This window comes from Scardinius erythrophthalmus (assembly GCF_964197995.2).
Source record: "Scardinius erythrophthalmus genome assembly, chromosome: 9".
In the NCBI taxonomy this organism is placed as follows: domain Eukaryota; kingdom Metazoa; phylum Chordata; class Actinopteri; order Cypriniformes; family Leuciscidae; genus Scardinius; species Scardinius erythrophthalmus.
The window spans coordinates 25,009,560-25,142,698 of record NC_138229.1 but is presented as its reverse complement, the minus strand read 5'-3'; the positions used below and the strand labels follow the sequence as shown (position 1 = coordinate 25,142,698).

At 38.0% G+C, this 133,139-nt stretch overlaps 2 protein-coding genes across 2 annotated transcripts; both read right to left on the bottom strand.

Annotated features, from left to right (window-relative positions):
- Positions 1–11,932: 11,932 nt before the first annotated feature.
- Positions 11,933–79,027, bottom strand: ntng1b (netrin g1b; the record flags this gene model as incomplete). Its single annotated transcript, XM_081375161.1, is given in 8 exon segments — positions 11,933–12,183; positions 20,505–20,549; positions 20,760–20,786; positions 25,726–25,898; positions 44,055–44,698; positions 78,620–78,889; positions 78,892–78,981; positions 78,983–79,027. Coding segments are annotated over 8 exon segments (1,545 nt in total).
- On the bottom strand, positions 69,757–72,868 carry LOC308696669 (zinc finger MYM-type protein 1-like; the record flags this gene model as incomplete). The annotated part of the gene is made up of 3 exons (XM_081375566.1): positions 71,338–72,868; positions 70,923–71,019; positions 69,757–70,284 (listed from the first exon to the last, which is right to left on the bottom strand). The coding sequence occupies exons 1-3, from the start codon at positions 72,846–72,848 to the stop codon at positions 69,757–69,759; spliced, it is 2,136 nt and encodes a 711-aa protein (XP_081231692.1). The 5' UTR covers positions 72,849–72,868.
- Positions 79,028–133,139: the final 54,112 nt, after the last annotated feature.

Genomic DNA, 133,139 nt, shown 5'->3' with positions numbered 1-133,139 from the left:
TAAATAATTTGTTCCAGAGGGCTAGTGGGGGTGGGATCGGGGGAGGTGATTTGCAATTTAAGTCCGGAGATGCTTCTTATGCCATTGAGATACTATTTAAAATACAAACGAGTGCTATGATATGCCTTGCTAGCATATCAGAGGGTGGTTGCAGTGCACCGTCTAAAGAGATTCTGGGCTGGAGACACTAACAGATTCAGAATATGCTAAATGGATTTTATAAGCAAGCAAGAATGCTTATGATTGGCTAAGCTGTTTGGCGGGCAATTAGTGATCTTGTAAAGGCATTTTTATACAGCAGGTTTAAGTCTGCCACTTGAAGTCTCCAAGTTCTGTGTAATGACACAATGGGACATTAAAACGGCAAAAAAATATACAGCTCTGACCCACCTCAGCCCCCAGTACCAGGTTTCATTGTTATGGAGTAAATATTTCAATTATATTATTATCTAAAACTTAGAATTAAATACATTCATATTTTCATATATTTCTTTCCACTTATAGTGCCCCTATACTAGCTTTGTTTTGAAAATCTCCTACAATAGATTTTCTCATAATATACATTGCACAACACCTCAACACCTCAAAGAGTCTGAATACAGTTCGTTTGAAGATTCAGTCTCTCAACCCCTCTTTACCGCCAGCCTATCATATCGATCACAAGTTCAGTATGGAGTACCGCAAGGCTCAGTACTAGGACCGTTGCTTTTCACCCTGTACATGCTACTCTTGCAAGATATCATTAGGAAAGATGGCGTTTTCAGTTACGCTGATGAAACTTAGCTCTATATTTCTTCTCGGCCTGACAAAATATACCAATTCACAAAACTAACGGAATGCATAGTTGATATAAAAAATTGGATGACTAGTAATTTCCTTTATACTAAATTCAGGGGAAAAAAACTGCAGTTTTAATTATTGGACCAAAACCTCCTCACACAATAACCTAGAATACTTCCTAACACTTGCTCTATTACGTCTTCATTGTCAGATAAGAACCTGGCTGTGTTATTCGATAACAATCTTTCATTTGAAAGCCACATTTCTACATTTCATTTTTTTATCTGAAAAACATCTAAATCACGACATATGCTCTCAATGACAATTGCAGAAATGTTAGTTCATGCGTTCATGACCTTAAGGCCAGATAATTGTAATGCTATACTAGGTGTTGGCCCTGCACGCCTGATAAACAAACTCCAGCTGGTCCAAAACTATATATTAGGGTCCAATTCTAACTATTAACTATGACTTTTGCCTCAATAAACTCCTAATTACTGCTTATTAATAGTTAGTAATAGTTAGGAATTGGGTGGGATTAAGGGATGTAGAATATGGTCATGTAGAATAAGGCACACTCTGGTACATACCTTTGAGGGACTAATATGTACTCTTTAGGTACAAAAGTGTACCTTTTGAAAAGGTACCGCCACAGCGACAGCTTTTGTACCTTTTTTTCTGAGAGTGCATTAATATGTGCTTTATAAGTACTAATAAACCACCAACATCTAATATGTATGCAAATATGCAACTAGTTAATAGTGAGAATTAAACCCTAAACAAAAGTGTTGCCTAGCCCGGTTCTGTCAACACTGCATTGGCTCCCTATTAAACATGCCATAACTTAAAATCTTGCTAATTACTTACAAAGCTCTAAATGGTTTAGCACATCAGAACTTGAGCGAGCCCCTTAACTCATTATAGTCCTTCACATCTAATGCGATCTCAAAATTCTGACCAGTTGATAATACCTAGAATATCAAAAATAGACTGCGGGAGGTTGATCTTTTTCCTGTTTAGCACCTAAACTCTGGAACAGTCTTCCTGTTGTTCGGGAGGCAGACACATTCTGTCAGTTTAAATCTCGATCAAAAACACATCTCTAACCTAGCATATACACACAGCACACTATCACATTTCTATAAATTCAAATCCGTTAAAGGATTGTTAGCCTGCATAAATTATGTCAATAGGACAACAGTTGACATAATTTAATAATAATATTTATACAATTGAATCTCTGTGCGAAAGCCTTTATGTGTAAATGTACATTTTGTACATGTAGTTGTGCCGACAAAGTCTAAATGTCACACTTTTTATTCCAGTGAATATATAATTATTTTGGGTAACAGTTTACAATAAGGTCTCATTTGTTAACATTTGTTAATGTATTAACTAACATGAACTAACTATGAGCTACATATTTTATATTAACCTTGAATGGAACATTCTGTTAACAATAGAATGTGCAGCTTGAACAGCCTGTATAGGCTTTTCAGCTAAACCGAAAACAATTATGAAACACGAAACAAATCACAAAAGAGCAAAAATGTAAAACATAATGCACAGCATGTATAATGTATAATTTTGTAATCTACTTGGCCACTTGTCCTGTGAACACAGATACACCTAAAATCTACCTTCATTATATAGGTGACTAAAGTTTTCAATTAGATGTTTGAAACCATCCTGCAAAGCCACTGCTTCAGGGAAAACACATTGGTGTAATTGGACTTTTGATTCAAAAACTTTAGTTAAGCTACATTTTGCAAGAGACTTAGCAACAACATCCCTGTGTAACAACTAGCCCTGGTTTCAGTAAGACAAATTCATTTCAGGAGTGCAGAGGCTAATAACTCTGGCGTTGCTTGATGATTTGATCAAAGTTTGATCTGGCCAGTGTGGCTTTATGTGATTATACCTTCAAGTGTATACATACCTATGTACAAAACTTATTCATATTCAGTCTTCACATAACACAAAAGTTCAATTAGAACACAAGGCATGTTTTCGTGACACTCACTTCTAAGTGCGTGTTAACTGCTGAATATTTGATGACTGAGTGACCTAAGCGCTCTGCATTATGCATTAATGATGCCGTGTCAATCAAGCGCTCTTCGTGATGCCCGTTTGATGAATCATCGCTAAATACAACCCCAGATGTCTCCACTCACCACAAGTATCCTCCTGAACCAGTGGCATCAATCTCAGTACGGAATGAAACACTGGTTTTGATTTATTTATTTTTTACCATTGGTCTCTCTCATTATACTTGCTCAGAAGCATAATGCCTGTTCAAATTCAGGTGGTTTGTTTCCCCTCTTTGACTTTGTTTACACTGATAAATAAGCACTGAACCCTACAATCTTCATTTCTACTCTTCACTACGTCTCCATTCGCCTTCTCTTTATCTTTATTGTAATTTTGCAGCAACCGTGGCTCCATCAACATGCTACACATTGAGATAAAGGTTATATGCAAATGCACTCATTATATCTGATAAGGCGGATGTTGATGAAGAATGTAGTCTCGTCCTCATTTTAAGACCGAAGAGTTCTGAATTATTTCATCCTTTTGGTTTCTAACCATATGGTTATTTTAGTTCAGCAGTATTGTTATATGCAATAGTGCCTAACTGCAGTTGAAACCGGATTACTTGTTCATTGTGTGAACTAACCAACAAGATCATTGGATATAACCCTCCACCCTGGGCTGTTGCATAATGTCTGTGGTGTATGGTCACATGTCTTTTGCAGCTTTTGATGTTTTTGCAGAAAACCTGCATTAAAAAAAACAGAATTAATATTTTCCACATTTGATAAGATTAAGAATACAGTGCCTTCCAAAAGGAACACTGAAACTTTTTTAACCAACTAAACTGTTTCAATTGGTCTGTCGGGTACTAATCTAAATTGGTAATCAATCTGTAAAACTGATGAAGATGTTCTGAACAGTCACCAGGAATCACTGCTGTCAAAGGGACACGTCAGACTGTGACATGTCTGTCATTATTACAGTATGTAATAGTCTTGTGTTGGCCCAGATCCGGCTCACATCTGCTACACGTGGAATCCACACGTACCAGATGTGGGCCAGATCTGGGCAGACACTATGTTGCTGCCTGGGATATTTACATATGCAATATTTGCAAGTTTCGCAGAAAAATAAGGGGTAACACTTTTTTGATAGTCCACTTTAGACATTCTAACTATAAGTAACTTTGCAGCTACGTGACTGTCTGCTTAATATTTGCTAACACTTTATTTTGTTGGTCCCCCAATAGATATTCTACTGACTATAAGTAACTTGGCAGCTACAAGTCAACTTATTCTACTAACCCGAACCCTAACACTTACTGAAACTTTACTACAGTCTACTAATACTTTAATAAGAGATGACATGTACTGTAGTTGCAAAGTTACGTACAGTTAGTAGAATGTCTAAAGTGGACTATCAAAATGAAGTGGAACCAAATAAGGAATTATGCTGAAAACCCCAAGTTTTAATGGTGGGATGCCATTATTCAGATTCCAACTTTAACACCTGGTTATAAACATTATTATCCCAATTTAGTATTTTGGGGTTTAAAGTAGGCCTATAACATTCCTCTTACCCTACAATCTGAACCTGTATGACCCTGAATGCCCTTCACTTAAGCACTGAGGTGAGCCAGAAAAACACAGTAGCTGCCTTCACAACAACAGCTGCAATCTGATTATGTTCCCTTATTACAGAAGAAAGGGTGCCAACATCTAAAATATACAGTGCAAGAGATATGAAAAAAGATCTCAGATGCTCACTAATGGCTTTGACCCTGGCTAGAGTGCTTATAAAACCCTAAAACTGTCTCCTAAATGGAAATTGTATAACGGTGTCACATCTCTCTCACCTCACATACAACTACAACATTTGGAGTTAATCCTTTTAGATTTACACTTTATTGATTTACCAGGATGGGAAGTAACCTGATTAAACAAAACCTAACCAGATTAAACTGAAACAGAAAAAAATGTGTGCATTGTTATGGCTATTTAAAGAATCACAACCACAATTTTCTGGCGGCCATTTTCTGAATCAATTTTTAATAAGACAGGAAGTTATTGTTGCTCACCAGGCATATACCCCATATATTTTTCTATAAAGACAATTAACTGACAAGTCACCAATGACTAAACTGTTGATTAATCAAGTTTTAAAGTGCCCCTATTTTGCAATTTTAAAGGTTCTTAATTTTGTTTTGGAGGTCTCCTACAATAGGTTTACATGCATCTAATGTCAAAAGACATTTTCTAATAATGTACATTGCAGCATCACCTCATTTCTCAAAGTCTGAAAATGGTTCGTTCGAAGATTCAGTCTCTCTAAACCCATCCTTTCTGTGAGCCTGCTCTGCTCTGATTGGTCAGATGGCTCAGTCTGTTGTGATTGGTCTACCGCTTACAGTGCATGTTAGAAACGAAACACTCATTACCATATCTGAATTTCAGCTCCGGAGGCTTCCTCAACACGTACACGGTGATAAGAACAGTAACGATGTTGTCCGTTTTTCCGTATCAATTCCAGCACGAGTCCTAATTCTTTGGAAGTACATGCAAAGTGGATTCACAGCGCTGAAAACAGTGTCTTCTCAACATGTCAAAACACAAACCAGACTCTTCCAGGCCTCAGCTACAGTGTGGTAGTAAAAGTAGACGTCATTCACGGGCAGCCATCGAAGACCATAGGCTGGCATTATGCAAATTTGTGACATTGTTACATAGGGATGTAACAGGAAGTGAGACTGGAATTACTGACGACTCGTTTCAGGCAGTTCAGAATTGATTCTTTCTTTTAAGAGATAACTTTATTTGTTGTGCACTCTTTAAATCTTTGCAGATATTTTACCTTCACAAACAGCTATATTACACACTGGATGAAAGGTAATATGCAAAAGCATAATGGGGGCACTTTAATTATGTGTTGTATGATGCGGACTGTGGCAGAATCCAATAAATACATTTACTATGTATGTCCCACCCTTGAGTCCTTGAAGAGAAGTGAAAGGCATGACACACACTGGGCCAGACCACTGAAGCGAAGCTCCCTGTGGTTAATATCCAGCATGGAAGCGTCCGTGTCTTTGGTATGTCTTTTCCTATGTAGTCACGCTAGCGTAAAACACTTAGCACTGATCTCTTCATAAACCAACACAATCTACCACTAATGTGCACTCAGCATTATTCTGAGTGCATGTGAAGGTGGAAGTTTCAAAGTTTTAAAAAATGTAAAAATTTACCATCGTTCAGAAGTTTGGGCTCAGTAAGATTTTTTATTTTTTTTTAAATCTGAAATTATGTAAAATATATATATTTATATATATATTATTTAGATAACACTTTCCAATAATGTCTCATTTGTTAGCATTAGTTAATGTATTTTTGTTAATTAATAATGTTACGTTATGTTAGTTAATAAATTCATTTTAGTTCACAGTGCTTTATCTAATGTTTACATACAGATCTGGGTCTTAAAATGTATAAGTGCTGAAATTAACATTAGCTATGAATAATAAATGCTGCAGTATTATTGTTCATTGTTAGTTTTACCAGAAAGACTTGGGAGGCATATTACCGTATAGTATACATTTATTAACAGCCCAGCAAGCAATATTATGATATAAAGTTCTTTGGCGTAGCTCGTAATCCGAGGGTACGGAATCTGCATTTCCTGCCTGAAGACGAAGGCAGGGGCGCAGCCGACCCGCTGGGAGGAATGGACAGGGACCATCCTGGTGGTGGTGGGAAGGATGGAGGTGAATGTAGGCGTCAGCATCTGCGAACTCAAACATGTGTAAGTACCGATCTTTTACAGTACAAGTATGAGAACATGATTGGATAGATGAGAAGGTAATAAGTGACGTAGCAATTGAGTCTTCCCGGGGATATTTTTTTTCCCAGGATGGTAGGGGAAGACTCATGAATATTCATTAGGGAAGTCATCTCTGATGGTCTGATGACCTACCCCCTAACCCCACCCCTAAACCTACCCGTCACTGGGGTTAAGACCAATCAGGGATGACTTCCCTAATGAATATTCATGAGTCTTCCCCTAAAGCATTCATTTCATAAATGTGTAATGTTTAAAAATGGATCGTTATTGTAAAGTCCTGTGGACCGACATTTGTAATGGTAAAAAAGATTTGTTCATTAGAGTATTCTGAAAAAAATCACAGTTTCCACAAAAAAAAAATTAAGCAACACAACTGTTTTCAACATTGCTAAAAACAAGAAATGTCACTTGAACATAAAATTATTATTTGCATATTATAATGATTCTATTATGAAGGATCATGTGACACTGAAGGCTGGAGTAATGATGCTGAAAATTCAGCTTTGCCATCACAGGAATAAATTACATTTTGAAATATATTCAAACAGAAAACAATTATTTTAAATTATAATAAAATTTTACAATATTACTGTTTTTTTATCAAATAAATGCAGCCTTGGAGAGCATAGAGACAAGAACATAAAAAAAATGACTTTTGAACGGTAGTGTAAATGGATTTTACTCATCTGATGACATAAAGCATGCAGTTGGGTCTGAGTCCACACTGAAATTCGAAATCTGATTTGAACATAAAGAAATATGTTTTTAAAAATCTATGAAAATAAATGTTATGACATGAATACGATTTGATAGGATACGATAGGTCATTAATCAAGTAAATTTGTGACATTTACCATGTGAACTCATTTGTACAAATACTTTCTTTGCTTCCATTGAAGCACAAATTGATGAAATAATATGTCTAGATTTATTTTTTGTATTATTAATAATAATAATAAATTAGAAAACAGAAGCTTTTTCACTAGTGGTCTCAGACTTTTAAGGGCCATAAGGGAAAAAGTGAACTACATCTCTCATAAGCTTGTTTTTTACTCCAAAAAGTGTAAGTGAGCAGCTGCCTCCACAAAGTGTCACAACCTGCTTTGAATAAGGCATTACAGTCCTGTTCCTCGGAGATGGATGTGGCCATTACTCTCAGGAAAGCATCATTCTCAGTAAACAGGCCACATCCTAGAGAAAAAAGGCATAATGTTTTACGGCAGTGTTGTGTTATCTACTCGGAGTCTCCTGTACTTTAAAAAAAAAAACATTGCGCTTCAATAATCATCCATCAAATGTCCACTCATTCTTGATACACTATAACCTTTAAAAGTTTAAAAAAGTTGGAGGAGAAGCAGGAAGGCATAAAAAGATGTTTTACAGCCTTGCTAAAATGAACCTCATGTTCTCTCTCATCTCAGGTGTGGGACATCTTGGCCTAGTAACATTGTCAGGGACAGTCTCAAGTGGGAAGCTCCTCATGCTGTCCTGCGCTTTGAAAAATAGGACCTTGAGAACGAGCCATTAGTTTTGTAAGCCATTGAGGATCCCAGAGTGATGTTATAAAGACCATACTGCAAGAGATCTCACAGTCTCTGAGGCTTTTCGTGTAGTTTTGAAATAGCACTGTAACATTATTTGTCTGAAGTTTGAATGGATATACTCATGCCATTTTGTTTCCAACCGGTGACAAATAATAGCCTCAAAATTCATTCACAGCTTGAGGGAAAGTCGTCGAATTGTTTCACCTTTTTAGTATGCAGAGCTTTCGAAATGCACAATCAGGTACGCATTGTGTAAAAATAGCTGCTAAAATGTATAACAATAGTCTGGGTTGAAAAAGAAGCTGTTTTCTAAAGAGCATGCTGTTATTATTGTAAAGTATGAGGAATGAGGAACGGCATTGACCCCTGATGTCCATCAAAGATAGAGGTGGTAGTTTGCTGGAGGGAGTTTGCATTCAGTCTCATTACAGACTCATTAGCATTCTGACTGCATTTGCATTCAAACCTAATGAGATGCAGTACAGCTTGTTTTTTGGGGGGGTGCAATGTTTATACTCATTTATCTGGACAATCTTAAATTTCCATCTTGGAAGTGCAAAGTGTTTCTAATTATTTGACCGCATCTATCAAGCTGAGCGAAATGAGTCGAACAAAAACGGCCAACCTGGACCTAATCATCAATGGAATTTACAAAGGAGTAAATGGACACGGCAGTTATTTCTCAAAATAAAATGACATCTTCACTCATACTTGTCTTTTGGGAGAAAAGTTATTAAGATCAAGGGCAATAGAGGATTTGATTTGATTGAAATGAAGAGGCCTAATCTCACTAATGTAATCTATCCAGCCTCAGACCCGCTTTCCACATGTGTCACAGACACAGAATGACTTCATTTCCATTTAAGTGCCCATCGTGGACTTGAAAATGATTGCCGTATCACGACTGCGTGTTATGCCTCGCAGTGAGTGACATTCTCCAATCCATATTTCGTCAACACACCTCTCTTACTCATTCGGTTTGTGATTTACATTTGATTTCAGTCTCTGCTGGAATACTTTTATTGCCGTGCCCTTAGATCAAGCCCTGTTACTACTGTTTTTATGAATAGATTTCAGTTGAAATTTGAACTATGTCAGAAAATGTGCCTTGACTATAGAGTACCAGCTACTGAGTAATAGTGTAATTTACATTTATGCATTTGGCAAACACTTTTATCCAAAGGCATTGCATTAAACGTTATTATTATTATTATATTTGCATTAAACGTTAAGTTTTTACTATTTTTTTTTTCCAGTTCATGCATCCCCTGGGTTGCAAAAGCTTGACCTGTGCTACAGTTTGAGCTACAGGAATATTAACCAGCAATTGATGGCTACATTAAAACACAATTCATCCAATCATTTTCCTTATGCCAGTAAGAGACACAAATAGAGCTAAAGATAGTATATATTCGATCTCAAATTAGCTGGTGATCTCAAATACATAAAATTGTTTAATATTATAAAATTTAAATAATTTATTCCGGTGATGCAAAACTGAATTTTCAGCATCATTACTCCAGTATTCAGTGTCATACGATCCTTCAGAAATCATTCTAATATTGTGAGTTGATGCTCAAGGAACATTTCTAATTAATATCAGTGTTAAAAACAGTTGTGATGCTTAATATTTTCTGCTTAATACAATAGAAACCTGTTTTAGCATTTTAAATGACTCACTTTTGATCATCGATTGAATGCATCATTGATGAATAAAAATATCAATTAAAAGAATATACATTTTGTGGCTATTTACCATTACATTTGCAACAGTATAGTTGCAATGTTTGAATTTGGTAAGTTGCCATCACACCAGCAGGATATTGATACTGTCATCTTGTCATTATCGGAAAATAAACCCTGATCACCCTGATGGGTTTATTGTGTGATAATGACTGGCTGTTCATTAACCCGTATGTATATCAGTTCTTACTGTATATTGGCTAATCGCTGGTGTGAATGGAATATGTCTATGAGGCCCATAATGTTAAAATTCTGATTTCATAAAACTGACATAGCGAGGGTGAACAATGGACTACCTGTTTTTCATCCATATACATTTTTGGGTAACACTTTATAAGTAATAAAGTACTTACAAATCATTTGCAAACTATTAGTGTATAGTTAATTAATAGTTTGTATATTTTAGTCTCTACATTGGTCATATATTAATAGGCTGTATACAAATAGTGAGATCTATTATTATTGTCTAATTAGCTCACATGTAGAGAGTTAGATAATGTTTTTTATGCTTTGTTAATAACTTATTAACTGTAAATAGTTCTCACTTTAGATTAGCTCATCTAAACTGAGAACTATTTACTCCTAATAACCCATTAACAATTACTTTAATACGAGCTATAATTAAACAATAATAATTGTGTTACAGTGACAATGAGTGAAGAACTCACTATTTGTATATTGCCTATTATTATATTAACAATGTAGACTATAAACTAATAATTTGTTAATGATTTGTAAGTACTTTATTACTGTGTACTTATTATAAAGTGTCACTATTTTGTTGAGGTTTTTATGTTATGTAGTTCAAAATTTGCATACTTTGGCAGGTGAATGTTTCTACGGATTCAAGGTGGATTTTTGTATTACATGTTTGTTCACTATCGTCATCTGTTTGGGAGAGTGCTAACCATTCAATTCCATTCCCCTGCAATTTGTAGGATCTCTAAAGCAGTTGCTTAGAGCTTTGAAAACACGCCTGAGCTGCTGAAAACACACCTGAAAGAAAAAAGCACCTGCTTTCTTGAAGATTTTCTTTCACAAAATGACCATAAACACTTCTTTTTTATCTTTAATTCACAAACATAGTTGGCTTCAAGCAACAAAGGATTCCTCACCAAAGCCCTTTGGTGAAACCTCCCGTACAGTTCGGTCGGTGAGAATATAAACGCATGTTTTAAGCAAAACGATTAGCAACTGAACAGGGATATGCAACTCCATCAGGGCAATAATAAAAAGACCCAGCCAAAATTCTACAGGTTGTCACAGCGGTGCAAAAAGTCACTTGTTCAAGGTCTTCTTGTTCAAATTCTCATTGTCATGAAAATACCCCAGTACAAAATTTCAAGTGTTGTCTCTCATGTTACTGTCTTGTATATTTGATCATTTCTGATAAACAGGATACTTTTTTTGTGTGTGACAAACATCAGGGGTCTTTTACATGACTTCACATAGATACAGGAAGAAGAGAGAGGGTCAGGAAAAGGTAAAGTGTGAGAAGTTTGACAACCAGTCGTGGTAGCGTGTGCGTAAATTTCGGTGACAGTCTACGAGTTCATCTTGATTCATCCTCACATCAATGATTCGTCGCCAAACAAATCGTATTTCAGTGTCTCTGCGCTCTTAGGATTGAGATGAAGTCTTAATCTGACGGATGGCTTCAGAGCAATGTAACAGTGTATTTGATTTCATCCTAACATTTTCAAAAAAAGTCAAAGACAGTCATTAGTGTCAGCGATTGTGTGCTGTTGTTCTTTTTTTTTTTTCTCTCTCTCTCTTGCAGTTTCTCTATTTTTTTTTTCTTCCAGTTTATCCATCATCTCCGGCAAACTTTAATTGACATAATACTGAGTAGAAAACCTTGTGGTTTCCTAAAAAGGAGTTTTTTTCTTTTTCTTCCGCATCAAGGGAGCATTTCTTTTCAGTCGTTGTGTGTCCTCTGACAGAAACTCAGGATTGGAGCCCCTGTTGAGAATGTCTTTGGGGCGAACGCTTTCCCCTCAGAGTGATGTAAGGCCCCGGGTGGCCAGCAGGGAGGGGATGAGAGATAGAAGAGCCAGCGGGAGAGTCTGGGCCACGGGTGGGGGGCGGAGGGCTGTCTGGCTGGATTGTAGCTCCTCGCAAGAGTCACCCTGGCATTGGGTCTTCTCGCACAGTATGCCGCTGAAACCTGCCGGACACTGGCAGCGCTGGTGGTGGTGACACACACCGCCGTTCTGACAGCGCAGGAGAATGTTGTCACACACTCGAGCTGTGGGGGGCAGAGAAAAAGAGAGGTGAACACACGTCGCTTTCCTCCCCTCGCCAGGAAACACTTTCCGGGAAAAAAAAGTGCATCCATCAAGACGATCATCAGGTTGCTGTGAGTGTGATTGTTTATGATCGGCGCTGACAAGAGGCTCAGCGGTTACTTTTAAGGACACCACGGGGGATGTTAGTCCCACTGTAATATTGCAGAAGTGATATGATTAATTATAGAGTGGGTAGGTGGGATTTGGGGCAGGAAATATATCGTTGTGTGACACATTTTTCAGTGTGTGACCAAAATTGCAAAATCTCTGGCATTAAGCTACCAGGGAAAGTCTAAATGCTGCACTGCAGGTTACTTATGTTGACTAGTCCTTTTAGTCTATGAAGGTTGCAGCAAACACAATCAACACCTATTGTTTATGAACCGTTCAACAATGCTTTGATGCTTCTGTAATGGAATCCATAATTTAATCATTTTTAAATGAAAAAAGTTTTGAGTTCTTCCCCCCTCCAAAAGTCGAGTTCAAATTCAAGACAAACAGGGAATTGGTGTGCAATGAAATATACGCCATAATGCCAATCCAGCCCGAATTGCTCTAATCTCCCTTCCCTTGACCTGTAAACAACCTCTTTAGTGGAAAAAAATAGGATTGCTATTCCATTGTACTTGCTTCAATTATCAAGGAAAATATTTGCTTTGGTAGGAGAGACATGACTATTTGCTCAGAAACTGAAAGTAATCACATGCTGCTTTCATTCAAATGAATTTCATCAAGTAGGGACAGAATTGAAAAAAAAAAAAAAGCTAAAAAAAAGCAGCCCAAGCTTAGGTTTAGCTGGTTTAGAATGGTTTCCCAGCCTGGCCAAGCAGGTGATTAGTTGGTTTAATATTATTATTATTTTTAAAGTCTGACCAACAACGTAACTCTGTACAACAGAATAACTCTCTGCTTAACTTTAGGACAATGCATTGTTGGACTGTAGTATCTTTTTCACAGATCCGTCATTCAAACCATGTTGGTTCAAAAATATAAAACTGTTGTTAAAGTTAGCATAAAACAGAAGTTGTGATAGTCTTTTCTTTCCTAATGTGATGTATATTCAAGTGAAATGGCTTCTCAAGCAATGGTTAGTTATTTTGGTTAAAGATTACGAGGGCACATAAATGAAAAAAATTGTGATATGCACAGATAAATCATTTATAATAAACACTGCAATATTCCATTAAAAAATAAGAATTGTCCATTTTGATTTCATGGCGACTTTAATGATGATGAAGCTGGTGACACAATAACTTCTGCTGACTGATCGATTCGAAATCAGATTAATGCAAGATTGCTGCAAATAACAAACATGGTATCTGAATGCTATTTTGATGCTATGTTCTCTGCTGTTTTTCTTTATTTCCTGATTGATTCCTTCACAGGTTTCCTCTTATTTTATACTTCGGGGTACTAGCGCAATAGTATAATGCGCAATATATACAAATGTATATAAAAGCCACATATACAGTACTGTGCAAAAGTTTTAGGCATTTTAATACCCCCCCCCCCCCCCAAATGGTTTTAAGTCAGTTATTTATATCTTTTGCTGTAGTGTGTCAGTAGGAAATATCAGTTTACATTTCCAAACATTCATTTTGCCATTATTGTAATAATCCAGTGAGATTTGTGTATGCACAAGGAGTCTGACAACAGCCGGTATGATCTGATCTCACCATCATCGAGTCCGTCGGTGAAACAGAAAAAACTGAGACAAACTAAATCCAGAAGAACTGCGGGAACATCTCCAAGATGCTTGAAGAAACCTTCCTGCAAAACTACCTGAAAACCTATGCGCAAGTGTACAAAAGCCGTTTTAAACGCAAAGGGTCGTTACACCATATATTGATTTGAATTAGTTAGAAGTTAAAACATAAATAAATTCAATTTGAAAGCATTCTCACTTTACAGCATTTTACACAAGTGCCAGTACTTTTCACAGTACTGTAGCTTTGCAGGAAGGTTTCTTCAAGCATCTTGGAGATGTTCCCACAGTTCTTTTGGATTTAGTTTGTCTTAGTTTTTTCTGTTTCACAGACGGACTCGATGATGGTGAGATCAGATCATACCGGCTGTTGTCAGACTCCTTGTGCATACACAAATCTCACTGGATTATTACAATTAATGGCTAAACATTTTTTTGGAAATGTAAACTGATATTTCCTACTGACACACTACAGCAAAATATATAAATAACTGACTTAAAACCATTTTTTTTGGTGGTGGTGGTGGTGGGGTATTAACATGCCTAAGACTTTTGCACAGACAGTACTGTATAAATATATACCATATATATATATATATATATATATATATATATATATATATATATATATATATATATATATATATATATATATATATATATATATATATGAGATGTTGTGCTATTTCAGCAATATTACTGATTTGACTGCATTGACACTATTGAATGGAAACTGAACTGAGCTGGATGATGACATCACTGTTTTCTCCAGAGCTGATTTATAGATGGATTGAACTCATCCCATAACTGATGAACCTTGCACACTTATTGAACTGAACTGAATCAACACTGAACTGACTTCAGCTGAACAATGAACATTTATTTTTGTCTTTTTAGAGCTGCTTTACAGAATTTTTTGCATCATTGAATCATTATTTTCCTGTTTCATCACTGTAAAGCTGCTTTTAAACAATCTGTTTAAAGCGGTACAGAAATAAAGGTGAGATGACTTAATCACAGCTAAAGGGCACTGTTAGGCCTGTGACATGGCCATAAAAGGTTACTACACATCAAACAGCTTTTCTTCACTATACTTGCAATTCTACTACTATATAAACAAACCGAAATACATCACAGTATTCACTTTTAAGCATTTTAAGTGCTGAGGGCGATTTTAATACTGAAATATCACTTTTTATATCCACGAAAAGCCCATTTGGCATGGTTTAACGGGTGCTCAGAAAAGCTCAATGTCCATTTTGAGTGACAACTCTAGAAAGATTTTGCTGGGATTTAAACTTTAAATCTCCAGGCTTGAAGTTGACTTTGTTCACTATGTATGGGATTATCCGAATGCTGACAGGCCTCCAGAGGACCATACAGAGCTATTGTCTTTCCAGCAGCATCTGTACCCAAGATTAGTTTTGAGCACAGGGTGCGGTTTAAGTGTACTCAGAAGACAGACTCGCTGCTGCTGCTTCTTTGACTGCTTCTTTCTTCAAATATGCACACGCACTGAGGGAGCATTGAACACACACGCTCACGTCTGCCCCGGTCTTCATCTTCATCGTGAAAGACGTGCAAGGTCATCTGTCACATGTAGCGTACAGTGGGATGGATTGCATTTACACTTGTGTTGCGCTTTACCTTCTGACCTAAGAAAAAAAAAAGAGGTGTGAACCCTGGCCGAGGTCTGTATCTCCCAGGGAGACATATGTGCTGTATTGCACCTTCGCAGACTACTGTGACTTTTTCACACGTCAATGGAACAGAACAGGCAGCTCCCGACTTGAGCAATAGTGACGCACGCATACGGCAGAGAAGAGGTTTCAGTGTTCCTTATTGACATGAATAATCATAAAGTGCCATATTTGTCTGGGTTCTGTCACTTTGGTCTAGTTTATTCTTGGTTTTGTGACAGAGCCCTGACACTCCTGTATTTTCTTGTCTTTGAGCGCGTGGCTTCGTGCTCTCTATTGCCTGTATGCCTTGTTTCACGTTTGGAGTGTGGTGTTCGGATGCCGGCACTCATGTCTAATTTGGTTTTCGGTTCTGTGCCAGGATTTGGACATTCATGCTTTTTTGTCCTCTGTTGTGAGCGCACGAAATGAGCATTGGCTCATTCTCGTGTGCTCTGTCTTGTTGTATGAGTGTGCGGTTTCATCCACGTGTGTTGTGGAACACAGAACGTGTAGAACGCGGTTTTGTCATGTTTGGTGTGAGCACAAGCCAAGTCAAGTCAAGTCAAGTCAAATGAAGTCAAGTCAAATGAAGTCAAGTCAAATGAAGTCAAGTCAAGTCAAGTCAAATGAAGTCAAGTCAAGTCAAATGAAGTCAAGTCGGTCCTGTTTTCCCCCTCTGGGTATTTTTTTTTATTTTTTATTTTTTATTTTTTTATTATTAATAAAATCCCATTGTTTTCGGCACCTCAGCCCTCGCCTCATCCCTTCACCCCAAACCTGACAGTACTGTGAATTAAACTAAGGATTTTCTTTAGTTTAGTTTATTTTCTGTTTGCTTTTACTGTTAATGTCTTAATTTGGTCACTTTTAATATTTAATAATTACATTCTCCTATATTCTTCCAATATTGTCTAGATCAGTGGTTCTTGACTGATTTTACTCAGATTTTACTTTGGACATTAAGTCTGTACCAAAACTGGTAAACAAAAAATAATTATTTATTTTCTCTTGCTTTGTTTTGTACTTTGTACTTAAAAATGTTACTTTTTTTTTCTTTTTTTTTTGAGGATGAATTTTTTCAGTCGATATTGGATATTTAATTGTTCATGCTCATCTCCCTTATTTTTACATTTAGATTGACTAAATGTTAGATGACGGCAAAGGTAATGTTACCCTTTTAAAAAACAATAATAATACTGTTAAATGTAATCTTTAGCAAATCTCAAAATGACCAGGGCCCGGTTTCCCGATAACGCTCACTCTTAGCCTGCTAAGAAGACTCGAAAAATATATCTTACCAAATTTGTTTATTTTCCTAAGTGTGTTCCCCAACCATACCTTAGAAAGCTGCTTAAGATATACCTTCTTACGTGCGACGTGACCCGGCGCTGTCCGTGGCCATGGTGCTGAATTGTTTGAAATCGATGGCTCGACAATCAATTATTCTCTCGTGCAGGGGCTGTTTATGTGAAAAGCTGTCATCTTTATAAAAGAAGCACTTCAGAAATAAAATAAAAAATAATCCAAACTATAATAGCATATAATAGCCTAACCTACATATTTTAAAATTGTAACATATAGCCTATTGCTACCACAATAACCTTTTCAAAAATGTACGTGCCGCCTTTTCTTTCCCATTTTTGTTCGCTGAGGTGGAGCTGCGATGAAATATTGTTCTTGTGTAAATACTTTCCAGCATTTCAGTAATAAAAGTTTACATCTTGCGTACGGTGCTCGGCAGTGATCAAAAAGGATTCAAACCGTGAATTTTGAATCTCTTGTAAACTCGGAGATTTGGATTCAGACGGCAATTAAATTACCACACGACCTGTTTGTCAAAAAACAGAAGGTACTAATTTGGCCAGGGATTTTTACGCGGGTTGGGTGAGAAAAACACTGATATTATGGATTCGGACGGCACTAAAATCACCGACTTACCCCTGTAAATGTTTAAAATACCGGACGAGCCCATGAGAAACAATATTAGCGTCCGAATAGGACTTAACTGACAGTAGCCTATGCTTTCACTGGCCTTTAAAAGAGCGTTTTAATTCAATTAATAATATTGTATAATAATATAATTAAAAATCTAACAACAATCAGTGTAATGACAATTTTATTCTTTGCATGAAAACACTTGAATTAGCCTAATTTAATACTGTCTGGGTGTATTAAAACTTCAGAATTATATTCATTTAGACCTGCAACAACGCTAAGAGAGAGCTACGAATGGTCCAGACCAACCTTACGAAAGTGTGACTTACAGAAGATATACTTAGCGTACGAACGTTTCGGGAACCGTCCCATAAGGTTAAGAGAGAGGTTAAGCAATAGGTTAAGAACTACTTAGAGATAAGAACGCTTTGGGAAACCGGGCCCAGGGCTGCGTTTCCTGATAACGTTGTCTCTTAGCGCGCTGTGAAGACTTAAGGTATCGATATCAACCAATTCAGCACCATCGTCACAGACAGCACCGGGTAACGTCGCACGTAAGAAGGAATATCTTAAGCAGCTTCCTAAGGTATAGTTCGGGGAACATGCCCAGCAATGGTATACCTTTAGTTAAGTTATACCTTAAGAGTCTTCGAAGCGTGCTTAGAGACAACGTTATCGGGAAACCCAACTCAGACCAACCTTCCAAACGTATGACTTACAGAAGGTAAGGTATACTTAACTAAGAACGTTTCGGTAAAAATGTATTATCGATAAGGTACAGCTTAAAGTGTAACTTAAGAACGACGTAGTGTTGAGAAGGTTTCGGGAAACCCAGCCCAGACCTTTTCCATTCTGTACATTATAATTGATTGTAGCCTACCTTTAATTGATTGCAGTGTTGGGGAAAGTTACTTAAAAAAAATGCGTTACAGTTATAGTAACTAATTGTGTTGCTTTTTATGGAAAGTAATGTGTTACATTACTTTTGAGTTACTTTTTGCTTTTTAATAAAAAACAAAAAACAGGTCTATTTTTGGCAAGTTTTGGTAAAGGCACTTTCACACCAAAAGTGCAAATGCAAAAGAAAACCTAAATTCATGGCTGTATGCAGCTCATAAAAATAACAATAAAAACTTTTAGCTGTGCTGCCCTTTTCTAAGAAGTAGGAGAAGAAAGTTTGACACTCAGCAATAAAAACAAATTGAAACACAAATGTGATGTTTATCTAAAGTCATTTTTTGCATTTGAATTGGATCATTGAATGTCAGCTGCAAAGACATTTAATGGTTAATAAAGTGAGATTAAATACATAAGTATATTTGTGTTATTTAACATATTTAATTATTACAGGTTTGCTGTAATCGTTTTTCTAGTTACTTGAAAAAAGTTTCTTGTTTCCCCTAACACAGCTTTTTATTTTTCATTTATTCAGACAAATTCATATAGAATTTAAGGTAACACTTTAGTTTAGGGTCCAGTTCTGACTATTAACTAGTTGCTTAGCAAGCATATTACTAGGAAATTGGCTGTTTATTAGTGCTTATAAAGCATGACCATATCCCTTAATCCAACCCAATACCTAAACTCAACAACTACCTTACTGACTATTAATAAGCAGTGATTAGGAGTTTATTGAAGCAAAAAATCATAGTTAATAGTTGGTTAATGAGAATTGGACCCTAATTAAATGTGACCGAATTAAATTTTCAGTAATTTTTTGGTAGATAGTTTATTGCTATCGGTCAGACTCTTAATATTTGTTATCAGCAAAATTTATTTAATTTTTGTAACTTACTGTATTGACCTATTTATCTAGCTGTCTGAACAATGCACTCTTAGTTGCATTGTTTTTTTCCCCTGCAGAACAGAACAGAACAGAACAGACCTGCAAAACATTTTTTGGGCTGTTGCCCACCATTTGAAAAAAAAAATCACTAACAGAATCAAAATAGAATATTGTGCCTGTTGCTTATCCTTACAAGCTATTTTAAGTTCCCACAAATCCCAAACGGTCTTGTGTTCATTTGATTTATTAGCATTAACTACTCTCTAACTCATAAACAATTCTCAAATGTATCTCAGTGCCCAGTGCACAGGTCCCTTTGACATATTTTCCACTACTATTTTCTTCTATTTCTTACAATCTTTCTTTGATTAATGTTTTTCCCACTGTATTTGTCCGTTGAAGAGATTATCGAGATGGTGGTCTGTTTAGTGCACATGCATTGATTTTCAGAAGTCTCTAAAATCAATGCATGTGCAGTATATCTACCACCATCTCATATATTCCTCACATCTTTCTCTCAGATACTTGAGACTAATTACATTGAGAGGTTATCAGAAGACCCTGTTATCCAGGAGGTCATCATTAAACACTGCTGTCCGCTGGCTGCTTACTAACAGAAGGGTTGGACCTAGAAGATGTGGGTGTAGAACAACAAGACAGATTCCCACAATCCTCTGTTTTGTTCTGCTTCTGGTCCTGACAGAAAAGAGACCACTCTCTGTCACTCACAATCAGCAGGGGTGGCGAAAATGAGAAGCCTTCAGTTTTTCAATCCTCTTTTCTTAAACACTCCATAAACATCAAAAGTTCATGGCTTTCAGTTCATCCTTAAGCTTTGAGACCATCTAAATGTAAGTGACAAAATATATTTTAGCAGCCTCTGAATAACATTAGCAACTATCAAATCATACTTCATGGCCATGACTTTTAACTTTTTTTCATAAGCATCTCATTGTTATTAACAACCTAACAACAAACTAACCACAGACGATGAGTCACACAAAATTGTTTCTCGGACTTCTTGTCTGTTGAGATTTGAGGCTAGACTGAAATCGCAGAGGAGATCAAAGTGGAAGCAAAGGCGTTTTGTTAGTATGAGGCGTAGGAAAAATAAATCTGTGGTTGGTTGTTTTGCAGGCATTAAAACAAATAATTAATTTCTGAAAGTCTTACCTTGATTTCGGTTTGCAACTCCAAGTGAAGAAGCATTTGGCCGAACTTGATGAAATGAAAAATAAGAATCAATTTATTTCTAATTTGAAATAATTCAATTAGAATTAATTCTAATCCATTTTATGTCCATTTTATCAACAGACCTTCAATTAGGACGTTTGAGTATTTTTCAAATTCTGTAATGCATTTTAAAGTATCTTTTTTGATTTGAAATACAAATGATGGTTATTACACCATTACGAGTGAATAACTTACCAGAGGTGCCAAGATGGTTTGGGATACCTGGGGAAAAAGAAAGAACTCAGGTTAGCATCACTTACGTAAATTACATTTACAAATTAGAGAAGCTTTTTACAGTAAATGAGTCAGATAAATGTTTAAACTTTTTCCAGATGAACTCTTTTACAAATACAAATCTAAACAAATTATGAAGAATATACCTGCTTAAATTCCATCTCTGAGAAAGAGAGTGAGAAATATGTAGCCTATCATATCACACATACAGTAGTTTAATTGGTTTAAATAGACATATGAAGTAGTAGAAAATGTATAGGCCTATGTATCTTAGTTGATTATAAGGCTACTCTTGACAGAGAGCTGGTTTGGTTTCTGGGAGACAGAGACAGAACTGGGATTTTGATTTATGATCTTGCTGTGCTTATTCCATTCATTCGTGTAGTATTTTAGTTTTTTATACATTTCACTTCCATTTTTCCGGGGTAAATCAAGTAAAACGTATACACTGTGTTAATGAAACAAAACCACATAATTGTACTAGACATGTGGGAAGTTAATGTTGGAAAAATAAATACTCTGAACACCAAGTGAACTGACATACACTGAGAAAGTTAAAAAGTGTAAAGTTGTGCCCCGCTCTCCCCTACATGCAGCCTGCCAGAGTGTTTTATGTTATTTATTATTCATTACTTAGTGGTGCTATTGGTTAACACATTTTATTAAACGATTTGCCTTTCCTATCCATCAGATTCTTTTTTTTATACTATTATTTTCAACCATCAACTATTATGACAGGCCTGACATTTCAAACCGTTGGACCTACGTGCAGCTCTCCAGTCAGTCTATAGGACACTATTCAAAGTATAACAGCCCTGAATATCTCAGCATGCTACGGCTGCAAAACCACAGACCACCGAGGTGGTTTACACTTTATGTATTCTCCAGTGTTTTCAGCACAATGCTTGACTAGCAACAGTCACTAACAGCTATTTCATTGCCACATTATGTTTAGCCCTCAAAAGATTTCAGACTCAGACGTGGTTGAATTCTTGCGTTCAGCTTTCACGGCACATCATAGGCCTCATTACAGCGTTAGCGACTCAAGGCTAATTGGGAATTCTGCTCACCTGAGCTATGAATGACAAGTCTGGAAAACAGGAAGAAGTGGACAGCTGGTAGATGAGCTCAGTGTGCATTGATTAAACCGACGCACATCTTATTTATCACAAAAGTACCAAAACACACATAATTCTTTGCTTCTCGAGCACCTGTTCTTCCCACATGGGACACAACAAGGCACAGAATTGAAAATCCGCCTCTGCCTGGTTAAGGCTGGCACACATGCATTATAAGTATGCTGTATGCAATGCTAATATAACATTTGTGCATAAAGGAATATGATAAATTCCACAAAACTATATTTCATGTGGTTTGACATTATCATTCTATTCATTTCTGCCATTGCTTGTGATGATGTGGCATCGACAACCACTCATTATAATCATAAAGTTATAGCGTCTGTCCACAGTCAGAGTTGGGTTGATTACGTTTTTTTCCTGCATATTTGCTGTCAAAAATCTAGAAGATAAATTAAAAGTAAAGCATACACCATAATCCATAAAAAGTTAATTTAATAAATACACACTCTCTCTCTCTCTCTCTCTCTCTCTCTCTCTCTCTCTCTCTCTCTCTCTCTCTCTCTCTCTCTCTCTCTCTCTCTCTCTCTCTCTCTCTCTCTCTCTTCTCTCTCTCTCTCTCTCTCTCTCTCTCTCTCTCTCTCTAGTACTGTATAGTAATTTATCACATGTAAAATTTACAAGTAATTTGACTAAAAAATTTACACTGATGAACCAAAACATTATGATCAGTCACAGGTGAAGTGAACAACATTGATCATCTCTCAACAAGGCCATATATTAAGGTCTGGGTAGATTAGATGATAAGCAAACAATTAGTTCTCGTAATCAGTAATAAAGGAATAAAGGAATAAAGATCTGGCAAAGTATCTCTGAAATGGCAAGGCTTGTGGGTTGCTCCTGGTCAGCAGTGGTGAGAATTTACCAACAGTGTCCGAAGAAGAGCAAACCACAAACCGGCAACAGGGTGTTGGGCCCAAAACCCAAGGCTCATCAATGCACGAGGGCAACGGAGGCTTTCCCATCTGGTCCAAGCCAACAGAAGGTCTACTGTGGCACAAGTCACACAAAATTTTAATGATGAGAGGAATGCGTCACTCTGCTTCGGGGGCCTTGTAGAGTTCATGCTGTTTTGGCAGCACGTGGAAGACCAGTTAAGCAGGTGGTCATAATGTTTTGGCTCATCAGTGTGTATTATTAAAAAAAAAACACTGACAAATTTCTTTAAATATTATTTATTTTTAGTCCAATCCTTTAAATTTAGATGCAAAGTTCAAATTTAAATCAAATTCAGGAAGCGAACAGGAATTTAAAAGGCATTCTCATTTCTCATCTATGATGATAAGTAAATGAAATGTTGATGGTGCTAAAAAGAAATATTCACCCATTACCCAGTGTGCCCCATAAATGGCCTTTTTTATACATAGAGAGATCTCCTCTTCTCTGCCTGGCAGTAAGCACAGCAGGACACTTTCTCTTTCACACGCAATGTTCCTTCCTGACTCTCTAAGCCCATCCCACCAAAGACATGGATTTCAATTTCTACTGAATTATTAGACGCGTGGTCACATGCAGCTATATATCTGCACGAGGAGGGTCCTGCCTACCATGAATCTTAACATAGAGATAAATTGCTCGTGTGATTACAGCAGAAGACTTGATGACAGATGAAAGTCATTACAGCTTAATTAAATTCTGCACTTTCATCAAATTTATCTTTATGCGAGAGCCATATGTTTCATAACCTCACATGTAATACGAGCTGCGTAGAAGTGGCGTGTCACTGCGATCTTGATCATTTGCAGGGAAGGGGGGATGATGCAACAGTCGAAGGCTATTGATTTAAGAAACCTGCAGGGGCAATAATGTTATTTTGATTTCATATGCAAGCCTGTTGCATTGTGAATTTCTTGCCAAAACAGGTGCTAATATTGCTTTTGATACAGGTGGTCCATGGTTTCCTCTGTTGGGCACAGATGTGTCCTGGTATTGGGTTTTTAATAACTTGCTGTCAGTCTGAGCTTTGCCCCTGCATTATGAGGGTCTTTATAACATGGGGAAAGGCTAGAACAATATTAAAGGCTTTCAAAAGTATGTATACTCATACACCACCCCATACACACACACACACAAAAGCACTTCAGGTGCACTAGATCTAATATAGCCATAAAAGATCATGCATGCATTGCTGCACAGTGTTGAGAATGCAAAGGAGAATATTCATAAACCGAAATGTCGCAGCTGCCTTCCACCTCGTGATGCAGCATACCATAAAATGTCCTTTGCTTGTGACTGCATAAGTATATGGCTTGTGTTTGATGGTAGTGACTTAGTTTTGAGTGGACCTGCACTGAGGGGGCCAGAGGGTTCTCCTCCCACCATCTGGACAGTGCTGAGCCTCTCGCTGTCCCTGAGCTACAGTTACTGACTTCATTAGATTTATTAGGGCAATGAGCCCCCTGCCTTGAGCCCAGAACTTAACAGATGTGCCACCACTCAATGCCAAGATAGCTAAGAAGCTAAAGAAGAGGATGACTTCTAGCTTTCAATTTTCAGAAAAGCAACAAAAAGTCCCTTACATAACATTTTAAAGTTTATACCATAAACTTTTTGTCTTAGGAGGCAAGGGAGGCAGTGCCTCCTATAGAAAATGTTATATTGTATTGTATTTATATTATATTATTATATTGTGATTTATATTATATTATATTAGATATTGGATATAAATAGTCAAATGCTTGAGAGTCAATGGTTGGATTATTATTGCAGTGATTATTATGTTTCTAGCATGTTATACTGTATGTTTGGCAACTGCTCTTCTAATCCCAACTGAAGGAGTGTGTAGCATTTTATTTCTTAAACAACCATGTAGGAAGACACGTCAAGGCCATATTCCAGGATGACAATGTCAAGATTCATCAAGCTCAAACTGTAAAAGAATGGTTGGGAAGGGAGCATGAAGAATCATTTTCACACATGAATTAGCATCTCTGCGTTCAGGCCTTAAATTCATTGAAAGTCTTTGAGATGTGCTGGAGTAGACTTGACTCTCAGAGTGCTTGACTCTCGCATTGCCAATACAAGATCTTGACCAAAAATGAATGCACCGCTTGATGGAAATAACATCACAACATTTATTTCCATAAAGAGGTGCATACATTTTTGGTCAAGATCTTGTATGGACACCAGTTAGTTGCCGTTCTGCCTGCGCCACAAACTTCTGGGTCTTCAGCTGCGCTTTGTCCCTCAACCCCTTCGGCTCCGTCAGGCTCCGCCTTCCCTCCGGATACACCATGGTCTATAGTTTCACCGGCTCCACCTCAGTCCTCTGGCACCCTGGTTCCCCCTCAGATCCATTGTGCCGCTTATTCTCGTTGGCTCTTCAGCGCCGCCTGGGTCTCTGCAATCTCCGTCTCAGTCTGTCGTCCCTCTGATTTCGTCTGCCAAGTCTCCACCATTGCTTCTCCCTCCCTTGACTCCACTGTGGGCCTTCATCCTGGCTGTGCTCTCTGGGTTCCAAACTTATCTTGTTTCAGCCACTTGCCAAGGAAACATTTCTCATTTTCATTTAGTTTAACTTGAAGGAACCACAACAAAGTAAAAGTAATAGTTATAGTAATAGTTAAAACAAGTTATAAAACACTGATTTCAGAAGCCCACCATATGCTACTGGTTTAAACACATGCAGCCTACAGGCTTATTGTTGGTCTTTTTTTGTTGCTGCTGTTGTTGCTCTGAAAGTAAAATGTCATTTGGAACAAGACTGAAAAGGTCACGTTTTGGTGCTTGATGGAGCACTATGCTTTCCCATGAGTCATGTCGAGAGAGAGATGGCAGGATGTACTCACAGATATTGGCAGTTCCCTTGGGGATGGGCAGGTAGGAACCCATGCTCCAGGCTCGGCCCTGGAAGTGTCTCTTGCAGCGTGCACAATCCGGCCCCGTGGTGTTGTGTTCACACTCGCAGCCCAGCTTCCCTTTGTCAAAAACACAGCTGTTGGCGTGGAGATTGCACTTGCACCTAGCAGGATGGAGAACAAAACATCATAATACATGTAAAATGTCAGCCCAGGCTACCGTTTCTATGTTGGTGGCGCGAACAAAGAACCAGACACAACGTTTGACGTCTTATACGAATCGTAATATTAATTTCTTTGCGATGGGTTCGGAGCCTCTTAGTGGCATATCCATTACAAACTCCAACCTTTAACGTAGGCTTCCCATGATGCTGCGGAAGAGAGCTTCATTATGCCGTTAAAAACAGAGCTCATTTGACTGTGCCCCTGCGGAGATACTGAATAGAAGCGTGGGTCACATCTGTGACACAAAAGCAGAATGAAAGCCTCTCAGTGGTTGGGCTTTAACATTGGAAAAGGGAAAGAATAAAAGAAGTGGAAAGTCTATCGACACTAACAGCACCTCTTCAAAGTTCCTCTGATGTCTGCTGGGAAAGAGATTTTGACAAAGAGTCACTGTTGTTTCAGAGTGTTTAGAGAGCATTAAATGTAGGAGGAAATCAGGCTTTCTGAAGGTTGGAGTTTATGTCAAAACAAGGATGCCTTCCAAGAATTTGATTTCATATGAAGGTGTCAGTGGTGTTATTATTTATCCTAAATTCCTAGTTAAAACAAAGAGAACTTCAGAGACACTGTGGCGATTGCGGATGATTATCTTAGCTGCCACTCGAGATGAGTGGTCTCACTTTCCATATCTACTCTAAATATAATTTGCAGTCATTGATTTTGCCAGGAGACAAAAGGTTACAACCGTGTTGTGTACTTCTGACCTCCGCCTCCCTGTGTGATGGGCAGCGGTTAATGAGATCATTGAGCATTCTGGATATGCTATACCTCTCTGGAGGCTTTCTGTTCGGTATGATATCAAGGCAGTATTTGTTTTTCTGCAGTGCGTTCAAAGGAGGACTTTTGCTCTTTGTAGAACCGCGGCGGTGAGGATATGTGGCTACCTCCTGCTGTGAACTCGAGACAGACGTGTTACAGAAATACATCCATTCCAATTGACTTTCTACTTTTCATGACATTACACATTAATGATTAATAACTGCGGGAAAACAACCGAAAAATACTCTAATTTCAGCTTTCATGATGGTCTGTTAACGTCAAATGGAGCTGCAGTAAATGCATTGACTTTGGATGGACCCGTTAAATGTTGTTCATTTAGATTATTATATTATAAAATAAAGCATTTAGTATTATCATGTAGTGAACTTTTGGCATTGATATGAACAGGCTACTTTCCAATATTGCCATTACGGAAGTGGACTGATTCATTGGTTCTCTGGAGTATCATAAAAGGTAGTCAATTAAATATCTTCCATATCTCTAATCTGTGGATGTATCTAACTGCCCTTCATCTAGATAGTAAAATTCCCTAAAGTGGTGTGCTTTGAGATCTGACCCTCGGGTTAATTAAAAACCAGCCGAAACTGGATCATCAAGCCGATGTCACGAAGTTCAGTGTATCCGCGGAGCAGCGGCAAGGGACGTGATGCTTTTGCCGTTGGCATTGTCATATTGAAATTGGAGGGACCGTTGAATATCATTCTGTGGTGCCGCTGGGAGAACGCCTGGCACGGCAACCGTTTGTGCTGGCAGAAAGATGAAAATCCATTTAATAATTCTTTATTGGCCTTTTTTCTTCTAGCTCTCCCAGAGTGGGCTTTGGCCATTATCTAAGAGTGGCACCACTCAGTGACTCATTTAACTCCACTCTCCTCCCTCCTGTTATGAATCCAAGACGTAAGTGTTTTGCTTTGCGCACTCGCTCTCTAAAGATATGGCTCAGGGCGTTATGCTGAGCGGCATTGTCTGTGAGGTGTAGTTCATAACTCATATTCATGAATTTTTGCCACGAAGGGACTTCTTTTCACTATTTGAATAAATGTGAGAAACGGTTTTGAATAAAAATAATCTACCCTTCTTTTTTTAACGTTTTAACAGAAGACGTGCGTGGCTTATGTTATGAAATCATATGATGCAATGCTGTCTAAATGTTAGTTCTCACACAAAGGTGTCTACACTCCCATGCCCTATTACTATGAAACATAGCAACATCTAAAATATATGGTCTGTCTTCAGAGGAAGTAGAAAGCAGACTTTCATGTCAGTTCCTCTAGCTATGTTTCATCCTGACCTTGGTTTCTACTGGAATGTGTTTTCCTTTGGCAGTCTCTCCCATTTTCCATTTTCTCTATGTTTGAGTTCCCTATACATCAGTGTGTTGCACAGTATTTAAGTATTAATTAAATATTAGTATTCAATACTAAAATACATCCTTTCTTAAAGGACAATTCCGGTGAAAAATGAACCTAGGGCTAATTAACACATGGTTACCGAGTCGATCGTTCCCTGAGATGCGCTTTCATGAAAATCGAATGTGAAGAGTTGTATCTCTAAAAACATAACATATAGGGCCACGAATAAGTAAAAGTAAATCACTAGTTAATACCACTAACAAGGCTCAAAATAGCCTCACACTAACACGGTAGCATAATGAGGGTCCCTACATGCAAACCGAAGCATCGAGAACTTTGTAAGTGTACAGACAGTTTAATAAGAAGAAGATACTTTATAAAGACAGTACATGGTTTACAGGCAGCAGGCATCTTGGAAAACAGTCTCGACTAGTCAAGTCACGAACGCTGTGCAACGTTAGATTTCACAAACGCAATTCCCATCGACCAGCTCACTTAGCACGGCGTTCGTGACTCGACTAATCGAGACTGTTTTCCAAGATGCCTGCTGCCTGTAAACGCGTAATGTACTGTCTTTATAAAGTATCTTCTTCTTATTAAACTGTCTGTACACTTACAAAGTTCTCGATGCTTCGGTTTGCATGTAGGGACCCTCATTATGCTACCGTGTTAGTGTGAGGCTATTTTGAGCCTTGTTAGTGGTATTATTTACTTTTACTTATTCGTGGCCCCATATACTAGTGTTATGAGCTAATCTGTTTTTAGAGATAAAACTCTTTACATTCGATTTTCATGAAAACGCATCCCAGGGAACGATCGACTCGGTAACCATGTGTTAATAATTACCCCTAGGTTCATTTTTCACCGGAATTGTCCTTTAATGCAATTACAGTTTTTTGCCTGGTCCCAAATAGCTGTCTTTATGCCAACTTTTATTATTATTATACTCCATATCTTTTATAAAGAAAGCAAATTACAGAAGCTATTGTGTGTCAATTTCTTCATTATTGTTATTGTGCTTGAATACCATAAGTTTATCTCTGAAAAAATGCATGTTATATTGCTGTGTTATTACTTATGGCCTCTGCAAATGAAACTAAATAACAGAGTTATTTGGAAGCTGAAGTGCATTACAGGCTCATCTCAGTCCCGCTGTTTACTATCAATTGTCAGCCTTATCTTGTATTGTTTGCAAATGCCTAAGGCTACGACGGCTGTAATGTGAAGTCTTATCGATCAAAGTTCATTGTTAAAAGATGAGATCATATTACATTTGGATGCAAATGAAAGGTGGGCATTGTAATTTATTAAAATGTTTTGAACAAAGAAATAAATACCCAGCTAACAAAAATCTGTTCTAAGAAAATGCTAATGTTCATATTAACATAATCATTTAAAAACGTTATTTCTATATGTTCCCAACATTAATGAAACATTACAATAGGGGTTCCTTTGATGCATATTTTTTTTATATTTTTTGACGAGACTCGCACTTTTAAATTTGTTCCTTTTCCTTGTGCACATTTACATTTCCCCTTCTTCTATTCTCACTTGTGTTTACTTCTCTACTCCATGCGGCTAGTCGCTCAACAAAAGCTGTTAGGGCAGATGTCGAGAGCCAGGCAGGTTCTCCAGTAACTAAGGTTAGTTGACATACTGTACAAAAGCGAGCGAACCTTCAGCTACATCTATGAAGTTCAGGAAGACGGACAGGTACGGGGTTTCTCGCAACTTCCTTTTTGATGAGATGGCTGTCAGATGTCTCTGTGCCTCCTCTAGAGTTTACATTTGGAGTCCAAGTCTGCTTCTCACTACAAAGACATCTAAGACTCTTCTAATCCTCAAGGCCAGAAGGTGAAGAAAGTTTCCAGGGGTCAAACAGCATGTAAAACTATGATTTTTACAGACACTGGTAAAGTTTCCTGTACACGCTCAATTATTCTAAGATAAATATTTAAGTTCTACTTACTGGTGGTGTAAGTTAAAAGTTTAAAATGTACGCTTTTAAATCGCATGATTAAAATTGGTAATCTTTAAATTGTAAATTTCAAATAATTGTGAAATATTTAATTCAAATTATTAAAAGCATGCATGAACTCATAAAACTTAGAAAACTACGTTTGAAAAAATACAGTTCATGGCAGTTCAGCTACATTTTCTTTGGCATTAATAAACTAATTGAAGTTATGCAGGCTTCTGCTGCTCAGGATATACTTTAGTGAAGGGCTTCATGTGGTCATGTGATCATGTTATATTTCCATGAGATGACCTGCTGAATGTAAATATAAAACAGATTTTATTATACTGGCATGGCTGAATTCATTCTACTAATTTTAAAAATCACTATACCAGCTAACAAGGAACATTCTCAGAACTCTGGCTAACGTTCTGGGCCCGGTTTCTCAAAGCGTTCTTATCTCTAAGTAGTTCTTAACCTATTGCTTAACCTCTCTCTTAACCTTATGGGACGGTTCCCGAAACGTTCGTACGCTAAGTATATCTTCTGTAAGTCACACTTTCGTAAGGTTGGTCTGGACCATTCGTAGCTCTCTCTTAGCGTTGTTGCAAGTCTAAATGAATATAATTCTGAAGTTTACACCCAGACAGTATTAAATTAGGCTAATTCAAGTGTTTTCATGCAAAGAATAAAATTGTCATTACACTGATTGTTGTTAGATTTTTAATTATATTATTATACAATATTATTTATTTTCTCACATTTCTATTTCTCACCCAACCCGCGTAAAAATCCCTGGCCAAATTAGTACCTTCTGTTTTTTGACAAACAGGTCGTGTGGTAATTTAATTGCCGTCTGAATCCAAATCTCCGAGTTTACAAGAGATTCAAAATTCACGGTTTGAATCCTTTTTGATCACTGCCGAGCACCGTACGCAAGATGTAAACTTTTATTACTGAAATGCTGGAAAGTATTTACACAAGAACAATATTTAATCGCAGCTCCACCTCAGCGAACAAAAATGGGAAAGAAAAGGCGGCACGTAAATTTTTTAAAAGGTTATTGTGGCAGCAATAGGCTATATGTTACAATTTTAAAATATGTAGGTTAGGCTATTATAGGCTATTATAGTTTGGATTATTTTTTATAATATCCAATAATCATAATAAATTGCAATTTCAACTATTTCTGAAGTGCTTCTTTTATAAAGATGACAGCTTTTTCACATAAACAGCCCCTGCACGAGAGAATAATTGATTGTCGAGCCATCGATTTCAAACAATTCAGCACCATCGCCACGGACAGCGCCGGGTCACGTCGCACTTAAGAAGGTATATCTTAAGCAGCTTTCTAAGGTATAGTTCGGGGAACACACTTAGGAAAATAAACAAATTTGGTAAGATATATCTTTCGAGTCTTCTTAGCAGGCTAAGAGTGAGCGTTATCGGGAAACCGGGCCCTGGCAAGATTCTCTTGAAGTTATGATATAAATACTTCCAGTAACATTAATTACAGAATGTTTGTTCAAAGTTTTCTGGGCCCGGTTTCCCAAAGCGTTTATCTCTAAGTAGTTCTTAACCTATTCCTTAACCTCTCTCTTAAACTTATGGCACGTTTCCCGAAACGTTCGTTCGCTAAGTATATCTTCTGTAAGTCACACTTTCGTAAGGTTGGTCTGGACCACTCTTAGCTTTACCTTATCACTGTTGCAGGTCTATATAATTCTGAAGTTTTAATACACCCAGACAGTATTAAATTAGGCTAATTCAAGTGTTTTTATGCAAAGAATAAAATTGTCATTACACTGATTGTTGTTAGATTTTTAATTATATTATTATACAATATTATTAATTTAATTAAAACGCTCTTTTAAAGGCCAGTGAAAGCATAGGCTACTGTCAGTTAAGTCCTATTCGGATGCTAATATTGTTTCTCATGGGCTCGTCCGGTATTTTAAACATTTACAGGGGTAAGTCGGTGATTTTAATGCCGTCCGAATCCATAATATCAGTGTTTTTCTCACCCAACCCGCGTAAAAATCCCTGGCCAAATTAGTACCTTCTGTTTTTTGACAAACAGGTCGTGTGGTAATTTAATTGCCGTCTGAATCCAAATCTCCAAATTTACAAGAGATTCAAAATTCACAGTTTGAAACCTTTTTGATCACTTCCAAGCACCGTACGCAAGATGTAAACTTTTATTACTGAAATGCTGGAAAGTATTTACAAGAACAATATTTCATCGCAGCTCCACCTCAGTGAACAAAAATGGGAAAGAGAAGAAGGCATGTAAATTTTTTAAAAGGTTACTGTGGCAGCAATATTACAATTTTAAAATATGTAGGCTAGGCTATTATAGTTTGGATTATTTTTTATAATATCCAATAATCATAATAAATTGCAATTTCAACTATTTCTGAAGTGCTTCATTTATAAAGATCACCGCTTTCTCACATAAGCAGCCCCTGCACGAGAGAATAATTGATTGTCGAGCCATCGATATCAAACAATTCAGCACCATCGCCACGGACAGCGCCGGGTAACGTCGCACGTAAGAAGGTATATCTTAAGCAGCTTCCTAAGGTATGGTTCGGGGAACACACTTAGGAACATAAAAAACTTTGGTAAGATATATCTTTCGAGCTTTCTTAGCGCGCTAAGAGTGAGTGTTATCAGGAAACCGGGCCCTGGTCTTTATTAAAGTTATCAAAACATTAATGCAAAAACATTATATATCGCTCATGGAAGTTTGTTTCTGAAACGTTTTCATTGGATTCTTATCTAACATTTTTCTTTTTTTTTTTAAGGAAAACTCCGGTCAATTTTAACATTGAGCTCATTTTTTTTTTTGTAAATTTGGAGTGCTGTCAATACAGAGAACAACGACAAAAATCGGTGTTGCCTACACCATGTTATCCTCTTTTTAAAATTTGCACCCTGTTGACTTCAATGGGGCATATTTTAAACACGCGTTCACACGAGTTCACGCGCGTGATCATAGGTATAAACATATGCGCGTGCCGTGAACTCGACAATCGACTACTTTGGACTTCAACCGAAAACAGGATGTAAAAACAGGTATGTGCGCTGGCCGAATTAACTTTATTTTTATTCATATCTTTCACATCTACTGCAGTCAGATTCACCGTGTTCACTCTGAAGGAATCACTCACAATGGCTGGGCACTTGTAATGACACATCAAGGATGTTAAGAGGCTAAAAGCAGGTTTAAAATATGCCCCATTGAAGTCAACAGGGCGCAAATTTTAAAAAGAGGATAACACGGTGTAGGCAACACCGATTTTTGTCGTTGTTCTCTGTATTGACAGCACTCCAAATTTACACAAAAAAAAAGAGCTCAATGTTAAAATTGATCGGAGTTCTCCTTTAATGCTACTACTTTATGTTTCAGAATGTTCAGAGAACATTTAAAAGTTCCCATAATGTTTGCAAAATGATAAATAAATATATATAACCCACTGGAGTCATATGGATTACTTTTACGATGGATGAATGTGCTTTTTGGAGCTTCAAAAACTCGGGCACTATTCAATGCATTACAAAGCTGTATATGACTCTGATTGTGTTCGACTGAAAGAAGAAAGTCCCAGTAAAACTGATTGATGAAATATTGATTAAATGTACAGGGTATTTTAATCAAAAGACAAAAACTATGACTGAAACAAAAAATGTGTAAAATTTAGACTGTATTGTAAAGCTGTCACCCACCAGTGAAATACCACAAGCCTAGCCTATGTTATTTCTTTATTCAGTTTTACATGATACTACAGCAAATGCATAAGTATCACAATTGCATTTTGACATGTCCAGTGCCTCGGGTGTACTGAAACTTCAATAATGATCCTAAAAGTCATGGCCACATTATTCACCATTGTGATGCTGTTGAAATGAGGATTCCTATTAGGACTGACTGACTCTGCGCGGTGGCCAATTTCCTCACTCATCTGGGTGGAATGTAATACATCTCAGGCAAATTGTTTGTGTCTCACCTCAAAATGTAGTCGACCCTGAAGGGGCTCTCCAGATTTCAGGGGAAATATTAGGAATTCATCACAGCGTAATTCGCCTCCTCCCATTATTCCACTGCAACCAAATCCGATTTGAATTTGTGGCACTCTGGTTGGCATTGCTGGGAGCTACGCCTGCAATTTGTTTCAACGACAGGCCCTATTATAGAGCATTTACTCTGATCTGCATGAATATTATGCTAATAAGGGACTCCGTCCCATCCCTGCTTTGATCAAACACAACCTCTTCCTCATCTTCAAAGCTGCTTGGATAAACAGTGAAGTGGGGACACAGGACATGGGGAAGTATGTGATAAAGTGATTATTGATAAATATAGTGGTGGAACGGTTTCTGGAAAATGGGGAATTAAATGGTGTGTAAATATAATAGACAAGACTGACGTTAATGTGTTTTTCAATCTAATTTGATCAGCATATGCATCTGTATTTACATTCACAAGATCTGTTAAAGAAAACTCATAATTTTGATTCCAAAAGCAGCTGGGATAAATGAATAATGTAGTGTTATTTTTGAGATCGTGAAAATGTGTTTATATACAAGTTTACTGCAGTGCCTCAAGGGAGAGTTTATGTTGATGTTTTTTTCTCTTCCAGTTACTCGTTTATTATTGATGATTGCAGCAAAGCTTCTCATTAGGCATTATTAAATATATTAGATGTGAATCAAAAATTATTGGCAGGAAACATGGCCAGTTGTGACAAACGTTTGCACTCAAAAGCTCAGTCTATGACTTTCAAATCAAGCCTCATGTGAACGGGGCAATTTGAACTGCCATTCATTTATGCTTCCGAAGAGTTCACAAGGGCAGGCCATCATCGACTGACACCTTCTGAATAAAATATTACATTCAATAAAATAACTAATTCGATGTTTATGAATTAAACAGTTGTTGGTGGCTTCTGAAAACACATTCGGAAATGTTTTTATATCTGCTGTGGTTGTGCATTAGTATGAGTTCAGGGAACATAATTCACAAGATAAATGAGTGTTGAAGTATTGAACTAGGTAGATCTTTGTGCAAGATGCTGTAAGTTGGCACTCTTTGACATGTGAAGCATTTATTTTAGTATTACAACACGAGAGTCTGCAGGGATGCAGCTTTTTTTCAGGGAGTTTTTCTTTGGAGCGTTTCATCTGAATAATCTTTCCTCAGATCATGCATATTTAAATTGAGCTAAAAGATTGCAATGGCCTAAAAATATATTTTATTGAATATGAAATAATCTTAAAAGTGGAGCGCTATGTAAAGGGATATTGAAAGCCGCTGTTTAGATCATGAGCCCTCATGGCCTGTTTCAGCAGTCAATAAAGGTATAGTTCACCTAAAGATGAAAGTGTCGTCATTTACTCACCCTCATGTCTTTCCAAACCTTGTTTTGTTTTATAGAATACAGAAGGTGAATTCTGAAGAATGTGATGGTTGCTGTTTTCTAGTATATGCGGTTACAATTAAAGAGAAAGGGGCTTTCAAGCTTCAAAAAGGATGCAAAAGCATAAATAATAATAAAATAAGTGGTTCACACAGCTGTGCTCAAAAGTTTACACACCCCTTGCAGAATCTGTAAAAATATGAATATACTTTAACAAAATAAGACAGATCATAAAAATTGCACGATATTTTTCATTTTGTACTGCCCTCCAAAAGCTACTTGCATGTTTCCCAGAAGACAACTATCACAAAACATAAAAATAGTCATTGATCATCCATGTAATGTCACAGTATTAAGAATCAATGTACACTTTTGAAGGGGGTCATTTTTATAAATTCAGCTATTTTTTGTCTTGTTTACTATATGTAAACATCTGTTGTGTGAAATATCTTATTCAGGATACTAAATAAAAAATTACATGCAAGATTTATGTCACGGTTTAAGAAGGTGGCCTATAAATAACTACAGTATTTATTAAACATAAGCCAACAACTCAAAACTATGTGCCTTGCACAAACCATGCTGGATAAAAAATTTGTGGAAATGCTGAAATGCAATGAACAGCTGTGATGATTAAATTAATATACATTTTGTATACTGAGTTAACTGTTTGTATGCAGATATAGTTGGATGTACTAATACTGTATATTCAACTTTATAAAATACATCATTTTCATTCTTATGGTGAACTATCACTTTTATAAATAATGTGTTTGCATGCACGAATTACAATTTTACAATTTGACCGTGTAAAAGCACAATATAAATGCTAAATGTACTCTTGTATCAAGTAAAGGTCATAAGCAAAACATGTTTAGCACATACAAATTTTTGTCCAACTTTGCATGTCACCTTTATTGGCATTCAGACAGGTTAATTAATGGTGACTGGTGGTGACAATCTGATGGCTACAAAATCTCATGCAAACTTGCTTTTCTTGTGTTTTCAGGTTTTAATTGCCTTATCTTTCATTCTCAGGGTCTTGTACAGATTAACACATTCAATCTCAGTTTTAAAAATGTTTGAAGGCTACAATTTTATTCGATTTTATCATTAGAATGTGAATGAAAAACAGCCAATTAATTTACAACTTATGGAGCTGCAGTTATGAATGAGTTATGAGTTATGAATCACTTGTTTGTTTTATATATTTTCCTTCTATACCTCTCTCTTCTAGAGGGACTTCTGAGGCATTGCTTCAAAACTACTAACCCCATCCAAGTGAATAAGAAAAAAAAAAAAAAAAAAAAAAAAAAACAAGCCTGGTCAAAATACCTCCTCTGTAATATTCCTCTCTGTGTCAGAAATTTTTGGGATTAAATTGAATTGAAAAACCCACAGGCAGGAGAAGATATTGGATGTACCTGTATTCTCATGTGACTTGCCTCAGGAACTAATAAATGGCGAAAATATGGTGACTGCAAAGAAGCAGATGCCTCAGATTGTACATTTATTTAATCGTAAACATAAGCTGTTTGCTGAAACATACATCACTTTTCCTTTCTTACCATTACCTAATGAAGTTCTTTTTGCTTTTTTATGTGAAATATTCTTTTTTGAAATAAGTCAAAAGACTTTCACCCTTGCATTGTTAAAAGAGAAGCTCAAAGAAGCTTTTATCAAAAAATCGGTTTGCCAGTAAATTTTAATTGATGCATCACATTTATGGTCTTATTGAGTGAAAACGGAAAGCAGTATTTTTGAAGTATGATGACTCAACTTTAGCTTTTAATGAACCCAAGATTTCCGTTGAGGATAATTTGGACTAGACTGTGCGAGCCATAGTTCATGAGGAGACTATAGGTGGAGATCCTTCCCAACATCAAGCACTGCACCCTCCATACCTCCCTCTTCTCACAGACTCTCAACACATCAAAGCCAAACAACAGCAGCCCCACAAGCCTTCATTAAGACATAGAGCAGCCACTTATCTCCTCTTTGCTCTATTTAAGGTTTCAAAAATGAACATGAGGGGTGCTGACAAACTCATTTAGATCTACAATGTTTTTTTTTTCCACAAACATATTTTTACATGATCGGACTTCAAAGTTGACAGTCGATCTGAACCCCTTTTTATATATATATTTCTGGTGTGCATAATTCTGTTATTGACAAAGGACATTTTGTTAATGAATATGGACGTACAGATATGAGAGTGAATAAATGATGGGCTCTAGAATATTTTTTGCTTATTTTTTTACATTGTATTGTTTACACTACAGTGAAGCTGTCTGCATCAGGTAAAACAATTTGTCAAATGTCAAACATTTTATTGTTTTGTTCGTTTATGCCTCAGTGATGGACCATGTGCATGAGTTCCCAAGATCTATTGGCTCATTCAGCTCAATAAGCAAACAATTCCTGACAGAAGAGGAATATTGTCTACTGTGGCGTGCATGTATATGGCTTCCTTTGAACTATAAAATGAGTTTGAAATGATGTGCAATAGGTCTTCAAATGAAAACGTATCAGTCTAGTGTTCTCTAAACTCTAAAGGTGTGCAATATAAAGGATCAAAAACCACGTGCCACCATCTACATAAAATACCCTCAGTAATCATTACAGATGCAAAGTCATATTAATGTCGCCCAACAGGCACACTTGCATGGTGATGTGTCCCCAGTGGTTATTATTTAATCAGCAGTAAATGGTCTTAATTAGTAGATTAGTCTCTTTCCAATTAGCTCACTCTGTAATTGCCCTAATCTACGACTGCAGTCCTTTGAATCCTAATTTAGAGCTGTGCATTTAGATTCACAAGGGACCTATCAAATGCGTCATTATAAACCAAGTTATTCTCACATAAACCAGCTGCTTATGAGCAATTCCGGCCCAATTTGGAGAGCAGCTGTTGTGTTTTTGTTTCTATTGTGCCGTCATTTGACTTGTGAAGTCAAGCTGCACTTTTTGCCTTTTTATGCAAGCTGAATGAGACCTTTGAGGTCCATTTTATTTTTTATTGCCCAATGCAATGTCCCTGTGACTTCTAATTTTAGAGTAGAATGAGAGTGGTCACTCATTATGCTTATTCTGTCATTTGACACAATGTGGAATCCTGCAAAAGAGCCAGGCAGACGGCCGTACGCAAGTCGACTTACGCCAAAAGAGTAACCCTTGAAATTGACGCACAAGTTGACGAACTTGAAGCCGTTACGAGCACTTTTATCATGGATGGATGCGCTTGATGGACTTTCAAAAAATATATACCTATTGACACCCATTATAAAGCTCGGAAGAGCAAGGACATTTTTTAATTGAACTCCGATTGTATTCGTCTTATACATGTCTTATACACTTAGTATGGCTTCAGGGTGAGTAAATCATGGGCTAATTTTCATCAGTGAACTATCCCTTTAAGGTCATTACATAGTATTGTGCATGGAACCTCGCAAAAAAAAAAACCTTTATTAATTGATAATCTGCCCCCGTAATCATAATTTGTGTGAAAAAGAATAAAAGTCGTTGGTATTAAACAACTTATGGAAGCTTTTTTCCGCCACAGAATAAAAAATTAAAAAGGTAATTGCGAGTTTTTATCTCACAATTCTGATTTTTTTTAATCTCACAATTGCGAGTTATAAAGGCAGAATTGCGTGAAATAAAGTCGCAATTGTGTGTTATAAAGTCAGAATTGTGAGACATAAAGTCGCAATTACCTTTTTAATTTTTTATTCTGTGGTAGAAACAAGCTTCCATAAGTTAACACCAATGACTTTTATTCTTTTTCAGATTTTTTTTTCCTCAGAACTGCATGTTTATATCTCACAATTTTGACTTTATAACACCCAATTGCGACTTTATATCACACAATTCTGACTTTATAACACATTTTATTTTTCCCATAGAATTGGACTTTATAACTCGCAATTGACCGTTCGCAAAAGCCACGCCCCCTAGTTATTGTTACTACACCCATCAAACAATTGAGAACCAGACACGCTATGGCTGGGTTGAGCTCCATACCGGTATAAGTGATTGGTTTTGGAGTAATGCAGCAGACATATCCTCCGGGACACGACAAAAAGGGCTGCAATATGCAGTGGAGGGATATGTTCAAAATGTTAAAATAAGCAAAGACGGAGGCCAGTGCTTGAAGTGGGGGAAAAAGGTGCCAGTAACTGTTCTGCATTGGCAAATCATGACATTTGAGATTAATACAGTGAAAAACAAAACTTGAAGATATTGCTGGTACAACAACAATTTATTGTTATTTATTAACAATATAAATGTATTTAAACAAGTTGTGTGTGTGTGCGTGTGCAAACGGAACTCCTCCAAGTCTGCAAGTCCAAAAATACATTTAGGCTATGGTGAGTTTACTATATTGTATTTTATTAAATGCATTTATGGTGAGATTATTATATTTTCATGTCAATCTGTGTTGATTTTGACCAAGAACCATGCGCTGTCACTTTAATTCAGCGCGTGCAGCACAGCAAAAATAGACTCGGTGCAGAAACGATTGCAGCATTCGCGTGCAGTGTGAAAGCTTTACATGTTAACATGGGTGCGGAAAAAAAAAAACGCACTGCAAACGGACTACGGAGTATATGTGAAACGGGCGTGACTGACGCTTATATATTATATACGCTGACATATGTATGCTTATTAATCTTTGAGGCATTTAGCTGTGAGTGAGGTCTCCTACAGTGCTTAATCCATTATCGGCATCTTTCCGCTTGGGTCTTGGGTTTTGGGGTACCTAGTGTCAGACTTGCAGGTGCCATAGGCGCATCGTTTCACCATGTTGCTGAAATCGCAATGTTTGACGGAGGTCCTTCTGCTTAGTTACAGTCAGTGGTGGACGAAGTACACATACCATGTACTTGAGTAAAAGTAAAGATACTCAAGGTATAATATTACTTAAGTAAAAGTAGAAGTGCTGCCTTTAAACATTCACTTGAGTAAAAGTACAAAAGTATTTGCCTTCAAATGTACTTAAGTATCCAAGTACTATGATTTTTTTATGGCTATAATGTCCTATTATAATTTTTGTCACAAGACTCTTGCTTAACTCAGTCTACGTGCAGACTCCAATGTCACTCTTGGCACATCAATTTATTAATAAAATGACATTAATTAGTCTCTATATATATTTATATTATATATATTTTTGAATTGAATACATTTTTTGTGTGTTTAATTTTGGATGGAAGGGGACTGTTCCCATAAGGTATAATACATTTACAGTATTTACTGTATATATTTTTCACGAGCATCTATGGTTATAATAGGCCTATTATAAACATCCTAATGTTATGATACATTCACATAAACCTGCACAATGCCATTAAATACACACACACACACACACACACACACACACACACACACACACACACACACACACACACACACATTTATACACACACACACACACACACACACACACACACACACACACACACACACACACACACACACACACACACATATATTTATTTATTTTATTTTTTCTACGTTATGGGAGCAGCCTATTTCCTTCCAAAATTAAACACCAAAACGTATTAATGCAGTGTTTCTGCTACTCCCCAGAAAAAAAAATGCTATTATATGCTAGTAATTTTAGTGTCAACGTAATAAGCAATGCTCATTATGCGTCAATATTTACCGATAATTGCTGCAATAATAGCTGCTGCTCTCTGCCCCGCTTAAAATCATTAGCAACGCGATTTGTTTGGAACTATTGAGAGCTACACGAATCACGTGACCGCGCGGCGGCGAGATCACAGCGGCTGCACACTGCACAGACCATTCGAATGATATTATAATACTGCGAGGTGAGATCGATTAGAAGTGTACTAGTGTAGACGGCTCTGAATGCTTTTCAATCACTCTCGCGATGTCATAAACTGATCGGTCTGTGCAGCTCCGGTTCAAGTCGAACAAGCCTAGTGTGTCGCAACCTTATACTGTCTATGGTCGCAACTCTCTTATTTAACCCTCTGGGCTTCTTCATAATTGGGTCACACTTAGCTTCCTCCCGCCCGAAAACGGGCGAAGCCTTAAATTTGTACTTAACTTTGTCCTAGGATAACCATTCAAATATTGTTTTGTTCTATAATGTTTTCTGATTATTATATAGAATTTTTAGAATTTTTAGAATTTTTTATGATACTTTGCATTAATTATGTAATTTTTATGAGCTATTTTTTCCATTAGAATTAATATATATATTTTTATTTTATTTATTTTATTTTATTTTTCAATAAATGCAACATTTCACATCAAATTAGAGTGCAGGCCTAAAAAAAAAAATATTTCAAGTGAGAAGAGCGCCACCTAGTGGCTTCAAAATTTATTAATTTGTGTCATGTCCTATAACCGCCCATAGGCGGCCTATAGCTTTTTTATTTATTTATTTGATTTATTCCCATTCGGAAAGAAAACAATTTATTACTAATCAACCACTGAATGGAACAACACAAATTATATATATCATTTTAAAGCTTAGAATCTCAGCTTTTTAATGCATCTAATTAAATGTATTAATTCCTAACGAGTGCTGAGTAATCCCTCTAAAACCAAGTGTACCGCCAGCAGGCGCCACCTAGCTGCGAAAATATTTATTACCATATTTTTCAAAAATCTTGCCTTGATAAACACAAAGTTGATGTCATTTGAAAGCTTAGAGTCTGAACTTTACAGTGAATGTATCCACTTTGAAAAACTCTTAAGTATTGCTGAGTTATTTGCTGATACATAGAATTTCTCTTTTTTTCATAATCTATAAAATAATGTACTGCAATGTGTCAAAAACATCATACAGCTCATGAAACATTCTCAGATAATTGAAAATGGCACTTCATTTTTTACAGCATATTATTACAATTAAAATGAGCCCAAAATTAACATAATCTATTGCTTTTATGACAAGATATTCTTCATGGAGAAAAAATTGCCCATGAGGGGGTGTGAAAGACTGTACAAAAAGGCTGTCTCTTTTCAAAATGCTGTAATTTTTGACTCCTTTATCCAAAAATTATTATTTTTTTTATCCAGATGCAGCTAACATGTAGGGGGACTTCACTAAAAAAGAATTTTCCTCCTACCTTATTTCCTTCCTGAGTTATTCCATGACAAATATGAAAGATATGCAAAATCATAATAAAAATTATATATATATATATTGTCTTTTATCCACCGTTTCTTGGCGGGACAATGTCCAAATGTAATGTAATTTATATTTTCAAAAAATTTAAAAAGAGTTCTTTCAAACGATACCTACCTTTTGACTCTCCTTGCTATAGTTTTGGTGTTATTATGATTATATCATTTTTATATAGTTTGGGGCAAAATTTGCTGTTTCAGTCTTACCAGTTCATTTCTCTGTGTGTGTGTGTGTGTGTGTTTGTGTGTGTGGGTGTGTGTGTGGGGGGGGGAGGGTGTCTTTTTTGCACTCTTGATGTTCTAGAGTGTCACCCCTTCATTGCTGTACACTTTTTTTCAGCACAGTGGCTGATCTGTAGCTTGTACCACCAAAAGTTTCTCTGAGTTTTCCTATTTTTTCGTATTTCCCATTAATTTCCTATGTCGCCCGTTTTCGGGCGGGAGGAAGCTAAGTGTGACTTTTTTTTTACGACCCTTTAACATATCAGAATCATCTCCTTGATTTTTTTGTGTGTTCATATAGGTAATAAAAGAAAAGTCACCAAGTTTCACCCCCATCCGATGAAGCAAAAAAATTAAACAATTCGAAACGTTCAAGTTTTCGCCCGTTTTCGGGCGAAGAAGCCCAGAGGGTTAACAGCTCTGGTTCACGCAGATAGCGCCAAGGCAAGTTCAAAACAAAGCACGCACGTTGTAGGCTAGTGATTGGTGGCTCGTTTCACCAGTTAAGTTTTTATCCACTCATAAATAAAAAGGAACGACTGATTTCGAAAATGTAGTAGAGTAAAAAGTAAGATATTTGACTTTGAAATGTAGTGGAGTTAAAGTAAAAGTCTTCCAAAATTTAAATACTTCAGTAAAGTACAGATACACAAAAAAACTACTTAAGTACAGTAACGAATTACATTTACTTCGTTACTGTCCACCACTGGTTACAGTTGCTGAGCTAGGATTGGACGAGGACCGTTCGAGGGCGGGGTTTTGCGAACGGTCAATTGCGAGTTTTTATCTCACAATTCTGACTTTATATCTCGGAATTGTAAAATAAAAAGTCACAGTTATCTTTTAAAATGTTTTACTCTGTGGCGTCCATAACGACTAGTGTTTGGAATTTAGCAAAACATTTTTTTGGAGTTTTGCAAAAGTGTAGGTAGAAAAGTTTTTCCAATGAGCCTAGATTGAGTTTGTCTTCTTACCGAAAAAAATAAAAAATAAAATTGTAACTACCTCAATCGTGCATAAAGGTTTTAATTGTACATTTTATTTGCATGTTATTTTTATTCTATTTTACTATTTTTTTTTAAATAATGAATTTATTTTTTTAATTTATTTTAGTATTAAGCAAAAATGATAGAAACCAAATGATCGGCATGTTCTGTGAAATTAAGACTCAGTCTCAAAGAGGCATTACCTTACCTGCCCTGCACTTTGATGTCCGAGATGGCGTAGAAGTATCTAGAGAGGTTGTTCTCATCTACCATTGTGGCTCCGGTGGCAGGCCGTAGAAGTCTGATGCGAAGGTCAGTGAGGGTGAAGAAATCCCTTAGGTTCTTGGTGGTGTCCAGCTGCCCATACAGAGAAGCCATGTTGTGCAGTCTCGGACCAGCAAGAAGGGCGAAGCGGTCTTTGATCTCAAAGCGTACGGTTTTGTCGTACTTCCACACATAGCCTGTTGAATAGACCTCAGTGCAGATGATTTCTAGCATACTGCTTTGGGTCAGCTGATGTACAGCTTTTGGCTCCATAGTAAAGGCATCCAGACAGTCAGCTGCATAAAACTGGTACGGCTGCCACGTACGACCGTAATCCAGCGACTTCTCCAAGACTAATTGCTCAGGTCGTCCAGACTCGAAGGTAAGGACAATGTCATCTGTGAGTTCTATTGTTTTGTTCCAGGACAGCGTGATGTTGACCTGAAGGGGCTTCGGATATTTCTTCCAGGAGGTCGACTGCCAGAATGTAGTGGGGTTTCGTCCTTCAGAGTCAAACATGAGCTCGGGCGGGTGGGCCAGCTCCTCGGTTTCAGCGTCGCATTCATTATTACACATATATGGGTTTTCCTGAAACACACACAGACCGGATTTGTTAATTTTGCAGTGAGCTAAAAGTAACAGGTTTGCAGCTAGACACTGGCACTCATTTGAGGTGAACAGAGGGAACCCACACTGAGATGTTTGATTCTCCACATGAATCACGATGTTAATGAACATATTCTTTGGTGAAAACACTTCAGTCTCCATTAACGCAATAAGTTGGACGTTTCCTGAGGTGACTGCTAAGCACGGTGCTCAGAATGGCCATTGTGTGCATTCGGAGTGGTGTGTCTCACGAGAGCTGCTCAGCGGTTACCCGCTCACTCGCAACCACCCAAATTGCTAATGTAATTGATATTCTTGCTTGTTGGCCAGTTGGAATGGGAGTGGAATTCAGATGAGTGAAGTTGAAGGTACACACAGAGCTCCATGCATTTTTCATGTGTCTGTGTCTGCCCTGCACCGCTGAGCCGCTGTTTCTCAGATCAACTTTTTCATTAACATTCAGCACACCTCTGAGCCATAGCACAAATGACAATCAGCCATGAACTTTGAGGAGACGGCCATTAATTTCCGTCTTGTATACATGTTTGATCGGCCGCAATTGTCATAAATCTTGTTTTGTTTCAGGCACAAACAGCGGCGGAATGCAATTACAAAAGATGCATAACATCTAAAGGCTCTTGGGACAAAAGATTCAGCTTTGTTTGTGCAATAATTTTATCCCCATCGCTGCTGTCAGTGGAAGAACGGACAGATTGTGATGCTTCCTCACATCAAATTAATTATCTACTCTGCGTTGTTGGATCAAAATGTGTTTCCCTTGTTTGTTTCGTCCAGGAATGTTCACAGGAAGATTTGATCTGAGATTCTATGCTGAGCAAATACTGTTTCAGTCAGGCACAAGTGTTTAGTGAGGCAGAAGGATCACATCTACTTTAACAAAACATTCATCTACTAGAATTCATGTCATTCCAAAACCATATACTGGTTTTCATGGAACACAAAAATGTACATTTCTGAAGAATTTTTACACAATTCTCGCCATACAAGGAAAGTTCATAGTAACCAGGGGCTTTCAATCAACAAAGATGACATTAAAAGCACAATAACAGTAGTGTATACAATGTATGTGTCATATTTCATATGTGTCATATTCAGAATTGATTCCAGAAATTGAAATGTGCTAGCAAACAGGATGCTTGATGTTGCAAACTGGAATTTGTTATCATATTATTTCAATGTATTATTGTAATCATAAACACACTGGTCTATAGTACAAGGTTTTACTGTTAACTGCACTTTGATACTCTTCTAGTTATTTACCTATAGCGAATAATGAATCAGAAGTATCACACAAAATAGCTGGCTTCCAAGTTGAAAAATGAGGTGTATACAAACGCATACTTGGCTTTTATGTAGTTATTTACATTAAAATAAAATATTATCTTAAAAATTCCAATTTTACACAACCATGTCTTGCAGGTGTATATGAGGAACAAGATGCAAATTGCCATTCACTTATATTTATTTCAGTAGATTATAGCACACAAGCCTTTCTTTCTTTCTTTCTTTCTTTCTTTCTTTCTTTCTTTCTTTCTTTCTTTCTTTCTTTCTTTCTTTCTTTCTTTCTTTCTTTCTTTCTTTCTTTCTTTCTTTCTTTTCTTTCTTCGTTGTAGCTCAGTAGTTCTTGGCCGCTATAAACAGTCATTTGGCAAGAGCAATGTAATGATTCTTCAAAAGCATCTAATTTTGTGTCCCACAGAAAATACATATGGGTTTAAGAACAACATGTGGGAGATGAGGAAAATTTTTGGCTGTAATCTTCTTTTTAGTCTTCATGTTACTGAACCATCGGTCCCCCTCTGTGTGCATTTAAAGTAGAAGAGATTTAACACCTGCACACATATACTATCATTGATTTCTTCCTCCAACCGCATTACAACACTTACATACCCTGATATAGACAATACTGAGTGGCTTAATGTGACAAAGAGGGCCAGGCCTTCCACTGGATTCTCCTGCAGTGGCTCCCTGACCAAAAGCTGCTGCCTTATCCTGATCAATACGCTCTCTCCTCTTAACACTTGGGGATAGAGTGACCAATGTTGAAGGTGGCCATTGAAAAATCGATGTAGATTATATCCTATTTCAAGTATGGTCTCTGTTAGAGGAGGAAAGACAGTGTAGTGGTGCTCATTAGAATAGCTGACATCTCCATCAGCAGCACTGGACCACAGCAGTAATTTCCAAAGCTGCTCTCTATTAATCCCTGTTGATTAGAGAACTGCCATAGAAGTGTGCATCACAGACACTTCAACATAAAGGTCATGTTAGACTGGTCGCTAATGAGGTCCTGCCTCATAAAGCCAAAGGGGCAATCCAATATTGTGTCTCGGATTGCGGTCCAATGGTTTGAACTGGGGATGTTAGGGCATTCATCATACGATTGTGTATTAATTGAGAATTTGTGAGCTCCAATCAAAGTGTTCAGTGTTATTACCCCAAATGATCCAGAGCAGAAAAACAGGTTGTACATTTCAAACCTAAAATGAATTATGGTACAGAATTGGAAGATTATTATATATAGTACCTATTTTCACAAACCAATTTTTAATAATTTGGCCACAGACACAAGCCTCCAATTAAGCATATGAATTACTGTTCACTGAACACAACATCATCTTTTGTAATTCTGACAATAAACCGGTTATTGTATGACTAGAATCAAAATTCTGTTGAATAATAATAACATTTCACCTTCATTAAGATTAAATATTTTCTTTTATCAAAACACACATTGATCATTATTTTGATTACTACATCAAAATATTGTTTAAGTAATCATAGCAACAATGAAATAAAAAAGACTATCAAATAATAAATACAAAATATTCACTACAGTTCAAAAGCTTGGGGTCAGTAAGATTTTTTTTTGAATACTTTTGAATAAAAATCATTTTATTCAGCACGGATGCGTTAAATACTCTAGACCCCCCCCCCCCCCCCCCAAACAAAACAATAGCAGATGTGATTGACATGAAGGTTGTGAGACTGACAGGCCTAGCCCCGTTGATGTGGTCCGGGACAGATTATGTGGATGAGGAACATAAATTCATTGGCCAGTGACAGCAGGGCCTGATGAAGGTCCAAGCTGCCCTACAAATCAGATGATGGGACAAATGTTTTGGAATCGCACCCCAGATCACTGACTGAAGCCTGTAAATTCCCCATTCCTTCTATGCACAGAATCACTACCAGTACCGGCAACCAAATTTTAAAGAACAAATGGTTTCCTGTGATAAAATGCACTGAAAAACATGTATGCAATTTCAATGTTTTACGTAAAGAAAAGACAAAGCTTTTCAATGAAATATAGCAGTAGTAACACAGAGGAGGTTGTGTGATTCACGGTTTAGACTTTGATCAAGGTAAAGCCTGAGGAAGTCTGGCTTCAATGTCATGTCTGATTAATTGTATTTATTAATCTCTCTTTTCTTCTGCTTTGACAAAGACAGGATATGCTCTAAGCGGAATTTACGAAGGAAGAGTGTCAATATTTCACGAACAATTCAGTTTCTTTAAACGTAAATCTCTGGGATGTATATTTGTATTGATATAATGCATTAAACTTATTTGACATTGTGGTTATGAGTTAAGAAGGTCTGTAATACCCAGAGAAGGTTATTAGCAGTCCCATTCATCTTAATGTCAGGGTTGTTAACTAAAACTAAAACTATATATATATATATATATATATTTTATTTGAAATAAAATAAAATAAAATAAAATATAAATATCAGATGAAAATCTTAAACAAAACAAAACGAAAATTGGAAATATTTCCTTGTCAATTAACTGAAATAAAATAAAATTGTAGCTAAAAAAAAATATATATATATAGCCTATATATATATATATATATATATATATATATATATATATATATATATATATATATATATATATATATATATAAAACAATAAAATGACATAAACAAAACAAAATTACCAAAGCTTAAACTAAAATGAAAATGTAAACTGAAAATATAACACTAAAAGTTAATTTAAAATATTAATAAACACTATAACAGATGCCTACATAAATCATACTTAAAGAAAAGTAGTTACTACAGTATATCTATGTTGGTTGCAAATATGGTCTATTCGGAACTGCTGAAACTGGTCATAAGCAATTCCAGTCTCACTTCCTGTTACATACCTACGTAACAATGTCACAAGTCTGAATAATGCTAGCCTATTTCTAATAGGCCTATGGTCTTCATTGAGGTCTTTGATCCACTCTCAAACACTGTTGTAGCTGAGACTGGAAGAGTTTGTTTCGTTTTGTCTAAATGTCGAGAAGACGCTGTTTTCAGTGCTATGAATTCACTGTGATGTACTTCAAATAGATGAGGACTCGCACTGGAATTGATACGGAAAACCGACACCATCTGTTTGTACCACTGTGTATCAAGCACCGAGGAAGCCTCCAGAACTAAAATTCCGATTTGCTAATCCTATTGTAGGATGCCTTCGAATCAAAATTGGAAACATTTAAAATAGCATAATATAGGGTCACTTTAAATGGCAGTCAATGGGGAAAGTTTTTAAAACCAGATGGTGAATTTCTGGTATCTACCAGCAGGGGGTAAAGGCATCATGCTAACCAGCCAAACCTTGACCCTCTTGTTATGACCCCAAACTTGTGTCAAACGTGTGTCAAACTTCTTCTTCAGGTCCACTCTCTGAAACCAGTGATTTCTGCTTTATCTGCTCTTCAGAAAAGTCCCTTCTGCACTATGCGAAGGATCCAATTACAACAAGGGTCTTCACAAGCAACTATATGAGATTGAGTCCCCAATCTCTCCCAGAGGAACAAAATTGCTAAGGCTAATATTGATGTAGGGTTATGGGTTAGCCCAGAATCACAAGGATACATCACATCCTGCCTCACACAGACCTAAAGCAAGGTTTCGACAGCCGAAACTAATGCAGACTCTGTCCAGGTATGGCAATCTTAGCTATGTCTAAGGTGATGTTGAGCCACGCTGGCTGGAGGGGCCTGATAATGGAGAGGGCTGAGAGGAGGGACAGTGAGAGATTGTAGGTGCTGGCCATTTGACAGAAACTCAATAGCACTTTAATGGTCCATAGTCATCGAGGTGCTTTACTGCAGTGCAGGACTTACCCCACTGACCATGGGAGAAATGAAGCAAAGCGGTGGTGAACTCTGAAGCCAGCGAGACTTGCACACGCTGCAGAATAAGATCTGTGGCGTAGGCCTGACAGATTGCCAGTAAGATATGTGGAAATCACTTCACTGTCCGTAAAATGAAAACATTATGATAAGATCCATGGCCTAAGTAAATCCCCACAGGATTTCAGCGTGTTAGATATCTGTGGCATTAGGTCACACAGGAAACACAGATCTGATCAGGGGGAGAAAAAAAATGATGGATTTGAACAGTTGTGCTGCCATTAAAGGGTTAGTTCACCTAAAAATGAAAATTCTGTCAGTAATCACTCACCCTCATGTTGTTCCAACCCCGTAAGACTTTCGTTCATCTTCGGAACACAAATTAAGATATTTTTGATGAAATCTGAGAGCTGGCTCACTCCTCCATAGGATTCTGTGTTGTACGTTACACGCATCACACACATGACCAGTGTCGGCCAATAGTGAGCCTACGTGGTGACGTACAACCCAGACGCGCTGTGCTGTTACACTACGTGAATTCATTCAGGCCCACACAGACGAAAATTAATAGTTGAATAAAGTCGTTATTATTGTTGTTTTTTTGCGCGCAAAAAGTATTCTCGTCGCTTGATAAACTTGTGGTTGAGCCACTGTAGTCACTTGGACTATTTTAACGATGTCTTTAATAACTTTTCTGGGCCGGCAAGTTTCGATCCCATAGAAGCCTATGGAGGAGTGAGACAGCTCTCAAATTTAATCAAAAATATCTTTATTTGTGTTCCGAAGATGAACTAAAGCCTTACGGGGTTGGCACAACGTGAGGGTGAGTGATTACTGACAGAATTTTCATTTTTGGGTGAACTGTCCCTTTAAATATACTTCCATTCAAAAGGGTTCACCAAAAATTCATGAAAAAAAACCCTATTGATAATAATAATAAATGCTTCTTAAGCACCAAATCAGCATATTAAAATGATTTCTGAAGGATCATGTGACACTGAAGACTAGTGTAATGATGCTGAAAATTCAGCTTTGACATCACAGGAATAAATTACATTTTAAAATATATTAAACTAGAAAACAGCTATATATTTTTTTTTAAATATGAATAATGCAAAATCCAACACATACCTGTATCAGGCATACCTAATTCATGGTTGCTGATAGTCTATTTTTTAATGTATTGGTTATATTTCTGCGTTGCGCAATGTAGCCCCGTCCACACCAAAATCTCTCCCCATGCATATTAATCATCTAACATCCATGAGGACAGACTGATTTTGTAAGTTTAGAAACTTCTGATATTACATAACAAATCCCTCATTTTCCACAAGGAAAACCATAACAAAGGATGCCATCTGGAGAAGCAATCCAAAGTCATAACAATAGGTTGGTATATGTTTTATGCTGTGCAGAGTGTTGTGAATTTGAGAGTGTGCATGCAAACACTGAACTCTTCCACACTCTGCTCTGATTTTGTTTGTGCTGCGTTGCGGAGCATTTTTTCTCATGTAGTGTGGGCTGATGCATTTTCTTGTCTCATCTGGTTTGGACACGGTGTTTTTTAAATGATTTGACGTGAGCGGTGGAAGCAGTGGTTGCATCTAAGCAGAAGTGTACGCATTGCTGTCGTTCCTCCATGCCATGCAGTGTGCCCTTTAGTATAAAGACTTTGAGAAAGCAGGGACTCTGAAAACAGCAGAAGGAGCCTGAGCTTTGAAGTGAACTGAAAATCAAGTGCAACATGTTGTTAGGCTTTAGACTAATTGGGATTCACAGAGCATACAGAGACCAGAGGAACTTTACATTAATTAACAACTGGCCTCATTATCTATCCCATGGGGCTTCGTCCGGCTGGGGTAAACTTATCACCACTTCATTATCCAGAGGGGGTGGAAGAGGCCGGATACACCAAGCTGTCAGAATTAAATCAACAGTTCTTCCCACCACTTCATGTGCTAGTCTTTCATGTTTAACAGCACATGGAGTTGGGCTGGGTTGGGATTACTTGTTTCCTGATTTGATTGATTTTCCCACTTCCTGGCATTAAACAACAACAACAACAACAACAGCAAAACTATATTGTAAATTAGTAAATATTTATTTATACATTTTAATTTTGGGATTTTATGTATATTTATGCATTTGGTAGACACTTTTATTCAAAGCTAATTACACTGCAAGGATATAATTACAATTCAGGGTATACATTTTATCATTACTGTTACGTTTCTGTTTGTGTTTGGACTTCCTCTATGTTCATTGTGTTCAGTTTCTAGCCACTCCTCCTTCATTAGTTCATCCCAAGCCTGTTTGTTACTATGGTTTCTGTCATTGAGTTCATTTGTCTCAACTGTGTCTCGTTTCCCTCATCTGCTCTGTGTATTTAAGCCCTGTGTTTTGTCCTGTTCAGTGTCTGTTGATGTTAATGTTAAGCTGGTTGTTCTGTCCTTGTTCTTAGTCTCCTGAGCGTTTCTGTAAGTTTAAGTTTATCGTTAAAAAAGTCTGCTGCACAGAAATCCTGTTTCTTCGTTGCTGCAACCAGAAACCTAACAGATCGACAGACCACAACTGAATTCTGGATTTGGCAGCAGCCTTCATCGATCTCCACCACCAAGGACCACCTCTTAGGGATTACTCTGCCAAATTCTGTGAGTTGGTGGAATTTTCAAATCTGGATGATCATCATCATGGCTGCCGACATTCCAAGGCTTTGTCCCAAGATGACCGCCATTCCAAAGCTTCGTCCCGAGATGGCCTCTATTCCAGAGCCACGTCCCAAGATGGCATCATTCCTGAGTCTCTTTACGTCATGCCTGCTGAGACTGAGCGTCTTAACAGCATGTCAGCCACGCCTGTGTCTTTGGAAGAGATGGCCGCCGCGCCTGAGTCGGCTACGGAGGATGCAGCGCTCATTATCGACACGACTGTTTTGTGTTTGTGGGCAGCGCACACATCGGCTCCGGCCCGTGGGCCCTCGACCGTCGGGGTCGCTGCCCTTCCAGAGTCTCGTCCCGTCGGGGCCGCCGACCACGCCCGAACCAGAGCCTTTGGCCAAGATGGCCGGCACCGCGCCTGAGAATTCGCCACCAGTCCCTGAGCCTGCTTCAGCCCACAAGCCAGCTACAGAGTCCAAAACTCCACCCAATCATTTTTATTTTTATTTTATGCTACCCATCTACGGAGACTGTCCCCGAGACGCTCAGCCCTGAAGGGTCGTCTCCGCCATGGCCGCCTGAAGGGTCGGCTCCACCCTGGTCCCCCGAGCTGCCTGCTCCGCCCTGGACTCCTGAACCAGCGACGCCCTGGTGGCCCCCTGAACTGCCAGAACCTTCCGGGAGGCGAGGTAATGTCACATTTCTGTTTGTGTTTGGACTTCCTCGATGTTTACTGTGTTCAGTTTCTAGCCACTCCTCCTTCATTAGTTCATCCCAAGCCTGTTTGTTACTATCGTTTCTGTCACTGAGTTCATTTGTCCCAGCTGTGTCGTTTCCCTCATCTGCTCTTTATTTAAGCCCTGTGTTTTGTCCTGTTCAGTGTCTGTTGATGTTAATGTTAAGCTGGTTGTTCTGTCCTTGTTCTTAGTCTCCTGAGCGTTTCTGTAAGTTTACGTTTATCATTAATAAAGTCTGCTGCACAGAAATACTGTTTCCTCGTTGCTGCAACCAGAAACCTAACAATTACATGCTTTCCCTGCAGTATACTAAATTAATCAACATGAATGGATTATGTTTGATTAATAATTCTCAAATGTCTTGTCAGTCTTGATCTGCATTTGCTGTGACAAACTGTTCAAAAAGCACTTGAATTAAGTCATTTTAATCTACTGAACCGGCAGCACAATTCTTTTTTTTTTTTGTGTATACAATTTTTTTTTTATGCTTATTTGAGTTGTTGCATGATTTACATTTAAATACAGATAACATTATGCACATGTTTCTTAGTTATACCATATAATTAACTTCTTTTTATCAGCTCATTCATAATATGCAAATTGAGGAACACGTAAAGCATTTCCAGTCACATCTAAATATTCATTTTAGCAAAATATACACATATGCAAGCCTAGAAATTAATATATATATATATATAAAAAAAATATCTATTGACATAAGACTACTTGTAATTCACCTATGCTTATATGGAAAACCATTTCTGAGATAAGAAAAATAAACCTGCTTAGGTAAATCACATTTATAACAACAAAATGAGATACAAATTGCCCTCTAAGTCCAAATGTTTATCTCATAATTATGAGCTTGTATCGCAAAATTTCTACATTTTGTCGTAGTTATGATTTACCAAAGTGTTTTTTTTTTTTTTTTTTTTTTTTTTTTTTTTATGTGGCAGAATAGGTTTCCTTAGGCAAAATGCAAGTAATTGACAGATATTATGCCTCATCGCAGCTGTCATGAATCTATTGCTACCCTTTCTCCTGGTGCATGTATAAGGTGTCCTTGAGGTTCATGTGTGGCACATGGCAGGGCTGCCATCCAGCCAGTGACCTCTGAGCCCATCATCTCCATTGTTCACCCATACCACAAGATAGCTGTTATGTTTGCCCTCCTTGAACTTTCACATCCACTCTCCCTGACACTTTGCTCCCCCTTTACCTCTTATCTTATTGTATAACATAAATGCAGCTCTGAGTCATATCTGCTCTACCTCTTCAGTATTACTCGACAGTATATTTTCTGTTAAACAAGTGACCCTCACTAATAATTTAAATATGTCACACTTATGAAGAGAATTATACAAAAGACTCAGCTGATTAACCATCTGACTATTCATGTATTCTTGATTGCCACTTTAATGCAGGGTTAGTCATAGAAATTTCATAGCATGATTAATGAGATGAGCTGTTTCTCAAATCAACTCAATTCTAGTGGAGAAAGTGAAGATGGGTTTAAGCAGTGTGACTCATTCTGATTAATATAATGTCCTCACTTACACTGTTGAAGATCCTCTTCCCAGAATCTTTTTGACTCCAGATCTCAAGGTTTAGCTGGCTAGCATACCCTGCTAGTTATAGTTTATGTAACTAAACCATCTGCTTCTTTTTAGCATCTTTCTCTATTCATGGTTGGACATTAAAAATTAGCTGTTTTATTCTATCTATTTAGTTGTTGTTGCAAGAAACATCCATCCATTTCCCAAACTGCTTGTTCTATATAGGATTACGAGTGCAAGAAACAAATACTATTTATAGTATTTCCCAAAGTGTGGGGTCTACGACATGCTCCTTTGAAAATGTAAAAGTATTATTTGTACATTTTTGTGCTTTATGTTTCTGAATGTAATGTGAACATTGCACTGCCTTAATGGGCGCTTGCATTGTACTTTACACAGCTTTGCTGGTTACAATGATAACGATCACATTTTGCTGCTAGTCGTGTCAAAGTTAAAGCAAAATAATCTTGAAAATACTCTTGAAAATGGGTAGTGGGGTTGTAAGCTTCTGGATTTATCTTCTATCTTCCATCAACCAATCAGGATGAAAAATAAATATACTAAAATCTATTTGAAATTAAATTTGTTTTATGCTAAGTATACAACAAATACATTTACATATGTACTTAATATTAATTCTCTGCAATTGTACTGTTGGTATACTACTGTAAATTGATATACTTAAAGTCTGCTAAACTGGAATTGTATCTAATTTTGTGCTTAATGCACATTTAAGCCGCGTTTCCACCGCAGGAACTTTCCCCAGGAACTAGGAACTTTGGGCTGGTACTCGATGTGTTTACACCGCAGGAACCAGGGTCTAAATGAAGTTCCGGGTAAATATTTCCCCCTCCGATAGTCCCTGCTCACGAGGTAGTACTTTTTCAAAGTTCAGGAACTTTCAGGGGTGGGACTTGTGCGCTGCACAAGCTGATTGGTTGTGTTCACGCCGCATTTTGGTTGGATGACTCCACGCAGCATTTTCTTTATTTTTAACCTCCCTTTTAAAAAGTGGCTTCATGCAGTAAAGTTGTCTGTCTGCAAATATGGAATTTAATTAAAAAAACTGGGGGACTGGCGACGAGTTTCAGGCTTTATTATTTGGGTATTTGTGGAAGAGGAAACTTTCTGCGCGTTCGTCACAGCCATCTCACGGCCAATGTCCGCAATAGCTGATTACATACAATTTTATATCTAACGTTAGCATTAAGAGCTCTGAACACGCTTTATCAGTGCTCGTCTCTTTTCTGCCACAGCTTTTAATTTTAAGTCATTATGTTTACACATTGTCATCTATTGCAAGGCAAACCATGTTACAAATTTACTATAACAGGATTGAAATAGCGCATTGAGGTTGGTAACAAACAACTATTTACAAGACTGTCACTATTTATGATTGATAGACGGGGTTCAGGCTTTTTTTAAGAGTATTTGCGCAAAAGGAAATTTTTGCGCGTTCGTCCCAGTCATCTCACAACGTACCTTGTCTAATTTTATACGCATACGAGCTTTCTGAACACGCTTTAGTATCAGTGCTCGTCTATTTTGTTATGTTAATTAGCCTACCTCGTTAGTAAACCAATAACTGCAGCACAGTTTGAATCTCCTCCATACTTATAAATGTGGCGCTCAAAACTGATTACTGTCCGTCGCAGACTGGGAGGAGCAGTTGCGCGCAGTTTACCTTCCCGGTACTTTAGACCGCGGTGTAAACGCAGAAAGCAACCGGTCTGGGGCAAAAAAGGTTCCTGGGAAAAAAGTTCCTGGGACAAATTGTTCCGGGTAATTTCGGTGGAAAAGCGGCTTTAGTTATCCAGAAATGGTGCTGAGGTCCAACTAAAGATACTTAAGTATATTTGATTGTGCTAAACTGAAACTATTGCAAATATACTTTAGGTACACTTTAAATATTTCTTGCATTTAAAGACTGATATTATACAGTGGCCATTCTATCCTTACTAAAAGTGACATTGAAACACATTTTATGCTTAACATTAAGATATATGCATTGCGTAATAAAGAAGTACTTCAAATAAAGTTTAATTAACATTTATTAATATTAATATTTATATTAAGCCTCAAGTGTCAATAAATGTTAATGGATTTATAGTATACTTAGTATTAAATGTATTTTAAATACATTTTGGTATAGGTTTGTTGTCATGACATTATTTTAATGCAGCTTCCCTAGCTAAAAACAATGTATTCGAAGAATGTTTTGCTAACAGTAATGAAAAAGTAATGTAATAAAGTAATGAAAACATAATTTGTCCTGGGTCTTTTTTTAAAGGGTCTTGTGTCAGCTGAACAACTGCCATTGACATGAATGGTAATGTAAACTATAGCTTTCTCCAGGCATTATAGATCAATCCCAGATAATTTTTCCAAGAAGCTCTCCATTACAAGTCTAACGATTTACCTTCAAAAGTGCAAATCTTTCATAATAACAGCCTGTTTTATACATCTCATGTGTAAGGTGTTTTCGCAACTGTACATCAAGTGAAGTTACTAATAGATTTAGGGGAGAATCCTTTTTTTAGCTTCCAATCCTACAAATTGCAAAGCTGTCACCACCTTGTATTAATGCACAAAGGAATATTCAGTTATTTTCAACCTAGTGTTTAATTATTACATCTGTGGTATGCTGCCAAATTTGACAAAGATAATTTCAACACTTCCCTCAGTTTTAAGGAACTAGGAAATGGATTTACAGTAGACAAGGTTGACAATGACACCCCCACCCCACACACAAAAAATCCTTTAAAATGTGTAACTGCAAGTGCATTACGGTTACTTAATCAATTACCCATCAAAACACCCTCTTATAAGTCTATCTCCCTTTAGTGTTGATATTAACTAAAAATAGGCCTAATAAAAAAAAAATTGTTAATTGAAATAACGCTAAAATATCAATATTAGATGAAAAATGTGTATAAAAATGTACAAAAAAATACTAAACTGAAATAAAATTAAAGATATGTATATGAATATGTATAATTTTATTTTAGTTATTAGTTATTTTAGTATTATTTATATACTTTCTCCCTTCCATCTCTTTTTATCAGTTAGTTCTTAAAATTCTGACCATCCAAAAATAATTGTCTTGTCTATAATTGTCTAGCCACTGACACCAGGGCTATAATTGTCACAGGACAGTTTAAAATAAGACCGGCTATATTTATGTAACTAGCCAAAAGTCCAGTCACACAAATTTGTGTTTTATGCAGCAGTGGTTTTGTATTTTGGTGTCAAAGACCACATCCTTAATGTCACTCTTGTCAGTTCTGTCCTTCAAACTAAATTTTCAATATCAATTATTTTTCTATATGTGTATTTTTCTATATTTCTGTGTTTGGAAGAACACAATAAAACCATTTGGCATACATTCAGGCAATGGTCACCTATATAATGAATGCAGATTTTAAGTTGTCACAAGTATATTAAAAGTGGCCAGTCTCTCTTCACTGCCAAACCTTTGCATCACCAGTGCCTCTGCTTCAGCCACTCAGACAGGTAGGCAGATCTTCCTCAGGCCCAACAACACCTCAGGCTGACAAGTCCACACAGAATAGTTGAAGAATGACACTTTTTTACTTTTGACAAAGAAAAGTCTCAAGCCATTAAAGCAACTGTTGTCCCCACATGCCACATGAAGCGCAGCAGTGTTTATGACTATGGCTTTTTATGAAGTATGTTACTCATAAACTACCTCTCCAGAAACTGTCCAAATGAAAATGTCTTTTTGTTGCTTTGGTGCTTTTGTATTTCTCTGAGTGAAGAGGCTTTCAGCATCTGTGACCCCTGTGATCCTGAACAAGCCTTCAGTCCAGCACTCGCTGTCTTAAGATGCAGGTCTGACACTCATGAGGCTCTGCCTCAAAGACTGCCAAGCCGCTCAGATCAGAAGGAGGATGGGAAATTCACAGTGCCAGCCAGCAGGCCAGACTCTGAAAGGAATCCCTTGCTGTCTGGAGCGTGTTGCTGGCAGACAGTTTGCGCTGGATTGCCAAAAGCCCTTACTTTCATTAATTTATTTGCTAGATCTTGGCTTCATCTTGGCTTTTTGGGGAAATGAGACTAATAAAGCAAGTTGATTCTTGGTAATTCATGTCGGGTTGGTATTCCCATAACAGCAAGAATGTTATGCACAGTGTGCAGTGGAATAAAATGTGAGGGGTAAATAAATGTGGGAAATCTTCCTCGATCTCTCTACCTGCATTAACAGCCATATTCTATGTAATAACATGCATTGTGATTGGACGGAACGTTATAGGCGGGTGATGTCATGACCAGAAAACTGTAAAGCACACCCAGACCAAACAGCGCTAGCTTCTGTGTCTTCAGCAAGTGCTCTGTTGAAATCTCTTGTCCCTTTGATGTTTGTCTGTCTTAGAACAGCATTTTGACTATGTTAGAACAGAAGTTTATCACCATTGTAATAACTGACATTATAAATATGGCGAGCAAACCAGCCCGTTCTCATCCCAAGGCGTCATATACTGACGCTTTTGACATTTCGTCTACATCCAACGCCAAGGGCGTAACTTTGGGTCTACCATTGGGGGGGTTAAACTCGCTGCATATTTATTAATTTATTTATTGAATAATTTTCTTGTGTAAAAGGTAATTTGCCGTTCCTGTTTTAGAAATACATTGTGATACTTTTACTGATTTAGGCTACTTAACGTAAATGCAGTTGTTCACTTGACTATTTATGCCATAATGACACAGTGTTTAAGCACTAGCCAGCAGTGGCAGCTTCCAATTAATTGATTTTTTGTGTGTTCAATATCTTATAAAAAAAAAACAAAAAAACAAAAAAAAACTTAAAGATTAATCAATTGCATCACTGTATTGGCACCTACATGCAGCAAATGTATTATGCACAATTCAACTCTCAATATTACAATATAGGGTGGCACACTGGAGTGCAGCTTGCACCTTTATTCTGAACAGATTTCACATATTGGTGGGCATCACCAAAACTCACCATCCACTAACAAAATCTTTAAGTTTATCTGTTAAAATGTATTTTATTAACATCACATTTTAAAAACTTAACATCAAATAACAGCATTAAAAACTTTCAAAGAGAGAAAATGAAAGTGCAATTATATTATCACTTTGCATGAAATAAGACTCAAAAGTAGATAAAAAAAAATTGTGTTTGCATTTAGCCTCTGATAACATCAAATTCAGAAACTGGGAAAGTGTGGACTAGTTGTGCTTTGATTCATTTTGTCACTTTGCAAACTGCAAAAAGAACAAAAAAATTATAAAAAAATAAAAATTATGATAATAATCTCAAATTGAGCCGGAGGTGGTAAATTCCTAATAATTTACGTATTTTTGTTTTTAGGTATTTTAAGATAACTTACCTAAAATACGTTGCGCATACAACTAACGCGATCGTTATAAAGGTGTTTAAACAACAAAACACATCCACTTGCACATATTTGACAATCGGAATATCAGATATATCCTGCTATAGCTAACAAATTTGTGAAATTTTGAATAAAAAGAAATAAAAGCAGATCATCAGTCATTCATTCAGCGCTATTGTGGCTGCGGTGTGACAAGCAATGAATGACGCGTCTCCATGGGAACCATAAAGTGATAGCCTAGCTACTACTTTTAAACTTACGTGTAAAAAGGTTCAGCAAGGCTTACATTTAAATGTGTCTTTGTTTTGTTTTGAGTGTATGGTCAATAAATAAAGGAATTAAAAAGATGGGCACAAAACCTGTTTGTCGCGCCCCATTTGTCATGTCTCTATTCCCCCCCAGCAGTGGGCCGCGCACGCGCCCGCGCCTCACACTTTGAGAAACGCACCTCCGTTTGGTCAGGATTTTTCCTCTTTTTGGCTGGTGTCGACCATAGACTGTAAAAAATGGTGTCGACCAACAATGAAAAATCGTTGTCTGGCTGCCTTTCAGTGTCCTTTTTCATCTTTCCATCCGTTAGCATGCACCGTCAGCTTTCTCCAACCATTCATCCCAGCGACTGCGCAATATAGTGAACAAACTTGGTAGAGAAAGCGGGTTGGGTAATACCAAGTAGTCGGCGGTGCGGTGGGCGGGAAGTACATTACAGATTATTTAAAATATGATACTATCTTTCTTGCTGGCAAATGAAATAAAGAAAACGAACAAAAGTATTCATTCGGAATATTTCATATTTATTTTAATATGTGGGGGGGGGGGGGGGGGGGGTTATATTAGCTGGATCAGATTTTTGGGGGGGTCATAACCCCCGTAACCCCCGTGCAAATTACGCGCATGTCCAACGCACATGGCACCCTTTATCGTCAATATGAGACGCAGATAGATATGGGCCAGAAGGCGCCTCCTAGCGGTCTAACCCTAACCCTACCCCAGACCTAAACCTACCCATAACCGAACAAAGCTATCTGCGTCTCATATTGACGCTAAAGGGTGCCATGTGCGTTGGATGTAGACGAAATGTCAAAAGCATCAGTATATGACGCCCTAGGATGAGAATGCGTTGTGCAAACAGCAGTTTAAACCATGTGCTTCTCCCTGCCCTCGCTATATCACGGGTGGGGGTGAATGTGAACATTGAGCGGTTATCATTAAGAATGCTCCGCTCACTCCGGGCGCTCTTTGATGAGGACACCTTGGCACGCATTCCTTGTGGCTCAGGTCCCGCTGCTGCTGAGGCACATTGCCGACTTTTGTAATGGGGTTTGCAGATGGATCTGGTAGAGGGGTTAGAGATGGGTCCTGCCCTTTCTCTGCCCTCACCTGCTGGGTCCAGTGCTTTATCTCAGAGTCTGGAAGCACGCGCAACAGTTTCTTCCACCCTGGGTGAAGCACCGGTACTGCAACTATCCAGCTCTGAGGAGTTGGATGTTGTTAGTATCGAGACAGGAGATACTGAGGACTCTGAACCTCATACTCCTGCATATGAGGAGCTGTAACGTCTGCCCAGCATAGAAGATCCAGAGAAATTTCTCACTCTCAAATCTGTTTTTCTCCCTGCCATTTAGTCTCTCAAAAGAATTGGAGAAATTGGCCTGCCTTTGCACCTGACATGGTGAAAGTTTTTCTCCACCAGAAGCCAGGTTACATTCCCTAGATCCACACTAATGTGGTGAGATCCATTGTGCCGCAGGCCTTCTGTCCTCCTCCTTTCCGGATGTCTGACCAAGAGAAGCTGAATCTGCTTTGCCCAGTCAGGGCATTAGATGCTTATGTCCACAGAGCTGCCCTGTGGCGAAAGACTGACTAGTTGTTTGTGTTTTGGGTCGACCCGGAAAGGGTTCCCAATATCTAAGCAGAGGATGAGCAAGTGGGTAGTCAAGGCAATCTCACTTGCATACGAGTTGGCCAGCCAGCTTTCACCTATGGCTGTCCGGGCTCACTCCACTAGGATATGGCTGCTTCAAAAGCTTTACTATCGGTAATTTCCCTCTAGAGATGTATGCGATGCGGAAGGCTGGTCCTCGCGGCACACATTTGTAAGATTTGGGCTCTACTCCGGGGTCCCAGGTGCTTTCGTCTTAGTGTGCACATCACGATTTCACACACACAGGCTCTTGTTAGTATGGCGGCATGGGTATAGATGTTCCCACTTCCCACAGCATCTTTAACTCAGCCCGAGTTCCCCTAAAAGGGAACGTCTCAGGTTAAGACTGTAACCATGGTTCCCTAAAGGGAACGAGACATTATGTCACCCTGCCATTCTCCCTGCATACCTGTGATCAACTTGCTTCATCCTATCAGAAGGTAGCACCCCGTGTCAACAAGCTTGGCCCCCCCTCTGGCCCCCCTAAATTTGGAATCGTAAAATCACACCAAACAACTGCGCATTTATTCAGTTGCGGCGCCTTCATCTAGGCTACACTGCAGCACGACGTATATTCACATCAAATGTTAACGCAGAGGAACGGGACACTGCAGTTCACGAAAGTTCATTATTTGCATGTGCTTTAAAGCCTTGCCGGTTAAACAAGTCATTCGCTGCTGATGCGCTGTTCAAACATACGCTTTACTGAGCGCGTACACTCGACGCGCACATGCACTAAAAGCCTGTTACTGGACTAAGTTATCTTTTGAGTCTTATATTGTGCTAATACTGTCAAATACAGACATTGTTTACATAAACAAAGTTGGTTATGTCTAAAGTGAAAGCAAACAGAGAAAATTAATTAAAATCTGCTTGTCATATGCGTGTATATTAGACGTGTCGCGTGCAGTTCTTAAAGAGACTGTAGCCCTAATAATAAACATGCTGCCGCTTGTCCTTAAAGAGATAGTTCACCCAAAACCAAACAGTTGCTGGTCCCCATTGACTTCCATACTGTACATAATAGGAAAAAATATATACTATGGAAGTCACAGGGGTACATCAACTGTTGTGGTTACTCACATTCTTTCAAATAACGTTTATTTTCAACAGAAGAAAGAAACTTATTCGGGTTTAAAACAACTTAAAGGGTAAGTTCGGTATTTTACACTTAAAGCCCTGTTTACAGATCGTTTCTGATGAAATAGAACGGTTAGGATTAAAATTTGGACACATGCTGCTGTCCCGAGAATTTTAGGTTTCTTTCGCTTTCCCCAAAACTTCTAGAATGGGTGTACCGGTGCACTGGAACAATACTTCATAAAACGCATTAAACTTTCGTTTACAAAGACCTGAAACTCACCGAGTGGTCAGGGGTGTTCACTGATATGCTCGCACAAAAATCGCTGCAAAAGTTGCTTTCCAACAGGTGTTTTACCATTCGTTGTAAAACTGTGGACCTATTTTTCCAAACGTCTCACACCCGTAGATTCTTCCGCTGAGAGCTTGAATAATAGACACTCCAGCCCAGTTGGTGGCGATAATGCACCTTTGCCAATTGCAAGCAAACCACTGGCATTTCATTGAATACACAGAAGAAGCAGAAGAAGAAGCGGCGGAGTAATACCGTACCTCACACAGTAAATAAAAGTCAATGGAGTTGGACAAAAACTATGATAAAACCTGTTGGAAAGCATCTTTTGCAGCGATTTTTGTGTGAGCATATCAGTGAACACCCCTGACCACTCGGTGAGTTTCACGTCTTTGTAAACGAAAGTTTAATGCGTTTTATGAAGGATTGTTCCAGTGCACTTATACACCCATTCTAGAGGTTTTGGGGAAAGCGAAAGAAACCTAAAATTCTCGGGACAGCAGCATGTGTCCAAATTTTAATCTTAACCGTTCTATTTCATCAGAAACGATCTGTAAACAGGGCTTTAAGTGTAAAATACCGAACTTGTCCTTTAAGAGAGTAAATTATGACTTTTTGGGGGGAGAACTATCCCTTTAATGTTAATAAAACAACAAAACACACAGAGGAAATCATACACTGCTCTTGACTGAGAACTTTAAGTCTGTTGTGTTTTATTTTCATATTTGTTCATTTAATTACTTTCTCATACTGTTAAATACACCTATAGCTGAAAAAAATAAAGCAGTTTATTTCATTTGAATATTAAGTTGTGTATGTGTAATATGTATCTCTGTTCTTAATTTTTAATAACAAAGAAAATAATGACAAAGTCATCTTTGCCACTTTGGCCTAAATGTCTGCCATTCTTTTTTATTTTATATTTTGTTACCTATAAGGCTTTGTTTTTAAAATAGGGAAATTAGTTTGGCTGTAATGATCAGTCACTTGCAAAATAGTAAAACCAGCATGAAAAAAGAATTGTGATAAAATCGTGATTTTCCTGAAAAAAAAAATCGTGATATGATATTATTGCCATAAAAAGAGCCTAGATGTGCTTAGATGCTAAAAATTTGTTATTATTGATCATTATATCACACTACAATTAAACATAATGAAACATTAATTTGAATTGAAATTGTTTTATTAGCTTAGCTAATATAATTTATTAGCTTTTTCTAGAGATTGCAGTCATACATGAAATGGTGAAAAATGACTTGAAATAATACTGAAAATAGGTTAAGATGAATGTTAAAGGTGTGCCCCCTAAAAGCACAAGTGGCCCCTGTCTGGCCCCCCTAGTTACTGTGGTCTAGAACCGCCACTGTCTACAGGATTTACAGGAGATGTGTGTCGAGTTCTTTAACAGTCCGTCTGGAAACAAAGACGTTGTGACGCCAAACCCCCTCATGGAAGAAGGAAGCCGTTGTGTTTACAATGAGCATTTATCAGAATCAACTAAATGCTGGATTTTCAAAAGTATCTGAAGTTCACAGCACAGACTAATGCGCCATTAATTACTTGAATGAATTAATTATTGGTTGCATGCTGGTCTGTTATTATAGGGACATCAACTTTACATTTCCACGCCCCTAAACATGACGCTGAACAAAATGAATTGTGCTTGGTTGCTTTACATTACAGTCTTTGGCCTGAAAGCTGCTATGCAGTCTAGACCTTCTGCTATCAGTCTTTGGATACGCAAGACCAGGGCAGCAATAACGCATGAGCTTCCATGGGTGAAGTGTGCAGGGGCCTACACTGGGAAGGGGCCTACTGGCTGTTCAAAAGCTTTTCTGTGATGGGTAGAGTTAGGGTAGGGGATAGAATATACAGTTTGTACAGTACAAAAATCATTATGTCTATGGAAAGTCCCCATAAAACATGGGAACCCAATGTGTGGGAGTGTGCATGTGTGTAGACATAGCTTTTTCACACTCTTCATTTCTGTCTGCAAGCTCTTTCACCATTCTTCACATAAACAATGGAATTACAGATCCTGAAAACCATCAGTCTTGTTTATACATCCCTGCATTATTAATCTCTTTATCTTTGCATATTCACTGAGACATTAAATGTCTGGATGCTTCAAAGTCATATGTCCCTGCTCAATGCCATTTTATCCTCATCCAAATACAACCTAAAAGAGAAAATACCATATGGCCTTGTCAGGGCTTGTCATGATGTCATTGTCCATAGAGTGTTTTGAACTTAATTCAGCGACTGACAATTGAACCACCAAACAAGAGGCTCTATATATAGCTTTGCTTATCATTCCTAAACAAAGCCAGTCCTGCCATAAAGTCTGTCGATATTCAGATGATCTCAGAGCAGTGCTAAGCTGCACACTCATCCTCATTTTCTTGCATAAGCTGCCTGTGGAACACATTGTAATCTGGCACCTCTGTTCACATTCATGCGTTCTGTAAGAGCAGGTCATAGTTCAGAAGATTTATAGTAATCTACTGACTCAGAGCACTGCTGCCAATGTGCTACAAAATTATTTTGTTCAAAGTTCTTTTGCTCTGAGCTGAAGGACTCTCACTTTGAAATTATTTCAAATTTGTATTAGCATTGGAATGTAATTTCAAATTGATGGACCAAGATTATATTGTGCTCTTCATATTTGTAGTAGAGAGGCAGCTGTATATACCCTCCATATAGGATCCATCCATCCGTCCATCCATCCATCCGAAAATCTTTTATAAAAAAAAAAAAAAAAAGACCCAATCAAATTGCTAAATGAGTTTCTCCTGTGTTAGTATACCTTTCCTTTTGAGTCAGGACATTGTGAACTGTTTTTTTTTTTAATAACCAATTGCCTGATAGATTACATCTCAGCCATTAAAGATTGCATTTTGTGCAGTTTTCTGAGAAAAAGACTAGACACATTTTAATTGGGAATACCTGCTGAAACTTAACCTTTGATACAAGCATTTGGATTACCTTAAAGCTAACACACACGGAATGAAAGTCACAAACATCCTAATTTAGTTTCCATGGTCTTTAAGTTACGTGTGCCGTGGCATGTGTGCTTCGTTTACTTAATGTATATAGTGGCATTCAGCATGGAACAAGCCATTAGAATTTGATGAAAAAGCAATTCAGTTTATTTATAATGCAAAGTCTTTCCTTTGAGATTTTTTTCAGCATTCCTTGAAATGATTTAATATTCCCTGGACTTCGGAAGTACCAACATCTCTTAGGTGCACTGCTTGTCCCACTTTAGTAGTCATAAATGATCTTTAAAATCTTGCAAGAACATCCTTGTCATGGCCCCTCCTCAAAACAATTAGAAAAGATGTAGAGTAATTGAACATTTTGTTTTAATTAACAAGATTAATGTGTTATGCTAAACCCGGTTTATTAATAGCGAGATCTAGCTTTGTGGACAAAATTATGTTGTGAAGCCTAAATATCAAACTACAATGACTAAGAGGTCTTTCCATATGCCTGTTTGCATGAAGCAGCGAATGGACAAAGGGAGAGAATGTTGCATTGCTTTGTGTTGTATGCTGTATTTTTGTTGATGTTGCAAACAAGCTGAAGATGTAAGGTTAGAGAGAACTAGAGGAGAAAAGGCTCATCTACATGTTTTTGGACACACTCCCTTTTTGCAGCAGCTAAAAATAATATCAGGGTTAACTCCCTGCTGCAAAAAAACTGTCCCATACACTCTATCTTCTGCTATGTGTGTGTGTGCAACTCCCACTCCCACCTCTGTGTAGGTGATAAATGAGTGAAAGCAGTGATAGATCATAAAACACAACAGATTCATTGCTATTGTGGAACCACAGGTCATGTTGTCCTCATGCTCAGGCTTCATATAGAGTGAGGTAATATTTAGAAAGCACAAATTATTGGTCTAAAAAAATGTTTGTTTTCTCTTTGTAATAATAGTGTCCAATGTCATAATACTAAGAACACTATGTCCAGCAGCATTATGGCCATTGAAACTGGGGGAACATGTCGTCTCAGAAATGGTATCTACTGTAAAATGGCTTCTAAAAATGGTCTCTTTTATAACTGCTCATCAGTTAATTATGTATTCACATATATTTTGTCAGTTCACATAATTCCTGAAAATTTGATTTATTACAAAATAAAAATATAATAATAAAAAACAAAAATGTAATATTTATTAAAATATGAATATAAAAAATGCTACAGTAAAAACCTGTTAATTGGTTAACTGTAAGTTACCAAACAGTTAAACAAGGTAAATGGTAAGGTAAATGGTTTTATGGTAAATCTCTTGTCTTTTTATATTGTATTATATAAATCTTAATATAAAATTAACATAAATAATTTCTTTAATATTAATATGAAGTCTAGAGATGGCTGCACCAGTCCAAGGTTTTACCATACTTATTTTCTATGCAGTATACTGATTATGCAAATGCAATATGCAGTGACCATGAGACAAGCTTCCCTTCTCTTTAGTGATATTAGAGACGATACTACTGATCCACATTGGAATATAACTGCTGGCTGGGCTCATGAGATGCTTTTTGTGTTTTTAGCTTAGATTATTTTAAACAATCTCTCTTCCCCCGGAACATGTTTAAAGTCTTGCACCGCAAGCTACTTAAAATTCCTGTCATGAATCTACCTGTGGGCAGACTTTTCTGAAATCTAAGATCTTCAGGAAAACAGTAACTTCAATAAGATAAATTTGAGTCATAGTTCCCCACAGACATACTTAATATTCGAGAAACAGTAAATTATCATAAATACACCCTGTTGTTCACTTATAGACAGAGGAGTCACATTGACTTTTCTCATAATAATGCCTATGTTTTATAATACAAATGCTTAATGGAGATTTATTTGTATTTAAACTGAGTGTCCTTACACCAAGTGCAAATAGATTCCCGTCTTGCTGGCAGAGGCTATTTACACTAACTTCATCCACCCACCAGTGTCTGGGTTATAATTTTTCCAAACTAATTCTCTCCCTTATCCCATCATGTATCAGCTCAGAGAGGTATTTATTTGAAATAAAAATTAAGAAAGTATTTGAAAAGTGGAAGTAAAGTGCCCAATGGGGATTTGGGAATAAATTATTTTGATCATAAATTATCAGGTTGGGTTAGGGGTATGTGTAGGGGAGGGCTTTAGGGGCACGGGTAAGTAATATCCCAATAAGGGAGCATCCATTCATGATTTTAATCAATATCATCATATACACAGAATATGTTGTTATCACATACTGTTTTATAATGAAACAATACACTGAGGTGCAAATAGTATCTGCCCCTATTTGCACCAAGTATAAATACCATCTAACTACTCTTTACACTTAGTGCAAAGAAAATAAATAAATAAATAGCAACTATAGCTATTTGCACTTAGTGTGAACAGCGTTTAAATATTTACCTCTGCCATATTTAAAGGTGCAGTCAGTCATTTTCTATTGCTTTTGTTGTGCTGATTGATTACAGTAAAATCTCCACTGTTGAAATCCTGGTGTTAAGGACTTTTAGAGTAAAGTGTTAATTTTCTGGTGTTGAATTTCATTAACACTGGATTAACACTGCTAGTGTAAACTGCACCCTCTGGGTGGTGAAAATATGTGGAGTTAAATTAACAACAGCGAGAGAGTGTAATTAGTTACATCCGGGACATTTACGCGCTGGGCGCGACCAGATGAGCTGAAACCTTTTTCAAAGACGCCATTTTCTTTGACTCGCGATGCAAGGCATACGAGGAGGGAAAACGCATTAATTAAGTGTTTTATCGCATTTATACAGTGGCGGCTCCTGCAAAATCTCTCAGGGGGGGCAAATGTTTGGATGATTGATAAGGATAAGGTCCACCCATGCAATGGATAAATTAACAGCTTAAGCATGTAAAGGCAACTTCACTACTTTAATATTAATGAAAAATAAAGTGACTTACAATAAATCTCCTTTTTTGTTTCTATGAGTGTTAACAATTCGGCAGCAAGTCAAAATCAATTCAAACAAAGCCCAGCCAGGATGCAAATTTCAAAAAACCTTTACTCCAATTTCAATTTAATAAAAAAAAACAACTGAAATCACATAACTTACTATTTACGCTACTTTTAGCTACGCACTTTTCAAACCTTAAACACATCAAAATTCAAGCACTTTCAAGGATCAAGCACCTGTACGAACCCTGCAAATTACTCACTATTTACACTACTCACTATTATTACACTGTTTACATCACATTACTCGCTTAATACACTGTTTACTTATACTGAAATTTTGCCCTTCTCTCTTTCAAAGTAGCAAAGTGATCAATTACTCTCTCATTGAAAGCAGGCATGTTACTGACTAGTTCCCTCTCCATGGAAAGCATAGCCAGTGCATTCAGACGTTCCTGTCCCATTACATTTCTCAGGAATGTCTTGATTCTCTTTAAGGTTGAGAAACACCTCTCAGCTTCAGCAGTTGTCATTGGAGTGGTTATGAGGATGTTCAACAGAGCAACAGTCTCTGAAAAAGTATCCTGGAGGTTGTACTTCAGCAAAACCTGGTACAGCGCCAGTGCACCACAACAGCCCTTGAATTCTGGACTCTCATAAATGAGAGACAGTTCAGTCTTCAGCTTCGCCTTATTTAACATAGGGTATGCCCTGGCAGTGATGTTCAGAGCCTCAACAGGGAATGTATGGCCATGCTGTTGAAACATCTCTCCTTGAAGCAGCGTGGCACTTACAAGGTGGTCGGTAAAGGAGAACCTTTCTTTGGTGTGGACCAAGATTGTGTCGCAGACCTGACAAAATAAATACATTTATTTTAGTTATAAAATAAATTACTTCTTATAATATAAATATGGAGATACAAGGTTTCCATCCCGACAGCAACAATGTATCAGGCAGAATCCATATTTTATATCTCCATATATTTTCAAACATTAATGCTATTGGTCACCCTTTACATCTGTCAATGTGTTTTACAAATATTTAACCAATGAAAACCATTAAAAGAGCTTGGAAATTATTTTGGGGAAAAAACAGGTTTTCTTTCGTTTCCTGAAAAGTAACAGTTTTGGACATACAAGGCTTCTGTCCGACAGCGATGATTTGTGTGTGTGTGTGTGTGTGTGTTATTACATTAATTAACATTTTACCACAATTCAAGCTCAAATGGAGTTTGACTAGGGTTTTTGACCAGTAAATGTATTTTCAATCCACTCAGATAGTTTATTTTATTAAAGATTCCACTAGGTGGCGACAAATAATATTGTTGACGTGTAGGATAAAGATTGTGTTGCTGTTCGAATGGAATGTACAAATTTCAAAGTACAATGCTAGGAGTAAAAAAGACTGCTACCATCCTTTCCTAAACTGATTGTAAAAACAAAGTGAGATTTTCCAACACTCGAGTATTTAAATGGTCAGCAATAAATACCTCTTTAGACAGCCTCTGCTTGTCTTCTTCTCCCAAGGCCCTCCTAGATCTTGTTCCTGTTGCTACTTGCTCCTGCTCCTGAAATGAGCTCTGGTCCCTGAACACAGATAGATCAACAGTGTTTTGAATAAAACTATTTTATGAATAGTGTCATTGACAATACTTATTCATGTCTTAGAAAAACAGAAGCAACACAAATAGTCTGTTTTATATATATTTTATGAGAATAGCTCAAAAGATATAAAAATTGCTGGCTAAACTTTGTTACAGACAAGGTAATTACAATTTCCAAAGATGCAGAGGATTAAATTAGTTCCCTACTTTTAAGTGTCTAAATCTTGTTACCATATAGCATACATTTTTAAATGACACGGTCCTATATTGAGAAGGTATGAACAATATTATATGATCTTACCTGATGGACTGCACTTTCATTGTGAAGTTCTGGAGGGCTTGTTTGATGAAGACTGCATCAATGTTCTTCTTCTGCAGCTGCTGGTACATCACGTCGACGTGAGGCATGATTTGATGAAACAGATGCAGAAAAAACTGAAAGTCTTCATCTTGCAGCATCCTCAAGAAGCCAGATGCCTCCCTCACCGTGTTGCTATCAAATGAGCTGTCCGTCGCAATAGATCTGAAACACTCTGTAAGGTCATCTAGGTTCTCGTATACAGTGTTCACGATTCTGCTATTGAAGTTCCATCTTGTGGATGAGGCTCTTGGCAGCCTTCGTGCAACAATCTCGTCGAGAATAGTAGTACGTTTTGGTGACCGGGTAAAAAAGCTGGTAATGCCACTCAGATCAGAAAAGAATACTCTAACTGCTGGAATTTGAGATGTAGCTTGCTGCATGATTAAATTCAGCTGGTGTGCATAGCAATGCACATAATGTGCATTTTCATAATGTTCACGCACCTTTTGCTGCACACCAGCCCGCTCTCCCCTCATCACACTTGCCCCGTCGTATGCTTGCGCGATGAGTTTAGGTTTGTCATCCTCAGTGAAAAGACTGTTCAGCCTCTCCAGAATCACACTGGCAATCGACTCCGCTGTTGTATTCAAGATAGGGATGAACTCATAGAAACGTTCTTGCACAGCATGGTCCCGGTCAATGTATCTGAACACAAGCACTAACTGGGTCTGTGTAGAAACGTCAGTGGTCTCATCTGCTTGAATTGCTACGAATCTAGCTGACTTCACCTCTTCCATTATATGCTCCCTGATGACTGATAGCATGCAATCCAACAGCTCATTTTGTACCGTCTTTGATGTACCTTTAAAGACTGTGGCAGTTTTCAAGTGCTCCTCAAACACCTCGTCTAGCGATGCTACCAAGTTGACCAGTCCACGGAAAATGCCAGCGTGGCTTGAGCCTTCGCTCTCATCTTTGCCCCTCAATGCTAATTCGAACAGGCCACAAAACTTCACGCAGTCGATAAGACGACCTAGAATGTGGCGGTTCTTACTAACCTCGTCATTGTGACGACGTACAGCTATCCGGTAACTGTCGTCCAACTGTGTGGCAATATTGACCGTCCCGAAAGCCGCCAATTTTAGGCAACTGTCCATATGCATCTTCGCCGTTTCATGCTTTTTCACCTTCTCCGAGAGATGATGCATATCGGTGACACCTGTAGTTGTCCATGCGATGTCCGTCCCGTTCTCGGGATGGAAGAGAATGCAGGGGTAGCAGAATAAAGCATTAGCTACTTCGCAACCTGCTAGCCATTTTGTCCGCTCGTACCAGTTCCTCGAGAATCCTCTATTATATGATTTCCCGCCCTTTGTAGATACTTGTTTTATTTTTAAATTTGGTCTTGGTGGTCCTAACTCTTTAATTGACAATTTATCCTGATTACTACGACGGCTAAATGGTATTTCTTTTAATGAAACGATAGAATGAATGTTAACTGCGTTCGCCATGACGTTGCTCAAGTTCAACTGGCCTCAACTCGCGAAACGCCGCGAGATGTCCCAACAGTCTCTCTTGCTCTCGCTCTCGTTCTCTTTTTTATTTTTTTAATCACATTTGATAAAGATATTAAAGTAGTGTTTCATTTTTTCTTGTTGTTCAAATTCAAAATTGTTTTCAAATATTATTTGTCACTTAATCTTAAAGATTTTTAATAGGGTAAGTTTGTTCCCACCAATCGCTGCACAAGTTAAGGATACGTATGATGACGTAAGCACGTTAGGGCGAGCCCTCCCGGAACCCATAGAGAATGCATTGCAGTGCCTGCAGTTCGAAAAAAAACATCTTTGAATGTAAGTCTATGGGAACACTCTGGGCGATTCTCAGCCAGACTGAAATCGCCCAAAAAGAGGCGGTACTCCACAGAACGTGACTTGGCGCTGATTGGACTATATCCAGAGGCAGAACATACAGTCACGGCTAGCGTAACTCTGTGGTTGAATGAGATTATGAATGTGATTGAAAAAGTCCCTTCCCTTTCACACTTTGGTGGTGCGTCGCCCAATCGCCCTAATGAAGAAACCGCCCCTGCATTTATACATGCATTTTATAACATCATATTGTTTTATAACAATATGTATATGCTGTGCATGGCTAAACTGCTCTCAGAGGGGCATTTTCCATGACGCGCGATGTGGAGCAGACCAGGATGGTGTTGCTTTTTAACAGGGAAACGACGAAAGTAAGTGTTTTAACTAATTTACAATATGTATTTTATAACATATTGATTTATAGCGATATTTACTGTAAATGCTCTGCGCGCTTAAACGAGCCGACACTTCTTTCAAAGGCGACATCTTTGACCCAATACGGAGCTGACGACGAGGAGATTTGCTTGTAACGTTAACAGGGAAAACACCGAAAGTAACGTTAAGTTTTTCCGCGTGAGGTAGGCTACTTTGTGTTGTACGTTGCCATGACGTTCACGCGCGCATGAAACTACCATGGTACCTCAACATTTGTTAATCAAACACACCTGATTTAACTCATCAGCTCATTAACCCATGTGATAATGAGCTGATGAGTTGAATCAGGTGTGTTTGATTAGGAAGACAAAGAAAACGTGCAGTGTTGAGGTGCTGGCAGGACAGGTTTGGGAACCACTGGTCTAGGGAACCAGCACTCCAGGATTTTTCGAGAAAGTTGGATCTGCACAGCCTTTCCTTCTCTGTGAAACAACTATGCACTGAACTTTACTGTTAGCAACTGGACACAACTAATCCACTCATATTCTGCAATTGTTTTTCATCTGCTGAATGTTGTTGACCCAAGTACTGCTGTACTGTTGCAAAGTCGAAGGTACTGAATCAACTTCACTGACACAGAGCTTACATTCACTGACATGTACGGGACTTGAGGTATTGCAGACCATTTGAATAAGCAGCTTTCATATAATTCTGGTGACAGAAATGCCTATATTGTGCCTTCATCATTTATTTTAAAAGTTAACCTATGATGTAAAGGGGCTTGTTAGTTAATAAACTAGTTTTTTAAAACAACTGCTTGCATTTTGCCTTTATTTTTAACTTTACAATGAACAGAATTCTACTATGATCCCAGACTGAGGTTACAATTTAACTTTCTGGATTGTTTTGAAATAAAGGTTTGAAAGAGTAATATAGAGTGATGTTTATTTCAAAGAGTTTATTTTACAGTTCTTTAAAGTGGCAGATGCAGAACACTAATAAGAAAAACTGGTAACTCCCTTAGTGTTTTTATTTGTAAAAATGTTTTATCAACACCAGGATGGTGTAATATTTGACTCCTATAAGGTTGAGAAGATTGTGATTTCCATTCTATTAAAAGTGTTAGGTCAACACCAGAACAGTGTAGAATTTTAACTGCTCCCAGCTCTGTAACAGTGTTGTTGTTCTCTGCATTGGTGTTAATATTTTACTCTCTTAGTGTTCATATTGTAACACTGTGTCGGTGTTGCGAGAGGCAACACTTTTGAAAGTGTTTAACTAACACTTTGTGGGTGGTTCCCATATATACACTTTTAAAGTGTTGAAATTAACTCTATTGGTGTTGATTTCCGGATTTCAAATTTACTGTGATAGAACAGTCATCTTGGACTAATACTCACACCTATTGATGTGAATGCAGCATCATACTTAAGCAAAAGTGTTGAGTTTCTGATGCAACTGTGGAAATACGTCATAAACAGTCAGCCATGATTAATAAAGTTAGATAAATAAATCTGTAATCAAGTAAAAGTGAACCATAATATGTCTTTATAGGGCAACCTGCTCCATAAAGAATACAACTGATTTTATTATGCACCACTATGGAAGCTTGTTTCCGCCACAGAATAAAAAAATTAAAAAGATAATTGCGACTTTTTATCTCACAATTCTATTTTTTTTTTATCTCGAAATTGCGAGTTTACATGTTGCAGTTCTGTTATTTTTCCCAGAATTTCGAAATATAAACTTGTAATTGTGAGTTAGAAAGTCAGAACTGCGTGATATAAACTCACAATTGCAAGTTAGAAAGTCTGAGCTGTAAGATATAAACTGACTTTCTGACTTCTTTTCTCAGAATTGCCAGTACATATATATTGCAATTCTGACTATCACATGCAATTGTGAATTTTAAGACATAAATTCATAGTTCTCTTTTTCGTTAGAATTGTTTATCAAAAGGACCATTTGTTACATGGTTTGAAAACATTTTAAATTGCATGTAAATTTGTGTGTGTGTGTGTGTGTTCAGCTATACCCTATGATGTGGGGTCATTTTTTGGTCCCCACGAGGAAAAAAGCTAAATCATATTAAATAATATTTTTTGAAAATAAAAAAAATTAAAATTAAATTTAAGTTTTCTGTGATGGGTAGGTTTAGAGGTAGAGTTAGAAGATAGAATATACAGTTTGTACAATATAAAAATCATTACATCTATGGAAAGTCCCCATAAAACAACACGTATGTGTTTACTTCATTGAATTTATGTTCTACACAAGGTGAACTGTTGAGCATGTTGGGATGGGGCCCACATCAGTGCTTTATTTCCTTGTTTACTTTACACCAGTCATCTGTGTTTTTCTATCTCACATTAGGGGGTTACTCATAAAAATTTGATAGCATCTTAAATTAACCATCTGCTGTTCCTTTTCCCTTTATCATATTTGATCATGCCAGGAAGTTTAAGCTTCTTAGCAAACACAACTGATTGAATCTTTTAATGGATTGAAGCCATGGTGTGCAGTTAGTAAATTAGTTTAACTGTGTAATTATATCAGAAATATAGCACTCGCCTCCCACTATAAAAAGCCTAATGAGGCATCAAGAGAAAATATTGCTGAGTAACAAGATACTCTGTGTTTTGTACCACCAACCACCGAGCATTGCTATTGTGCCCTTGAGCACTGCACTTAACACATAACTCCTCATTGCTGTTACATGACACCCCTGTTTCCCCAACCTCACTTCCCCCAAGGCACGATGGAGTAGAAAAAAAATCATCTCTCATTGTTTTACTGGTCCATGTTTTATCAACATGGACCTCCATGACTGGCTTGTTACCTCAAATGATGCTGACCTTACATAAGTTAGAATGGCCTGAGGCATGGCCCCACTGTAATGCTGACATTCATTAGACTGACTGTCAGTTTGTTGTCAGATTATGTGATTGGGTATAAATCCTGAGAAAAATGAGAGAGACATGTTTTTCACCATAACAATGTAGTAGATGAAACATGTTGTCTAGTAATGTGACAACTAGTCTATTTTAATCCGGTGAATATTTCTCAGGGTTGGTTTATTTTTTAAAGAAAGTTGCATAAGGTAGGGTTGATGTGGGATGGGGGGAGGGGTATAGCCACACTATATGGTGTAAGTTATCACAAGGAGAACCTGCCTGTTAATTGCTTTACCATTTACATTTAGCCGAAAACGCCTATATGTAGGAAAGCCTTTTTCTGCCGCGGAATAATTTCGCAATTGCGAGAAAAAAATCTGAATTGTGACATAAAAAAATCGCAATTACCTTTTGTGTGTGTGTGTGTGTGTGTGTGTGTGTGTGTGTGTGTGTGTTTTATTATTCCGTGGTGGAAACAAGCTTCCATAATTATGAAACACAAAACAAAACAAATAATTGTTTTGGCCAACATGTGATTTTATTACATTTATAAATAATATATAATTTATAATTCATTAAATTACATTAAATTACTTGCCCGACCTGAAATTTATGAAAAATACCCTTGTTGTGTTTACGGTCACCATTAAAAATATAATGTTGGACTTCACAAAAATTTTCTAAATTACAATGTGCTTTGAACCAACATACAAAATACCTGCTAGAGAACACACATTTATGTGTAATTTTTAGTTTTAGGTTCAGCCCATGTGACAACTAGCCCCTGTCTCTCCTGTACACGGCTACCAAAGGTCCATTTATGGCATTCCGCTCTCTGACAGTTTATCACTGCTTGACACTATTTCTTGGATGCACTTCTGTATAAAGCCCCTCATAAATAAAATACATTACCTTCAAAAATGTTGAATAATTGACATTTCACTTATATCAGGTGATCCGTCACTCTACATGCCAAGAGTCTCTCGCACTTTCTTTGGGTTGATTTGCTGATCCATAGTTTGTTGTAAGTGTCGTTGAAAGGTGTCTCATCGAAAAAGATATAATGGATTATAATGGAATGAAAAAGATTTTTGTATGAACATTTTATGTTTATAAAATTCTGATATTAACTGTACTCATCATGCAAGCATATGAACATCTTGCTGCAGTTCTGTTGACCATCTGTGAGATTTTCACAGAATATGTTGTGAATTCAGTGAGCATGAAATAAATTAATATTTAAAGAACATTTTATGACCTTGCCTTCTTTCAGTGTACACCAAGCATGGATGAAAGTTTATATGTATCACCTATTTTGCCCTTTAATTTAATTTAATTTAATTTAATTCTAAAATTGTGAATTATTATTATTATTATTACAAAAATATAACTGTTTTAGATTTTAATATTTTAATATATTTTAAAATGTTTTCATGTTTAATATATTTTAAAATATTAAAATGTATTCCTGTGATGCAAAGCTGAATTTTCAGCATCATTACTCCAGTCTTCAGTGTCACATGATCCTTCAGAAATCATTCTGAAATGCTGATCTGCTGCTCAAGAAACGTTTCTCATTATTATCACAGTTAAAAACAGTTGTGCTGCTTAATATTTCTTTTGTGGATACAGTAATACTTTTTTTCAGGACTCATTGGTGAATAGAAAGTTTAAAAAACAGCATTTAAAAATCTGTTTTAAACATTATACATTTCTTTACTGTCACTTTGTGAAGTGAGTTCTAAACAAATAAACAAAAAAAATCCTGACCCCACACTTTCAAGACGTATGTATATTATACTGCTTATTACGTGGCTACATATCAAATAAATAAAGGGGCATGAAATTGAAACTGAGTAGAAATTGACTGTGGATTAATACAACAGGAAACTAGAAAGCTATGTAGGAAATTGATTGCCTGTGTGACAATGTTTAAATATATAGTTTTAGCACTGTTCACTATACAAAAACTTTGACTGCTGAATTTATCAATAATTGATCACAATTGATCAATACGTATCAAGTATTCAGCCATGTAATAATACAGGGAATGAAGTGTGTTTTGCCTAATGTTATTGTAAACCAGTTAAATGGTTCTCTTTGACACCCATCAAGAAGTTCATAAAACTGTTTCAAACTCACCAGGGCACAGTACATTTCAGGTGGGTCTCCACAGGTAATGTTGGGTGGGTCCAGAGACACTCTCAGGTATTTGGTCATATCAGTGGCTTCAGGCTGGCAGGCCATGTAATGCCAGGCCAGGCGGTCCTCCGCGTAAACCTGGGACTTGCAAACATCATAGTGCCCCCATGAAGCCGGGTAATGCTGCGTGGCATGGCACCAACTCACCCACAGGGCCTGTAGTACAAGCAGCAAGTACATGGTTGCGTCGTTCTTTTGATGCCTCATTAAATGGAGTCTGATAAAGTATAAGCAGGTAGAGGGTGACGAGGCAGACTGCCTCTGTGGTAACACTGAACTTTAATGAGAAGAAGAGGCCGGCATCAGTGCCAGCTTTGACTCAGCACCCTTAGGCTGCTCTAATTTCATTTATTTGTTTCTTTTTGTCTGATTGTATTGCAGGGGCTCTTGAACGTGTTTTGACAGAGTTGCGGTAAGTGCAGGTCACCGGTGTGAAAGAATGATATTAATTCCTTCTTGAAGCCATTAGTGGAGGCCATTTAAGATCATCTGCCTGTCCGTCGCCATTTCCAGAGTGCTCTCCGCAGTCTGTGGGGGATAAGAACAAAGAAGATGAAAACAAGAGTGTATCAGTGGAGGAGCTGTCAGGATTGGTGTTGTGCAAATAACGAGGAGCCCAGTGGAAAAGGTGAGGAGGTGCAGGTCAAGTGCTTTCTATTGTTGAGAGAGACTTCATAGAGAAATATCCTAAAAATACCTGCTTATTACGGAAGACAAATAGCCAAATATCCCTGCAGGCACAAATAGACCGTCTAAGTCTGCACATCTCTCCAATGTGCAACTCTCAATAGTCTCTCAGCAATTTGAGATTTCAAAAATTCTGTTCTAGTGTGAGGCAAGCAGTGGCGGAATGAGGTCATTATTTTTTTCTAGATATAGAAATGGTATGCATACTTCATATTTTATAGACCTTAATGCATTTCATAGGCCTTTTAATGTCAGAGATAAAGGCCCTTGTTACTAGTGCTACACTGCGAAAAATATTTTGGCAGGTGGCCTAAAATGTGCTTCATGTGATAACATAAAAGTAACTGGTTTTATATACAGTAAGTAAGAAATATTTAAATGGATTTATCTGATATGACTGAATCAACCAGGCCAAAGGTTACAGCAAATGAAAGTCGTTTTTAAGAGTCAAGTCAGGTTGAAATAGCTGTCAGCCTAGTTCACCCAAAAATGAATTTTTTGTCATCATTTACTCACCCTCATGACCAGGGGCTGTCAAGCTCAAAATTTGGCAAAATAAGTATCATAAAACTTTCATCAAAGTTGTCTATATGATTCAAGAGCTGCATTTAAATCTTCTAAAGTAATTTGATTACTTTGTGTGATTAACAGACGGACATTTAAGTTGGTGTTCATAAAATCTCACAACTTTCATAGCTCTTAATTTTCATTGGTGTGATGTTTGTTTTAAATATGCACATGTTAAAATTTGGTACATTGGGATCAGATACAAGACAATCAGAAACAATGACCTTTGGCATCACTGACATCAAACCTGGTGTGACACATTTAACGCAACTTACTTTAATATACATGAACATTAATGAGATTTTAAAGCTGCTCTAGAGGAACAGATTATCAATTAATAATGGCTTTTAACAAATGTCTGCCTTTTCCTCATGCAAAGCTATCATGGTTTTAGAAGACTTGAGATATAGCATGTAAGTAAAGGCACGTTCACACGAAGGACGATAACTATAACTATAAATTTGTTATAATTGTCCTAACTCTACGGGAGTAGCAAAGTCCACACCACAACTATGACAATAAGATCCCTATCTGTCAGTCACTTCAACTTCGACACTAGGGGTCGCACTTGGGAGCCCCAAACTCCTCTGAAACTTCGAGAAAAGGTCAATGAGAATTGGTGAGTGGAATTTGCATGGCACTCCCACTGAACATACGGTTATAAAAGGGAGACAATGTGCATCACTCATCCAGATTTGTTCTTTGGAGCCGAGTGAGTGTCACCTATACCTGAAAGAGCAGTTTCCTATAAAAGAGCAAGCAAAGACAGAGAGCGTCTTTTTAAAGATGCTTATCCACCAGGGTGTTTCTGGGTGCGGTTGATATCTCTCATCCTTGGATGGCCACAATCTTTGTCATGCTTGTCTGCATCGAAAACACGCTGAGACAGCTTTCGTGGATTTCTCATGTCCATATTTGTAAGAACATGACCATAGCAACACAGCAATTGCGACTCTCTTTTGTGGTAAGAGAGAGAGTCACTTCACAAGGCCGCGGCGGCTAGCGCTGAGGGCGATGCGAGGGCAACGGGAGCGCTTCTGCTGGGTCAGTCCCCAGGGGCCTCCTGTTCTTCGTCTTGCATGTTGCGAGCTCCCAGATGACTTTGAAAATTTTTCATCCAAGGGGTAGGCAGGGGTTCCTCTAGAACAAGTGTACTGTATGTTGTGGTCACAACAGACATGTCAGACTGCCATGTGCAACAGACAGAAGTCGCTGCAGGCTACCCACATCCCAGACTAACTCAATCACACAGCGGACGGACTCTCATGATGAGTTATGCTACAGGCGTAACCTGTATAACGCAATGGATGATAAGTCTTTAAGAAAGCACGACCTGATAATTAGATTCCTCAGAGGCGCCAAGAGGTAAAATCCTCCTAGGCCACACCTTATTCCCTCATGAGATCTCTCTGTAGTCTTGCTGGCCTACAGGGAGCTCCTTTTGAGCCTATGGAGTCAGTAGAGCTATGTGCCCTCTCTTTGAGGATGGCACTCCTGACCGTGCTCAATTCCATCAATATGGTTGAGGACCTGCCGGTGTTATCTGTCATCGAAACGTGCCTTGAGTTCGGTCTGGAATTCTCTTAGGTGATCCTGAGACCCCGGCCGGGCTAGGTGTCCAAAGTTCCCACTACCCCTTTTAGGGACCAAGTGGTGAGCTTGCAAGCGCTGCCTCAGGATGAGGCAGACTCAGCCTTGGTGTCCAGTATGCGTCCTGCATGTGTACTTGGACCTCATGCAGAGCCTCAGAAGCTTTGAGCAGCTCTTTGTCTGTTTTGGTGGACTGTAGAAGGGAAAGGCTGTCTCCAAACAGAGGATGGCCCATTGTCTTGTCGATGCCATTGCCTTGGCATACCAGGAGTATACCCTTACCATACCCTTAGGAGTCCGTGCCCACTCCACAAGAAGTGCTGCATCCTCTGGGGTCCTACCAAATTGCACCTCTCCAACAGGTATCTGTAAAGCAGCAGGCTGGGCAACACCCAATACCTTCGATTTTAGAATCCCCAGGTTGAGCCAGTTGTTTCCTGTGTGCTATTGGGTACGAACAGGTAAGTTACGGAGAACGGGCCGGGTGTATCGCTTGGACACAGCTCCTTTCCCCTCCCTGATGTGATAACTTGTGCTTTTTTGTCCACATTCATGTTCCCTGGACTGGCAAACCCTAAATGAATTTTCCCTCAGCACACTGCAGCAGTCGAATTGAGTGGAGGAATATGACGTCAGGCCCAATACTCATGGTGCATGCACTTTCAGGTCAGCCCGTATATTTGGGCTAGGTTCTCCATATGTAACAATTCCATGAAGGTAATCCCATATGATGTATTGTCCATGATATGGTTTCTCTAAAGGTAAACACGTGTCTTCCCCTAGGCAGAGCTCAGTCTCTGCTGCCAGTCACTGCATTTGTAGTGGTTCCTCCCTTTTCATCTAGGACCTACCGCAGGGACTTCTTTCCATGTGTTGTACTTCCTGGTTGGTAAGTCTATGTGACGTATTCCACATATTAACCTGCCTTAAGGCCGGATGTGGTCACCGTAGTATCTCTAGGAGAAAGAGTGCTTCCCAAGCACTAATTCTGGTCTGCACAGCTGTGAGCTATTCATGCGTTCACACTTACAAATAAGTCGGATAGAATAAATGGTATGCATATTTGGCATGCTGTCCTAGGAGAGGGCTCCGGGCTCGGTACTCGGCCTGAACCCAGAGTACTCCTCCTGTATTCCTGGCTGTGGAAGGAACAAGGAGGGATGCTGAAAAACTGTCGAGGAATGTCGGTGAGTCGACTTTTTATATATATATATATATATATATGCTTCCTCTCATGCTGATAGGATAGACATGATGATTGTTGATAAGTTAATTGGACTGATTATTTGAACGTGCTCCTTCCGAACTTTGTTTAATGAAACATCATTTATTTGAAAAAAAAGAGACCAGTTGAAGCGACCTAGCATGGTAAGTACTGTCCTCCCTTGTATCCAGCACAGGGTACAAAGAACTACATAGCCTACTAAGCCTAGCTTACGTGGGGTGGTGAGTAGGTTACGATGTTAGGTGGACATCTGCACCGCCAAAACCTCATAACAAGGTTAAGCTGTCATGGCAAAGTGACTTGACAGATAGGGAACTGGTACTGTTGTAACCAAGACTATAACGGCACAAAGGAACATTATCGTTGTAATTTTTTCTAGCTGATGAACAATAGAAACATTGAGAGCCAATCAGAATCCACCTGACTTTTATGAGCTTGAATATTTAAAGCAACAGACAACATACAGTACCTGCAGTGTGCACTTTTAATAAACAGAAAATGCTCCATTGGTTTGGACACTAATATTATCTTAATAGTCTTAAAGGGTTAGTTCACCCAAAAATGAAAATTCTGTCGGTAATTACTCACCCTCATGTTGTTCCAACCATGTAAGTCTTTCGTTCATCTTCGGAACACAAATTAAGATATTTTTGATGAAATCTGAAAGAATTTTGACTCCTCCATAGGCTTCCAGTGTGACCGAAACTCACCGGCCCAGAATAGTTATTAAAACATCGTTAAAATAGTCCAAGTAACTACAGTGGCACTACATTAAGTTTATCATGCGACGAGAATACTTTTTGTGCGCAAAAACAAACAAAAATAACGACTTTATTCCACTTTTCATTTCCTTCTCTCTGGGCCTCGTAGTGTTTTTGCGCTGCGCGTCTGTGTTGCACGTCATCACGCAACACACACATGACCGGCGTCGGCCAATAGTGAGCCTACGTGGTGACGTGTAACACAGACGCGCTACGCATTGTGCGCAAAAAGACTACGCGAACCAACTAGAGGCCCAGAGAGAAGGAAATGAAAAGTGGAATAAAGTCGTTATTTTTATTTGTTTTTGCGCACAGAAAGTATTCTCGTCGCTTGATATACTTAAGATTGAGCCACTGGAGTCACTTGGACTATATTAACGATCTCTTTAATAACTTTTCTGGGCCAGCAAGTTTCGGTCACATAGAAGCCTATGGAGGAGTGAAACATGGCTCAGATTTCATCAAAAATATCTTAATTTGTGTTCCGAAGATGAACGAAGGTCTTACGCGGTTGGAACAACATGAGAGTGAGTAATTACTGACAGAATTTTCATTTTTGGGTGAACTAACCCTTTAATTATCGGTCTTGGTGTGAACAGACCTAAATCGAAGCTACTTCTTTTATAATGCTTTTTCACATTTTTGAATTTTGAAAGTCCCTGATCACATTTCACTTTCATTGTATGGGAAAGAGAATTGTGAACATGTTGCTAAACATCTCCTTTTGTGTTCCATAGAAGTAAGTAATTTAAACAAGTTTGGAGAAAGATGAGGGTGAGTAAATTTTCTGGGAGAACAAGCCCTTTAGAGTAACTTTTTCACTTTTTACTGTGTATTAGTAACTATCAATCATTTAAAATCAATGATGCATGCATTGGCCATACAGTATGACAGAACAGGTCTCAGATTGCACTCCTCCATCATATCCATCAAAACAAGGAATCCTTGATGGTGGGGTATGATTGGTTGACTTGATTAAGTCCGTGCCCCCTCAAATTGGGGGACGAGCCATGATAGATGAGACAGAGCAGCCTCTAAATGTGCTTTGTCAATCATGCTGATGTCTAACAAGGAGCCAATTACCACGTTCAGCCCCCGGCACGGGGCAGGATGTGATTAATAAGACATTACTGTATAGCCGTCAGCATCATGAGTTTCATAAAAAATGTCAGTTATAGGACTGAAATAGTGGCTGCTCTAATGCACAAGAACAGGCGATAAGTTAAAGGCGGCAGTCATGGATAGAAGGAAAGATAAGGTGCGGTCCGATATCACACAAGTGTTTTATCACACTCCTAATCCAGATAAAGCTTCAGACTCCCAGTCCTGTGATTGGGTTACAGTAGATATGGGAGAGACTTTTTTCCATGCACTTAACACTAGGAATTTGAGAAGTGTGAGCTTATCAGGCTTGCATTAGAGAGAAAACTAATACATTGGAGGCTGATAAGAGAGGTACGAGAGCTTCCTGGAATTTTCTAGAGATGAATGGAGACCGTGGAAGTGCCAGTTCATCATAAATAAACGGAGGGTTTTTCCAAAATGAGTCAGAGTTGGCTTCCTCACGAACTATCCATTGAGGTATATATATATATATATATATATATATATATATATATAAAAACATCCTATCTCTCTGCCTTGATATCATTATAAATTGCGATGTAATATATATCGGTACCATAATGGTTATTGGCCAATGCTAATTTTATATCAGCAGTATTCAGCAGCGAATATCCGTCTTTCCTAATTTTAGTTATATTGTTGTGGCGACTAAATTCACTTTTAAGCATCAGCATTTAAGACCATCATACTGATGATGATGATGATGATGATGATGAAACCTAAAGTTCCAAACTCATTCTTCCCTGAAATAGAAAAGGAGAAATTAGAAGCTCCTTTGAGGGAAATATTATCAGTGAATAACTACTGCAAATTCATACAAGTCATGAGTTTTATGAACCACTTTTATGATAGTTTTATGGTTTTGTCTCTTTTTTTTTTTTGTAAGTTATGACAGCTTCAGTCCCTATGAATTGTAATTTCAGAGATTTTCTTTTTTTCATATAATTTTTTGGAACTATTCTTCAAAACGTCTCCCTTTGTGTTTCACAGAAATATGCGTGCGGTTGAAATGACATAAGGTTGAACAAATTATATATTTTCATATTATTATTATTATTATTATTATTATTATAATATAATATTTTCATGTTAATTATATATTTTGAGTAAACTGTTCCTTTAAGAGGGGCAAATACCATTTGAAATATTCTAGTATTTCTCTTCTGCAGTTTTTTATTCATTTTTACGTCTGGATTCCAACAGCAGGAAAATAAGAGATGCTGCTATGAAAAAAGTACCATGAATGATTTACAAGTATCCCATATGTCCAAGAAAAAAGTGTAGTGGTGGCTTGGGTATTTTTTCATTCCTACTTTTTGTTTTCAGAACCTCTGAAAACACCCTCCTGTGTCCACTTGTGTTTTACTCCCCAGGCAACTGAAGCATACCAAAGTATTTTTAAGTCAGTCGACACTCATGGCTCGCATTGGTTACAGACTCAGGTACCCTGTAAAACCACTTTGGATGCTTCTATTTACTCAGTAGTCTTTCCACTATCCTTGTTGTCCCTCATAGTGTCAATGCTGCTGACATGCCTTGATCATTCCTGCTTTTTCCCTTAACCCCCTATGTGCTGTTCTCTTGCTCTCAGACACATATTACTGCATGCTTATGTTAGCCTTGTGTGCAATGGGACAGGAGCTGTTCGGGTGCTGAAATTGAAACAAGCCCTAACAACTTAGCACCTTGCGGTCTTTTTTAAGGTTGTGAAGCTTTGTTTTCTGTCAGTTTCTGTACTGACAGATTAGCATCTGCTCTAGTGTTAATGATGCCAGTAAGAAAGCGAAGAATTATCTACACTCTTAAAAATAAATCTTCCAGAAGAATGTTTCATAGCAAGACCCATTTTGGGTTCCCAAAAGAACCTTTCAGTGAATAGTAACCTTTTTTTTTTTTTTTTTGTGAAGAACATTTTAATAATCTAAAGAGACATTTTCCACTACAAAGAACAATTTGTGCATTGGGAATGTTCCATACATGTTTTTCATAGAACCACAGATGCATGCAAAATAGAAAACCTTTATTTTAAGAGTGTACATTTCAGATTTAGAAAAACTAAATAAATAAATAACTGCTAAACTTTAGAGGAAACCTTCACACATCAAAAGTGCTTGGAATGTTCCTCTAGACCTGTAGGAATCAACCTGTCCATGACTAATGCCAATCAGCCTGTCGCTTGCTTCACATCGTCACCACATACCAAAGGAACATACATAATTAACCACCTCTTTCCTGAAAGGTTTGCATGCTCTGACACACACACACACACACACACACACACACACACACACACACACACACACACACACACACACACACACACACACACACTAAAAGTGACATGTGGTATTAAGTGCTACTCGCATTCCCACACTGATGTACCGCCACACCGCTGAGATCAACACAGTCACGTCCTTCCAGTTTACTTAATTAAAGTAACATATCTGTTTTGAGCCAATGCCAATGAATGAATAATCATTAAGGGAACAAAATGTGCATTGATTTTGAAATCCATCTTTTTGAATTTAATTAAAACATCCTATAAGGTTTAGACATTGATGATTAATGGCCAGTTACTCTTATTATTAAAAAGTAAAGTTTTTTCTAAATAACTACAGAATAAAAAGGGCTTTTTTCGAACTTAAAATATTGGTGCATCAAACCTTAAACGCCTTTTTGTTTACACGTGTAAACAAGAAAAAGTGCAACAGGCGAGGCGTATAAGAAAATAGTGTTTAACAAAAAAGAACTAGACAAAACACCTTCATTCGGAGACAAAACATTGTTGATCTTCTCTGTCTTAACCAATGTCGCACCTGGAACGCTCGTGCGCATGAGGCGTGGAAAGGTAATGGAATATGAGCTCAAGTTAAGAATTACAAATTGAAAATGCGATATGCATTCCTTTAAATATAAAAGCAAATATTATCAGTATAATCGTAAGAATAGATTAACTGCGCAGTTTAGTTTTACATGTTTATAAACCCGTTCAGATCGATTATTGGACAGATTAGAGGTGTAGCTACGTCAGAAATAAAATAACTAGGCTATTTACATAGGGAAAAAAGCACCTGAACGATCTGTTTCACATGGAAGCATAAAAAATTACACAACGGCAAGTTTGTATACCTGCCTCAATTGATTTCCTCCAGATATGCTGAGAAAATGCCTACACATAGATGATGATTACTCTTTTGGTTCATGCAACATGCGAGCGACAAAAATAACCCACCTTGACAGTTTTCCAGACAGAAAACATCCAATGAATGAATCCGGTCTTTACTGATCAGATCATGTCCCAGAGATTTTACTCCACAGCAGTTGACTAAATGCAACGTACAGGTTCTCCTACACGTCTGTCAACTGTTCATCGGAAAGCTGAAAATACTTTACAGATATGAAGTCCCGCCTTTTCAATAAAAAGTCATCGTAATTGAACTCAGCCCGTAAAATGCGAGTCAATACGGCCAAAACTCCAGTTAGATTTAGTTGCTGTCAGCGCTCACCTACCCTGTCCGGGAGAGAACAACTAACCTGCTGAAAGCGATCATCTCCAAATGTAAGTTTGAGGGAATGAAGCGTATTCAAGCCGCGCACTTAAGCTCTCCGCAGGGTCCTAAAGTGCCCGCAGCCGCGAGGACATTTGGACATCTGCTTAAACAGGTTAAACTGCCAGATGCCCGTACTGTACATACATAGCCTACTCTCAAGACTGCTCTTCCAGGTTAACATTTTGTCCAATACGGGACGAATTTGTTCAGTAGGCTCTATTAAGAAAAATAACCAGATGTTGATTTTGCTAAACATAGCCTATTCATTAGAATAGCCAGCCTGAAGAATTTTAATAGTCATTAATTTGATAAATAGCAAATAAAAAAGCGCTAATGAAAAGGTGATCTTTTTTTTTCCACGTGAAGTCTTAGATCGCTAAAAGCACACATTTTTAAAAAGTTATTGACGGTTACTGACCTTTTACACAAATAACTAAATAAATATTGTTTTCCGCTGACCTCTAGAACTGATGATGGACCTCTTTCCTCAGATCAGATCAGATGAGCAGCAGTGACACTTCCACACGAGCATGTACATCAACATCTTCTGTAGTCTATCTACTTACAGATGGGTTTGCTTTTAGTGCAAATGACCTCAAAGTAAAGTTAAAACGTTTCTACAGCAAAAGAAGATTTGAAACTATTGGTTTGTACAACCATAATGTTGTAGGCTACAACAGTTAAACTCATACATGTTCTCTTCATAGTATCTTCCTTAGGCTATATTGTAGATTTTTAGATCAAATCATACAGCCACACAAAGGAAATGATTTTTTTGTTGTTGTTTTCTTATGCTATGAATATAGTAACTGGCAACCCCAACCTCCAAAAACGACATGTTCCATACCAGTGCAGTATTCCAAGTCTCTCCGAAGCCATATGCTAGCTTTCAAATCTCTCACATTCAAATGTACCTCAAATTCTTGTGCCTATCATAAGCAAGGCAGATTTGAATGTGCTAGATTTGAAAGCTGTCACACGACATCAGAAAACTTGGAATATAGTGAATGAATCATATGGATTTTTATGGTATGTTTTTGTCCTTTTTGGTGCATGACAGCCTTGCATTGAAATTCTCTCTAGCTGTATCCTATAGTATCCTATAAATCCTGGTTAGGTTTAGGGTTGCAATTAACCTTGGAAAAAATGCATTGCTAGAACATGAACTGTCTGAATTTGATTAATTTGAAAATGTATTGATTTTCCTCAACAAGAGAGGAAATTGTACTCATACTGCATCATATGATTTTGCCATTTATTCAACTACAAATCATTAGAAGTTCAACATGAGATCACATGAAAGGTTGGATTTTTAAATTTCCATTTTCATGGTGTGGACAGTTACCACATGAAAAAGAGTGAGCTAAATTGCAAAGGTTAAAGGGATAGTCCCCCAAAAATAAAAATAAAAACACCTTGATGCAAAACTGTATGAGATTCTTTCTTCTGAGGAACATAAAATAATATATTTTGAGAAATGTCTTAGTTGTTTTTGTCCATATAATGGAAGTCAGTGTTAACCCAAACATTTTGGTTCTTCAAAATAGCTTCTTTTGTGTTTGAAGAAAGTCATACAGGCTTGGAACAACATGAGTGCCCGAATTGTTTATTTCTGGGCGAACTATACCTTTATAGTGTTGACATCAATAATTTCCTATTTAGATTTCGTCAATATGGTGCTATGATTTGGTACATAGAGAGTGGGTAAATGTGTTTGTGTGTGTAAGAGAATGAGAGAGATTGAAACAACTGTGGTGCGGCTTGTTTAAATGTGTACATTTAAAAGAACAGGCTCTAGTCTAAATGGAGAATGATTGTAAATGATTTATTATTGAAATACAAACGACTTTAAAATCATGTCTTTGCTGATAGAGATCCAGTGTGTTTGTGATCTCGCGTGTGACTCAACAAGCACTCATTGTTATTGATTACCTAAGCCATTTATATGCAACAAAGCCCTGTAAACCCATTAAAAAGTTGCAAGGCAATTTCCATTCTGATGAAGAGGATTTTGCAGCAGCCAAGTCCTGAATAGCTATTAACATTCGACTGAAGCAGTGAGCGTCAGAAGGTGCATCCTTTGCTTGCAGTCAGCGTTGTGCTGTACTTGACATTTCTATTAAATCTTTGATCATTGAATCAGCATAACCACTGGTTACTGTACCAGGCAGTCAGCCGCATGAGCTCACATCCTGAATTTGAGTGGTTTGCTTTGATTGGATCAATAATGGGATCTATGGATTCTGCCAGTGTTCGTGTTTTGCTGCTAACTGTCCATATTTTCTGAGAGCCGAGTCTCTTTTGATTTATTCCAACTGGATTACCTTACTAAGCGGAAAGTTTGAAGCTGTTTGGTTGATTTGTGTCGTTGTTTTGTTGACTTCTGCATGCATCACTTACCATAATTCCCTGTTTTTTGGCCTGACACCTGTTATGAGGGACTGGAAAGTTTTGAATCCTTGTTTGGCTTCAAAGAGGAACCCACCTGCCATGGCTTTTATCATTTACAGCCTCCCACACAATGTAAGCAACGCAGAGTGCAGTTGAGACATCTGGGAGCTGCATTGTTCTTGTTGCTTCATGATGAGTAAGACCTGAAAACTTCATGAAAACACATCATCGTATCAAACAATGCTGAAACACTACTGGGCCACTGGTCCCTTCCCCTAGCAACTGTCTTTGTTTTAGTGTCTTGTGCTGTCACTTATATTATGTAGTAGTATAGTATAAGGATTCCTCGTGTGCCCTTCTAGTAGGGCACTCGAGGGATGCGCTCTGATTATTTTCTGCCTTTCGAGTATTAAAACAAAGTAAGATTAATATAAACAATTTAGATTTTTTAAGGGGTCATAAACCAGGGTCCAAAACTGAGTTGACAAAGTACAGTAAATACAAACTAAATAAAGCACAGTTCCTCAATAGTGACTATAAACTGAAATATAACATGGTTTTAGTCAAACTGGGTGAATGATAGTCTCTCACAAATAGTCATTTTAGTAGTATTTATATACTGTTATAGTTTTTATTAATATTTTTTAAAAAATGTTGTGCCATTTTTATTAGTTTTTGTTTTTCAAATTGTATTTATATATAATATGTGACCCTGGACCACAAAATCACCTTTAAAGTTGTCCATTTATGTTCGCGCTTGTGCTGCATTCACTCACAAAAATAAATGTTTTATATATTTATGGTATAACATTTATTAAATATCTTCATGGAACATGATCTTTACTTAATATCCAAATGATTTTTGGCATAAAAGAAAAATCTATAATTTTGACCCATACAATGTATTGTTGGCTATTGACACAAATATACCCGTGCTACTTGTGAATGGTTTTGTGATCCAGGGTCACATATACTATATTTCTAAATAGTTTTATTATGTTTTAATTTCAGTTTTAGTTTTAGTTTTATCTCAGTTAGTAATTTTAGTACTAACAACATTTCTCATTTTCGTTTTATTAATTTTGTGTCAGCTGTACTGAGAAACTGAGATTGAGTTATTAATATGCAAAATAAAGGATTTAATGCCACTTTCATATGTATATATGGCTGATGAATTGTCTAAATTTACTCCTCATTGGCAGGTGCAGCATAATAATTTGGATTTTTAAATTAAAAGAAGGGATATGAGGATAAAAGTCTTTTTTTTTTTCATGCAGTATAACAAATCTCATTTCTGGAGCAGAATCAGAATAAAGTGGTTGTGAGCTGTCTGACTCTGGCTGGTGAAGAGAAGGCATCATGCCCATCTCTCAGGCACCTGAGCCATATTGCCTGCTATGATGGATGGCATCCTTTATTTTGACGAGCAGAACATTTTAGCACTCACATTCCTCTAGATCCTTTCATTAGGGACTTTTTTTTTATGGCAGCAGCTTTATACCTCATGCTCAAGCTCAACTTTAGTTTCATTAGATCTTAAATTCTTCTTCCACTTCTTCCACTTTTCACATAGCTTCTAGCAAACTCCAGCCGTAACATAAGGTCAGGCCTTTTCAGAAGCTTCCTTACAGCCATTTTCTCACAAAGGCAAAATCTGTGAGGAGTGCATCCATTTAGCTACAGTCGGCTTGCTACAAGGAAGTTTCAGAGATGTGCCAGTTCTTAATATCCTTTTTCTTGCTTTTTTTCCCCCTCATGACCGCAGGAGTGATCTGATCATTTTTCGTTTCTGAGATCTCTCAAACTGACATTATTGTTCAATCAAGAGACTGAAAACACATGCTTCAAAACGTAGCAGAGTGAAAAATTGCAGGATAAATATTTCTGAAACAATAAAAACAGCTACATACTCATAGTTCAAAAATGGCTTTTTATTTTAGTATTCAGTATGATACCAATGCAGAAAGTAACCAGAGAACTGAAACAAGCAATTTGTTCTTCGAAGTGAACGTATCTCACTCAGACTCCGCAGCACTCATCATTTAAATGCCATGGACAATTGACCTTGAATTGGCATTACTATAAAAGAACCATAGTACTTGAGACAATACAAGCATTATAATAGGTAGAATTAAGTGGATGTCACCAGCGTAAATAATGAATGAAGACGCCACAGGGGAGGGCTAATTGGAGAGTGCATTTGCTGAAAAACTTGCCATGCCTTTTACCATGCCACTCACAGAATAGAAATTCATCAAGCCAATTTATTTTAACAATGCCCATGAGGGTCGTGATTTGCTGGTTTCATCTCTCAGTGCAAGTAATCTTTGTAGATGTGTATGTGATAATATAACCAAATGAATCAGTTTTCTGTAAAACATAAGTGAAAAGAAAGCAACTATACGTCAACTGTGCAAGATTGTAGAAAAATTTCACTAGAAATGTTATTTGGCTAACTTTGTTGTTTTAAATTCTTACATAGCCATAGCCAATTGCCATTTTAGAGAACAACGACATCATGTAGCTCACTAGAGATGTAGCCTGTTAATTGTCAGTGTCCCGGTACACTTGTCGTGTTTTTTAATCGCCTTTTTTTCCTATCCAGCCAGCATCACATACAGTTTTTATGTAATCAACATATTCATTAGGTATCATCCAAAAGCTTAAACAATTCATCCTGTGAAAAACGTTTTAAAATTAGACATTGCTTTACCATGCAAACGGTACTTTAGATCCTGTTAGCGGGCTTATTTTTGTGATATCAACTTCAAATTTGGAACACAACTTGGTTAGATATATAGCTTTGTTTTTCTAGCAATTTTAGAATCTAAATTACTTTGTAAAACATGCATTTTTTTTGTAGTTGAGTACATTTGCTTTACAGTAAATTTAAACCACTATAACCTTTTTACACTTCCATTTTGAAGTGCTTTTTCAATAAACTGCAGAGTGCTGAGTGTCTTCTTAAAAAGACCAATCTTAGGTCTGTATTCCAAAGCATTCATGAATTACACAACGCTATCTCACAACCAATTCGTACGAATTTGTACGAATGATAAAAAGTTGGCTAATTCGTACTAATTCGTACGACCTCACTCGTACGAATTTGTACGATTTGTCTAAACCCACGTGATGGGTAGGTTTAGGGGCGGGGTCAGGGGTAGGTCATTCGTATGAATTCATACGAATTGACCAATTCGTAAAATATGTACGATTTTGCAAAAAACGTACTAATTCGTACGAGTCAGGTCGTATGAATTCGTACGAATAAGCCACCTCGTAGAATTTGTACGTTTTCCCGTGAGATCACAACCATTTACTGTAGGTTCAGATATGCTCAAAAAGGGGGGTGACAGATATAACAGGTTGATTACAACGCACACAAATTTTGTTGAGATCTACACAAGGCCCTGGCTTGGATCAGTTACATTCACAGAATTAGATTATAATACATTACAGAGAGCAACCTGCTACATGAGATCTAGAGATACTTACATGGATCTCAAAAGTCTCCAAAAATTGCATTCTGTCCTGTTTTTTAAGAGTAAAACAATTTTGAGAGATGGGTTGAGGGAAAAGCTAAATGCAACCCATGCAATATGTTAAATGCAATATAGTGCTCTAATTTGTCTGTTTTGTTCAAAGCTGTAGGCCTATAGTATTTGACCCATCAAGGGTCATTTAATACTCGATTATGCATGAAACATGCATCAAGGAAAATATTAGGCAGGAAAAGTAAAATTTGTATACATAGCAAATTCAACATTTTGTCATTGAGAAATTATGCAAAAAGCCAAGCTGTGATTGTCTTTGCAACATTAGGCTGTTGATGCAACAACCAAGCAGATATACACTTAATCCAGAAGAAAATATGTCTCTAAATTCATTCTTAAAAGAGCTGTTTGACAACCCTCCATGTTCCAATTTAGAATAAATCAGGGATTAAACTCTGCTCTTTGATGCACTCACTTACCTCAAATTACATGCCTGTCTCTGTTGTCCTTTTTGTGTGCCCTTCAAAGAAAAAGATAAGCCAAACAAGCGGGTGTTCTTTAGCTCACTGGGAGCTCTGCTTTCAAAAGAACTTCTGTGAGTATTTAGGCTGTATTTAGATGGTAATGTTGATAACGATGTTTATCAGAACCATACTAGTGAAAATGGAAAATCTCAGAATACTCTAGCAACCTTAGGTTATACTGCAATTTCATTTTAGAAGATGGTTGTGGTTAATCAGTGAAATGATTTCAAACAGCCATGAATCGCTGCATATCACATTTCATCCATGCTATTTAAATGTGATCATCAGATTCTCACATCAATGGATCATCCCATACCTAGCAGGGATATTAAACAAGCTATGTAATAACACTCTCTATAAGTCCAGTGGGGAAATGATCCTGTTCACTGATGGATTGACAAGTTTTCCAGTGGGATTTTGCTGCCTTGGTGGTCGGCTCTCTTTTTCATTTCGTCCAAGATGAGACGGGTAAATTTTCACCAGAGTTGTCTATGTACCTGATAGACAGAGATGAATGTGTCTCATTTTCTTATATCGGTGTGGAATAAGCTTTTATCTCTCATCATGTCGAATGAGTCCTTTATATTGTCATACTCTTATGATTTATGACATGGTTATGAATATTGAATATTTATTTATAACATTTATTTTAAAAATTAACAAATGCTTTTATTCAGCCATTGAATTTTTATTCAACACATTATATTTACAAAATGTTACAAAGGATTTCTATTTCAAATAAAGGCTGCATGCTATTTAGAACTTTGACCTTGAAAAAAAACTTTGAAAAAAAAAAATAATTACAGTTTCCATAAAAATATATCAATGTTTTCAACATTGATAATCATACTGAATGTTTCTGGTGCACCAAATCAGCATATGGGAATGATTTCTGAAGGATCATGTCACAGTGAAGTAATGACTGCTGAAAATCAGGAATAAGTTAAATTTTAAAATACATTTTTAAATATATTAAAACCAGAGGTGTAAAGTCAATATAATGGATAAATAAATTAATGTTAAGTGAAATTAAATAGTCAAAGCCTACTTGCACTGGACATGCTGGTTTCAGCTGCAGCCATGTCCTCATCTCATAAAGGAAACACCTGCGATTCAGCAACTACCAGCTAATGCACTCACATTCGTGTAAGGTAGACTTGTTGTCAAGTTTGGGTGAGTAAGGGCAAAACGCACAAGATATAGTACCTTCAATGCCCTGTAGATGGCAATATGGCTGCGTTTGTGGCAGAAATAAACTGCTGCAGAAAAGGTTAGTTGCCTTGCAAAATATAACGAGTAACTGCATTACTCATTACAAATGTATTGGAGTAAAGAGTGCATATACATGTTCAAAAATGTAGTCAATTAGAGAGTAAAAGTTGCTTATATTTTCGATACTCAAAGTACAAAGTAGCCAAAAAGAAACTTAAAGGGTTAGTTCACTCAGGATATTTTTAAATATAACTCCGATAGTGTTTGGCTTAAAGATGAAAGTCATATACACCTAGGATGGCTTGAGGGTGAGTAAATTATGGGATAATTTTCATTTTTGGGTGAAATAACCCTTTAAGTACCGTAAATAATTACATTAATGCTGCCTTCACGTGTTATCGGAAATGTCCTACTTCCCACTTCTGAAGTCCTAATTATGAGATCATCGCAATCAAAAGTGGTTTGTTTTTCGGAAAGAACAAGAATCATGGAGGAGACCAGGTTTATTTTTAGGCAAAGGGCACACGCCAAGTGCTTAGTGCCCTTTCTAAAATCCATGTTTATGGTAAGCGCATGCGCTGAGTGCTTCATGGACTTTCTAAAATCAATGTTTATGGTAAGGGTTATGTGCTGTGGGTTTCGTTCCCTTTCTATGTGGCTCAAACCCTGGTTCTTCACCTTGGTGCGTGTTGTCGTCGCATGATGCTAAAGACAAACACTTCCCTTACGGGCTGGGGAGCGGTCTTAGATGGCCGTCCAGCCCAATGGGTCTGTATAGGCTGTCATCTTGATTGGCACATCAATTGCCTCGAATTGATGGCTGTATTTCTGGCCCTGAAATACTTTCTCCGGCAGTTAAAAGGCTACCCTGTCCGGGTACAGGTAGACAACACTGCACTAAATCGCCAGGACGGACTGCAGTTTGAATAAACTAGCGCAGCAAGTTCTGCTTTGGGCTCAGGTGCACTCATTCTGCAACTGACTAGTGCACGATTGCAGACAGAGAGGCCTTAAAAGCTGCTAGATCTGCTTATTTTCCAACCCTATTAGAAGAAAATAAACAAAACCCTAGGTATTTATTTGAAACAGTGGCTAAACGAACGAAAAAGAAAGCTTCAAGCCCAGACATTTCCAAGCAGCACAGCTGTAATGACTTTATGAACTTCTTCACTTATAAGATTGATAATATCAGGGAGAAAATTATAACTATGCAACCGTCTACTACAGTATCACATCAGGCAGTGCATTGTAGTCTCCCTAAGAGAAAATTCAATTCATTCATTGCTATAGTAGAGGAAGAATTTTCTAAACTCGTAAAATCATCTAAATCGACAACATGTATGTAGGACCCTATACCGACTAAGCTACTGAAAGAGATGCTTCCAGAGGTCATAGATCCTCTTCTTAATATCATTAATTCATCTTTGTCATTAGGATACATACCAAAAACTTTTAAGTTAGCTATGATTAAACCGCTTGTTAAAAAAACGCAACTTGAACCTACAGAATTAGTCAATTACAGGCCGATCTCGAATCTACCTTTTCTGTCAAAGATAAGGCAGTATCTTCACAACTATGTTTCTTTTTAAAAAGAAATTATATCTGTGAGGATTTTCAATTAGGATTTAGACCGTACCATAGTACTGAGAAAGCTCTCATTAGAGTCACAAATCCCTCATCCGATCGTGGTTGTATCACGCTATTAGTGTTACTCGATCTTAGTGCTGCATTTGACACTATCGACCACAACATTCTTTTAAAAAGACTCAAAAATTATGTTGGCATTAGTGGAATTGCATTAGCATGGTTTAAATCATACTTACTGTTATTAGTTTGTAGCAGTAAATGAAGAGATGTCTTATCGATCAAAAGTTCAGTATGGTGTACTACAAAGCTCAGTACTAGGACCGTTGCTGTTCACTCTGTACATACCCTTTGGAGATATCATTAGGAAGCATGGCATTAGTTTTCACTCTTATGCTGATGATATGCAGCTCTATATTTCTTCACACCCTGACGAAACTTACCAATTCACAAAATTAACGGAATGTATAGCTGATATAAAAAAACTAGATCACTAATAATTTACTTCTTGACTCTGAAAAAACAAAGATTCTAATTATACCCAGGGGGCAAAGGGGGTTTAGCAGACATGGGCTGCTGTAAAAGGTTGTCATATAAAAATGAAATCTATGATGTCTGAGGATCACAACCTGGGTGGCCAACCCGGTCAACAAGCTGCTGGAAACTTGTAATTAGGGTCAAAACAATGTTACCTCAAATTCGGCTTTAACTCCCAGAATCACCCAAACATGCTAAAACGGTTTAATTATATTCATGAATCGTGAGCCATATCTCCCTGATACTTTATGCTAGAAACAAACTGAGCACACCTTTAGAAAGAGTGGAAGATAAGCTTTCATCTGATGCCTTGATTTTACATGTAATTAGAATGTAAGAGTTAACAATGCCTCTTAATTCATATAGGCAAAAAAAAAAAATTTTTTTTTAACATTCCATTTGTAATCGGTAGCATTCTTTTCCCTTTGTTGTTGTCACAATAAACAAATTACCATGTAAAGTTAACTTTTACTGGATGAAATCATATTTTGATTTTTTTTTTACTAACCAGACAGTCCTCATGGCCCATAAGAGTCATGTGTGGAGTAGGTTTAAAAGTATTTACTGATTAAAACTGTTACATTAAGTAGCAATTTGTACCAAAAAAAAAAAAAAAAAACAGACAAACAGATTCCAATTCAGGGTGATAACTAATTTCTGTAATAATGTTTATACAATTTGTTTAGCTGTTTCGGAATCACCGCTGCTGTTGCTGCTCTCTAGTGTTTCAGCATGCTGTGTCCTGCTACATTTGATTGCCAACCCCTAGCAACAGCATCCTATGTAGCATGGAGCAGTTCTTCTGACAACCTTTAACCAGAAATGAGCACAAATACATCAAAAAGTATTTAATTAAAATACAAGTAATTTGTAATTTGAAAATACAAAAATATAATTTTTACAGTCTTCTGTAGTGTAAGTGTGGCGTTAGGTACGTGTAAGAGTCTAGAATATTGCAATATTATTGTTTAGTGCAGAAGATGTGCTTTTAACGTACATGTTGCCACATACTGTCATAATAAAATATAATTACGCATATAACACTATATTTGTATTATTTACACAAAAACTAGTTAACGCTGCTGTGAGCGTGTTTCTAATAGCGCGGCTGTGACAAAGTTGACAACTTTCTTTCTTCCGACTGCCATTATCTATTTTCTTACTCTTTTTGAAAGTTGTGAAAAGACTGTTGTGGCGTTTTTCTTTTGCTATTTGAGCAAATTGGAACACAAAAAATATATTTAATGTAGTCTTTCATTCACTGCTATAGAAGTTAACCCAACTATGATGCCTTACATTTCTGAGAAACCCAGAAATGTGAACAGGGTCAATAGGATGTGTCACATCACGTGATTTACTTGCCAAAAACTGTGATAGGCAATTTGGTAGTCCTATTTGTATTTTATGTCTATGGTCCTGGGGATAGTTCACCCAAAAAGGAAAATTAGCCCATGATTTACTTACCCTGACGTCATCCTAGGTGTATATTACTTTCTTCTTTCAGAAGAATACAATCAGAGTTATATTAAAAAGTGTCCTGGCTCTTCCAAGCTTTATAATGACAGTCAATGGGTATATTTTTCATCAAAGTGCATCTGTCCATCATAAAAGTGCATCTGTCCATCATAAAAGCGTATCTATCCATCATAAAAGTACATCTATCCATCATAAAAGTGCATCTGTCTATCATAAAAGTGCGTCTATCCATCATAAAAGTGCATCTATCCATCATAAAAGCATATCTATCCATCATAAAAGTGTGTCTATCCATCATTAAAGTGCATCTGTCCTCATAAAAGTGCATCTATCCATCATAAAAGTGCATCTATCCATCCATAAAAGTGCATGTGTCAATCATAAAAGTGCATCTATCCATCATAAAAGAGCATCTGTCCATCATAAAAGTCGACTATCATCATAAAAGAGCATCTGTCCATCATAAAAGTGCATCTATCCATCATAAAAGTGCATCTGTCCATCATAAAAGTGCATCTATCCATCATAAAAGTGCATCTATCCATCATAAAAGTGCATGTCTCCATCATAAAAGTGCATCTATCCATCATAAAAGTGCATGTGTCTATCATAAAAGTGCGTCTATCCATCATAAAAGTGCATCTATCCATCATAAAAGTGCATCTGTCCATCATAAAAGTGCATGTGTCCATCATAAAAGTGCGTCTATCCATCATAAAAGTGCACCTATCCATCATAAAAGTGCATCTGTCCATCATAAAAGTGCATCTATCCATCATAAAAGTGCATCTGTCCATCATAAAAGTGCATCTATCCATCATAATAGTGCATGTCAATCATAAAAGTGCATCTATCCATCATAAAAGAGCATCTGTCCATCATAAAAGTGCATCTATCCATCATAAAAGTGCATCTGTCCATCATAAAAGTGCATCTATACATCATAAAAGAGCATCTGTCAATCATAAAAGTGCATCTGTCAATCATAAAAGTGCATCTATCCATCATAAAAGTGCATGTCTCCATCATAAAAGTGCATCTGTCCATCATAAAAGTGCATGTGTCCATCATAAAAGTGCATCTATCCATCATAAAAGTGCATCTGTCCATCATAAAAGTGCATCTATCCATCATAAAAGTGCATCTGTCCATCATAAAAGTGCATCTATCCATCATAAAAGTGCATCTATCCATCATTAAAGTGCATCATAAAAGTGCATCTGTCCATCATAAAAGTGCATCTATCCATCATAAAAGAGCATCTGTCCATCATAAAAGTGCATCTATCCATCATAAAAGTGCATCTATCCATCATAAAAGTGCATGTGTCCATCATAAAAGTGCGTCTATCCATCATTAAAGTGCATCTATCCATCATAAAAGTACATCAATCCATCATAAAAGAGCATCTATCCATCATAAAAGTGCATCTATCCATCATAAAAGTGCATCTGTCCATCATAAAAGTGCATGTCTCCATCATAAAAGTGCATCTATCCATCATAAAAGTGCATCTATCCATCATAAAAGTGCGTCTATCCATCATAAAAGTGCATCTGTCCATCATAAAAGTGCATCTATCCATCATAAAAGTGCGTCTATCCATCATAAAAGTGCATATATCCATCATAAAAGTGCATCTGTTCATCATAAAAGTGCATCTATCCATCATAAAAGTGCATCTGTCCATCATAAAAGTGCATCTATCCATCATAAAAGTGCATGTGTCCATCATAAAAGTGTGTCTATCTATCATAAAAGTGTGTCTATCCATCATAGATTTACTTTTATGATGGACAGATGCACTTTTATGATGCATAGATGCACTTTTATGATGGACAGATGCACTTTTATGATGAATATATGCACTTTTATGATGGATAGATCATGTTCTGTCTATGCTTTTATTGTGTGTATTTTATGATATAAATGTTTTTGTTGTGAAGCACTTTGTGGCCTTATACCTGTGAAAGGTGCTATATAAATACAACTTACTTACTTACTTACTTACTACTTATGATGGATAGATATGCTTTTATGATGGACAGATGCACTTTTATGATGGATAGATGCACTTTTATGATGGACAGATGCACTTTTATGATGGATAGATGCACTTTTATGATGGATAGATGCACTTTTATGATGGATAGATGCACTTTTATGATGGACAGATGCACTTTTATGATGGATAGATGCACTTTTATGATGGACAGATGCACTTTTATGATGGATAGATGCACTTTTATGATGGATAGATGCACTTTTATGATGGACAGATGCACTTTTATGATGGATAGATGCACTTTTATGATGGATAGATGCACTTTTATGATGATAGATGCACTTTTATGATGGACAGATGCACTTTTATGATGGATAGATGCACTTTTATGATGGACAGATGCACTTTTATGATGGATAGATGCACTTTTATGATGGATAGATGCACTTTTATGATGGATAGATGCACTTTTATGATGATAGATGCACTTTTATGATGGACAGATGCACTTTTATGATGGACAGATGCACTTTTATGATGGATAGATGCACTTTTATGATGGATAGATGCACTTTTATGATGGATAGACGCACTTTTATGATTGGCACATGCACTTTTATGATGGATAGATGCACTTTTATGATGGATAGATGCACTTTTGTGATGGATGGATGTACTTTTGTGATGGATAGATGCACTTTTATGATGGATAGATGCACTTTTGTGATGGATAGATGCACTTTTATGATAAATAGATGCACTTTTGTGATGGATAGATGTACTTTTATGATGGATCGATGTACTTTTATGATGGATAGATGCACTTTTATGATGGATAGATGCACTTTTATGATTGACACATGCACTTTTATGATGGATAGATATGCTTTTATGATGGACAGATGCACTTTTATGATGGATAGATGCACTTTTATGATGGATAGATGCACTTTTATGATGGATAGATGTACTTTTATGATGGATAGATACGCTTTTATGATGGACAGATGCACTTTGATGAAAAATATACCCATTGACTGTTATTATAAAGCTTGGAAGAGCCAGGACACTTTTTAATATAACTCTGATTGTATTCTTCTGAAAGAAGAAAGTAATATACACCTAGGATGACGTCAGGGTAAGTAAATCATGGGCTAATTTTCCTTTTTGGGTGAACTATCCCCAGGACCATAGACATAAAATACAAATAGGACTACCAAATTGCCTATCACAGTTTTTGGCAAGTAAATCACGTGATGTGACACATCCTATTGACCCTGTTCACATTTCTGGGTTTCTCAGAAATGTAAGGCATCATAGTTGGGTTAACTTCTATAGCAGTGAATGAAAGACTACATTAAATATATTTTTTGTGTTCCAATTTGCTCAAATAGCAAAAGAAAAATGCCACAACAGTCTTTTCACAACTTTCAAAAAGAGTAAGAAAATAGATAATGGCAGTCGGAAGAAAGAAAGTTGTCAACTTTGTCACAGCCGCGCTATTAGAAACACGCTCACAGCAGCGTTAACTAGTTTTTGTGTAAATAATACAAATATAGTGTTATATGCGTAATTATATTTTATTATGACAGTATGTGGCAACATGTACGTTAAAAGCACATCTTCTGCACTAAACAATAATATTGCAATATTCTAGACTCTTACACATACCTAACGCCACACTTACACTACAGAAGACTGTAAAAATTATATTTTTGTATTTTCAAATTACAAATTACTTGTATTTTAATTAAATACTTTTTGATGTATTTGTGCCCATCTCTGGTTAAAGGTTGTCAGAAGAACTGCTCCATGCTACATAGGATGCTGTTTCTAGGGGTTGGCAATCAAATGTAGCAGGACACAGCATGCTGAAACACTAGAGAGCAGCAACAGCAGCGGTGATTCCGAAACAGCTAAACAAATTGTATAAACATTATTACAGAAATTAGTTATCACCCTGAATTGGAATCTGTTTGTCTGTTTCGTTTTTTTTTTTTTTTTTGGTACAAATTGCTACTTAATGTAACAGTTTTAATCAGTAAATACTTTTAAACCTACTCCACACATGACTCTTATGGGCCATGAGGACTGTCTGGTTAGTAAAAAAAAAAATCAAAATATGATTTCATCCAGTAAAAGTTAACTTTACATGGTAATTTGTTTATTGTAACAACAACAAAGGGAAAAGAATGCTACCGATTACAAATGGAATGTTAAAAAAAAAATTCTTTTTTTTTTGCCTACCTATGAATTAAGAGGCATTGTTAACTCTTACATTCTAATTACATGTACAATCAAGGCATCAGATGAAAGCTTATCTTCCACTCTTTCTAAAGGTGTGCTCAGTTTGTTTCTAGCATAAAGTATCAGGGAGATATGGCTCACGATTCATGAATATAATTAAACCGTTTTAGCATGTTTGGGTGATTCTGGGAGTTAAAGCCGAATTTGAGGTAACATTGTTTTGACCCTAATTACAAGTTTCCAGCAGCTTGTTGACCGGGTTGGCCACCCAGGTTGTGATCCTCAGACATCATAGATTTCATTTTTATATGACAACCTTTTACAGCAGCCCATGTCTGATTTCCTAAAAAACAGGTGTTTTGCCCCCTGGGTATTATTGGACAAAAAACTTCCTCACGTAATAACCTAGAATACTGTCTAACACTTGATGTCGGTTAGGAACCTGGGTGGAACCAATCTTTCATTTGAAAGTCACGTGTCTAGTATCTGTAAAACCACATTTTTTCATCTTAAAATGCAGAACAATTAGTTTGTGCGTTCATGACATCAAGGCTAGATTATGTAGTGCTATTTATGGGTGGTTGCCCTGCACGCTTAATAAACAAACTACAGCTGGTCCAAAATGCAGCAGCTAGAGTTCTTACCAGAACCAGGAAGTATGACCATATTAGCTTGGTTCTGTCAACACTGCATTGGCTCCCTATTAAACATCATATATATTTTAAAATATTGCTTATTACTTACAATGCACTAAATAGTTTAGCTCCCCAGAACGGTGTTGTGTTAGCGGCCCCTAAGTTAATGATCTTCGCAATGAAAGTGAATCAATCAATCAAAACTAAATTTAGCTGGACAATAACTTTATCCTAGAGTTGTTGTAAAGCCTAAACAATCTGTTACGGTAATTTCCTATTATCACTGTGAAGCTGCTTTGAAACAATCCATATTGTTAAAAGCGCTATATAAATGAAGGTGACTTGACTTGACTTGACTCAGGACAAGTTCCTGTCAATCAGGGCAATTTACATTCCCATAAGCATGAATGTGGGAGCAAATCTATTCTATTGTCTAGACAAGAGTTCACACACAGGGATTGGAAGTTCCATCCCGTTGTAGTGAGATAGATCTGTCTCCCTAGCAAACACATTTACGTTGTGGCAACGTCTCTGGCCCGTTGCATTTCTGCTATGGCAACGTCGCTGTCTACGTGCTTGCAACATTGTAACAACGTAGAATTGTAAGACGCGACAGGGCTGTAGCAACGTTGTTGCGCGACATTCAGTAACTGAGAGACGACGTTCTGACAATATTTTTATATGTTGCTATATCCCCCATTTAGCATTTTGTTAGATAATAATATACTTTGTATCGTTTGTTTATCTATATTATTATTTAATGGGGCTATCAACACCTGCAAGTGTACACTTTGAAGAGTAAAAATGACATAAGGTTTTGTTCATTCAACTTTATTAAAACTGCAAATGGTAATCAAATTGCACTTCCAAAAGTAATACATTTGTGAAAAAAAGAGAAATAAACGAATATACAAATTTATTTTAAGTATAATAAATGAAACATAAAAAGCAAAGGCAGATCAGGACATTTACGTTAATGAACAAAACCGGGTCTGTATGGCAGACAGTTGCCGAAAGCCGGACGAGAGGAGCAAAGAAACGAATGAGACTAGATAGCGAAAAAATCTAATGAAAAACTGAACAGTGCAAGCGAGGCTACATTAATCACATTAGAAATTAAAGTTGTGTTTGATAGCTGAGGTAGGCTAAATTAAACGCAATACTCACGTATCATTGCTCGATGAAGAACGAGACAACACAATGAGCCCAACAGGTGGTTGGAATTTAAAAGGCTGATTTTCGCGCTTCAGGGCAGTGACGAGTACATATGTTGTCCAGTGGTTGTCAAGACACCGTTGGCACAACCTTAAGCAATGGCCCTGAACGGTGGTTCAATGTCAACATTGTGACAACGCTGTAACAACCTTCACCACACAATGTAGCTATAGCAACTTTTGGCCATGTTGTTAAAACGTTGTTAGAAGGTTGGATACGTTGTGCCAACGTTCTGTGTTTGCATGTCAGCATCTTGTTCCCACTTTTTCAGGGAACAGCGTTACAGTCAGGTAACCTGAGATGTTCTCCCCTGCACCATGTTTAATGTTTATGGCCTGCCCAACTCAGGAACTTAGGTATCAAAATTCCCAGTGCTAAATATGACTTGAGAGGGCATTCATATCCAATTTTTAACTAGGAAACTCATATTTATGATAATTTCAATAGCATGTGAAGGCAGCATTACTCAGATACTTTACATCACTGATTAAAACAGAAAACTATTATTTACTGTTATTAAAAATACTTACTAACCTAAACCATAGTGTATAATGTGGCCTCAGTGAAAAGTAAATTTCAGAATTGTATAATATTAAATAATTAATCAGTGATTTATCAGTGGCTAAGCCAAGCATCATTATTACTGTTACATAATTATGGGTAGAGATTTAAACAATCCCCTTTAATAAGTACTAAATGCCTGTGTCTAACTCATTTTTGACAGTTTCTTCTACTTGTTCTATAAGGTTGAGGAGGAGAGGTGTACTAATAGTTTTCTGAATGATCAGACTTACAGTGGTGGATGATTTAACTCGCAAAAAAAATCATGTAGAATAATTCAAGATAAATAATTCAAATAATGTGAACTAAGAGTTGCAAACTAAGAATAAAAGCCAGACATAAGTAGAACCTGGCACATTGCAAAAGTTACTTTTTAATTGTTGATTTATTTTCAGCTTACCAACATTTTATAAATTGGCTAAACTATCATTCTGGCTTCCTTCATTTACATGCTTCAGGGCATTGCTATTCAAATTAGCATATTATATTGCTTTATTTAGTCAAAAATGGATTCTTGCCAGGGCACAAGAGCTCTGTTATTAAAATCTTTAAATTTAAGTCTATTCAGAATCACAGTGTTCACTGTGTTCAATAATTATCTATGGTCTCATGCAGACTCATGTGTAAGAAGGCTGTAGCTGAAGCTCTATAGAGATATAAACCAGTGGAGCTTGTTTTAATTCAGATCAAACATATTTTTGAATTCTGATTAGGTCAACAGAACATGACCCTGAATATCATGACTGAATGAAATTAAGACGTTTGTCCCAATACCAGGTTGTATTAAATGGACTGGAGTGGAAGTTTTGGAGGTTTTTATTCTAATATCACAAATGTTGCATATCTACGACCCACTCTGTGTTTATTTTTAATGAAAATGTCTCGGTTATGTATGGTAACCCTCGTTCCCTGAAGGAGGGAATGGATGAATAGGCCACGTTAGGACCCATGAATAGGAATCTCGCTAGAGAGGCCAATCTACTTTGAGTGAAATTAAACGAGCCAATGCACATTGGCGTACAATCATTTGCAACAACTGCTCTGCCATGCAGCGCGGTTATATGATGAGCAGCAGGTGCGACTATACTTCAGTTTTTTGCTGAGGAGCCGAGTCTGTGAGCTGGCTGCCGCAGTGTACCCCAGCAGATGTGGCGATGGGACGTAGTGTCTCCGTTCCCTCCACCAGGGAACGAGGGTTACCATACGTAAGCGAGACGTTCCTCTTCAGTCGGTCACTCGACGCCACATCGGGGTTGTTGACCCCCATCCAGTGCCCTCTGCAAACCACTTGCCCCTTCGTGCCTGGAAGGACGATAGGGGAGGGCTTACACAGAGTCACCTGTTACTGTTGTTCCGTGAAAACCCATACAGTGAGATCATTGGATAACACTGGGAAAGCTTGCCCTTTCTGTTAGGAAGAAGAACACTGCGGAACCCGCATTCTTCCCCGAAGGAGTTATGTGTAGATATACATATGGACTAACCCGAAGGTTGTACTCAGGGCCGTGCACAGGGGGGTGGCCCGGTGGCTAGAGCCACTGCCCCTCTGCCCTCATCGACTGAGGTGCCCCTCTTCCCCAATTTATTCCTGTGATCAAAGCTGAATGTTCAGCATCATTACTCAGTGTCACATGATCCTTCAGAAATAACTCTAATATGATGATTTGATGCTCAAGAAACATTCATTATTATTATCAATGTTGAAAACAGTTGTGTACAATTTTTTTTCAAAATCTTTGATGAATAGAAGGATCAAAAGACCAGTATTTATTTAAAATATAATATTTTCTAACATTATAAATGTCTTTACTGTGACTTTTGATCAGTTTAACTCATCCTTGATGAATAAAAGTATTGATTTATTTTATTTATTTCCCCCAAAAATAAAATAAAAATTCTTACTGCCCCCAAACTTTTGAATGGTAACGTTAGTGTTTAATGTTACAAAAGCTTTAGATTTTAAATAAATGCTCTTCTTTTGAACTTTCTATTCATCAAAGAATCCTGAAATAAAAATGTAAATAACTGTTTTCAACATTGATAATAATCATAAATGTTTCTTGAGCATCAAATCCTCAAATTATACTGATTTCTGAAGGATCATGTGACACTGTACTGATGCTGAAAATTCAGCTTTGATCACAGTAATAAATTACACTTTACTGTATATTCACATAGAAAACAGGTGTTTTAAATTGGAATAATATTTCACAATATTACTGTTTTACAAAATTTTCTTACGGGGAGGCATGCCCCCAACCCGAGGTCCACCCACCACAGTTTTACCAAAAATCCTGTGAGAAACACTGGTATTGCTATGCCAATGCAGATTATAGCTTGTTTTAGGCTTCATCACTGTATTAATAAATGTTAAATTTTTTCTTATTTCATCTGTTAACTCTCATTCGTTCATATACTCACTCATTACATGGCATTAGTGGTTTTACGGAATTGGAGTTGGTATGCATATATTTAAGGACGTGCAAAGATGGGTGCTGTTTATGATCATATAGTGGGCCAGTCTGGGCCGAAATGCCAGGGCCGATTTTTCTTCTTTTTTTTTGCCCCAGTCCAGCCCTGTGTACAACATATCCACGTTCTTGGAATTAGCTGCTTGTCTAATCAAATTATTGTACTCTCGATCAGATCTAATACAAATAACAAAATTTTCTGTTGTTGGTACACTTTGTAGTGCCAACCCCCTTCAAAAAAACAAAATAGTGCCCCTTTTTTTGGTTTAGGCCACTGCCCCTTAACCTTAAAGATATTAATAAAAATTATTTCAGCCAGCGCACATACCTGTATTTTCTTCCTGTTTTCGGTCGAAGTCCATAGTAATCGATTGTCGAGTTCACACGCATAGGTTTAGTTACCTATGATCACGCGCGTGAACTCGACAATCGATTACTATGGACTTCGACCGAAAACAGGAAGAAAATACAGGTATGTGCGCTGGCTGAAATAACATAATTTTTATTAATATCTTTCACATCTACTGCAGTCAGATTCACCCGTGATCACTCTGAAGGAATCACTCACATTAGTTGTGCACTTGTAATGACACATCAAGGATGTTAAGAGGCTAAAAGCAGGTTTAAAACTTGCCCCATTGAAGTCAACAGGGTGCACATTTTAAAAAGAGGATAACATGGTGTAGGCAACACCGATTTTTGTCGTTGTTCTCTGTATTGACACCACTCCAAATTTACAAAAAAATGAGCTCAATGTTAAAATTGACCGGAGTTCTCCTTTAAGTAACTTTGCAACTACGTCAGTTAACTCTCATTAAAGTATTAGTTGACTGTCTGCTTAATACCTGCTTACTATTTATTATGATGGTTCTCCAACAGGCATTCTACTGACTATAGGTATCTTTGCAAGTACATATCAACTTATTCTAACCCTACCAGTCTACTTATACTCTGAGAGTGAGCAGACATGTAGGTGCAACGTTACTTATAGTCATCTTCATTTATATAGCGCTTTTAACAATGTAGATTGTCTCAAAGCAGCTTTACAGAGATAAGCGTATAATTTAAGGTAACAGAGATTGTTTCGGCTTTACAGCAGAGTTAAGTTATTTCCATCTAAAGTTAGTTTTAATTGATTTGCTTCCGTCGCAATGATCATTTGTTATTAAATTAGGGGCCGCTAAGACGACACCATTCCCTCTACACAGACTTTAAACGCGAACCTGTGAGAAACGCTGATGGCGTTCACATGCGCATTTAGAATGGGTTCTATAGTTATGTGCGTTTGAATATACGCAGGTTTGGAATTCCCTACAAGCCAAGCCTAAACAAAATACTTGTCTTTCCTTATAAATTTTGATAAGGAATTTTATTTTATTTGTTGCTTTGGGGTAGGACCGCGAGACGAATTTTCCCGACAACGCCTTATCTGTAGAGTGGTAGTGGGATCCTCCATAGGGAGAGACTAGTTGGCACTTCAGCACTGCGTTGTCATCGGTCCAGGCGAAGGTCCTTCGTCAGATCTGGATACGGCCTGGATCCGGCAGGCTATAGTCAACAGAATGTGTTAAAGGGACCATCAAAATAAAATGAAACCAAAACATGCTTACACTCAAGGACGAAAAAACACCCTCATTTTATTCAGAGGACCAAATGGAATAAAATTTGGCAATTTGGTGCAGCTGCTGATATTTAGATGGCCAAAAAGTAAGATAAAATTCTGATAGCTTGTAATGTAAATCAATGAGATCTTTATAACAGTATAGCAGTCAGAATACTTGTATAACATGCACAAAAATATCAGTTGTCACTCTCAAGGTTATTTTCATAAATGAAAACTGAAACTAAGACTAAAACTATTTTTATCTTTTGCAGCGTCTCATGCATGACACTGCGTTCTAACACGCGGCACTCAAGTTAAAATAAGTTCAACTTTTAAAAGACGCGTCTCAAGACCTTGCATTTTTTTTCTCCCATTCCACTGCAAAGCTTTTTTCAAAGCAAAAACGCTTTCTGTACGAACCAGCTTTAAGAGGCCTAAATGGCCAAATAAGTTGGCTATTTCCATCATGTGTAGACCTTATGCAAATACAGCTGTACCTTAATTCCAGGTAAAATAACCATCTCATGTAAAACTTAATAATAAACAAGATACAACACATATGAGACAGGATACCACACTGAGCAGAAAACGGAAAAAACAAATAAGCATGTCTATATTATAACCCACAAATAGACATACATTTTCAGAGTAGAAGTAAACTAAATGTCTGGTCTGAATAGAAAACATGAATATGAGTATAGCTATGAATATGTTCTGTTAACTCTGCTTAACTATAATTACTCTAAACTAATGACTAAAACTGAAACTAAATATATACAAACTAAATATAAATGTGTTCACAAAATAAAAACTAAACTAAAACTAACAAAATCATTAATGAAACTAACTAGAACTAAACTGAAATTTATTGGAAATTTTAAAATAATACTCAAATAAAAACTAAACTAAAACTAACAAAACCATGAAACTAACTAGAACTAAACTGAAATTTATAGGAAATTTGAAAATAATATTAAAATAAAAACTAATTTTAAAATGCAAAACTACAAGAACCTTGCCTCTATATCTCCATATATGAAGCACAGCTCACACTTCAACACAAGTAAAATCTGCGGGAAACTCACCTGAAATCACCTTGATTTCTATTGAAATTACTGGATTTTGCCTGTTTGTAATTGCACGGAAAAGAGTCTCCTTTTGTGTTCCATCCCAAGTGAAAAAAACATACTGTTAAATGTATTAAAATGCATTATAGTATTGTATTGTACTAAAAACATACTCAAGTACATTTTTAATACATTTAATAGTACACCTTGTTGAGCTGGGATGTAACAAGAAATAAAGTCATATAGGCCTACTGTAGGTTTGAAATGATATGAATGTGAGTAAATTAAGTATTTTCATTTTGGGGCAATTAGCCTTTTGTGGATGACAGACAATCCTTACTCATTAAAAAGTCAAGCAGTGCATGATGTTATGCACCCCAGAAAAAAAATTATGTAGTAAATGTAGTAGAACAGCATCTTATTAATAGACGGCGTCTCTTCACTTCTTTGTTCCAATTCCCTTCTTTCTTTATTCAATGTGGCAAGTCCATTACATGATTTTTCACACAATTATCCATTGTAACTGAACAAATGCTTGGTTGCTCGTTGCTCTTGAACCATGGGAAAAACAGCTCCTACAACTTTGTTGTAAAACTCCAAAAAGTGTGATTCATCCACAGTGTATCTGTAGAGGAGCACCGATGCTGTGAGGAAAGAGAGGAAGAGAGACAGAGAGGATGAGATCAAGGTCATCTCTGTCTAAAACGAATGAATCATGCATGTCCAGGCAACAGCAGGATGACTGCAGTACCTGACGTTCACATCCTGATGAAACTGAAGAAATGAGACGAGTGACATTTCATTGGTCATGGCATTGGCACATCTTCTGATGAAATTAAAAAAGAAGCACTACTTAAACACGGGGGAAGTTTCAGTGCAATTAACCTTTGAATTACACAAACCATATATCAGTTAACCATTTTAGGCAGCATGTTAAATTCAAAACGTCTCAGTTATGTATGTAACCCTAGTTCCCTGAAGAGGGAACAAGACGCTGCGTCGAAACGCTGTGGGAACGCCCCTGCGTGATTGCGTAATGAAGCACGTATCGAATCAGTCCAATGGCGAGACGGAACGTCATAGGTGGGTGACAACATCGACCAGGAAACTATAAAGCACCCCTAAATAACAACCGTGCTAGCTGAATGTGTGCGGTGAGGACCAGCCTGCCGCATCACAAACATCATGTGGGGAAAATCTTGACAATAAAGCTTTAGAAGCAGCCATACTCCTAGTCGAGTGAGCTCGTACAGCCAAAGGTGAAGGTTGACCAGCCGACTCGTTAGCAAGTGAGATAGCATCAACCACCCACTTGCTCATCCTCTGCGTAGATGCAGGACACCCCTTCCTGGGTGACCCAAAACAAATGAACAGTTGTTCAGATTTCCTCCACAGGGCAGCTCTGTGGACATAAGCATCTAGGGCCTTAACCGGGCAGAGCAGATTTAGTTTCTCTTGGTCTGACGTCAAAAAAGGAGGACGACAGAAAGTATTATTGGTCTAACAATATTAGAAGGGACTTAAGTACATAGCCTGACCTAGGATGAAGAAAGGCCTTAACTATGCCAGGCGAGAATTCCAGGCACGAGGGAGAAACCGCGAGTGCTTGAATGTCTCTAATTCTTTTGAAAGACGAATAGCAAAAATAAATATAGTTATTAGAGTAATGTATTTCTCAGAAACGTCTTCAAGGGTTGGCAGAACGGTTCCCTGAGGGCACAGAGAGAGAACAAGCACCGTTTAATTTTCTCTCAGTGGGGACTCTCCTCAGAAGGTGTCAGGACTTCTTATTAGACGAAGCCTTCTTTGCAACAATAACGGTCCTCAGATCCGTTTTGCCCTTAGAAGACTTTGCCTGAGAGCGCCGTGTGGGGGAGCGTGATACGCGGCACTCTGCTTTTGATGCGCCCGGTGTGAGGAGCTGGTCGACGGCCGGGACTGCTCCTGCCCAGCAGTCCCTGAGACATGAATGCGTTACAGGAGTTACAGGAATTTCTGGAACGCCGCCTTCTCTTCTTGAAACCTATTGATGACCATATTTACTGCATAACCGAATATACCAGTAGGGGAAATCGGGGCGTCCAGAAGGAAGGTCTTTTCTCTCTTCTTCAGTCCTGAGAGGTTCAGCCATAAATGCCTCTCCGTGACCACCAGGGCTGCCATAGAACGGCCCACTGACTTGGTCGTCTGGTGGCATGAAGAGATAAATCTGCTGCCTGATGTAATTCTCGAATTGCGTCAGTGCTGACGTCCTCACTCTCGCTCAATCTTTTAATAGGTCGGCCTAGTATGCCTGCAGGATGGAAATAGTGTGCAGGCATGCTGCAGTCTGCCCCGCCGCTGAATAAGCTTTACTCATCAAAGCCGAGGTGTTTCTGAGTGGCTTGGAGGGTAATACCGGTGCTTTAAAAGACGATGCTGAATCAGGGGAGAGATGGCTCGCAAGGGTCTCTTATGCCCTAGGCATCGCCCCATAACCGTGCTGTTTAGACCTATAAATATTTGAATATGTGGACGTTTGTGGACTAAATGTACGGTATGAAACTGGCTTTTTCCAGGATTTCGACACCTCGGTGTGGAGGTTTGGAAAAAACGGCAAGCACCAGCGTGGAGGCTGCATACGGGAAGGCAAGCGTTCATCAGTTTTACTTTTCTGCCTTGACTCTTGTTTATCAGCTGGCCACTCTATGCTTATTTTTTCAACAGCACGAGTGAGCACCTCCACTAACTCCTCACATGCAGCAGACTGAAGTGAAGAGTCTTCAGTATCTCCTGTACCGATACTAAAAACATCCAGTTCCTCAGAACTGGATAGTTGCAGTATTGGGGCCTTGGCCTGGGCAGAAGAAACCCTTCCAAACCCTGAACTAAGGCACTGGATCTTACAGGTGAAGAGATAGGACTGGGCCCATCTCAAACCCCATTGTCAGATCCATTTGCGAACCCCACGTCTGAAGTCACTGCTCTGCCTCAGCAGAAGCAGGACCAGGGCCGCGGGGAGCGCGAACCGAACGACCCTCCTCAAAGAGTGATCGACGGGAGCGCAGCGTTCTTAATGGTAAACACTCACAATGCTCACAATCAGCCCCCTCGAGAGCTGACTGGGCATGCTGCACTCCCAAACAAACAACACATAGTTGGTACTGTATGTATCCCCACCCGTGAGATATCGAGTGCAGGGATGAACACACTTCCTAATATATATATATATATATATATATATATATATATATACAAACTCCTGCCTAGTGTCAACTAATAGTGTCAGACAAAAACACTTTTCAGACAATGATTCACACAGAGCGCTTGCTGAAGGCACAGAAGCTAGCGCTGTTGTGATTCAGGGGTGCTTTATAGTTTCCTGGTCGATGATGTCACCAGCCTATGACGTTCCATCTCGCCATTGGACTGATTCCATACGTGCTTCATAATGCAATCACGCAGGGGCGTTCCCACAGCGTTTCACATGACACCTTGGTGAAAAGTGGAAATATGTTTTTTTTCAGATCTTTTTTTTTTTTTTTTTAACCTAGTACTATCAATGCCAGTTTCACTGATATTAATGTCAATACTGGTTCCTATAAAGGCTAAAATATTATATTAAAAGCAATTATTAACCAAACAAACCCTATTTTAAAAGTATTTTTTTAAGCATGATGACATTTAATATGAAGAAGTTTACTATTTCATCACCCATATATCAGATCATCCGCTCATCCCCTGTGAAATGTTTGTTGTTGTATGCTTTAAAAATATATATTCAATTCCTTTCTGAATGAATAAGTGCAGAATAACAGCAAATATCCTTTCAATGGCTAAAGTCATAAAGGATGTTTATGCTGCAGGGCCCTTTTCATGAGTGACAGCAGTACTTTTGCTTTACCCGAACCATTAAAGTTCAGCTTGACTCACAGGGACATATTCCAGGCCTGTTACAGTGAACACGGGAGTCGACTGGAGGGAGGGGGACGGGGACAGAGGAGACGCCGGATGGAGAGAGCATGATAAAGGCGAGCGGGAGCTAGAGGCTGGTGAAAGGTGCACACCGTCTGAGATCATGAATTGGCTCCAGATGGGACCTGGCAGCCGGAAAAGGCGGAAGCGAATTGTATCGACAGGCTTTGCTGGCCGGGCCCTGAACAAGGCCATTAGTGATGCTGTACAGTCACCTGGGAGAGCTCTCTCACACTGAGATTTCACTTTAGCTAAGTGTTGATTTGAACTCTCCAGCCAGGGTGAGTGCAATGGGAAGTAAACTCAGAATGTTCAGGCCATAGCCTGTATTGTTCAAGTAACAATGAGGCCTTTCCTGGATTTTTTTTTGGGGGGGGGGGGGGGGGGGGGGGGGGTATATGCCAGTAATTTTCTTTTAGGATTGATATGAGCATGACTGCACCGATAATGGTGTTTTAGCACCCTACGGCAACACATTTTCACATATATTAATTACAAGATTAATTAATTACCTATTAATAAATACATATTTTTATTTTCTGTGATGGAGCAGCCACCAGCCTGAAATATTAGTTAATGATATCAAGAGCTTATTGTGATGTTGTGTCATCTGGTTCATCCCTGTCTGGTGCATGCTTGTTTTAGTAAATGAAGAACTGGACAACTGAAGCATTTACATACAACATAAAGCAGTTCAGTATGTAATATTGCAGTTAAAGGGGTCATGACATGGACATGGTGATGACAAAGCATTATGAAATCATTTACTTACAGTTTGTGATGCAGCTGCTGTCAAATCCAATACAGTTGACGGCTTCATCTTTCAACAAAAGTTTCTTAGCGAAATCTGTTACACTGTGCCTCATTTACAAAACAAATGCTTCGAACAAACATATAATCCCCTCACTCGATCTAGGATGCTATTAAAATAAACCATAGACTTATTTCCGATGCTGGGATCCTTCTGAAGTTTGTACAGAGATGCAAATGAGCTATTTAAACTAGATGTGTCAAAGTGTACATTCTTTCTTCCATTTGTCCTGTTGTTGAAAGGCTCAAATGTGTTGAGTATGTCAGAAACTGACTAAATGATGGGAGGAAAAATTATATATAGGTAATTTTGTATTCTGCTGCAAAGGTTTTGCATTCCCCTAAGAAGCTTTGCCTTCGCTATAGCAAAGAACACAAAACATTTGCAAGTGAACACAAAATAATTGTTTCCTCCCATCTCATTTTCCCTATCACCACATCCCTTTAGGGGCTCCGTAGTACCTAATGTAGACAGCGGCAGTGATTAAAATGGGTTCTATTTGCTTTTGACGCGGCATCGTGTAGGCAAATATCAGCCATTAAACGACTGAATGCCAGTGGGTGGGGCCTATGGTGAGAGAATGTATGAGGATTTGTTAATGTCTTGCGCTGGAGGCAGTCATATGCAAATTTATTTGCCCATGTGATGTCACAATTGTCACGTGTGCTGGTTACAGCAAAAAAGAGAAAGTTGGCAGGATCTAGATGCAGCAGCTTCTTTTAGAAACAAACTCAAATCTTCACAAAACAGTCTAGAATCTCAGGAACATTAACAGAACAAAATGAGTTCTGATGAGAACAGACTAGATCTAACTAATCAACTAAATGAACATCAGGTGCAAATGATAATTAAACAAGGTGGGAAAAAGGAACAAAGGATAAAGAAAATCAAACAAAAACCAACTCATAGTAAAACTCAGATAAAACAGCAATATCAAAACAAGACATTTTCAGAGCTTAATTAAATAAATGCTTTGTTTATGATGTTTTATGCTATGAAAATTGCAGGATGTTTTAACAGTACAAAGGCCTCTTGTACAGTATATCTGTCATGGTAGGTTGCAGGAAGGCAGACAAAGATGATATTTCCAATACAATGTTTTAATCCAGAAGACAGGTAAACAAGCTGAGCAACACACAATGGTGATCGGAACGAGAATGGATGTGAGGGACCAACTTCTATAGCAAACACAGATGAGGATTAATCAGATGAGGATTAATCAAACACATCTGAACAAAAATTAACTCGATGGTGACCATGGTAACAAAGGAGTGGTGGGAAAACTGAACAAAGGAAAACATGACTAATGAAAACAAACTGACATAACGCCCCCTCCAAGTAGGTGTGACCTGGTGCTGTAAGAAGAAGTTTTGGAGGCGGGCGAGGAGCTGGAGAAGGGCAGGATGACGATCTGCTGGTGGTGACGGTAGAGATGGTCTGCAAGCACAGACCCAGAACTCCCCAGTGCCGACAGAGTCAAGAGAAGGAGTCCAGATGGTGACAAGGCTGGCAGCAACTGGGGAACGACCGACGGAGACAGCCGGTGGATCTGCAGACCGAGGGTTGAGGGAGCTGAGCCACATCGCTGGTGCTGGACACCCAGGCGATGTCGCGGCTACGAGCATCGTAAGTGGAGTCAGAGTACCCGAGGGCTGGGGCGGCGGCGGTGTGAGCAAGGAACAAGGCAATGCCGATGGGAAGGAGGAACCTGCTGCAGCTGAAGGGGTGGAGGGACGGAGCCCAGTGGATGGCCTGAAAGTCCATGGCGGAGTGGTGAGATGACTGACCAGGGAGCCGGTGGGACGAGGGAATCCGGAGGGACGAGGGAATCCGGAGGAGCCACTAGACTGAGGGTCTCTGGTGGAGCCAAAGGTGGGAGCAGCCATATGGAGCAGACAGGTCGACAGGCCGAGATGGAGCAAAGAGATCCGAGGCCGGAAGCGGAGTCGAAGGATCCTCCTGGATAGCTGCTTCTGGTGATTGCTCAACGTCAATGCAGGGATTCCCCAAAGACGGCACAGGGCTGCAAGAATGCAGCAGTGATGGGACTGGAGGACTGGCTGAGCTCTGTAGTGGTAGTGTTGAAATGAGACTTGAGATGACAAAGGCAATCATGACAGTTCACACTGGATAGAGCAAAAAAAAAAAAAAAGTTCCTAGTTCTCAATGCTCTCTTTGAGTAAAATATACAGATATCGGGTGGGAGTTGACAATACCCCATCAAAATCTATCAGCCAGTCCTCCTTCTCAGCCACTGGTGTCCCCGCTGGGGCACTGCTTCCGGGGCTCTGGCAAGCTCTGTCCTCTCATCCTCAGGCTCTGGCTCGCTCGTCGTAGCAGGTGGTGCTGCTCGGTCTGCGGGGGGCTCACGTGACTTCTCTGCAGTCAATGGTGGTGAAACGGACTCTGGGTCTGGCAGTGTTCTGGATCGGGACGCAACACTCCCCAGACACCTCACGACAGCTTCCCTCCAACTCAGTCCGGAAGGTTGATGGTGTCGTGGAAGTTCGCCCCGATCCAGAACAGGTTCTTTAGGGTCTCGTCATCCAGGGAGCTGGTGACGGCCAAACAAACTAAATCTTTGAAAAAAGAAAAGAAATTATGTCTCTCTTGAGCCAGGACGAAAAACTTTGCCGTTCGTCCATATTGGGCGGTCCAATCATCTGTCACAGTGGGTTGCAGGAAGGCAGACGAAGAAGATAATTTCCAATACAATGTTTTATTATTGTTATTATTATTATTATTAATAATAATAATAATAATAATAATAATCTAGAAGACAGATAAACAAGTTGAGCAACACACACTTACACATAACAGTGATCAGAACAAGAATGGATCAACTTATATAGGGACCAACTTATATAGCAAACACAAATGAGTATAATTAATCAAACACAGCTGAAACAAATGAACTAATAATGATGGTGACAATGGTAACAAAGGAGTGGCGAAAAACTGAACAAAGGAAAACATGTGACTGATGAAAACAAAGTGTGACAATATCAACAGATCAAAGCAATTTTGATTTCTCACTGTGCCCAGTGTTACTGTAGTATTATTTATTATAGTATATAATACTATATCATAAATACTATTTATGCAGTAGCCTACTATTATTTTGTATTAGCTTGTTCTTGTTTTTTTAATGGAATTTTAGTTTTCATTTTAATTTTGGTTTAGATTTCAGTAGTTGTATGTGCTTTTGTTATTTCTAATTATTGTTTATTTTTTTATAAAGCTTTAGGTTAATTAACTGATTAAAGTTTAAGTTTTTAAATCTAGTATTTATATTTGATTTCAGCTTTATTACAATTTTAGTTTTAACAATTACAAGACTGGCTGTGCTGTGTGTTAAAAGGTTTAACTTAATTTTAAGTTGACATGACGCACAGGACACTGAAAAACTAAGAGAGGTGCGGTGCAATGGTCAAAGATATCTATCTGTTAACTAATGGAGCCTTATTGTAAAATTGTTGATTCACACTAAAACATATAAAACAATGTTTTACTCCCCCTCATTGACTCAATAAATTTGCTTACAGGAAGCCTTGCAATTGTACATATAGGAGGCTCAAGGAGATGGCTGTTTATGCCATTTTAAGAGAGCGGGGCTCATATTGTTTGTTCTGTAACTAGTTCCTGAGGGAGTGTATATTTCCACTGACAGTCTTTTCCTGACAGCGGGCAGAAAGAGCATCTGTGAAAGCGGGTGTGTTGGAGACACCTCAGCACTCAGTCTTCCACCTCCTCTTGTCTGGTAGCATCTAAACAAGCTACAGCTCCTCTGGGGCAGGAATGTATGTATTTAAGCACAGCTCCTGTAGAAAGTGTGAGAAATCCACTTTCTTGTACAACATTTATTTACTGCTGCTTTAAACCTGGAAGATAATGTAATTATATATATATCATTCTTTTCTTGCATCTATTACTTTTATAAGCTGTAGGCCTATATGTTTTGTCAATATAAATAGCTATAGTTATGTTTTGCCTTAAAGGTCAACATTTCATTTTCAATATATTTGCAATGTGTGTACAGTATGTGTATTGAATACATTAGAATTCAACATTATGTTAACTACATTTGTCCTCATCACACGGATAACCACTAGGCAGGTTATAATTGTGCTGTGCAAAAGGATGGTAGGTCCATTTACAAGGTTAATAGCAACAATTCAGGAAATCCTGAATGTATGATGCTTGTATTGTGAATCTATTATTATATGGTGACTGAGGATCACACTTAGGACAGGCTCATTTTTCAAAAGGGCCGACCATTTTCCTGTTGCTCTTTTGCGGGCTGTTGATGAATTGAGCCTGACTACAGGCTATACCCTCTTTTAGCTGATGTAAATGAATCACTTCAGTAGCTGAACAGGTACATTTTTTTGACATTGCGCTGTTGAGAGCAGTTCTAATCAAGCCCTCCCCTGATTCCTTGGCTTGACATCAAAATTACTTTTCTGATGGAGGAGGACTTGTGATCAATAAATAATTTGACTTTTAAATGGCTTTATCATATGTATAGAAAAGGTTTTGTAATAGTTTTTCAAATGGATTGATGACAGAGCTTTTTCTAAATATGAATACTTACATGAGATCTTGTGTAAACTGTGTGAGCTAATTAAATTGGACAGAAACATATTATAAAATCAGAACTAAAGTGTAATGGATAAAGAATTTGTCACTCACAGTAACTGCATTAATGTCAGTCCACACCTACATTTTCATAGATAGCTGGAGAGATTAATTTCTAAATCATGTGACCATGATATTTGAAGTTAATACTGAATCATTTATATTTTAGACACACAATTATGATGTTACGCCACTTACTTGTGCAGATAATAATATAATGGCAGTTATGTTGTGTGGTTTTGCTCCGTCAATGAAAATTGTCCCAAAGAATCTCCAAGCAACACAGTATTACAATACAGTGTTTCATTCCTAAATGAATCATCTGTTTTGAACATATTGGTTTAATGAATGATACAAGGACTCAGAAAGGAGTGATGTAGTGATGTAGGAGTGACCGGAGGGAACCTAAAGAAGGCAACCAAAGAGCTAGCGGAGGAGGCAGAGAAGGGGAGCTTTTGGCTCTGGCTGAGGAGGAAAGACAAGAGCTGGGGAAAGAACAACTAACCCCGATAACAGCCGCAGAGGGTAATACCAGTCAGCTGCAGGGGGTGACAGGGAAACGTCCCTGTCACTGCTCTGCCACCAGGAGACGTTCCAGGATTAAAGGAGTGAAACGTTGGTGAATGGTGGTTCCTGGCTGATGACCCTGCAGCTGACCCATGGGCACTGGAGGAGGTGCGACCGGCAGCAATGCCTAGCAGGTGTTCCATCTACCTGTACATTTCACTGAAGATCTGGTAACCCAGTGACTACTGCGAACAGGGCAGTTGGAGTCCAAGGAAGACTGGAGGACAGCCAGGAAAGACTGGATGACAGCAGGGAAAGACCGCACCGGGAGTGGGCGGCTAGTTACCCAACCCACTAGTACCTCTGAAGAGGCACACCCAAAACCTTGACTACAAAGAACCTTAAGAAAAAACAACCCGCAGGCCCTCCGAGAGGCGGGATGAAAGATAGGCTTAACAGGATGGACCACACGGTAACGACGGCAATGGAAACAGACAAAGAGATGAACACCAGAACTTCAGGAAAAGAAATGAAGATCCTCCGGAAGTGTGGATGCGGATGGGAAAAGGTTACCACATTCCGTGGGTTGCGAATCCACCAGGGGAAGCGAAAGTGTGGGCAGAAGGGCCAACAGCAACCTTGCACTTCCTCTGCAGGTGAGACAAGAGGGACCAAAAGCCAGGTCGAAAACCAACAGAGCCGATGGACCCAATGTTGCAGAAGGCAAACATGTCATAGAGGAAGAAGGCCCACTGGTGGAGGGAGAGCCCCCACGTGAGTACCAAGACCCAGTCGCCACCAACTCACACAGGACAGAGCCAAAAGCAGAGACAAAGAAACCAACTAGAAGAGGCAAGCTCAAATGGCCAAAATCATGCGAGACAGAGGCATGGCGAACACTGGACACTGACCTGGCCAAGATACTGGAAGGATCTCTGCGAGGAGGGGCGGAATCCAAGCTCAACCAGATTGGGGATGTTCTATATCAGGCCTGTAAGAACAGGTTTGGCGAAGCGATCTCCAACCAGAGGACCACCCAAAGAGAGAAGGGAAGGAGGGAAAAGGAGATTGACCTTCTAGTGCGAAGGCGCCGACAACTACGGAAGAACTGGAGGAAGGCAACGCTGGCAGAAAAAGAGGGTCTGAAAGCCTTGTGGGAGGAGGTGAGGCAAAGACTGTCCAGGCTTCGCATGGCTGAACGTATCTGCAAGCGCAGCAAACGGAAACAGAAAGAACGAGCCAGCTTCTTCAAAGACCCCTTTAAGCACGCCAGACAGCTGCTGGAGGAGAAGAAGAGTGGGAAACTCGAAACCACCAGGGAGAAACTGGAACAGCACGTCCGAGAACAGTACAGCGATCCAATAAGGAACGTCCCTTTAGGAACACCAGGATACGTTCCTAAGCCTGCACCTCTGACTGCTGCGTTCAACATCAAGCCCCCCAAGCTCAGTGAAGTCAGACAAGTTGTGGAGAAGGCAAAGTCTTCATCAGCGCCAGGCCCCAATGGAATCCCCTACAAGCTCTATAAGAACTGCCCCAAAGTACTAGAGCTGATATGGTACCTCATGAGAACTGCCTGGAAAAAGCAACTCATTGCATCCGAGTGGCAAAGAGCTGTAGCGGTCTTCATCCCCAAGGATGCGAACTCCAAAGACATTAACCAGTTCAGAAACATTGCTCTGTTGAACGTAGAAGGAAAAATCTTCTTCTTAGTTCTGGCCAGAAGGATGACCACCTACCTGCTTGAGAATGGCTACATTGACACCAACTTCCAGAAGGCGGGAGTCCCAGGCTTCCCAGGGTGTATAGAGCACTCTACAATGATCTGGGACCAGATCCAGAAGGCCAAACGGGAGAAGACAGACCTGCACGTCATCTGGCTCGACATTGCAAACGCGTATGGATCAGTCCACACCAACTGCTAACCTACTCCATGGAGTTCTTCCATATGCCCTCCTGCATAAAGAACATAGTTGCATCCTACTTCAATGACCTGCAGATGTGCTTTGCCCTCCAAGATTTTACCACCGGGTGGCAAAAGTTAGAGGTAGGAATTGCCATGGGTTGTGCCATCTCTCCCATCTTGTTCGTGTCAGCCTTTGAGGTAATCCTCGTCGGAGCAAGACAAATGGTTGGGGGGATCAAGCTACCATCTGGGCAGAGACTACCCCCACTGAGGACATACATGGACGACGTCACCAGCCTCCTTCAGACAGCAGCATGCACATCAAGATTGCTGAAAAGGATGGACGAGTTGATGTCGTGGGCACGAATGAAGATCAAGCCATCAAAATCACGGAGCCTGTCTCTCAGAAGAGGAGTCAGAAATGACAGCACCATTTTCGTCGTAGGGGGAGAGAAAATCCCACTCATCTCTGAGCAACCCATTAAAAGCCTGGGGAGGCAGTACACGGCAGAGCTTACTGACAAACAGATGTGGAGAACCGTGATCAAACAGCTCTCAGAAGGACTGGCAAAGATCAATCATAGCCAACTCCCGGGAAAGTAGAAGGTCTGGTGCTACCAGCATACACTCTACAGGAGGGTGATGTGGCCACTGAAAATGAGTGAGATCTCCTCATCCACCGTAAGCAAGATGGATGGAAAAGCCAACTCATCCATCCGAAAATGGTTGGGGCTTCCACGGTGCCTCTCAGAAACAGGCCTCTTCGGAAGGAACACCCTGCAGCTGCCATTTCAATCAATCAGTCTGGGCTACAAGCAGGAAGAGACCAGGCTGGTTCTCGAGTTGAGAGAGTCCGCTGACCAGGCAATAAGGAACGCAAACCCTAAGGTTCGGACAGGCCGAAAGTGGAATGCCCAAACTGAGGTCGACCAAGCTGTCAGTCGTCTGCAACATCAAGAGATTGTCGGCAGAGTCCAGGTGGGAAGAGCAGGGTTAGGGTGGGGAGAAGCGCCACGGTTCTGGTCCAAGGCCAACCGCAAAGAGAGGAAGGAGATGGTGGTGGCGGAGATGACAAGAATGGAGAAGGAGTGCTACAAGATCAAGGCCGTGTCGCAGGGCCAACAGGGAAGGTGGACAACCTGGGAGGGAATTGTCAACCGAAACATCACCTGGGCAGACCTGTGGAAAATCCCGCAGGCAAGGCTCAGCTTCCTCATCCGCGCAACCTACGACACGCTTCCCTGTCCTCGGAACCTTCACCAGTGGTTTGGGAGTGAGGAAGGCTGCACACTCTGCAATACCCCTAACGCAAGCCTCCAGCACATCTTGTCAGGCTGTAAGATTGCGCTTTCCCAGGGACGCTATAGATGGCGTCACGACCAGGTCCTGAGAAAGCTAGCCGAGGTGATAGAGGGGCAGCGACAGGGCAGCAAAAGGGTACCACCAGCAGAGAACCACAACCACATCACCTTTGTCACGGAAGATGGGGGAAGAAGGTTTTCCCCTGACCAGGAGTGGAATATGAGAGTTGATCTCGACAGGCAGCTCCGTTTCCCGGTCGAGATTACTGCTCGTCCCTGTCACTGCTCTGCCACCAGGAGACGTTCCAGGATTAAAGGAGTGAAACATTGGTGAATGGTGGTTCCTGGCTGATGACCCTGCAGCTGACCCATGGGCACCGGAGGAGGTGCGACCGGCAGCAATGCCTAGCAGGTGTTCCATCTACCTGTACATTTCGCAGAAAGGCAGCCCACTTGATTTGTTGCTGAATGAATCAGTATTTTTTAATGCATCGATTGAGTGATTGATTCAATGACTCACTGTTACGTCCCTAAAATGGCTAAGGGCATGAGGGAACACAACATAAAATAATATAGATAAATCCCGGATTAGTTAATCCTGTTAACGAGTTTAAGGTGCTGGTGCAAAAGGACACAAGGACAAGAATAGGGTTTGAATCATGAAAATGCATATATTTATTTATGGCACCAAACGTGCACAAAAGAGAGAGACAAATACCGTGCCCAGGGAGTAGGAACCTGAGCGGGGCTAAATTAAAGAAATAAACAAAACAAAACCCAATCTAACTACATTCCCATCCCCACTATACTACTACAACAAGAAAATAAAACAAAAACAAAATCAATGGCGCTCAGCACACCCTACCTAATCTACACTACGTAAAAATCAAAACATACAATAGTAGCACCCGCTCCTTACCTGATGTATTAAAGGTGAACTAAGTAACTTTTTTTACCTTATCTGAACAGCTTCGGAGTCATTGGAATGGTTATATTACTTATTTCGGGTTGAATGGTGGTCGTTTCGCACCCCCCTGGTGCCCGTGAGCGGAAAATACGCACTTGCAACCTTGAGCCGGCGGGCCGTCGGCCGCCGCGTCAGGAAGTCTCGCGATGTAAACAATTGCTTTACGGCCAAAAGAAATCTGCTAAAATGCTGTCATTATTGCGCTCCCTCACGCTGTCTGAACCCGAATGAAGAAGACGTTTTAAAGAATGTCCCATCTGCTTTGATGTCTTTGATCTATAGTCTCTGGTGTCTGAGAATCACCAACGAGTTTTAACAACAGTGTTGTCAAATATCTATTCCGAAGCTGTGGAGGGAGCTCTAGAGAGAAACCTGCGAGCAAAAAGCGAGAATACAGCGAAGAAATCCCGAAGCTACTGAGTGCTGCTTTAACACGGATTTGTGTTCTATGAATGGAAGTCACGTGACATACTTTCCTATTCACTACTCCCTGGCCGGTTATAAAGCAATATACGAAAAAATACAATAAAAAATAACAACCACTGAGAGAAAACAAACGGTTAACTCAGTGGTTCTCAATCCTGGTCCTGGGGACCCACAACTCTGCACATTTTATATGTCTCCTTTATCTGACACACCCAGTTCAGTTCAGAGCTCTTTCCTAACGAGATGATGATCTGAATCAGGTGTGTTAAATGAGGGAGATATACAAACTGTGCAGAGCTGTGGGTCCCCATGGGACCAGGATTGAGAACCACTGGGTTAACTCAAAGTATAAACGGTGGATACAAAAAAACAACAAAAAACAAGACACGCCAAAGAGTGACCCAAAACGAAAACCAACAAAGCTCCTTGTCTCTCTCCCGCTTCCTGTCTACGTCAGTCTCTTATAGTATGAACGCCCATTCAGGTGTGCGTCGTAATGATGATGGACAGCCAGCAGCACTGCCCTGAGAGGTGATAGCGGAGAAAAGCGACAGCAAAAACAACAACAAAAACACATATCCTCGGAGCACGTAACACTCACTCAGAAAGATGGTCACATTTTTTGTTTCTGAATGAATCAGTTTATTTGAATGACTCAGGTGATGACAGTCTGTCAAATGCACACACATGGAAGAAAAGGCCCAGTAGGCTAGGATTGCAATTTAGCACTCTTGGAACTCTGATCATCCAATTTATAGCCTATATAGTTCTTTTTTTTTTTTTTTTTAATAACCCATGAGCCTTTGACCTTATGAAGAAAAAGAAAAATAAGTTGAATTATGGAGATAAGATTTTTTTCTTGATCAAACAATGATTCAGCAAACGGATTCAACAGCACGAAACAGAAATCGGTAAAAACACAATGTCATCTTTCCTAAATGGGGAGGGGTTATCATCTTTTGGTGGTACCAGGCAATTGGTATTTTGTTCGCATGGAACATGGGCAACAGCTATTAAATTCTTATAATTGCAAAACCTTTTCTTGAATGCAAATGGCCCCACTGCTCCTTGTCCATAATATTGTGGTTAGATGACTCAATCTTCATTATTCTTTTTATATTATATTTTTTTAATCAGGTGTAAAAGACAACCACTGAAAAACTGTAATAAAATTAGAAAAATGGCTCAATAGGATTTGAAAAATGAATTATAATTATATATATATATATATATATATATATATATATATATACATCTTTATACATTAGATAGAAATGAAATAAAAGTGATCTCGTGGTAACACCATGATTCAGTATACTCCTGTTTTTCTTAAAGCTAAATGAATGAAAAAAGATTAAAATATTACTGCAATCATGCCTCCTTAAGTATCTGATCATTTTTAGCTTACATAGCATGGTTGGGTAATGGATTCAAGAGTTTGGTATGAAGAAAAGCTTGTACTTGAGATCAGAGATCAAATGTGAAATTGGAACACTGTCACATTCTCTTTCAAGTCAGAGACTTCTGAGTGGTTGAGGAACAGATAAAAGACACGCTACACACAAAAAAAAATGTTTTTGTAATGAATAAAGAAACATGCTAATACCATTGTCATCTGAACAGGATTTGGCTGACAGGATGTTGGCGGTTCTATGTTGACAATGTAGGGAAAATGACCTTTTAAGTACTCTTGTGGCCTGAGGGGGAGATCTGGCCTTGTCTACTTTATTCTTTATACGATTCTTACATCAAATAGCGTTTTGATGTTTGTTTACAATAACCACTGATTCATGTCAAATAAAGGTAGTCGTTTTTTTATTTTAGGTTTAAATCTCAGCTTCACTCTAAAAAAACCAACAGGGTATTATCACTGCAGCCACAGTAAAAAAAAAAGAAAAAACATAATGTGTCAGATTGTGTATAAACAAATAGGCCAAATGTATTTCATTATGCTACCAATATCAATCCAAAACATAACCAATTTTGGTTTGAGGTGTTTGCTAATTTTTCAAATTTAATGAAGGAACATGTTGGCATGTAAAAGTCTTATAATGTCTGTGGACTATGGGTATTGTAATACTTCACTTATCCTGGCAAAGAATGCCTTTTACCAGATAGCTTATCCTCGATTCATGAGTTTACCACCATCGCACCCTTCAGCAAGGCACTTAACCCCAGCTTATCCCATGTACTGTCACTTTTATGAAGAAAGCATTTGCTAAATAACATTATATACACACCGATCAGGTATAACATTATGACCACTGACAGGTGAAGTGAATAACACTGATTATCTCTTCATCATGGCACCTGTAAGTGGGTGGGATATATTAGGCAGCAAGTGAACATTTTGTCCTCTAAGTTGATGTGTTAGAAGAAGGAAAAATGGGCAAGCGTAAGAATTTGAACGAGTTTGACAAGGGCCAGATTGTGATGGCTAGACGACTGGATCAGAGTTTCTCCAATACTGCAGCTATTGTGGGGTGTTCCCAGTCTGCAGTGGTCAGCATCTATCAAAAGTGGTCAAAAGAAGGAACAGTGGTGAACCGGCGACAGGGCCATGGCTCATTGATGCACGTGGGGAGCGAAGGCTGGCCCGTGTGGTCCGATCCAACAGACGAGCTATTGTAGCTCAAATTGCTCAATAAGTGAATGCTGAATCTGATAGAAAGGTGTCAGAATACACAGTGCATCGCAGTTTGTTGCGTATGGGGCTGCATAGCCGCAGACCAGCCAGGGTGCCCATGCTGACCCCTGTCCACCGCTGAAAGCGCCAACAATGGGCATGTGAGCATCAGAACTGGACCACAGAGCAATGGAAGAAGGTGACGAGCATCATGCCTCGACGGGTCAGGGCTGTTTTGGCAGCAAAAAGGGGACACTGATGTCTTGCACATGTTGGAGATTATTGGAGATTTTTTTTATCATTAAATCACTGAGTATTTGGAACCTGTCACTGACTCATCATCTTTGGATCTTCATATTGTAACACTCAGATTTTTTGGCATTGAATGAATCAGAAGACATATTTTTAGTTTATATTGAAATCTTTCACTTATGAACACATTTGTGATATTATTAAAACTCTAGAGGAGATACATATGAAGTTACCAGTTAATACTTTTTTTAGACAAAGGCCTCTATTTGCTTTCCATTTAATCTCATTGCTGTCTAGGAGGAAAAATATGACATTAATAAGGTCTCATTTGTGACGTTTCTTTGCTTATGGGTGGTTGTTTTGTTTGCTGGATCTATCAGATCTATAACCTGCCTGACCTCAGTCAGTATCGAACACATGGAGCAAACATCCCCTTACTTATACAACTGCTTGAGTAAAGCTTAAATTAGAGTGCTGTCATTTTCTCATGCCTCTAAAGCCTCAAGGTATAAAAGTGATTCACATTGGTCAAGACATTGTATGGTCAGAGTCATGTCACTGAGACAGGTTGATCAATGGTAGAAGGATCAACGTTTTTCAGCACACCATAATATCCTCAATCTTCAGACCCTCTACACATTAATAACCCATATCTGAACTGGATCATATAACTAGGGATTTGAAATCCAAACAGGGGCTGCAATACACCCTTTTCTTGTCTAATTCCCAGTGACGTCTCTCATTTCGTATCTCGTATTGTTTGTTGGTCCACACATTGCTGACCTTTGAGCTACCGAGAAACAATACAGAAGAATTCATATTAGATCTCAATCCTTTTGAAGCTGTATAAAAAACATTTTTATTTTGACAGTACATGAAAGGCTCTGCCTTCAGTAATGTTGGATGATTGATGTATAGATTATAAAATCAACAAATTTTATGGGTTGAGTTTGAGAAAACAGAAACATGAAGTTTCATGATGTCTCATCTACCAAATTCATTAGAAGTTATGTAGTTTGGGAGTGTGTCAGTGGCTAATCTCAACACAGCACTCAGTGAATAATGAATGCTTTTGTCATCTCTTATTCATTAAGACAAGGGGTCAGTGCTTCAGTTCCTCTGTCCTGTCTTGATCCTGCCTGGACAGCTTTTCTTGTAGTTTCTGACCTTGGGAACGGAGACAAAAGTCAATGTGGCATGACACTGGCAGCTGAAAAACAACAGAAGGGAACAGAAGACACAAACAGCATTCGGCATTACTTGAAGACTTTCACATGTATCGTATTATTGGCATCCATTAAAGAGTGATGAGAAGTACAAAACAATGTATGACTGTAGAAGTGGAAGAGCTCATTAAAGTGAATGATTATCAATATAGTCAAATGCTATTACATTTTTAAAGGAAAACCTAACATTGAGGTTTCCCTCTAGAGTGCCATGATGTGCATTATATTTTATATACAAGGGGCTTTTAATATGGGCTCTGGGAACAAGTTTCAGTTTTAGTTATTTTAGAATTAAACTTAAACTAAACACTGTCGAATTTATTTTTATTTTTTTATAATTATTTTATTTTAATTAAAGGCGCACTGTGTAATTTTTAGTGGCATCTAGAAAGATAGATTAAGAAATTAGGTTTACTTGATTATTCAGTAAAACTATGTTATTGCGAATATTATTGTTATCACTGTAAACCCTAACGCTCAAAATACTTAATTAGTTTGAGTAGGACAAACTTATTAAACTAATTAGTTCAGTCAAATTAACTTTTATGAGTATTTAGCACTTTCTTTTTCTTTCAAGTTCACAGAACTTATATATTTTAAGTAAACTGCTGTTTCATTGTTTTGAGTTTTATGAAATGATTTATTTTAATTTAAACAAACTTAAGTTTAACTGAAACGTCTGGGATGTCTGCTTTGCCGATGGCACTTGAATGGGAGAGTAAATGCTAAAATTAAGCGTAATATAATGTTTTTTTTGTGCAAGATTAATGTTAAGTGGGAGATTGAGTATTGATTAATGTTTTGTTATGCTAATTTAGAAGAATTTCTGTTAATGTTGGTTTTAGGATAGTTACCATCATGGTGACAAGTGGTGCATGCGGCTTGATTTGAGAGCAAATATAATCTTTATATTGTTGCTCTCATGCAGCAAGTGCTGTATAACATACTATTGTTAGCGTGATAACATAATAGTATGTTAGCAAACTAGCTTGTTAAAACTATAAGTTAATACTAATGAAAGTGTTCACATTGAGATTACATGAAGGTTTTAAGTTAAATGTATGAAATAATGTACTCTGATTTTAATTGTTCTTAACTTGCAATTAAAATGAATATTTATTAACACAACGTTTCGGTCACACGATCTTCATCAGTTCCTTATCTGCTGAAACGACCTACCTAATTGGTCTTGTTATCCTACGCACCTATCACCTGCAGGTGTGCGATGGAGTTTGTTCACTAATTGTTCTTAACTTGAAATGTTTAATTGTTCTTAACTTGAAATGTTTAATTGTTCTTAACTTGAAATGTTTAAGTACAAACTTAAAATCTGCTAGTTCTGCTTACTTAATCTTTGAATTTCAAAACTTAAAAAATTGAGGCAATCGATTGCCTTAAATTTTTTGAGTTCTGCTAACTTATTCGGGTTTACAGTGTACTTGTTCATCATTGTGTCAGTGTTTTATTTGCTGACTTTAGTTAGCTTCTTTGCACGAAGAACAACATAGTGACGAAGCACGCTTGTCCGTTTAGGGCTACTGTAGAAACATTGTCGGCACAAAATAAGGGGTCGCGGTGTATGTAGATAGAAATGGCTCATTCTAAGGTAATACAAACACAACGGTTCATTATGTAAGGTCTTTATACACCACTGAAAACATAGTTATGTATATGATATTGCATTTCTGTCAACAGATCCTCCTAAATATTTCACAATGCACCTTTAAGTTCATATTTATTTCAAATTTATAATAATAAAAAATAGTAATAAATAATAATTTATAAATAATTAATAATTATAATTTTTTTTTTAACTTTCCTGATTCCAATTTGATAAAATTACCATTTCATTCTGCTTTCTAAAGACTGGTCAGAAGTCATTAAATAATTATTATTTGATAGTTGTAGCCTAGTTTTTAATAGTAAGAAAAAAAGCAGTACATTTAAAATCTGAATATAAAGTGTAAATATTTAACAGTTTGCTTCAGTACAATGAATGACAATTTAAAAGCCAGATATTTAAGTAAGGAAACCATTTTGTTGTCTTTATAATATCAAATTGTACTCAAGCAGTATGAAAAATATATTAAAATATAGTATTAAAATATGTAACGGCCATCCTTGGCATTGAAAAGTAAAATAAATAAATAAATTGGTAACACATTATTTTACATTGTCCTTGTTACATATGTTACATGTACTTACCATAGTAATAACAGTAAATCATGCATAATTACATGCAATTAACCTTCAACCAAATCCTAATCCTACCCTATCCCTATAGTTAAGTAGATGTTGTTAATTAATTATATTCAGTACTTAAATGTATAATTACACTATAACACAGACACATTTTCATTTTGTATTAATATTTTCCACATTTTGGAATAAAAGTGTCTTAACACTCCAACTTAAAAATACATATTAAAATGTAAAGAAATGAATGAAATAAATAACATAAAAAAAAATCTGATGAAAATGAAAGAAATTAATGTAACACTTTATTTTAAGGTGACGTAGTTACATTGTATTTACTCAAATAAGTACTGAATAACATTAATTAACCACATGTAGGAGTTACGGTTAGGGTAAGGGTTTGGTTATAGGGTTAGTTGCATGTAATTATGCATAATTTATTACTACAGTAAGTACATGTAGTAACGTGTAACTCTACAGTCTATGGTGTAACTATGTCACCTTAAAATAAAGTGTTACCGATTAATAAAGGGACAATTTACGTTCGTCTGCAAAACTACTTTCAAGCATCTTAAGCATAAACCTGTCATAAGAAACATGAATTCTGTTAGTGTGTACGTGTGGAAAATTGAGATGTGTTAATTGTGCTAATGAGTGACGGTCAAGTGTATCTGTGTATTTGTCTGAGCATAGGTGTATGTGAATGTGTGCTGGCCTCATCCTGTCAGGGTTGGATTAGGCAGACTGAGCGAGTGTGAGGCTGAAGGAGGATGTCTCAGGGGAACAGCGGAGAGAGAGAAATGCCTGAGGATCATCCCACCGTGTGGAAGTGCAGCTTCTCCATCTGCCTGAGAGCTGCCACGCATACCTATTCACCCTCACCTCCACTGCCTTATTCCACTCACTCATGTGTGGAGTCTTTTATAGCTTCACTCGCACAGGATAAGCAGGGATAATAGCAAATCCACGTCCAATAAACCTTTGTGTGCTGAGCATAATAAACTTTGACAAGTCTGCTAAAATCATCGCTTAAAAACATGGGATTCATGCTCTTTTTTTTTCTTTTTTTTTTTTTGAATGGGCCTCTGTCATATTCCTATGTGAGATATGACTAAAAAAACA